This window comes from Adiantum capillus-veneris, chromosome 19, assembly GCF_014529385.1.
Source record: "Adiantum capillus-veneris isolate H3 chromosome 19, ASM1452938v2, whole genome shotgun sequence".
Classification (NCBI taxonomy): domain Eukaryota; kingdom Viridiplantae; phylum Streptophyta; class Polypodiopsida; order Polypodiales; family Pteridaceae; genus Adiantum; species Adiantum capillus-veneris.
Genome location: NC_140949.1, coordinates 132,677,544 through 132,821,722, shown reverse-complemented (window position 1 = coordinate 132,821,722; position 144,179 = coordinate 132,677,544). Strand labels below are relative to the sequence as shown.

Below are 144,179 nucleotides of genomic sequence, written 5' to 3'. Positions count from 1 at the left end.
GCTATTCAACCATTGAGCTTAAAAACAGAGTCATCATGCAGTTCCTGCAGGTTCCTGACAACGAGAGAAGAATCAGATATGAGAAAGCATTACACGCGCTTAAAGACCGCCTCGCCAGCCATCGTAAATCCGAAGACTACTTCAGTCCATGAAGCTGTATCAAGGGATGACACAATCGAGGAGGGGGGAGAATATTAGCAGCAAGCTAACTCTGATAACTCTTCCAGTTAGAGCTCCCAGATTATTAGTTTTGACCACAAAAACCTTGGCTAACGTATAAAAGCCAATTTTTGTAAGTTTTTCATAAGTTTTAGATAATAGAAACACAGCGTGAGCTAACGGCGCTCACTTCTCTCCTTCTTGCACTTCCTACTCCCTTTCTGGTTGTCACATTGCAGTGTCGTTTGTTGCGTTGCAACCGCAGCAGGTATGAGCTCTACGCATTGATGTAAGCATTTCATGTAATCCGTAGCTTTTGGTGTCGCCAACTTGCGGCCTAATTTCATCATAACTAGGAATTTAAGCTTTAAAATTAAAAACTAACTATAGGTGGGGTATTGGGGCACCATTGCTAAGCATTTAGATGCATTCTGGGTTGAAAACGACTAGGTCAAAAACTCACTGTTGTTAATAATCACGATTTTTTCACTTGACCTAAAGTGAGATTTGAGACCATAAGCATGTGTGCTTAGGTCTTATAAACATGTCCTAGAAGTTTTGTAAAGTTTGGATGTTGTTTGGTGTTGTAACAATTGTGATTTGTTTGCGATGAGCGATTAGCTTTTGGTGATTTCAATCATTTGAGTGTAGCCTGAGTTAGATGCGAGTTGTTTGTTGTTTTCCAAGAGATTGACAATCTCTTGTAGCCTCTATGCACTAGTCAAATCAGCTTCGTTCCATGGGTTGACAATTATATTCATGGTTCTCGTTGTCTGCAATAAGATAGGAGTGAGGTTAGACACCCGTCCCACAATAACCAGTTTGAAACCTATGTCAGTTGTTCATGAATCCACCCATGACCTTCCTCAATGATAATTACAATTCGCACATGTATGTTGTGCATTCCATGCCTATAGCCAAGGAATCAACCATCATGTTTGTTGTGCATGCCTTGCCTATAACCAAGGCATCAACCATCAAGAATTCAATGATAAACAATCCCCAACAACCACCATACGGGTACATGAAGATCAACTACAACAACAAACAATACTGACAACATGGAGATAAACAGGAACAAAATTTGAAGATTTGTGTAGGGGAGAAGACACTTCAAAACCTTCAACAAATTAATCTTGTGATGTAAAGCACTCTTGTGACCAACCTCATTTGTGATAGAAAAGCTTGTGTGTCTCACTTTGTGTCTGGGAGACTTGTGTGCTTGCCTTTGTGTGTGTAGGGGAGGTATGTGTTTGCCTACCACCAAATTATGTTTAAGGGGAGGCTTGTGACTGTGTGTGCCTCACCTTAGTGTATTTTGAGGGGAAGATTGTGTGTGTGCAACAAAACCCACGAGGGGAGGTTTGTTGGGATACGATTCTTAGTGCATCTCATATCTACGTGAAACCTCCCTTACATGTGTATGTCTATGTGTACCTAGCCATGTGATCTATCCGATGTGTATGCCTATGTAGAAAGTCTAGTCAACAATGATGTGTAAGGTGTGCAAGGCTTAAGGAAATCTTGCAACAATGCATGCTTCACACATTAGTTGGTTAATAGGCCTGTTTGTGATGTATCCTTTTGACTTTAAGAAAATCTCGCAATGGAAGTACACAAGTGATTGGTGTCGATATAATGGCTTGAAGATTTTTAGGCTCCTTCTTTGGGGTTTGTTTGGGATGAGAAGACGAGGCCAAAGTATTATTTTTTATTTGGTCTCAATAGCTAAGCAAATTTCTTAGCATCATTGGGCACTATCTCACTATTGCTCTTCTTCCAAAATTCCCTTCTAGAAGCCCCCCATTTCAGCATCATCCTCCCAATCTTTTGAAGGTGCTATGGTTTCTTGCTATTATTCTTTTTCCAAATTCCCTTATGAAAGCCCTCATTTCAATATCGTCTTCCCTATCTTCTGGAGGTGCTATGGCTGAGAGAGGAGGAGCACAACCTTTTCCTCCCCATGACACTTCTCACAAACTTTGCCCCACAATTGGGAATCAATTGCTCATCGAGCTCTTCCATTTTGGGAAGAGTCTCGGAGGGTTCCTTCTCTGAGTGCTCCTTTAGAATCCATGACCATGAGATCATGTAAAGTTTGCAGCTCACTCTGTTCTAAGATGGACTCTAAGATTTCGACAATCGTTTGGTAGCTTATAGTAGGGTTATGCAAAAGCCTCTAAAGTAGCTTGGGTAAGCTCTTTGAGTTTTTAATTGTAAGGAAAGCATGGGGCCTTCTCTAGAGCACATGGGTACTCTTAGTTTGGCAAGAAAATCCTTAGTGAGAGCTAGCTACTCAAGAATCCATGGCAACTTTGACAACACTGGGGCCATCATCTGGCTTGTCGATTACTACAGAGCCTACAGAGGGAACCAAGAATATCTTGAAGAATTTATACTATGAGATGCTTCAAATCAAAAGAATCAAAAAAATTTGAATGACCATATCATCAAATGTTTTTGCAAAAACCCTAAGTTATAAACCCTAATTTTTGAAGGTGGTCAAAACTGAAATTTATATGTGTCAATACGGTGGGTTCGTTTGAGAGGAAAGTTGAGAGGAACAACTTTGGGTTATGTTTGAGGGGTGATTAGAATATATTGACACATAAAAAAGCAAAAAGATTGAGCAAAAGCGACCTCATTTAACCATAAAAACAACTTGTTACTCATTTTCCCTTCTTTCAGAAACTCCTTTGTGCCGCTTATCATCGGTGAACCCTTGGTCAACATGTGGTCAATGCCGGTATACATGTCTCAAAGTGGTCAAACTTCCTCATGATCTTCTTCTCATCATCTCTTATCATATATATATATATATATATATATATATATATATATATATATATATATAGATATCATAAATATATTCTTTGTGGTAGAAAAGATAAAGAGTGCACAGTGCTGCATGCAGAGTGAGAGGGAGAAGAAGAGCAGACACAGAGTTTTGGTGGAGCTCTCAGTGAGGATTGTGAAATAATACCTCACTAATCCTTATTATTCTATATGATCAAAAGAATAAATAAGTTAGTACAATCAGTGTGATGGTGTCTAGCTAGTTGGCCCGCGAACCCTAACAATCTCCCACTTGAAGAACAACTTGGCCCAAGTAACCTATGTATGTACATTTGTACAATTGTGAAGCATCCAAGTGGCTTCACCCTACACCCATCATCTCCATGCAATATGCAAAACGCTCTGAGGGTAGTCTATTCGTGAGAGCATCTGCAGGGTTTTCATCCTTATGAACTTTGACTAGCTCAATGTGCTTGCTAGCCAATATGTCTTGTATCACATGATAACGGACTTTTATGTGTTTTGACTTGGAGTGAAACACGGGTTCTTTGCTAATGCAATCACACTCTGACTATCATAATGCAACACTAGAGTCTTATTAATGCCAAGGTCTCTTATTAGGTTCGTTAATCACACATTCCCAATCCTTTTTGCCAAAATTTTCCATAAATCTGCTAACCACTCCCACTACAAAAGCAATGTCCGATCTTGTGGCTACCAGTTGTTCATAAGACTTCCAATTGCTGAAGAATATGGCATCTTGGTCATTTTTGCGTTCTCAGCATCAGACTTGGGAGCATCATTCTTGCTAAGTTTTTCATATGCCTACGTTGGGGTACTCAATATTTTTCCCTATGCATATTAAAAGGTTGCAAGGGTTTGTGGTTATACTTTTCTTGAGACAACTCCAGCATTCCATGTTTTCTATCCCTCCTGATACGCATACCAGGAAAGTGACTTGCATATCCCAAATCCTTCATAGAAAATTTCATGCTAAGTGACTTTTTCAAGATGGCAATCTCATCTTTAAACTCCTCGCCAATGAGTATATCATCAACATAAAGTATTAGGATGATAAGTAAACCATCGTTCAACTTCCAAGTATACAAGCAATGATCTTCTTGGCTCCTTTCATACCCTTGGGATTGCATGTACTTGTCAAACTTCATGTCCCACTACCTTGAGACTTGTTTTAGGCCATACAATGCCTTGCACAATTTACACACCAGTTTTGTCCTCGTAGGCTTCTCAGGTTTGCCTTCAAACCCCTCGGGTTGTTTCGTGTAGACATCCTCATCAAGAACTTTTTCTTATACACCCATTTGTAAGGCATGCTTGTTTGCTTTTTGGCAATTCTGCCAGTTTCCAAGTTTTGTTTGCCAAATTGAGTTTTAGTCAAATTGCATTGCCTGCTCCCACTTCACTCTATCTTCCATCTGAATAGCCTTTAGCGAGTAGGCTCTTCGCAGTCAATGACCAAAAAATAGTCTAACCCTCATTGAAAATGCTCAAGGGCACGAGAGATACGCGTAGATCTCCTCATTGCCTAGTTGTTGGACTCTTCTCTCTCAAGAGCATCATTAGCTCTCTCTGGAGCATTACTAGTGGTAGATACATTGCTAGTAGACTAAGTTGTTTGCAAAACTGGACTTGAGGCTACTTCCTTAAATCTTACTTTGCGATATTCAATGTCTTTCATGGGTTTTCTATGCATCTTTGATTCATTAAAAACTCTTCGACATTCCAGGTGTGCCAGAGATGATAACCCATCTCTCCATCTGCACCATAGCCAATAAAGATGCATTTGTTTGACTTGCGTTCTAGCTTCTTTCTAAGCTCTATAGGCACATGTGAGAATGCCTCACACCCAACTACATGTAATCTATCATAATTAGGCTTCTTGCATGTCCATATCTCCTGCGGAGTCTTGTATTTCAACGATGTACTAGGCGACCTATTGAATACATGCACCACTGTCATAACAGCTTCTATCGAAAACTCTTCGGGTAAATTTTCCATAGATAGCACGGAAGTGAACCTCTACTCAATAGTCCTATTCATGCACTCAGCAACTCCATTTTGAGCATGTGTAGGGCGTAGTAAATTGTGTTCTAATGCCTCATTTGCTACAAAAGTCCTTAAACTTAGTGGAGACGTACTCTCCCTCGTTGTCAGTGTCCAAAGCATTCAACTTCTTGCCTGACTAGTTCTCAACCATGGCTAAAAACTTCTGGAAGACACTAAAGACTTTGTCTTCCCTCTTCAAGAGGTAGACCCACACCTTTCGAGTAGAATCATCTATGAATGTGAAGAAATGTAATGCCTCCCCTAGGGACTAATGCTGTAAATTTAATGCACTAATAACTTGTGTGTAGCGGAAATTGATAACATAGTGAGATTTCATTAAGGACAAGTTCCTAATGAGCATAGAGAGAGTACTAAAGCAACATAGAAATTTACACCTAGCTAATTTGGCATTGAAAATACTTGAAAAGAGAGAGAATTAGAACAATTGACAACATTTGAGGACCGGATTTACATGGAACCGGTCCCCCCTCCATAAAGACTTTGTATTATAGCTTCTCCCATCAAAGGAGACTTTTGTACAATACAATCTTTGTGTTCCTTGATAAAACTAGTTGGTATAATGAAGATGGAAGCTTCAAACACCAAATTATTCTTGAAAAACACACCTAATGTCCCTAGCCTCATTCCCAAGACCTCACACACCTTCAAACATGGCGAGAGCTAGCAGGTAATGAGGATAGATTGAGAGGAAGAAGAGGTATCTTATGAGAAATAAGTATTCTCCTCACATAATTACTCTAATAGCATAGCTTAGCTTAGTAATTAGCATGGTAGAGGAGATGAGCATGCCTTTGAAGCTTGGCTCTTTGTTGGATTTGCATTCCATAGCCAAGAGTTGTTGGTGTAGGCCTCTACTTCAATGCTTGGAGAAGGAGATAGAGTTCTCCTTGCACACATGAGTTGTGTGTGTGTGTAGCATTGTGTTAGTGTAAAATGCGGTCCCTTCTCTCATCTTGATCGACCCCTCTTGCTAAATGCTCATGCTGGCCTCCCATTGGCTCTTGTAAAGCTTAGCCAATCACAAATGAGAAGCATACTTGATAGCCTTTTGACAAGTGTCCCCCTTTCCTCTTTTGTGAGAGCTTTAGGTATTTAAATAGTTCATCTAAACTCTCATTGGACCTTTTTGTCTTCTGGCCAATAAGATTCAGGCAAGCTATTGGGTTGTTGGATGCTCATTGGACCCCTTAGTAGACTGTCCAATAGTCTTCTAGGGAGCTTAATTTCTATCGGTTCTTTTATCAAGCATTTTTAAATTGATTAAACTAAATTTACTCTAGCCTAATTCTCATTGGTCCACCACTATGGCCATCCAATAGAATTGGAGGGGAGGTTGGGGGCAACTGGCCTAGGAGCTTGACATTTGTCCAGAACTCCCTTTGTGTAAAGGGGGAGCCTTGGAGTATGTGTGTGTGTTTCTCTCTCGTCCCCTACAATATGGGCTCGCCCCCTCCTTCCCCGGGGGATTCACTCTATATACAAAAATGGATGCCACTTGAAAGCGGACAACTCTCATAAAACCCCTATATACAATTCATACGAGGAAATATGACCCCCCTTTCTATGCTTATACGACAATCAATGAATAAAACTATCATATCCTTATCTTACATATAAAATTTAGGTCTCACATGATCTATTGGAGTAAAACTAGTCAAAGAGTGTGTAGTATAGTGATTGGCAATGTACTAAGGAACCACTTCTATTGATAACTAGATGTACCCTCAATGTGTCTGACTTTCAAACTATGTGCCTGATTAGCCTGTACTCTGGCTACTCTCCAATTCTGACCCGTCCAAAGCCGGTGTAAATGAACCCTTGACCTGCTCCAAATCAACCCTTATCTATGACCATCTTGATGAAAAATTTGATATGTGACATGATAAAAAAACTTCCCCTAAATTCATCCAAGTTCTAATGCACATTGGTGACCAAACGTTACAAGTAATCAACCCAGGTTAGTCCCCCCCCCACCCCCTTAAATATGATACCCCCCTCCCTTATTTTTTAGCTTGGGAGATAAATTATTGGGAGCTATATGCTTATGTAACTTGTAAAAAAAAACCCTCCCTTGCACTTACGTGGTGCGGTAAGTTTTCCATGGTGAATCCCCCGGGCTCCTTCCTAGGGATGTGGGAAGACTTTTTAGTCTTCCCATGACCATCCAATTTCCCTTTGCTTTGGCCATTGGATAAAAGATTTAATTTTTGAAACCTTAGCCTATGGAAGTCTTAATGGAGCTGAACCTTAGGTCTTTTAAACAACATTGAAGCACATTGCTCTTTTGTAGGATGCCCCCCTTTGGATCCCTATTTTCCCTCCTTTGGATCCCTGACAGAGACCGGTCTGGCAGTCTTACCAATATTCTAGCTTTTACTCGCTTGGTACTTCCCTATATTAAATGATCAGTTTAACATGAGAAAATCATTTGGGAGTATTAGATATTAGTTTTTATGAAATATTTTCTCTCTTGAAATCATAGTCGTCCTTGACTATGAGGTAGCGAAGATAAAGCCTAGTCATTAGTCTGTTTGCCAGCAGGTAGAGGACTCCTATTTTACCCTACGACATCGTCCCAGAATGGATGACTAGTCCATTTGGTGCTTGAGAGTATTAGCTGTTGCAAGCATGTCTGCACATACAATAAAGACAAAGAGAGTCTTATAAGACAAACGCTTTCTTCATTTATACATATTTACATTTCCTTACTCTAGGAAATCATTGTAAGCATTGACAAGGTTTAGGTTATCCTTTAATTGTATGCCTTGAATCCATCTAGCATCTTCAAAAGGATAATTTTTAAACTTGATAAGATAACATCGGATAGTCTTACCGCCTCGTAATACCTTGTCTTCGTGTCGGAGAATGGACTCCGGCTACTACAGCACCTCTTCTTGGTCCTTGATCTCGGGCGGGTCTTCAATAATTGCTTCTTGAGGTGGCTCTCCTTTGTAAGGCTTAAGTAGGCTCACGTGGAAAGCATTTTGTATGAGCCAATGGCTGGGCAACTTGAGTTGATAGGCCATCTCATTGATTGGTCTAAGGATCTGGAAGGGACCATAGTACCTTTTTGCTAACTTAGCATAGTACTTTTGGTGTCCCGTAGGATTCTTGCCCGTTGTGTGCCTTAATCGAGCCTTGGGAAACTTAAGCAGGACCCAATCATTTTGTTTAAAGGCTAGGGCTCTTCTGTGCTTATGAGCAGCAGCCTTTTGCCTTTGCTGTGAGATGGATATAGCATCCTTAATCTTTTGGAAAGATTCTTGCAGGTCTCGGCTATATTCATCTACAGCGAAGATCTTCCCATGTACCTTGAGTAGCAGGGGACTTTTTTATCTTCCCTCTATCACCTCAAAAGGTGCTTTTCCCGTGGAAGTATGTACAGTGTTATTGTAAGAATACTCCACTAAGGGTAAGTACTTCTCCCACTGGGACTTTTGATCTACTTCTGTGACATAAGCTTTTAGTAGATCAAGAATGGTTAGGTTAGCTATTTCACTTTGGCTATCCGTTTGGGGATGATAGGCCGAAGAGAAGTTTACCCTTGTACCTAAATTCTCAAAGAGACCCTTCCAAAAATTACTAGTCATTCTAGGATCTCTATCCGACACTATGGACATTGGCAAGCGGTGGTACTTGAAGATTTGTAATATAAAGAGGGTTTCCATTTGATGGGCTTTGATAGTCGTTTTGACCGGTATGAAATGTTCTTGTTTGCTAAACCTGTCTACTATCGTCCATATTCCTGTATTCCCATGGATAGACTTGGGCAATCCAAAGATAAAATCAATGGATATGCTCTCCCACGATGAATTAGGGATTGGCAAAGGTTGAAGCAATCCAGGTTGCTTCCCTCTATCAAACTTCTCCTTTTGGCATACCACACATTTTGAAACATACTCTTGTATGTTTGCTTTCATGGCAGGCCAATAGAAATATGTTTCTATCCCTTTTCGGGTAGACTGAATCCCTCTATGCCCCGCATAAGGAGAAGCATGAGATTCATACATTACTTTCTCACGGAGTGAGTTAGTAATGCATAGTCTATGGCAATAGAGAAGATAACCATCTTGTAGGGTAAATGGTTCTTCCTTCTTCCCTAGTGCAAGGGCTGAAATCACATCTCTAAAATCGGGATCGATAGCATACTCATCTATCATAGAAGATAGATCATTGTGAGTTGCTATGGATACCGCATTCACTCTCGGCCATCTTGAGAGTGCATCGGCTACTTGATTATGCTTGCCGGCAATGTGAGCAATATGAAAATGAAATTGCGAAAGGAAATTTGCCCACCTCATTTGTTTGTCGGAGAGCTTGGTCTGCATCATGAAGTACTTAAGGCTTTGGTGATCCGTTCGTAGAATGAAAGGAGTCCCCAATAAGTAGTGCTTCCACTAGTCTAGAGCATGTAGAATTGCTAAGAGTTCCTTGTCATATATGCCTAGAGCTTACTCTAAAGGGTCGAGCCTTCGACTTTCATAGGCTATGGCGTGCCCTTCTTGGAGCAAAACAGCTCCAAGGCAATCACCACAGGCGTTGCATTGGACCTCAAATGGCTTTGAGAGATCCGATAGTGTAAGCACAGGTTGAGAGATAAGCTTTTCTTTAAGCTTTTCAAAAGCATTTTTCTCCTTGGTGGACCATATATACCTAACGTTTTTCTTTGTTAGGTCATGTAATGGTCCCGTGATTTGTGGGAACTTTTCTATGAAGCGTCTATAGTATGCACACATACCTATAAAGCTTCTTAGTTCATGCAGATTCCTTGGATTAGGCCATCCTGTTATTACCTCTAGCTTTGATGGATCCATTTGGATGCCATCTTGAGAGAAAATGTGACCTAAATACTAAATCTTTTGTAAGAAAAAATCACTTTTCTTTCGATTATTATAAAGTTTATCCTCTCGTAAAACTTGAAATATTACCTGGAGGTGTTGCTTGTGTTTGTCTAATGATAGTAGATGATTATATCATCAAAGAACACTCCAGTAAAGGTTCGGTGAGGCGTGAATAGCTTCTCCATCAAGCGGTTAAATGTGGCTAGTGCATTGGTCAAGCCAAAAGGCATGACAATATACTCGTAAAGACTAAACGTAGTGCGAGATGCGGTCTTTACAATGTCTTGATCAACTATCCTTATTTGATGGTAGACACTTTTTAGGTCTTAAAAAGTAGGTCGACCCTTGCAGCTTATCAAATAGGTCTTCTACCCGTGGAACACGAACCTATTCTTGATAGTGATCATATTTAGTGCTCTATAGTCAACACACATACGATATGTGCCGTCTTTCTTTTGCACTAGGAGAATACTTCTTTCTCGTAAGATACCTCTTCTTCCTTTTAATCTATCCTCATTCCCTGCTAGCTCTCACCATTTTTGAAGCTGTGTGAGGTCTTGGGACTGAGGCTAGGGAGACTAGGTGTGTTTTTCAAGCATAATTTGGTGTAGGAAGCTTCCATCTTCATTACACCAACTAGTTTTTATCAAGGGACACAAAGATTGTATTGTACAAATGTCTCCTTTGATGGGAGAAGCTATAATACAAAGTCTCTATGGAGGGGGGACCGGTTCCATGTAAATTCGGTCCTCAACTGTTGTCAATTGTTCTATTTCTCTCTCTTTTTTCAAGTATTGTCAATGCCAAATTAGCTAGGTGTAAATTGCTATGTTGCTTTCTCAATTAAATACTCTCTCTATGCTCATTAGAAACTTGTTCTTAATGAAATGCTCACTATGTTATCAATTTCTGCTACACACAAGTTATTAGTGCATTAAATGTTACATTGGTATCAGAGCTATTGGTTTCTCTTTTCTTGCTCAAGAAGAGAGTTCCTCAAGCTTGATACAAATGGTCGGTGTTATTAATTGCAAAAGAGTAAGTAGAATAGGGATTTTTCATCCTTGAAGCATGCCTGCTTTATACAGTTAACGGGGACACCGTTGAGAGCTATGGTCCTAATAATGGAGTCCTACGGGGCTTGCCTATGGCTTAACCATTATTGAGCTATTAAAAGCTTGACAGGAACCGGTGCTATCTTGGTCTGTTGAACCCTCTCTTCTATTCCTTGCAATTAATAATATCCAGCCACGAGTATAGATGCTTGAGTGCTTATCTTTGAAGGTAAAGAGGAGTAGCAACTAGGGCTTGAAGTGCCAAAGTACAAGTAAAAATTTACACCTAGAATTTGCTAGTATGGCTGACAATGGAAAAGAGATTAAAATGAATGTGTAGGTCATGAGGGCAACAACTTCCCGGGAGGTCACCCATCCCAGTACTGTTCCCGCGCATATGCGCTTAACTGTGACGTTCCACAAATTGGTCTAGCCATCCAGACCCCAAAACCTTAAGGTGATAGGGACCTCCGGTCTAACCAATTTATGAAAGCCTCATAGATAGACACCACTTTGTCACCACAAGTTGGGCTTACCCCAACAATCACCCCTTTAAGCCAAACTTGGGACTTTCCCGTCCCCTTGAGTACCAACGTGTTCCGCCTTTTTCTAGGCTCAGAGGTTGAGAGCTTCAACGTGGCCGGGAGCTAGCTTAGAGGTTGAAGTCAACATCAACATGTCCTGTTCCACGGACTCAGAGGTTGGACTTTGAACCATGGCTCTGATACCAGTTGTAGGTCATGAGGGCAACAACTTCCCGGGAGGTCACCCATCCCAGTACTGTTCCCGCGCATATGCGCTTAACTGTGACATGAGCAGTTGTAGGTCATGAGGGCAACAACTTCCCGGGAGGTCACCCATCCCAGTACTGTTCCCACGCATATGCGCTTAACTGTGACGTTCCACAAATTGGTCTAGCCATCCAGACCCCAAAACCTTAAGGTGATAGGGACCTCCGGTCTAACCAAGTTATGAAAGCCTCATAGATAGACACCACTTTGTCACCACAAGTTGGGCTTACCCCAACAGAATGTTGATAGCTTTAATTTTACTAATGAAAGATCAACTAATGATGCCCCTATGCTTGTAAACTATCTTGTTTCTAGGCTTCAACAAGCCCTGGGCAACCCATCCCTCCAAGGTGAAGTGCAATAGCAATTGTGCACCCATGGTATTCTCCAAACTCCCCACCAAGAAGAGAGAGTACCTAGGAAGCCTCCTAGTGAGACTTCCAAAAGAGGACTCTCTCCGATAAGTTAAGAAGAAGAGGATCCGTATGAAGGGCTCAAAAATCTATTACTCGATGACGCATCTCCTTCCCATAGGAGAACCCACGTTTCAACGGTAGATCCCCCACCGAAAGAATGAGAAAGAAGTGAGTCTCCTGCCACCTCGACGGAGATGGCTCCACAAAGACGACGGACAAAACGCTCTCCAACACCCCCTAAATGGAGAAGACCATCGCATACTTCTCTACACCATACTTCAAAGAGGGACGATAGAAAATAACAGAAGAAAAAGGTGAGAAAGAGGTCACCCTCTTCTCCATCCTCCTCATACTCTTCCTCTTCTGAAGAAAGTGATGGTGCATCTCTTGAACCACCTAAAAGAAGAGGCCATACGAAATCCTATGCCACCTGGAAGAGGTCGTCCAAGCTCAAAAATTTCAAAGAGGGAGGAAAGAACATCTCTTTCCTCACCTACAATGGCACTTGTGGTGCTACGGACAGAGTCTTGGCCTTTATTCAACAATTCAATGCGACGTTTGGAGATGAAGGCTTCATGGAGTCCTCTAAGCTATGTCATGTAGCTATGCATTTTCAAAAGTCCGCCAGGCAATGGTGGTCTAGCATACAAGCACATGGTGAAGCTCCACGAATGTGGAAAGCTTTAAGAGCTTCCATTATGAAGCAGTTTTTGGCTACCGATGCCAAAGACAAAGTACTCACCAAATGGCGAAGCTTGAAGCTCTCTCCCTACGAATCTATTCACAAATATGTAGACAAGTTTTGGGATTTACATCTCAAAGCCATTGTCTTCAAAAAGATGGATTTTGGAGAGCAAAAACAACAATTTTGTGTTGGTTTAATTGAGGATATGGCATAGTATGTTAACTCCCAAAGGCCACGCACCATATCTGCGGTCATACACCATACCATGGTGGCTTCACGAATCAATTTCCACAAGGGGCTAAGAGAAATCTTAAGCCCACGGAAAACAAGGATCATAATGAGCCTAAGGGGAAGGACAATGTTCAAAAGTCTCCCAAAGCTAACGTCAACAACAACAAAGCTAAGGAGAAGGGAGTTTATATAGGCAAAAATAAACTCTCTCCTGAAGAGCTAGAGCCTTATTGGAAAGATAACTGTTGTTTCAAGTGTTGGGAGCAAGGGCATGCCTATCATGCTTGCCCCCACACGAATGCACGTAATGAAACTCCTAGAGCTACCTGGTCGAAATTCAAGAAGAGGATGCTCACCACAAAGGATCTCCTCTATGCCGTGCTTGGGGAAAGGTAAGAGAACATGATGCTTTTATTCTCTTTGACCCTGGTTCTACTCACAATTTCATATCCACAGAGTTGGCCACCAAGCTAGGCATCCAAGCCTATGAGATGGGAGATGTTCTACCTGTCGATGGTGCTTTCAAGGGTCAAGAAGCGTTAGTCACTCCCTTAATTGGGAAATTGAGGCTCCAAAGCTATGTGGACAAGGAGGATTTCTTTGTCTCTCCTCTCAAGCACGAGGATGTAATCCTAGGGGCACCATGGTTTGATCGCATGGCTGCCAATGTTAAATTCCCTGAAAGGTAAATCTACTTTAGGTTCAGGGAAAAAGATATGTACATAGATGCTAAGGAGTTGGGTAGTACCATATCGCTTGTACATAAGCAAGCTTTCAATAAGTCAATAAAGAGCTCTATTTCATTGTACATGATTTTTGTTAAAGATTCTCAAAATGAGCCTAATGCTTAGCAAAAGAAAATATAAATAATAAAAAAGAATTAGACTTATCCAATTTCCTCAAGGGGTTTCAAGATGTTTTTATTGATGATATCCATTGTGATCTACCTCCCAAATGAGGCAGTGACGACCATGCAATTGAACTTCTTCTAGGATAGCATAGCTTAGCTTAGTAATTAGCATGGTAGAGGAGATGAGCATGCCATTGAAGCTTGGCTCTTGGTTGGATTTGAATTCCATAGCCAAGAGTTGTTGGTGTAGGCCTCTACTTCTCAATGCTTGGCGAAGGAGATGGAGTTCTTCTTGCACACATGAGTTGTGTGTGTGTGTGTGTGTGTGTGTGTGTGTGTGTGTGTGTGTGTGTGTGTGTGTGTGTGTGTGTGTTTGTGTGTAGTATTGTGTTAGTGTAAAATGAAGCCCCTTCTCTCATCTTGGTCGACACCTCTTGCTAAATGCTCATGCTGGCCTCCCATTGGCTCCTGTAAATCTTAGCCAATCACAAATTAGAAGCATATTTGATAGCCTTTTGACAAGTGTCTCTCTTTCCCCTTTTGTGAGAGCTTTAGGTATTTAAATAATTCATCTAAACTCTCATTGGACCTTTTTGTCTTCTGGCCAATAAGGATCAGGCAAGCCATTGGGCTATTGGATGGTCATTGGACCCCTTGGTAGACTTTCCAATAGTCTTCTAGGGAGCTTAATTTCTATTGGTTCTTTTATCAAGAATTTTTAAATTGATTAAACTAAATTTACTCTAGCCTAATTCTCATTGGTCCACCTCTATGGCCATCCAATAGGATTTGAGGGAAGGTTGGGGGCCTAAGGTTCAGCTCCATTAAGACTTCCATGCGAGGATCCATTAAGACTTCCATAGTTGAACCTTAGCCTATGGAAGTCTTAATGGAGCTGAACCTTAGGTCCCCCTTTGGATCCCTATTTTCCCTCCTTTGGATCCCTGACAGAGACCAGTCTGGAAGCCTTACCAATATTCTAGCTTTTACTCCCCTGATATTCCCCATATTAAATGATCAGTTTAACATGAGAAAATCATTTGGGAGTATTAGATATTAGTTTTTATGACAAATGCAGCATAGACCCGCACAAATCCTCAACCAAACTAGAGGATTCCCTAACTTTCTATCGAATGGCGAGTGGTGAGCCTAGTCTATTTCTCATATATGCAATGCTCACACAAACTAAAATCAAAATAGTTTAACACGAGGATATAGCCAAAAGGCTATAACTGTTTCATTCCCTTTTGGCTCATATGACCAAGCCAGCTATGCCACAACTTAGTAGAAAGGAGTTTGACTAAATAGATAGAGTCCTCTTTCACAGAAGAGGCATACAAGGAATAGAATGAGCCAGACTTTTGGCCTTTGAGTATGACCTTGTTACCTTTTCTAATAATCTAGGAACCATTGCAAAACATTGTAGCGTATCCAAGATCATCAAGTTGTCATACTGAAACCAAGCTCTTAGTTAGCTTTGGCACATGTCTAACACCTTGCAGCATGAAACCACTATCTCCAATCCCACATATCTCAAGCTGATGAGAATTACCTAGCTTAACTGAACCATATGAGTAGAAGCATAACTGGAGAACCACTCCTTGCGAGGAGTAACATGAAAACTAGCACCTAAGTCAATAATCCAATTTTGTGTATAGCATTCGTCAAGAGCTAACAACACCTCTGAACTCAAATCAGAAGTGAAGACTAGTACATCTAACGATAGTGGCACGTATGGAACAACATCAACATGTGGAAGGCCACATCTAGACGACATTAGTAGAACTCTCTCTCTCTCTCTCTCTCTCTCTCTCTCTCTCTCTCTCTCTCTCCATATGAGGTCTCTTGGGGATGTTCCTACGACGTGAAAAAATCTCTTCTTCTTCTTCTCTCTCCCAAAGAGCGGCTAGTCACTATACCCCCCCACCACCACCACCACCACCAAAAAAGGGGTGCCCCTTGGCTCGAGGATAACAAATAATCTGCACTCTGATCTTATAAGACTTCGCAGCCACCATAGCCTTCATGACACCAACTATACTACCATCACTAGTCAAGTAGACCACAAAGGAGACCCTCCATTACAGGAATTCAAGGAAATTCAACATGAAGTGGCTAGCTTTAAAAGCAAACATTGCCAACAAAGACCAAAGTATAAGCCCATATGTGAAGAAAAAGTAACACCCAAAAGTGCACAACCACCAAAGGTAAACTCTTCAGCCATAGTCAAATAGGCATTGTTAGAAATCAAACGGAGAACAAAAGTGGACAATCTCAAAGCGGAATATCTTTGTTTGGTGAAAGACGACCAAACAAAGATATATCGAACTACATAATTGAAACTTAGTTTCTCAAAAAAAAACCAACCAAGCTTGTCCCTTTCGTGGATCTATGAACCCATAGTCTTTGAAGTTAACTACATAATTGAAACTCAAAAAAAAAAACCAACTAGAGTGCATCGTTAGCCGCATTTGTATTGGATTGAAGTGAGCCCAAGGGTAGGAGAAAACAAGAACCCAGAAGAGAGAAGCACTCTAGTTTGTACGCCACACGTGCAATACATGTCCACCAACGTAGTTCCAACAATGATATTTTGCTCCATCAGTCCCTCATCTTCAATTTAAGCATGCAGTTCTTGGCCCTCGTTTGAGTCTGTCAAGTTGACACAAGCTTTCAAAGCAAATACAAAGGTGACTGCATTTGGAAAAAGGCCTCCTCCCTGCATTTATTCAAAATGCATCAAATCTTCTCGACAATACCCTTGTTGAGCATATCCTCCAATTAGGACTGTCCATGAGACCCCATTTTGAGTTGTGAGCTGGCCAAAGGCTTCTCGAGCTTTTCCAAACATGTCACACTTTGCGTGCATATCTAACAGTACGATATCTACAAAATTATCTTGTTTTAAAAGTCCATTCTTGATAACTTATGCCTGAAGTTGTTGTCTTTGCCTACTGCTCCAGAGATGCCGCATGCTTTCAAAAGAAAGGTGAAGGTGAGCCCATCTAGAGAGATTCCCTGCCGTTGCTTGCCTTCAAAGCAACCAATAGCTTCCTCTCCATGCCCATGTTGGACATAGTCTCCAATCATGGTATTCCATGTCACAAGATGGAATCTCACTACCAACAAAAATGTCCTTCACCAGCAAACTGTGAATTTTTGTGCCCATATCAGTATCTTGCGTAGAGCCACATGCCTTCAAAATGCATGCATAGGTGATTGCATCTTGAGAGAGGCCCTCGCTTCGCATCAGGATTCTGCGTGCGACAATTAAAAAAGCGTGACACAGCCGCATGCCTTCAAGATGCATCCGTAGGTGATTACATTTGGAGAGAAACTCTCACTGGATTCTGTGCGACATAGCCGCATGCCTTAAAGATGCTTGCGGAGGTGATGCCGTTGCATGCCTTCAAAGCAACCAATAGCTTCCTCTCCATGCCCATGTTGGACATCCAATCATGGTATTCCATGTCACAAGATGGAATCTCACTACCAACAAAAATGTCCTTCACCAGCAAACTGTGAATTTTTGTGCCCATATCAATATCTTACGTAAAGCCACATGCCTTCAAAATGCCTGCATAGATGATTGCATCTAGAGAGAGAACCTCGCTTCGCATCAGGATTCTGCGTGCGCCTGCGTATGTGATTACATTTGGAGAGAGGCTCACTGGATTCTGCGTGACATAGCCGCATGCCTTAGAGATGCTTGTGTAGGTAGCTGCATCAAGAGAGGCACGAACGTCTTGCCAGATTTTTAATTAAATCCCGCTACATGCTAACGAAGTAAAAATTGCGAGGAAAGAAGCCACGTGGGTTAATGTTGAGCCAAAATTGCGATTTGGCCTCCTACGCTAACGAAGTAACCAAGGTTGTCCCTTTGGTGGATCTATGAACCCATAGTCTTTGCATATGGAGATTTGAATACAAATAACAAATCTTTACGACTTGACGTAGAGTTCTATCTGTAAGTGCAAGACCTTTCTGGATGGATAATGCAGTGCAAAAGATGTTAAATTGTGAGTGAGGAGTGGGACCAAAGATTACTCTTATTCTTAAAACCATCAATTTGCTACAAAAGCAAGCACCTCAACCATCGACTACTTGACCAAGCATACACAATGTTTTGAAAAGCTACTCGTAGCCTTGTTGCAACGTTATGATATGCTCTTGAAAACTACCTCTTGAAGACAGCGTTTTGAAATGCCTGTAGATTGGCTGCTTCTAACCGCTTGGATCTCCACTCCATGAGACCACACTTTGGCTCTCTGAAGCACCACCATAAAAGGTGGCCTTTTGATATGCTGCCTCTGCAGACTCGTCACCTAAGAGCACCTAACGCTTTGATACCACTCGAGGGTGCAACGGCTATGGAGGATGGCAACGTAGGAGCACCATGGTGGAAGATGGTGTGCAGAGTAGAAGAGCAACGAGAGAGAGAGAGAGAGAGAGAGAGAGAGAGAGAGAGAGAGAGCTTATATTCATTTGTTAAAAAAAGCTTTACATATATTGTGAAGAATTAATCATGCAAACTCAGCTCCACAACTGAGTGTGCGTGCATGCTATAGGGCATGTTCCCATGGGCTTGAAACCCAACAATTATCTCTCTCTCAGACACACACAACAAAAGAGAGTGCATGTGAACTTTTCCAACTCTGAAACGAAACAAGACTTCATATTGCCGACAAGTTAACATACGCATACCCCACATTTTCATGACACCATAATGTATCGGCACTTTTAAGTCTGCAGTTTTATGCATGATTTGCATATGGTCTTCAGCGCCTGTGTTTTAACTGTTGCCTCTGGACTCTAGTGCAATTAAAAGTGAAACAGACTAGCAATATTTTACAGCTCAGCCTTTCATTATGCAAAATCGCTTTCTTTCAATGGAACCTTTTGGCTGCGACGAGCATTAGGTAGCTGTATTGTCTCGTTGTACCCAGGTTCAAGTAGTACCAGAAGTGAAACTCTTCAGACTAGGCATGCCAGAAAACCTCCTCACTCCTTACTGAATGAGTAGTGGTAGGAATGAAGATGCAGGCCAAGCATGAGGTGATGAGGTGAGCCATAAATAGGTCAAAAAAAAGCATCATACCACTGGGCGGGTTGTACCCACCACGCAAAAATGCAGGAGCCGAAAAATTCAAAAAAGAAAAGACAGCTGTGCTATTCCTGGGTAGAAAACTTCAAAAACGATAAGACAACTGTGACAAATAATGACATACCAAGAATTCAATGCAGTAGGAGCACCATTGCGAATCATGTACCTTACAAGAAGCCAAGAGTGTATGAATTAAAAAATAAACACAATATTACAATCTGACCAAGAAATAGCTTGACCGTCTATTCTTCGATCAGACATTATTGAGCTTCCGAAAACCCTGTACGATGATTGCCTCTTTAAAATACAGACTCACACCCTCCCTCTAAAGGGACTCCTCACTACACTACACTATTTGAGTGTCAAAATTTTGGTGGGGGAAAAATGTGGGTGGGGGGATCTAATTCCTCTTTGTGGAAAAGCCCGTAAAGAAAACTGTGGTCTTGAATACTAGTGTGAATGTACCATTATATGAGGGATCAAAACAAGCCTCATGATAAAATCGATTGCAGTGCAGCTTGCTGTTGAGGCTGCAATGAAGACCATGTTGATGCAAGGGCTGGAGCCGGCATGGTCTGCTGAATACGCCTCAAGATATTGGCTATTCTAGCGACTGTTTCGGTTGTAACGAGGTCAGTTCCGCTGCTTATTACCTGCATAGCATAATGCTTTGCAATTAAGAATAAAACATCTAAAAATGGTCAACCACTGCAACCTAAGAGAGTTCTGGCATCTCATCATTCAAAAATCGATACCTCCGCAAATATGGCAATTATCTTGGGTAAGTATTGGCTGTTGGATCCAAGCAGAATTGGATCAGACCTGTAAAAGCAGCCACAAAACCACCCATGCTGTCTCAACCTTCAGCTACCTTTAAGAGTATATACAACACAACACCATCAGTAAACGTGACAGACCTCTCCATCAATGAGCATAGCTGCTCATGAACAACCTTTGCTTCCACAAGGTCGGTCCTAATGGGCAAACAACTCAACCACGCTGGCACCACCTACAATTTAGCAACAAAAGCACTTAGTCCTGTCTGTTACAAATACTAACAACGCAAGAAACCCGTGGATAGACTCGGTCTCTCTACTGTTCTGATTTATATAACCCCAAAACAAGCACTTCTACGTTATGAATCGATGTAGCCCTTACTTAATTGCAAAATAGTGTTATCTATGTTCAAATCCTTGAAGCAAGAGAAAAGACATGTGGGTACAGAAACTACAAAGCATGCACACACATAAAGTGAGCTTACCTGTGCTGCATCAATCACATCTCTGTGGAACTCGCATATCTTTCCAAGAGCTGAAACAGCATTATCAGTAGCCATGGCATTCTCTGACTGGAACGCTGTAGGCTGACTGATCACTACCTTGAGCTTTTCCAAAGCTTCTGCATTCATGTGAATAGAGCAGTGAGAGAGGACGCAAGGTGCAAACAGGCACAAGCACAAACTTTCAAAGCCAAAAAATATCACCTCCAACACCCGTTTTAAAGTCTGATCCACCAAACTCTGCACAAACTCCAATTCCATACACAGCAGCCTGCCAGAAAAGAGAGAGACAAGGGGAGGACAATATTCATGTGTCTGTTTTTTCCCAAGTAACAAGCCACAAGTACTTCGGAGCAATCTACTCAGGACTTATAAGGTAAGGCTGTGCATCGAGAAGCAAGACAAGATGGCAACGTATGCATGTAAGCTTCAGGAAAGCACAACTCACAACATCAGAGGGTCACTTGACCACTAGCTCGCATCAATGACTGAATGTGTGCTTAAATAAGACTTTTATTGATGCAATGTACTTATATGTGTAATGTCCCTCCAGCAAATATCATTCCCAAAGAGCTTAATGCATAAAAAGAGTATTAAAGATGACCAAAGATTGCATCATTAAGCTCACCTGCCGCACATCATTGTCCGCATCAGTTGCTGCTTCCAAAAGGAAAGGAAGAAATGTATCATAGTACCTGTAGCAAATAAGCCTGTTAATAAGAAACCAGTGTGCTACAACAATGACACAGAGGGCAAAAGGGCGATTTTACTTTGTTGCTACTCCTTGACACTGCTCTGCAACATCATCAAATATGCATATGGCAATTCTTCTCTCTTCGGGCGAATGATCTCTTCCCTGTACCATTGGTGCAGGTCAATTATGAAGACAATTTCTATATTAGACCAGCTCAAAGAACCAGCTGCAAAAAGAACATAGACATACCAGCATTGGAGTGATGAATGGCAGCAGTTCTTCAAACAGAGGAAGGAAGTTAGCCTTGAAGGTTTTTAACAATGTCCCAATGCACTCTCCGAACTGAACATACAGTAATTGCTTCAAAACCAGATCTACAAAAGCCTTCTGAAAAACCGCAAAACCAAGCATTACAGTAATACCTGTTCAAAAATTTCTTCTTCTTGCTCATTCTCTTCCTGAACAATTTCGCTTTCCTCTGCATCAAAATCCTCAGTGTGACTTCGTTCAGCCCTCTCCTTTTTACGAGTACCACTGGCAGTGAGAACCTGCTTAAACTCGTCCACCATAACCTTTATCTGACCTGGTTCTACCAGAGTCCCGACGATCTACACATACAAATGAGAAGCCATCAGAGCTAGATAGCTGTTTTCAGACAATAAGACTATTCTCCTCAACACGGTACAATGTTTCAGCTGAGCTTTCAACAGTTTAACTCCTACAATAGAAAGAAAATGCAACAGTAAAGAAATCAACCTTCATGGACTCGTTCAAAGAATCAAGCATATCAATCAAAACTTCAATTTCTGGTTCCTGCGGATCACAAGACAGCAGCAAATCTTAAACGAAATGCAACAAACAAAGGCCGTGCTGTAAAGAGCCTCACATACATCTCAGATCAAGAAAAAGAAAGGGACCTTGTGTAAGGCTTCAACAAGAGCAGGAATGATGTAATCTGCTAGTTGCTTCAAATAGGATTGATCGCGGCCCTGGGCTTGACCCTTCTCAATTGCAAGTTTTGCTGATTTCAGCAGTTCCGGCATAGCTTGGGACAGAAAATAACATCTAATCAGCTACTGCAGACTGGCAGCGACTGCCTCCACTGGCTAATCACCTTACAAAACTCACCGGAGACGGAAGCCTTTCGAACCTCTTCATGGAAGTAGAATTTCAGCAAGGGCACTAATACAGGAGCAACCTATGAGAAAATGTGTCAGATAAAAGCAAACTAACAAACTTGACCAAGAGACACGACCCAATGTCAAGATAAGTCGTTCACCTGATCAATCCAGGGGTAAAAGCCTTCTTTCAACTCATCTGCATAGCAACAAAGCATATTGCATGCAGTGGCCTTCTCCTCCAAAAAGCTAGTTCGAATACCTATACGTTTGTCTCCAATTGTGATAGTCTCCACACTGAGACAAGAGAGCCAATATAAACACCCTCACCAGAAAATCTCTAGGCTAAAACAAATTTGGGACCTATTTTTCTCATTATTCACACCTTCCATCGTCTGAATCAATGTCATCATCTGAATCATCTGCATCAGTTATGGTCACATCCGGTTTCAGCTGTGCAGAGTGCAATAGTGGAGGCATCACAATGCTCATGTAAGGCAAGAAATCTTGACCCAAGCATTTGCATAACCGTGCCCAAGCCTACCACACAAAACAGAAAGTTGAGCATGTCCTAAGCTTCCTTCGTTAGTGCAACATGTTCAAGAACCATCACATGCTCTATACCTGAAGCATATAGCTGGTAGTGGGATCATCGTCCTCCAGATGTGATCCTTGCAAATTCATGAGCACCTCCATAACCTTGATGAAAGACAGAGGCTGTCAATACAACTTCATGACTGAGACACATTGAAAGCACAGTTTACAGCCACAACAGAGACCTGCTTTGCATCTTGTCCAAACTTCTCTTTGCCAACAGCCATTCCAACCAAGCTGAGACATTCTATGGCCTTTGCTCTCAACATTCTATTGGACTTATCAGTGGCATTGACTAGAATAGCCTTCAAGAAAGGCATCACGCTGTCGTAATAAACTTGAAAGTTGGCCTGCTTATCACAAGAGACGGAACCTGTTGTGAGAAGGGTGCACTACTAAGATTACCATTAGTGACAGACCTTGCAGCTTAAGACAGTGAATGTAGGGAAACAAACAACCATCTAGAGGCTGTGCATGTCTTTGAGACACCCAAAAAGAAGATGAGGTTAAATGCCCCAAAGTTAAAGCGTATCAAAATGAGAACCTGATCTGATTACCTGCGATGAGTCAGCCACAGAAGCTAAAGCAGTAAGCGCTCCTTCTTGTACCATCCTTTTGCCGCTCTGCTCCAAAATAAAGAAGTTAGAAAGGGCATGAACGGCATATGTGCTCTAAAAGTTTCCAGTAAGAATATGCTACCCACTTGGAGGAGCGTCAGCAGCTTGGCAACAACCCCATCAAGATATGGGTTCAGTAGCTCGGGCCCGCAGCTCTCACTGAAATTCAAAATCGCTGCCGCTGCATGAGCCTGAAATCCGGTAGTAAATTATCTCTACTCTATTAGCCAAACAATATAAATTCAGTACATCCATTTAGAAGTACCTGTACTCGTGCATTTTGAAAATCATCCATAGCACCAACCAATGCAGGTAGCACTTTCTGATGGAACTGCTTTTGCAAATCGGGACCAAGGTCGGTACATAGTTGTCCGATGGCGTTGATGGCTGCCCAACGCACCTTGGGTTGTGAATCTTGAAATGAATTCAGCACCATATTCACTACAGGCTCTAAGCTCTTGGTCATTATCTGAAATCAAAACGCAATCCAATTATACATATTGTACTTATAGCATTTGTTTCTGCACTAAAAGGTATCGGAGCCCAGCCCACCTTCGCACATCCTTCTGCAATCTGCGCCAAAGCAATCAAAGCAGCGTGGCGCTTTCGCCAATCCTGATCGGCAATATACACAGGCAACAACTCAGAAGCTGCAGGCAACACAGAGCTGCCTCCCATCGAGATAGCCATGCGATCTAAGCACTCCTGCGCCATCTCATAGTTGTTACTCTCTCCAGCATCCTCATACTCTGCCTCTGCACTGTGCCAAGAAGGATCATCTTCTATATCTGTCAGCATCTTCATCAAAACTGCAAAAAGCCTCCCTATGAAATGGGGCAGCTTCCGCATCATCCCTGGAGCTCGCTCTCTAGCTTCTGTAAGCGAAACCATGAACTCCACAGCTAAGTGTTGTGTACCTTCTTCCAATCCCTCTGCTTCTGCGATTTGTAGAATGCTTCCAACAACTTCCACAAGCTGCTTTCTCAAAAATCGAGGTTCGGAACCTGCAATCTCAATCAGCATCTCAAGTGCTTCCTGTGCTGTGGCTTCCTCGTGCATCTCCAGAGCCTGAGTTATTGTTTGCATCATAGCAGGGAGTAAATCTTGAAAAACATCCCTATCCCTTGCATCTTCCAAGGACTGAACAAAATTTGCCGTGGCACGTAGAGCGGCAATTCTGACATCATTGGGCATGGAAGGAGACAGTGTTTGCTGAAAAAGGGCATGAAGAGTGGACAAATGAGGCTGTAGCTGAGGCCCCATATGCTGTGCCAGCTGCCCAAATATGAGCAAAGCACTGACTTTTAGACGATTCACATTAGAATTCACACACTGGAATAGAAATGGTAGAAGCTCCACCCACGGAGCATCGTCTGCGAAGGCACCCGCAACCTCAGCAACGGTGTCACAAAGCTTCTTGAGTACACTTTGGCTTTCTTCCTGCTGAATACAAAAAAGAAGTTGCTCTTTAACAGAGGCCTGTGTTTGAACGTTTAGCTGAGGCCAAGATCCAAGCTGCTTCCGCAAAAGAACAGCAGACATAGCACGAATATCTGGACCAGCGGCAGCCCGCACAGTGTACACCAACTTCAAAAGGAAAGTGTCAACGTGCCGAGCCCGGCAAAGATTGAAAAGTTGCTCTGCTTGGCCCCGATCTTCGTTGCGAGCACTCATAAGTTGAGCCACCAATGCTTCAAACGGTCCTGCATCAGGACCAAGGAGGGCATTTACTTGGCTTTCTGCTGCCGCTGATAGCTGGCCGTTGGAGTCCATTTCCATCAGTTACGGTGGAAGAAAGCTTTCACTTAAATAAAAGCCCGATAAAGATGTGGGTCTTGTCGTGGACTGTAAATGTCAGACTATTGGTGCCTCTTTGCAGCCTATTGATAGGAGATTATCTGGAAAAGAAAATACAGAGAAAAAGAAAGAACAAACAAGCATAGCCAGATCAGATAGCAATTGCAAACTTCCGAAGAAAATGCATCCATAATACTACAATAGGAGATTGAATCTATATAACAATGCCACAGAAAGCTCCATGTCGATCACAGAGACAAAATTGAACCATAAAGATAGCTCATCAGAAAGCATATAGTTGCTTGTAGATAACGCAAAAATACCCTTACAGACTTAGAAGATGGATAAAGAAGCATCAACAATCCACCTGTAAATCAATCAGCACAAAGATCTTTTGCAATGCTAGCCCGCAACTCAGACAGAGCTATGGGGTCGAAAACCTAAAATTCAGAAACACTCGATATTCTAATTTCGCAAATCAATCAATGCTAGGACTTCAAGTACCTGATATTCTCCTGCTACGAGGCGGGAGGGTCAACAAGTAACCGGCTCCAAATTGCTGACCACTGGCTCAGCGTATCAGAAGCTCGTAAAGCTCAAAGCAAGAAGCTAGATCTGCAGAGTGGCGTCAAACGTGCAGTCAAGCGAGCAGGAGTGAGGATGAAGGGCTGGCGATGGCGGCTGTGATGCCCTTGCCTCCTTTAAGTTCACAAACCAGGATATGTAGTATAGTTCTTCAAATTCAAGGCATGTTTACACCGGCCCCTTACGTTCTCGACTTATTCTGGAGCCTCATTGCGTAAGTATTTATTGTGCCCTACCAGCACTCTCAAACTTTCAAGGTTCACTTCGTTCACGCACTCGTTGCATTGTGTTGGCCGTCGCTTACAGTTGTGCTTATTTGTTGGCAAGATGTAGAATGGGATTTTAGTGCGCAATTTAAATATGACACATCTGTTGTATGATGCTTAGAATCTATGAATCATGTGTGGTACTTTGACAGGATGCCAATATGCACATTACATCGCATCTTGATTTGTTCACTTCTCTTGAGATTGTCCCTAACAATAAAATTATCACGTCAGCCAACATTTCATCTTCTCCAGTTAAGTAAGTTGGAAAGATTGTGCTTATTGTTGCTTGTGGTTGTTTAGTCACGCTTGTTGATGCTTATATGTATCTAGGATCAAGGAGAGCCTTTTGTATGTATCTACAATTGCAAAACTTGGCCTTATAGTGAAGTTAGTAGATGACATATGTATTATGCATTATCTCAGTTATGGTGATACTATTGTGGCATCTAGCACTTTGCTCAATCATTATAAAAAAATGTGTGAAAGATTCAACAAGTGCAGTTTCTGATTCAAATGCTATATCAAAACTATTTGAAATGCATTTGGCGTGCACATTTTGGTCTTCTCAATTTTGCTAGTTTTCTGCATTGGCAGAAATCTGATATGGTTCCTTTGTTGCCCCATCTTGAGGCGCCATTGAAACATGTATGTAAAGGCTATGTTTTGGACAAAATGCAATGTTTTAAGTTTCCTAAGGATGGTTCTATGCATGTTGCTTGCAAATTAAAGTTTCCTAAGGATGGTTCTATGCATCTTGAGGCGCCATTGAAACATGTATGTAAAGGCTATGTTTTGGACAAAATGCAATGTTTTAAGTTTCCTAAGGATGGTTCTATGCATGCTGCTTGCAAATTATAGTTTTTCCTTAGAGATTTTGCACCCAAGGTGTAGTTTCTTACTTGCAAACATGTATGTGAAGGGTGTATTTTGGGGGGAAATGCAACATTTTAAGTTTCCTAAGGATGGTTCTATGCATGTTACTTGCAAAATTGTAGCTAATGGATACTCCATCTTTTGGGAATCATTTTGTACTTTGTGACCTTTATTAGAGATTACTTTAGTCATGCATCATGGGTGTATCCACTTAAGCCAAAATTCAAAGTGCTTGTGCCTTAAGTAAGATTTACTTATGTTTGTGAATGTATATGGTTGCATTATGGACACCCTTGGTTCTGATTGAGGGGTGAGAGTATATGTCTAAAGAATACAATGCATTTGTGGTGAGTTGTCGAATAAAACACCAACATTTTGTGTTGTATACGCCTCAACAAATTGGTGTTGCTAAGAGGAAAAACACATCACCGATGGAGGTGACACAATGTATGGTCAAAATTCAAGCTTTGTCAAATGCATTTTGGCTTGAGGCTATCATGTGTTTTACGTATCTCATTTATCTGGCTCACATATAAAAGGCTAGGCTGATTGTGACAACTAGAGCCATCTAGTAGTAATCAAGAGGTGGGCACCAACTACAGCCTAAAAATTGTCCACTCACTTGCAGTGGCAACGCACCAAAAAGAAGAGGTGACACACATACAGTGGCAATTATTGTAGATGATGGGACCAATCTTCTATAGGTTGAGGCTTTTTTAAGTTACTGCTAGTGAGGAGATGCCACATGGAGGGGACAATTCCAGAGTGTCAAAATTGTGAATGTGTTGACCATTGAAAACCCACTATCGACACCTATAAATAGGACTCGTTAATCTCATTTTGGGTCTCTTGTCTCTTGACTCTTGACACTTTGTCTCTTGTAGAGCCTTGAAGAACCAGACAAAATGAATAACCAATTAGATATTTGAAGTGGTCAACGATCATTAGCGGTGCATTAATGATATAACCTTTTTAGGGGATCAGGTAATCATCATTACAAGGATGGACCATTGCATGCACGACATGTCAATAACGAGTGTCCTTTACCCAAGGCGCAAAAGGGGTAGGTCATGGCTCGAATTAGAATCACCATGAGGAGAGTGCATGACCCTATGTTCATTGTGTCACCCTCTGCACAAGGGCTCTTACTTGCACACACCGACCAAGAAGTTGCATATGTCCATGCTATGTTTCCATCGCCAATGACATCCACTGAGTTCTCCTTCTCCTCTCATGCCACACCTTAGACATGGAATCAGTCTCGTAGCAAGTTCCGCAGAGCTAAAGGCAAGAGTGACATAGAATGCTACCATTGTGGCAAAAAGGGTCACATGAAAAGAGACTGCAGAGAATGGAAAGCAAAAAAAGGCAAAGAGAAAGCTGAAGACCATGGTGAGAAGAACAAGTCCTCAGTGAAGATTCAAGAAATAAATGTGACAAACATTGTTGCAGAAGATGACAGTCTAGTGTTAGGAGACATCTACTTCTTGAAGAATACAATGGACTCAGCTCTTCTTACAGCATCTGATGGAAATGCAATGAGTGACTAAATTATAGACTCAGGGGCATCACTTCATGTCTCTCCAATAAGGAGTGGTTTACCTCTTATGTGACCACTAAAGATCATGTTCGGCTAGGCAATGGGCAGACATGTGAGATCTTAGGTGTTGGAGATGTTCAATTGAAGTTTCAAAATGGCTCTTCTTTCACGCTGAAAAATGTGAGACATGTTCCCGCAATTACAAAGAGCTTGATCAGCACAAGTTTACTTGATGATGCTGGCTACACCACCACTTTTGGACAGAACATGTGGAAGATATCCAAGGGTTTTATGACAGTAGCACATGGAGTAAAGTCTAGAGGACTTTACATGATTTATGTATCAAATGTCTCTAAAAATGTAATCAATGTAACCGAGCAGCCGAACGTTTCTTTGTGGCATAGCTGGTTAGGACATATGTCCAACAAGGGAATGGAAATCTTGTCTCGTTCTGGTTTTGTCTGGCTTTTCATTTAATGATTTTGAATTCTGTGAACATTGTCTGTATGGTAAGCAAACACAGCAGTCACATAAGCATAGAAGCAGTAGAAGAGATACACAGTTGGCACTTGTTCATAGTAATTTGTGTGGACCTATGCCTAACCTATCCCTAGGGGGAGCTTCTTACTTTATGACATTTATAGATGATTACTCGAGGAAAGTATGGGTTTACTTTCTCAAGCACAAGGATGAAGCGTTTACTATTTTCAAAACATTTGTGACACTTGTGGAGAATCAGAGTGGCAAGAAGCTTAAATGCTTACGCACTCACAATGGTGGAGAGTATGTTTCAAAGGCCTTTCAGGACTTTTGTGAGTCAAAAGGTATAAAACGTGAACTTACTGCTCCTTACAATCCTCCTCAAAATGGTGTTGCTCAGAGGATGAATAGGACCATACAAGAGAAGGTCATAAGTATGTTGTCTAATGCACAACTGCCAAATGGGTTTTGGGCTGAAGCTGTATCAACAACTGCTCATCTCATAAATAGATCTCCTAGCAAGGTTTTGCAGAAGGATTCAGTGCCAGAGATGGTATGGTCAAGCAAAATGCCCTCATACAAGCATCTCAGAGTCTTTGGATGTGATGCATATACTCACGTTCCAAAGGAATTTAGGAACAAACTTGAGCCAAAGAGTAGAAAGTGCATCTTTCTAGGCTATGGTAATTCTGGTGAGATGGGTACGGTCTTTGGGATCCCGAATCCAGAAATTTTATCCGCAGCAATGATGTTCACTTTAATGAATCCAAATATCATTCTAAACTAGAGAGGGTTGAGGAGATTAGAAGAGTTGTCTTCCAAGAAGATGGACCTGCACGTGCAAGAAAAAATGTCAGGGCTCAAGAGGAGCAAGGAAAGGATAGATTGGAACCACAGGTTGTGGCTGAGCTTGAGCCACCTATTTTGCGTAGATCTGGACGTATCCCGCGACCTCCTGATCGGTTTGTTCCATCTATGAACTATGTCATGCTGACTGATTGCAATGAGCCTTCATGTTACAAGGAAGCAGTGCAAATGAAGGACTCCGGGAATTGGCAATTGGCCATGCAGTCAGAGATGACATCTCTGCATAAAAACTAGACATGGAAGCTAGTTAAATTACCACAGGGCAAAAAGGCTCCACCTTGTAAATGGGTTTACAGGTATAAGATCACCGCTCATGATAATCAGCCAAAGTACAAAGCAAGGCTTGTTGCCAAGGGCTTTAAGCAAGAACAAGGCATTGACTTTGAGGAAGTCTTCTCTCCGGTGGTCAAGATGACTACATTGCGATGCTTTCTTGCATTGGTTGCCATATTAGATTTGGTGTTGCACCAAATGGATGTCAAGACAGCATTCTTGCATGGTGATTTAGATGTGGAAATTTACATGCAATAGCCAGAAGGGTTTGTTGAGAAAGGCAAGGAAGATTTGGTATGCCAGTTGTTAAAGAGTCTTTATGGCTTAAAACAATCACCGAGGGCATGGTACCATAAATTCCACAAGTTTATGCTTTCTCAAGGCTACAAACGTAGTGAGTTCGATCATTGTCTATATACAAAGAAGGCTAAGGATGGCAGTTGGCTGATCCTTATTTTGTATGTGGATGACATGTTGATTGCTGGCAAGCACTTGGAAGAAATTTGAGCTTTGAAGTCAAAGATGGCAAAATCGTTTGACATGAAAGACATGGGGGAGCCAAGTCATATACTTGGTATGCGCATTGAGAGAGACAGATCAAAGAAGTTGATTTGGTTATCTCAAACAGAGTATATTGACAAGGTTTTGCAACGTTTCAATATGGAGAAGGGAAAGGCATTGAGTGTTCCACTGCCACCATATGTGAAACTTAGCAAACAAGATTGTCCTGTGTCTGAGGAAGAACATGCTGAAATGGATAAGATTCCATATGCGTCTGCAGTGGGTAGTTTGATGTATGCAATGATTGCTACTCGCCCAAACATTGCATTTGCAGTGGGAGTAGTAAGTCGATACATGTCAAACCCAGGCAAGAAACATTGGGAGGCAGTGAAAGGAATATTGAGATACCTGAAAGCTACAAAGAGTATGCGTATATGCTATGGGAGTCAGGAGCTAAGTGGAAAGGGTTTTACAGACTCATATTATGCAGGTGACTTAGACAACCGAAGGTCTACGTCAGGGTATGTCTTTACATTGGCTGGTGGAGCAGTATCATGGCGTTCTAGATTACAAAATTGTGTTACTCGGTCTACTACAGAGGCTGAATATGTTGCAGCATCAGAGGCATGCAAAGAATCAATTTGGCTTAATCGACTAGTAACAGATTTGGGAATCAAAGAAGAGATGCCTGTGTTATATTGTGATAGTCAGAGTGCTATACAATTGGCTCGCAATCCAGTTTATCACTCAAAGACAAAGGATGTGGATGTGAAGTATCATTTCATCAGGGAAATGCTCGAGGATAAGCAAATTCAGCTTGTCAAAGTTCAGACCATAGAAAATCCTGCTGATCTACTTACAAAAGGACTTCCCTCAGAGAGCTTTGCACATTTTCGCAAGCAGTTAGGTGTAGGGTAGTACATCACTTCTCTACATATCTTGTATATTAGCTTCGCTCAAACTTAACGTACCACATTGGACTTTAAGTGGGAGGTTGTTGGGGTATAAAGCCCAATGTGGTCGCCCAGGTAAGTGGGCGGGCCGCCAGGTATGTACACATATTCTTTTGTAAAAACCTAATAAGAACTCACTATGCTCTACACATTACAATAGAGTGAGCTCACCACATCATCGTGCTCTTCTTCTCGCACTCTCTCTAGCGTCGCACTTCCGCTTGTACTCCTTCAAGCACCATGGTGTAAAGGTCGACATTTTAGGGTGGAACGGATCGACAAAAGCGTTTTACTCAAGATTATGGAATCATGGCAACATTTGAACAGTCTAGTCGACGACAGTCCTCTGATGCAGATCCTGTGGTGGTGGAACTCACTTACTTCGGCACGCTATAAGAGATTTTGAGGATCGATTATAGAGGATTTTTTGTCGACTTGTTCGACGTGCAATGGTTCAAGATAATCATGGAGGGTCGCAACACTACTGTGCGTAGAGGAGAGTCTGGTTTACTTGAGGTGGATTCAACTAAGAAATGGACTCACCTAAGAGACACTTTCGTACTACCCGAGCATTGTGAACAAGTAAGTATGTAAATAGTTAACATCCTATTTTAGAAGTTATGTGCTTGGAAGCTCTCATGTAAGTTATGTGGTGCTGGCAGGTGATATTTCATCCTACAAAGTCTGCATCAAACTGGTGGTACGTCATAGAGGTAGCCCCTCGTAGTGCACGGACGTATGAAGGCTACCATGTGCCAATCACAGTGGCATCAATGGAGGAGATCAGAGAAGATGCTCAGTCAGAAGCCGTTGAGGTGGTTCCAGACGAGCATCAAGCTGCTACTCTCTATGGGGTGCATGCAGAGGATCTACAAAATGAAACGGAGGACATCTGTTTAAACGGAGAGCTCTATATAGATATAGGAAGTTATGTTGAGCTTTGCGAGGATGAGAGAGAGACCTCTTAAAGCCATAAATATTGTATTTGAACAATCTAGCTCCGTTTTATAATGTATATTATATTCACGTGGCTTTTTGTTCATTTCTGTCTATATACGTCATTGCGTCATTGTATTTAATGGTCATTGCATCATTGCGTCATTGTATTTAATGGTCTTTGTGTCCACTCCAGGTACGTATGCTCTAAGTATGTTCTCACAAGCAGGGACGACGAGCACTGCGCTCCGAGTGGGATGAAGACTGAAGCTGCAATCGCGAAGCTGGTTTGCTCAATATAGATGCAGCTCGTCCCACCACTAGATCTAGCGGATCGGGTGAAAGAGACACTAAGAAGCACTACTACTGCTTCTCAGCGTCTCTTTGACCCAATCAATTAGATTTAGTGGTGGAGCAAGCAACTTCTATGAGCAGACCTTCGCGATGCAGCTTCGGTTTCCATCGCACCCGGAGCGCAGTGCTTTTACAAATTCACAGAAATTCAACGAAATCTCTCTACACAGGAATCCCTCCCCCTTTATGAGTCCTCTCTCTCTCTCTCTATCTCTATCTATGTATCTATCTACTTGTCCATGTTTTCTTCTCCATTCATTCAATATTAAGTTTAAATGTTCGTGTGTTTAATGTAGGTATGGATGATGAGCAGTTTCTTTCTTCTTTGTCACCCGAGCAGAGACAGTGGTACGTGGAGCGTCATCGCTCTGGCGCACCATCGCGCGTTCCTACTCTGGCCGCGTCTCCCTCTATTTCGGAGCATTCAGTGTGCTCCAAAGCTTCGGTGTCAACGAGACAATCTTCACACTCGTCTATGCACCGGTGCTCTAGTGGTGGCGGTGGCGGTTGTTGTGGGGATGCCGCCGCCGATGCCTTGACACCGCCTCGTGTTCGAAGAGGCTCTTTACCCTCCCCTTCTTTGCCCGCCCCGACACCAGCCACGACATCGCCATCTACACCAGGTTTTGCGTGGCTGACAACCGTTCCTAGTAGCTACACACCACTGGCTACTCCTCCAGGAGTCACTCCAGTTGACACTCCTCGCTTCAGGGCCCAGACTCCAGTGGAGACACCTGACATCTCTACCCCCGTCAACACGCTGCTAGAGACCCCTGCAGGGACACCCAGGTTCACACGTCACCGGCGACAGGGCTTGCCTTACTCCGTCGACTTCAGCGGCGGCATCATCTTGGATGATGAAGGCAAGAAGGTGATTTTGCGCATGCGCGGTCTTTGCTCTCAGGTGTTTAGACACTACATACTAAAAACCTGGAGTGAAGTACCAAGTGATTTAAAAGACAGAGCCATCAGCATGCTTCATGACGAGTTTCCCGTTCCAACACGGGATGACCGCTTCAATGAAGACCTAATTAAGGTTCGAATGCACGAATACTGCAAGCACAAGCGTTGCGAAGTGCAAAAAGCAATCAAGCATGGGTGGAACAGACCAGATTGGCTGGCCAAAGAAGATTCGAAGAATACGAAGAAAGCAACGCGCGAGAATCTCGACAAGTGGAAGCAACAAAAGGAGGCAGCCAGAGCGCGAGTAGAGGTAGGGAGCTCGCACCACTTGGGGAGCGGCGGGTGGGCATCATTTGAGGCCGACTTTGTAAGTGTTTTCGCATTGCTCTTTATGTTTGATAGTTTAGGGTTTATGGGTTTTTAAATTCTAACATAATGGATTCTTTGTATGTTTTGACAGTGGTCGATGGACGTGACCCCACACCGTACGAGCGCGAGTACGCAGGCAGGAAGGGCTTAAACGCCCTGATGGACATTCTGAGTTCTCGAGGAGGCATGGTTAGTATTAGGGTTTACTCTTTTCTATTTGTTGTATTGTTTTATAAACGTCGCTATATGTTTATACTTACAGAAAGCTGTCTTATTGTATTTTTTTGCAGAATCCGACAGATACGCCGCTTGGACGCGATGAGACGTCTGCTTAGACGACGTCAGTCTAGCCGTAGCTAGATAGCATTAGTTTCTTTTTGTCATAGCATACGTATCATGAGACGTCTTTTATACGTCTCTTTTGAAAACCATGTTTGCAACGGGGGAAAAAACCTCCTAGCGAGGGGAAAAATGCCCCGACGATCCTAAATGTGTTCACACACATCACTACCACATGTATATGGTAACATTGGTGGCCTTATTGGTGCAAAAATGTACTCCCTAATCACCAATGACTAGTGTTAGGCTATGGAGGGTGAAGCCTTAGCTTAACCATGGTGTTAAGGGTTAGGGTTATAGAGATGGTGATTAGGGTTAGGTTATACCAAGAGCAAGATCATAGAGAGAGAGAGAGAGACTATAGACACAATGATAGAGTTCAAAGTGCAATTCATTCATTAGAAAATAGCCTCTAATAAAGGCTTGGTGCTTTACAATCATTTGGCTAGAGAGGTTGCACTGTGTTAGGGTTAGGGTTATAGAAATGGTGATTAGGGTTAGTTTATACCAAGAGCAAGATCATATAGAGAGAGAGTATAGACACAATGATAGAGTTCAAAGTGCAATTCATTCATTAGAAAATAGCCTCTAATAAAGGCTTGGTGCTTTACAATCATTGGCTAGAGAGGTTGCACCCCTCTTGCTTTCGGACCATATCATCAATTATCTCTTCCTAGGTGGTAGAGGGATTTCCCATATGGTGCCACAAGTTGGGATTACCCTTACAATGCTAACCCTAAAAGGCACTGCACAAAATAAAAAATTCCATGGGCAAATCAAACAACAAGCATGTTGTCTATGGTCTCCTAAAACAACACCTCAAGTAGGAGTGGTGAGTCAAATTGAAGGTGTGTGATCATCTAGTTTTTTCTTAAATTACAACAGGGGTAAGAGATTGTGTTGAATTAGAACAACCCACAATAATTTCTAATTCCAAGCCTGTAAACTACCTCTAGGATAGGTGGCACCAGATCGTGAATCAAACCTTGTTGGTAGTGTCTATCTACTCTACACATCCCATGCGGCAAGTAGTTCATGCTAGAGACGCATCAAAATGGCATACAGGTATATGTAACTTCAAAAGATTTTTTAAATTTATATTTTTACAATTTAAAGTGTAATTAATCATGTGTGTGTAGCTAGAGAGAGGTTATGTGACTGCAAGCTAGAGAGAGTGTGGGTAATGATAAGTAAGTAGAGAAAGAGTGTGTATGTTTGTAAGTGGCTAGAGAGAGAGTCTATAAGTGACGAGAGAGAGAGAGAGAGAGAGCTATGTGTGAGAGAAAATACCTATCGATAAGGTAGTTCATCGATAGTTTCTTGCCACCTTACATATGCATCATATTTATCAATGATCTTATTGATCATTTAACTTATCAATCGATATTTAATCGCTTGATAAGTTTATTGATCAATCAATTAGTACTTTATTCGTTTATTTTTAATAAATAAAAAAATCATTATTCATTTGAATAAATACAACCTAGGTGTTCAATGAGGCCATCGAGAAGATGAAGCAACCCTTAATAGTGTGGCTATGTGCAAGACCCATAACACACACACACACGCGCGCGCACACTTGTGATTTTTACTATCCACCACATTATGCATAGCCACCATTGGAGGGTGCACACCTACCTGAGGAGGCATTCTGAACGCTACATGAGCATTGAGGAGCATCTCTCACGATGTTGTCTCTTCATCTCCCCTCACACATCCATGAGGACAGCATAGCCTTGAGTTGTGAGCTGACCTTGATTGTGAACAAGGACCAAATCCCCCACACAGCCTCAGGCACATCACTCCAAAGGCAAAGCCTACTTTGAAAGGTCACCAAACAAGGCAATTTGGAGTTGAAAAAGGATTTGATCCAGGAAAATATAGAATTTATAGGAAGGCGGGTGCTCGTGATTGTTCAATCGTAACTTTTCCAAGATTTTCTTAATCAGCTTTATGAAAGCCTCAAGGCTATTAATTACATTTTAAAGATCTTTATTACATATATTAAGGTCTTGGCACACTATTTGGATTTTGCACCATGCTTAAGGATTTTATATCAAACTTCGCTCCTCTCGTAAAGTAATTTCAAAGTATCAAGCTAAGTATGGCTTCCATTTATTATTTGACAAGGTAATTTGGGAAAGTTTTGGAGTCAAAATTGGCATTGGATTCACTTTCAACAAGTTATCTTGATATTGGGATTCAATTTGGCACGACAAACCACCTTCCCTAGTCTGTTTTTGTTCATTTAGAAGTACTACATGGACTAGGCCATGCTTTGCAAGGCATTGTTTCTTACAATGTAATCATTTTTTCTTGCTCACAATACTGCACCACAGATTTAGACATAAATATGCATCATAACTTTGGTTTTTAAAATCCTATGCTTGTTAGGCCTATTGTTACACCACATTAGGATACTCTTCTGGAGGGTGACACACGGCAACTGGCATAGAGGACAACATAGAGTTGCTTGATCTTCAAGAATTTAGAGCATTGCTCATGCATATTTGTTTTGGAAATGAACTTTGCAAATTTTCATGAGAATGTCACTAAACTTTATGATTTGATAGTGCAACTCATGCATCAAGAGGCCAAGAGACTTACACAACTGAGCACCCTGGGATTTTTTTGGGCTCCAAATTGGAAAATCCAATCCCTCCAGACATGTTGCCAATTCTCACTTAAAAAGAGGTGGATGAGTTGTTGAAAAACATGAAACTACCAATCTTTTGAGGGGAGGAGAAAGAACGCAAGAAAGATATGGTAAATATCTCTCTCAATAAATGGGATGGTATTCAGGATCTTCGTCAGACTTTGGATGCAGTCAAGGCACTGCAAACTAGTTTGACACTAGAAGTTAAAGCCTATACATGGTGGATTCCACTCAAGGAGAAGGGCATCATTCCACACACATGGGCTGCCTTTAAGGATGTGTTTAGAAAATAATTTATTCCTAATAATGAGAAGGATAGAAATTGAAATGCATGGGATAAGTGTTTTATGCATCAACATAAAATAGTGCTTGAATATACCTCATGGTAGGTACCAACTCCCTTTCAAAATACAGCTTGAGATGCACATCATTCACCCTCTCTTTAAGAAATCAACTATTCATCCTCATCAATTGGTAGGTACCATTGGGAAAAGCTTAATGTACCTTGTATGGTCCCATCCATTTCTTCTTGAACTTCTTTTGGAACATAAAATTGAGGTAGCTCTCGTACTTCATCACCAAATCGCCCTTCTCTATATGCTTCTCTGGCAAGTGCTGATTGAACTTTGCAACTCGTTTATCCCTTTGCTTCACATGGAAATCTATTGTTGCTTCTCTATTCACCTTTAAAGCTACAAGGTTGGTGATCCAGTCCTACAAAACATCTTGATGAGCTCTATCAATCTGCCACATACCTTTTAATGCACCCAGTTGAACATGCACAAGCAACACCACCTCTTTGCCATAGAACAACTCATAAGGGCTAAAGCTGGTAGCAATTGTGTAAGAAGTCATGTAATCTCATAAACACTTGTCAAGATTAGCCTTCCACTCTTCTACCTGTTTGCACAGATATTTGGTGAGCACCGTGACACTATGTCCAACCTTCTCTCAAACTTTGGGATGTAGGGACACCATGAATTTATCAAATTTGAAGTACTCAACTTCATAGAGGCTACAAATCCTGCCCAGCACTCTTCAAAAAGGTTGAGAAAAACACCAAATTCTTCATTTACATCTTGTCTTAAATCCTTCAAATTTTCATCCAAATCAATTGGGCACACCTCCTTACAAAAATCTTGTAGCAAGCAAGCCCGCAAGGCCGGCCATATCAACATGGGTTCTCCCTCCAAAGCATCAAACCATACCTTCACTCTGCCCCGCATCATATCACCAGTAGAATTGTCTGTATCTTGCTATCTTCATTCGGGATATGCAATGGCAACATGTACAACTCAAAATTGGCCATCCACTCCTCTAGATCCTCCTTGCTGGTGAAGATATGCTCGTAATTTCTTGTCGCTTCAGCTTGATCAAACCAATGAGCAATCAAATGCTCCTCAATGGGGGGCACCAAAAGATGGAGAGAGGGAATGCAAACACACCCCAAAACACACACAGATTACCTCTCTATCACCCAAGATATTGACAACACCCCAATCCTCTCAGTAATACCTCTAGAATGACACAGTTTTCACAACATACACCTTATACTGCACACAAATAAGTGTATACACACCTCAAGGAATCAATGCTTGTACAATACTCCCAACACTTCAATTGTACACACCATCATCACACAACACACTTCTCTCCCTCTCTATACCACCAAACACGGCCCGGTGTGGTGTGTGCGTGTGGTGCATGCACACACCACACCATATTTGCTTCGCACTCTTCAATTGGTATCAGAGCTACAACAGTTATTGGCATGCGTGAGAGATTTTTGATGAGACTCGAAAGCGGCTCAAAGCTTGGTGGCTATGGAATCTTGATGGAGCTTCCTTGAGTAGATTCGGACCGGAGATGGAGATGGAGCCGGATCAAGGAAGATTGGAGCCAAATTGGAGTGAATTGGCAAGATTGGAGCCCCAACATGCATAGCCCCTCTTGGGCTTTGGGGAATCTTTGAGAGAACAGAGCATCTCTGCAAAAAATGGGATTTGCAAGGCAAAAACCGGGGTAAGGTCTACACAGAGCAGTAAGCAGTGGATATTGGCATCTTGAGCTTGAAAGATAGCTTGAAGAGACACATTTTTCGGTGATAATTTCTTCTAGACTTTTGGTGATCTTTTACCTGATATCGACGATTCTTTGATTTTGGTGTTCTTCTGGACATCGGTGATTCCCATTGCGTGGACATTCACAATTTGCACCGAAGGCTACAATTTTGATGATCGCCTCCATTCAACAATGGAAAGCAGCATTGACCAAGTTTCTCTTGGCTTCCACATAGCGAGAGCAGTTGGACCATGCCCCATTCCGAAACAGATTTGCTTCGACGGACATCCCCCGGAATCCCGGCCTTGATCTAGCATTTTGGCTTTGACAACCCCATTTTCCAGATTCGATGGCACATACCGATGCATAGCGGATCCTATGGCCCATTCTAGATCATTTTTTCCACGAGTCTGCTCTGAGATGGTGATTTTTACCATAAGCAGCTGATCATGCTTTGTGTTTGGTTTTTAGTCAATGTGTTTTCCAACCAATGAGATAGTGCACCAAATTTCTGATGTTTTTGCTCACAGTTTGTGCTTTCTTCCAGTGCAAACTATGTATGATTGTGTGGGTCATTTTAGAGAGTGTTTTTAGCACGATTTTGTGCAGTCTCATGTATATATGCATTTTGTGCATATAGCTTGATCTAGGTCTAGGTATAGCTCGCAAGTACCAGGTTCACAGGTTTACAGTGTTTTTGGATAGGTATAGGTCCATAGAGCTGCTCATTCAAGAGTAAGCTTGTTTGCCAAGGTTTTGGTATACGATTTGTGGCTCAAGGGGTTCACCATTCAATACCCCCCTATATAACGTGCATTTGTGGGGTATTAAAAAAAACCCTCTTTTAACATGTCTGAATGAATAAAATAACCCCTTATTTTAGGATCTTCTTTGCAAAATTGAATATAAAAACCCCTTAGTTTAATGTATCTCTATTAAATTGCCTAAATTTTTTGCATTTTAAAACCCGTCCTTTTGAACTCACGTTATGCATTAACATGATTACATAGTGCACCCCCCGAGATTTGTGGATTTGTTATGCGGTATTGGTGAGATTGTTTGAGTTTTCACTTAGTTTTCAGGGGAGCATTTGTTGGATTTTCCCAAATTCTTGCTGCTAGTTAGCATTGTCCGGGACATGAAAAAGCATGACAGGTTAACATGCTTTCACCCATTAATGAAACATTCAATATGGTTGATGGGTGGCAAGGCATTCAATCCCTGCCACCAAAAAAAATTTATATTGAGCGTCGCTATGACCATCTCTATATAAGGCTCTGCAGAGTCGCTATAGATGGCCTGTAAACGTCGCTATGATCGTCGCTATATAGCGACGATTATAGCGACGTTCCCGTATTGACGTTCTTCGTGACGGTCTTAGCGACGTCGGGGGGTATAAAAACCCAATGTATTTGCGTCGCTAACAGCGTCACAAGAGCACACAACCTCTTATAGTGTTAATTCATCAGACAAAAAAGAAAGGCGAAAGTTGAACCAAGAGCAGTGGACCTGAGAGCCATCAAAGATGATGAGGTTCCAGCTATTCAACTGGATTATAAGCTAAGGAAGCAATGGGAACCGATATCAAGTGTAACACTAGATGGAGGAGTTGGAGTCAACATCCTTGGAGAGCACTTGAGAAAAAAACTAGGGATTATTGATATGAAACCAACACCATTTAGAGTAAGAATGGCTAACCATAGGGTGGTCCACGCTACAGAACTGATTGAGAACATGCAAATCATAGTAAGAAAAGAGAAATTCAAGACTAGTGTCTTGGTTCTATATGTACATGGAGTATATGGAATGCTTCAAGGCACAGACCATGGCTTAGAACTCTTGGTGCCGTACATGACTATGCAAACCAAACATTGACAATTCAGGGAACTAGCAAGAGAAATCAGATAGAAACTGATAACACAAGATGCTGGAAGAAAGCTTTAAGACCAGAAGAGTTGTGCAAGAAATGTGGAGCAAAGAAGATTGAGAGAATGCTGGCTTCCATGAACATTTTTCCGTTAATGAAGATAGATTTGAGTGTTGTCTTGATGGACAAAGAATAGAGGATCGATTTACTGGGTTGAATCCTGGGGAAAGATTGGTTCAGCTAGATGGACGGCCACTAGAGCAGAAAGTACAAGATAATTTTGACATTAGGCCAGTAGAGGAAACAAGTCAGGCAGACTTCAATCAAGGGAGCCAAGCATTTGAGGAAATAGAAACTCAGAATGGATTATTGGAGTTGAGCAACCCCTTCAATGACAATGCTTTTGGCATTAGGACTAAAGAGGAAGCCGAGTCATTGGCCAACCAAAAGGGAGGAGGACCAAATTGGTTGCTTCTAGATGACCAAGAAGTAGAAGAATGGAATCTCAGAGAGGAGAACTCTCTAATGATCAAAATTAACAAGCATATGAAGCCAGAGATTAAGTACAAAGCAAAGAGACTGTTCTAGAAATACAAGGATGTGTTTTCCTCGGAACACACAAATTTGAAAGGAGTAGATCCATAGGTGTGTCAACATTTAATACCACTAAAAGCAAATGCTAGGCCAATACAGAACATAGAATGAACCCCAACTATGCCAAGAAAGTCAAGGAGGAGATAGAAAATCTTCTCAAGGCAAGGTTTATAACAGAGGTGGCAAGCAGTGACTGGCTATTTCCAATAGTAGTAGCTCCCAAGAAGAATGGAAAGTTGAGGGTATGTGTGGATTACAAGAAGTTAACTGCTCAAACCATCAAGGACCCTTTTCCACTAGCCTTTAAAGACATGTTACTAGATAAGATTGCAGGCCATGAAAGTGGCTACAATCAACTTAAGATTGCACCTAAAGATCGAGCTAAAACAACATTCATCACACTGAATAGGAAGCACTCATGTACCTAGCCATGCATTTGGACTCTTTAATGCTCCAGCAACCTTCCAGAGATGTATGATGGAGATATTCAATGAGCAAATTTATGGTCATATTTGTAGATGATTTCACCATTTTCTCCACAAAGGAAATGCATTTTCTATTCTTGGAGATGGTTTTTGAAATGTGTAGGGAGAAAATAATATACATAAACCATTTTAAGTCAGTGTTCATGGTATGGAAAGGACAGCTTCTGGGACACATTGTTTCCAAAAATGGCATTTAGTTGGCCACACTAATAAAGTTAAGTGTGTGCAGCAAGTCAGAGCACTGACAAAAATGTTTGAACTAAGCTCGTTTCTGGGGTATGTCAACTTCTACAGGTGGTTTATTCATATGTTTGCAGCTAAAGCGCTTCCATCATATGAGATGACCAAGAAAGGGAATAAGTTCATCTGGACCTAGAAATGTGAACAAAGTTTCTAGTGTTTGAAGGAGGCAATCAGTACGAAGCCAGTTCTTTGTCAACCAGATTGGGATGTAATCTTTCATGTACATGTGGATGCATCTGGGAATGGTGATGGGGGGTATATTGGTCAAGTCTGATGGAAAGACAGGCTACCCAATCTACAAGTATTCCACTACTAAGAGGGAAGCACTGGGAATGGTATTCAGTGCCACAAAGTTCAGACATTATTTAATGGGGAAACTGTTTCACTTCTGTGTGGATCACCAGGCACTCCTTTTTCTAATCAACAAAGTGATTATTCAAGGAAGGTTGATTAGGTAGAGGATACTTTTAATGGAATTTGAGTTCAGAATCTCCCATAAGCCAAGGAAAACCCACTGTGGTGCTGATTTTCTTTCAAGAAGCATAGAAGGTAGCTCAGAGAAATCATTAAGAGATGAACCAATTCCACTAGAGGCCTGCTTGTAGGATTTTCTTATAGGTAATGTCCATAGAGAAATGTCCACTTGGATCTCCACTATGAATTTCTGTGATTGCTTGCATCCTTCCTTGCATATGCATGCATCTTTGAAGTACACCATCAATCCCTAACCTGTAAAGGGCTCCTTCAATGATGGTAAACTTTAGAATTTTGATTATCAATGCCTTTTTCTTTGCCTGGATAAGTCTTGTGGAAATCCTCCTAACTGAAGGAAGTCATACACATCCTACCATTCACGATCTGGTCCTTCTTCAACTATATTTTGAAAAAGTTCAACATCAATGATCAGCAGATGTCAGAGCATTTTGCAAAACTTGTGACATTTGTCAAACGATGGGAAGGCCAACAACAACGGACATGACACCTTTAACTCTAGTACAGCCACTAGGAGTATTTATGAAATGGGGCAATTTGGATTTGATAGCTCCATTCAAGAAGATTACTCCCAAAAAGAATATGTATATCATAATGGCTACTTGCTATGTCCTCAAGTGGGTGGAAGCTAAGGCCTTACTAGATAACACTGCTAGATCAATAGTAGTATTCTTGTATGAAAACATGATGAGAAATGTGAGAAGTTTTTTGGTAAGGGGTTGCTGCTTGAGAATGTTCATTCCAAAAACAAAGCAAATTATGTTGATTTAACCTTAAGCCTTGAGTGGTGCATAAATTTGAAGGTTAGATTTGCATTTTTAGAAGATGCTCTTTTAGTTCTCAGGCAACTGCATGACATTTGAGCTTGTAGTAATGAGGGATTGGTTGGATGGCGAGCTATTCAATTGCTTCATGTACCAATGAAGAAGGTGATACAAGAACTCATTGTGGGTGTTATAGCCTTCTAGTTTAAGGATGTTTGATTGCTTCATGTGCCTAGGAAGGAAAATGAATAAGATGATGTGTTGTCTAGTGATTAGCTAGAAGAAGCCATTGTGAGCGTTGTAGCCTTCCAAGATCCATTGTTTCAATGTATGATCTTGCATTTCTTGAGACGGGATTTAAGTATGGGCCAACAACAATGGCTGGTTCATAAGATCACCAAGTTCAAATTGATAAATAACAACCTATATTGTGAGAGTGAGGATCAGGTGCTTAAGAGACTGCCAGTGTTTGATGAAATGCAAAAGATCACTATTAGTTGTTGTCATTCCAACATTTGTGGAAAACACTTTTTCATAAGATATCACAAGTAGGAAGATACTTCAAACCTGGTCTCTTTGGTCTAGCTTGCATTGAGACATGCAACACGCTCTCCCTTCCTTATTGGAGCCCCCTTAAAGAGGGTTAATTGAAAGAAAGAAAAAAGAACAATGGAGGTGGCCAACTTTGAAGCTCTATCTAATAGGTATTGGTTGCATGTATGCATTGCTGCATAGTACCAAAATTTCTCATGTGGAGACCTATATCTTCTTGATGTGATTTTTGTTGCAAAAGGCACTACTTGGGAGGCTGATAGAAGTTGGAAAGCCTTTTGTATTCAACATGCCATTATACTATGTAGTCCAATCATTGACGCTCCCTAGGATGCTACTCGATAGTTTGCTACAATGCTCCACTCTTGAAAAATAGCCAATGCAACGTTTTGTCCTCTAGGGTCTTTGGTGGTAGCTCAACAACTCTTGTATGCATGCAACATCGCAAATTGTGAGTGATCTCATTGTTAACTAGGGCACATGATAACTATTTGCATGGATCCACAAACTAGGGGTGTCACATACTAAAGAAATCTTGGATCTCTTCTCTCTTTTGTGACTAAAAACTTTGAGCCACTCCTCTTGTGGGAGATCCTTCGGACCCATGTCATGTAGTTTCTCTTCTAGGGAGCCACCACACACGACATGCAACTATGCCTAGGTGTAGAAAAACTTATTGCATATGGGATATTTCATGAACTTTGTGGTTTGGACATGGAAAGAGAGACAGCAAGATGGCCTCCACAATGATACTAAATGGGAAGCAATGACCTTGTGGTGTGAAGCAATGGATCTCACCTATGTCATCTTCAACTTTGACCAATGTAGCTTGTTCTAGTAACTTTGAGAGAGAGAGAGAGAGAGAGAGAGAGAGAGAGAGAGAGAGAGAACCCACAAATTGGTGCATGCATAAGAAGTGCCACAAATGTATCAAGAAAACTTTTCAAATTTGAAAGATCACATGGACCTTTCTAGCCTCTTTACCATGATTTCTTCATTCTATTGTTGATTCCACCTCATGATTTTTAAGGTGTTGATTCTACCTTGGAAGGACTATTTCCTTTGTAATTAAAAAGTTTTTTAAAAAAACTATCACCTTTTATTGGCCATAGAAAAAGAGGACCTTAAGTGGTTTGTTAGGGATAGAATAGAAATGAGCCTCTTTGTCTATGGCTTGTTATTAGCCATAGACAAAGAGGACCTTACATGGCTTATTTAGGATATAATAGAAATGAGCCTCATTAAGGGCATCTCTTTACATAGTGGGACCATTTGTTGCTATGATACCAAATGACTATGAGGGTCGTTGCTCCTTTTCCTCCACCAATCTCCTTTCATCATGGGAGACCCTCTAAAGAGGATTGACTATGAGGGTCGTTGCTCCTTTTCCTCCACCAAACTCCTTTCATCATGGGAGACCCTCTAAAGAGGATTGACTATGAGGGTCGTTGCTCCTTTTCCTCCACCAATCTCCTTTCATCATGGGAGACCCTCTAAAGAGGATTAATTTTTAATGAAAGACAAAGTGCATTGGAGGTGGCGAGCATGGCTAGCCTCTCCCACCTTCTTGTTGACAATGTTGGCCACCGTCCCCTAGGCTCTTGATCGACATGCCACCGCCACCCCTTCCCATTGAACATACAACCCCTCCTCACCTCCTCTTTTGTTGGCTGAGGCAAGGCCCCAACATGTAGGCAACATGCCCCATCCCTACCCACACACCCCTCTCTCCCTTTGTTGCATGAAAATCGAGGTCAAATGCCCACTCTTCCTCTCCCTCTTGATCCTCATCCATCATAGGAAATTAGTCCAAGGCTTGAGGGGGCATCAAGGATAACACACACACACACACACAAAATAAGTCTCTCTCTCCATCTCCCCCACCAACCTCTCTCTCTCGCTCTCTCCCTCTCTCTCTCTCTCTCTCTCTCTCTCTCTCTCTCTCTCTCTCTCTCTCATGGTAGGGGGTTACACCCTCTCCCTCAATCGATACACACACACACACACACACACTCGCTCTATCTATCAATCATGTATTTACTCACTAGCATGCTTAAATGCATGTATGCACACATATTTAACATTGGAAACATACTCTTGTATGGATTAAGGCTAAGGCTTAATGTAAAACCCATTCTTGGGGACCTTCATAATAAAGGTATACTGAATTCTCCTCTAGAAAATCTCCTTGTATGTTTATGGGAGAGCATGGCATGCAAGTGAGGTTGTGGCGGTGACCCTTCAAACATGTGGATGTCGACCCCATGTCAGCTCCCCACTATGCACCATGTTGATATAAGCCCAACTTGTGACACCTTAGGGACCGGAGGTCCCTAACACCTTAAGGTTTTGGGATCTAGATGGCTAGACCAATCTGTGCAACCTTGAAATTAAGCACGCTCATGCAATGATTGTACTAGGATGGGTGACCTCCTGAGAAGGTTGCACCCCTGGGACCATCAGTTGGTATCAAAGCCATGGTTGGCAAGACATCCAAATCACGTCCAAGGTGTGTTGCATTGTGGTGGCATGCTAAGCTGGGTAGCACCTTCCCATGGAGTGTTTTCCAATGTTGTTGATTGGCCACAAGAAAACTACAGTTGTAGATTTTTTGCGAGTGTCGTCCACTGTGTGTGATAGCTTGGCGTGGACACTTAAGAATCTAGGAAAAATGTGTGACCCATGACAGTTCGCATGTGAGATAGGGGCCTAAATAAGATGATGAGTGAGAGCCTTTGTGGCACCCTTAAACAATTCATCAAAATTAGGAAACATGGTGAATGGACACAATGGCCTACATAAGATCCCTCCTAAATAGTAAATAAGATGATAATAGACTATGTGTGGCCCCCTACTTAATGCCTCTCTTCAAACACTACACTAAAATGCAGGGAAAAAAACTACTTTTCCAAGTGGCCCTATTATTCAACGAGCTTAATCACATTTGCTCTCAAGAGTTTTGAAAGCCTTATGTATGCCAATAGGGAGGGATGATTTTGATAATGGTTCACTAGTTGGAATCTTGGGAGATTCCTTTGATTTAGGTGAGTGAAAAGGTGCTCTCCCATGATTTAAGTGAGGGACAAGAAGGCTGGAAGTTTGGTGCAGTTGATGTGCAAGGGGATGGTGGTAGTGGAGGTAGGTGGGAGCATTATGTAGCCTTGGCAGCATGTGGCACCAGGAGACAAAGATCCATGGGTTGCAAGTTGACTTATGGAGGAGGTAGATGAGCCACATGGCACAAAGGGACATAGGGCAAGAGGTGGATGAGTGCGAAGTGAGTAGAAAAAACTTTTTTTTAATGGAAGGGCTAGTGCAATTTGGAGCGAGACATGCCCACTCAAGTAGCTTACACCAGATCATTCTCTGTGAGCCCAGAATGGTGAGATCGATTACGGGTAGTGGCAAGGAAGTGAAAAGAGGCTTTTTTGGAAAGTTTAAATACTTGGTAATGAAAAACTAGATTGGATCCAATAGGTAGTATTCTCCACTCTCTCTCTCTCTCTCTCTCTCTCTCTAGAGAGTAGCTTCATGGGCCATAGCTAGAAGCATCTTCTATGCTTCTCACCACTTGACTCTTCCCAGGTGGTGGGGGTTCCTTGTTGACCATGGTAATCACCACTAACACCTAATTTCCTCTCAAGCCTCTCCATGCCTATAAAAAGAGGCTCACATGGTGATGTCCATGGGGACATTTACTTGAAAATAGTTAAGATGGTTTTTTTGAGAACAATAAGGAGAATTTGATGAGAAAGGTTAAGAGAAGCCTTTTAAAGTTTGAAGCAAACACCAAGGAAATGGTAACATAAATTTGATGCATTCATGAATTGGGTGACGAATCCATATGTATATGCATAATAGTCAATTGTTCCCATTTAGAGAGAGGAAGCTAATTTCTACTCCATTGCCTCCATATGTGAAAATATATTGATTAATGTGTGTGTGTGTGTGTGTGGATGGTTTTTAATGTACACCATGATTGGAACTCACACAAACATTGACTCTGTAATGGAGTCATTAGGTAGATTTTTGGAAAATTCTCGTAGGAAGCATCAAGAAGCAGTGAAAGGTGTGACGAGATATTTGAATGGTACAAAGGAATAGTGCATTTGGTTTGGAGGCAAATATGTAGTGAAGTTGGCTACATAGATGCATTCACTAGAGGTGCATTTTCATTGTAATCTTGTTTGCAATCTACCACATAAGAAAAGTATGTTGCCTTGTGAAAATGAAGCTTTATGGCTTCCTTGTCTACTTGGATATTTGGGCACTAATTGGTGGAAAGGTTCTAGTTTTCATTGTTCTAGTGTTTCATGCAAAGACTAAGCACATTGATGTGAAGTATCAATTCATATACAAGGTGGGTGAGGACCAGTGCATCAAGCTTGTCAAGATTCATACGGATGACAACTCTATAGATTTTCTTACAAAAGATCTACCCTTCAAGAATTTTACACATTGTTGAGTTCTTATTGGTCATTAGGTAGAGATGCAAACCATACATATCCTGTATATTTGTCAACATATTGCTAAAAAGCACATTGGCCTTTGAGTGTGAGGTTGTTGGATTGAAGGCGTATGTGTTGGGCTTGCTCGCCTATGTCTTGCTACCAATTAACACAATCTTACTAACATCATTCATTCATTATCACAACAAAACAATAAGAGAGCAACAAACTACTTGCTATAGTGCTCCACCCATCTATGATCTCTCCTCTCTCCCCCACTCGCTCTATCTAGTATACACGTCCCCATTGAGGCATCATTCTTACAATATTTCAAATGATTTTTGCACAACTTTGGACTCAAGAGTAAATCACATGACAACAAGGATCTTCACAAGTAACATCCCTATCATTGGTTGTCTCGTATATGAAAAGGAACTCCTCGCAGTTCTACATGCCTTAGACTTGTGGAAGCACTATTTATTGGGGACGAAATTTCATTTTCATATTGCTCACATTGCTGGCAAGCATAATCAAGTAGCTGATGCACTCTCAAGACGGCCGAGAGTGAATGTGGTTTCCATAGCAACTCACAATGATCTATCTTCTATGATAGATGAGTATGTTATTGATCCCGATTTTAGAGATGTGCTTTCAGCCCTTGCACTAGGGAAGAAAGAGGAACCATTTACTTTACAAGATGGTTTATCTTCTCTATGGCAATAGACTATGCGTTACTAACTCACTACGTGAGAAAGTAATGTATGAATCTCATGCTCCTCCTTATGCGGGGCATAGAGGGATTCAGTCTACCCTAAAGGGATTGAAACATATTTCTATTGGCTTGCCATGAAAGCAAACATACAAGAGTATGTTTCTAAATGTGTGTTATGCCCAAAGACGAAGTTTGATAGAGGGAAGCAACTTGGATTACTTCAACTTTTGCCAATCCCTAATTCACCATGGGAGAGCATATCCATGGATTTTATCTTTGGATTGCCCAACTCTATCCATGGGAATACGGGAATATGGACGATAGTAGACAGGTTCAGCAAACAAGCTCATTTATACCTGTCAAAAAGACTATCAAAGCCCATCAAATGGAAACCCTCTTCATATCACAAATCTTCAAGTACCATGCCTTGCCGATGTCCATCCAATAATTTTTGAGGTTCTCTTTGAGACTTTAGGGACAAGGCTAAACTTCTCTTCAACCTTTCACCCGCAAACAGATGGGCAAAGTGAAATAGCTAACCTAACAATTATTGATCTACTAAAAGCCTATATAACGGAAGTAGATCAAAGGTCCCAATGGGAGAAGTACTTACCCTTAGTGGAGTATTCCTACAATAATATTGTACGTACCTCCACGGGAAAAGCACCTTTTGAGGTAATTGAGGGAAGATCCAAACGTCCCCTGCTACTTAAAGTACACGGGAAGATCTTCGCTGTAGATGAGTATAGCCGAGACCTACAAGAACCTTTCCAAAAGATTAAGGATGCTATCTCTATCTCATAGCAAAGGGAAAAGGCTGTTGCTAATAAGCACATAAGAGCCCAAGCCTTTAAAGAAAATGATTGGGTCTTGCTTAAATTTCCCAAGGCTCGATTAAGGCACACGACGGGCAAGAATCCTATGAGACACCAAAAGTACTATGTTAAGTTAGCAAAAAGGTACTATGGTCCCTTCCAGATTCTTAGACCAATCAATGACATGGCCTATCAACTCAAGTTGCCCAGTCATTGACTCATACACAATGCTTTCCATGTGAGCCTATTAAAACCTTACAAAGGAGAGCCACCTCAAGAACCAACTATTGAAGACCCACCGGAGATCGAGGACCAAGAAAAGGTGCTACAGCCCAAGTCCATTCTCCGACATGAAGACAAGGTATTGAGAGGTGGTAAGATTATCCGACGATATCTTATTAAGTTTAAGAACTATCCTTTTGAAGATGCTAGATGGATGCAAGGCATACAATTAAAGGATAACCTAAACCTTGTCAATGCTTACAATGCTTCCCTAGAGTAAGCAAATGTACAAATGTTTAAAGTGAACAAAGTTTTTGTCTTATAAGACTCTCTTTTTCTTTATTGTGCACGCATGTTAAGTAGTATGCATGCTTAGGATCAAGTTTGCGGAGACGACGTCTTCCAAACACCAAGTAGAGCTTGTCACTCTACTACGGAAGATTGATAGGACTAATGCGCAGACATGCTTGCAGCAGCTTAGGCTCTCAAGCGACAAATGGATTAGTCATCCATTCTGGAACAATGTCGTAGGGTAAGATAGGGATCCTCTACCCACTAGAAAAGGACTAATGAATAGGCTTTATCTTCTCTACCCCATAGTTGAGGACGACTATGATTTCAAGAGAGAGGTAATGTCATAATAACTAATCTCTAATTCTCCTAAATGATTTTCTCATGTTAAACTGATCATTTAATATGGGAAAGTACCAGGGGAGAAAAAGCTAGAATGTTGGTTAAGCTGGCAGACCGGTCACAGTACATAGGAGGAAAAATGGGGATCCAAAGGGGGGGCCATCTACAAAAGATCTATGTGCAACAATGGGCTTCAAAGACCCTAAGGTTCATCCCATTAAGACTTTCAAAATGCTAAGGTTCCAAAATTCAAAGGTTAGGTCCAATGGTCAAAACCTAGGGCAAATTGGATGCTTATGTGAAGACCCTAAAGTCTTCACATATCCCTAGATAGGAGGGGGCAAGCCTTTCTTGTAGGGGATGAGAGATAAACACACACACACTCTAGCAAGCTCCCCTTACACAAAGGGAATAGGGGACACATGTTAGCTCCCTAGCCTAGTTGCCCCCAAGGTGCATTCAAATCCTATTGGATGGCCATAGAGGTGGACCAATGAGAATTAGGCTAGAATACTCTCTAGAAGACTATTGGACACTCTTCCAAGGGGTCCAATGAGCATTCAGCAGCCCAATGGCTTGCCTGATTCCTATCGGCCAGAAGACTAAGGGTTCCAATGAGAGTTTAATTACACTATTTAATTACCTAAAGCTCTCACAAAAGGGGAAAGGGGGACACATGTCACAAGGTTATCACTTATGCTTTTGAATTATCATTGGCTAAGCTTTGCAGGGTCCAATGGGATGCCAACATGAGTAAAATGCAAGAGGGGTCGACCAAGAGAGAGAGGGGGCTGATTTTGGCAAGGCATTAACACACACACACACACTCACATAGTCTCATGTGTGAAGCAAAGAAGACTCTCTTTCCTTCTCAAGCTTTAATGGAAAGCTCATCATCTACTCCAAGCTTGTGAGAAGGGAGGCCTACACCAACAACTCTTGGCTTTGTGATGCAAATCCAACCAAGATCCAAGCTCCAATGCATGCTCATCTCCTCTACCATGCTAATTACTAAGCTATGCTAAGCTTTTATGAGTGATTATGTGAGGAGATATACTTTTTTCTTGTAAGAATACTCCTTCTTCCTCTCAATCTACTCTCATACTCCGCTAGCTCTCACTATCTTCGAAGGTGTGTGAGGTCTTGGGTCTGAGACCGTTAGGGAATTGATGCTGTGTTTTATAAGTGTGAGCTTGGTGCTTGAAGCTTCCATCTTCATTGAACCAACAAGATATTGAAGGAACACAAAGTATTGTATTGTAAAATCTCTCCCTTGTTGGGGGAAACCTATAGTACAAAGCCTTTTAGAGGGGGGACCGGCTCCATGTAAATCCGGTCGTCAACTGTTGTCAATAGCTTAATTGTTAAGTATGGAGCCTGATTTACCCTTGTAATTTTATGTGGTAAAAGCGCACATTTGTAAGGCCCCCATTATGAGGAGAAGCCATCCTGCGTGAAGGAAAATCACTAGTCGGAAACCAAAATTTTCGTCGGAATATTATGGCCGGACGGCGGCCGGAAAGTGGTCGGAAAACAACCGGTTGGCCGATGGCCGGTGGTCGGAAGTCAATGGCCGGTGGTGGTGGCCGGTGGCCGAATTCAAAAGCGGACTTGTCTTCTCAAGGGAGGCCACACATGGGCGGATTGAAGGGTCCGATTTGGACTTATCTACACAAGGGCGGCTACACATGGCTCCCTCTCTCATGAGAGGGCAGCCCTTTTGGCCTATAAAAGGAGGCCATTTCTACACACATTTCATAGTGTGAAGTTGATGGAACAAGGTGAGTGTGAGGTGGTGAGAGTGAAGCAAGGTGGGAGCTCCATTAAGGGTATAATCCCTTTGTAAACTACTTCTTGTTTTGAAGTACTAGAGCCATTGAGTGGCTGCTTTCCCGTGGACGTAGCCCACATTGGGTGAACCACGTATATCGTGTGTACTCTCTCTCTCTCTCTCTCTACTCTATAATTTGTCTCTCTCCATTAAGTAATCTACTCAATTATCTATTTAGCTACGTCTTATTTCCTAACAACTGGTATCAGAGCAAGGTTTGCTCGTAGCTAAATTATCTCAAGGAAAGGATTCCTTGAATTGAGTGGGAGTTATGGCGGAGGAAGGGAAGCTCAAGATTGAGAAGTTCAACGGAAAAAACTACCAACATTGGAAGATGCAGATTGAAGACTATCTCTACCAGAAGGACCTCTATCTGCCACTAGGCGGTCTTGCAAAGAAGCCCGCAACGATGGCAGATGAAGCATGGATTGTCCTTGATCGAAAGGCACTGGAAACAATCCGGTTAAGCTTAGCGTCAACGGTGGCCTTCAATGTTTTGGAGATGAAGACCACGGAGGACTTGATGAAGTCACTTGACGACTTCTACGAGAAACCATCGGCATCCAATAAGGTATTTCTTATGAAGCGCTTGTTCAATCTAAAGATGGCAGAGAATGGTTCAGTTGCAGAACACCTAAATGAATTTAGCACAAACATAAGTCAACTTCGATCGGTGAAAATCAATTTCGATGAGGAAGTGCGAGCTCTCCTTATTCTATCATCTCTACCGGATAGTTGGGACAGCCTTGTGATGGCTGTAAGTAATTCTATCTCTGGTACAAATACTCTTAAGTTTGATGATGTTGTGGGTGTTCTCCTAAGCGAGGAAATACGAAGGAGAAGCACAGGAGAATCATCAAGTGCTGCATTGTCAGTGGAAACAAGAGGAAGGCCTAAGGAGAGGTTCAAAATCCAAAAGGGTCGTGATTGCTCAAGGCGGAGCAAGTCACGCACAAAGTCAGTTCTTGAATGTTGGAACTGCGGCAAGAAGGGCCACGTCAAGAAGGATTGTTGGTCCAAGAAGAAGAAGGAGACTGAGTCTCAAGACAACAAGCCAACATCGGAGGCCAATGTGGCAGGTAAAGTAGAGCAAGATGCTCTAATTCTCTCATTAGACAATGTGTCTAATTCCTGGATAGTAGATTCCGGGGCTTCATTCCATGCGACACCACACAAGCAACATTTCCAAGACTACACCAAAGGTAATTTTGGGTATGTATACTTGGGAGATGATGAAGCTTGTGAGATTGTCGTCAAAGGTACAGTTTCTGTCAAAACTGCTAACGGAAATGAATGGAAGCTTAAAGATGTTAGGCATGTTCCTTCTCTTCGCAAAAATTTGATCTCTACAGGACAATTGGACGATGAAGGTCACAACATTGCATTCGGAAACAAACGGTGGAAGATCTCAAAGGGATCTTTGGTGGTTGCCAAGGGAGAAAAAGTCAGTACACTTTACTTGCGTACTGTTAGCACGCAACCTTCAACTTGTGCAGCAACTACAGAAGTTGATAGTGCGGTGTGGCACTACCGGCTTGGGCATATGAGTGCCAAAGGAATGCAAATCCTTCAAACAAAGAAGCTTCTACCAGGTTTGAAAGAAGTGGACTTAGAGTTTTGTGAAGATTGTGTTTAAGGTAAACAAAAGAGGGTAAAATTTCAAAAATCAGGAAATGAAAGAAAAAATAAAAAACTTGAGTTGGTTCATTCTGATGTTTGGGGTCCTGCAAGTACACCATCACTTGGTGGCTCATTGTACTATGTGACATTCATAGACGATGCAACTAGAAAAACATGGGTTTATGTCATGAAGAATAAGTCCGATGTATTTTCCATATTTCAAAGGTGGAAAGCCTTTGTGGAGAATGAAACAGGTACCAAGGTTAAATGCCTCAGATCCGACAATGGAGGTGAATATTGCATCCAAGCTTTTGTGCTAGCAATGGCATTCGGAGGCAAAGGACAACCCCAAGGAAACCTCAACAAAATGGGATTTCGGAAAGGATGAACAGGACAATCATGGAGCAAGCACGAAGCATGCGGCTACATGCAGGCCTACCGCTTGAGCTTTGGGCGGAAGCTGTAAGTACGTCTGTGTACTTAATCAATCGGTCACCCTCAACGGCATTGGATGGGGGAGTTCCAGAAGAGGCATGGACAGGTAAACCGGTGAATTATGCATTTCTCAAAGTGTTTGGGTGTGAGGCTTTCATGCACATAGATAGAAGTCTAAGATCAAAGCTAGATGCAAAGTCCAAAAAGTGTTTCTTCATTGGCTATGGAGAAGGTGACTTTGGGTATCGCCTATGGAATCCTGAAGATGGTAAAATCTTAAGGAGTAGGGATGTAATTTTTAACGAACAAAATATGTACAAAGATTACTTGGAAAGAAAACAAACAAAAGAAACAGGTGATGAGTACATGGAGCTTGAGGACGGTGAAGACTCAAGGACTGCAAACTGTGACAATGTGCAACAACGTCAACCAAATGAGGAGCCTCAACCTATTCCCCGAAGATCTACAAGAGCAAGTAGACCTCCAGAAAGGTTTGTTCCTTCCTTCAACCATCTCTTGATCTCAGATTGTAGAGAGCCAGAATCATACGAAGAAGCTATGCAACATGAATCCAAAGAAGAATGGACGAAGAGCATGCAAGTGGAGATGGACTCACTACATCGCAACCAAACATGGGAGTTGGTTGAGTTGCCTAAAGGTAAGCGGGCACTTCAAAACAAATGGGTGTACAAGGCGACGGAAGAAGAAGGTGGGAAGAAAAGATACAAGTCTAGGCTTGTGGTAAAAGTTTTTTCTCAAAAGAAAGGTATTGACTTCAATGAAATATTTTCTCCTGTTGTAAAAATGAACTCAATTAGGCTTGTCTTAAGCCTTGTGGCTACTCATGATCTAAATCTCGAGCAAATGGATGTAAATACGGCATTCCCTCACGGTGACTTAGAGGAGGAAATCTACATGCTTCAACCAAAGGGGTATAAAGTAAAAGGTAAGGAGAAAATGGTTTGCAGATTAAAGAAGAGCTTGTATGGTTTAAAGCAAGCATAAAGACAATGGTACTTGAAGTTTGATCGATGGATGTTGGATCATGGATTCACAAGATGCAACTCGGATCACTACGTCTACATGAAGAATTTGGGAGATGGGAAATTCATCATCCTAATGTTGTATGTTGATGACATGTTGATTGCAAGTACTAACATGCAGGACATCAAAGACCTAAAAAAGGAGCTGTCTAAATCTTTTTCAATGAAAGATTTAGGTGCTGCAAAGAGGATACTTGGTATGAAAATATCAAGGGACGAGACGAAGAAGACAATAAAGCTATCTCAAGAAGATTACATCAAGAAGGTACTAGAAAGGTTTGCAATGCAAAATGCAAAACCAGATTCTACACCTTTGGCTGGTCATTTTAAACTAACGAAGGATATGTGTCCAAAGACACAAGAGGAGATAGCCTATATTGTAGACATGTAGTAGTGTTAGTGTGTATACGCGCTTCACCAGGGGCACTTTTCTCCCACTGGGTTTTTCCCCCTGGACATCTGGTGTGAAAGGACACCTTATCTCTTAGGGTTTCATATAAGCTTTGTAGCTCTGAGTTTGAATATACAATTATTCTAATACAGAGAGAGAGACTACAGAGATCTCGTACACAAGCTCTGTGTCTTCTCCTTCTCCATCTTCTTCCTACTCTGAGTTGCTGTCTTCCTTCTGTTTCCTGTTTCATCATCTTCAACAATTGGTATCAGAGCGAGGTGATTTCCAGAGCCTCTACTTGCGTTTTCGCGTCCGCGCGCGCAATCGCAGTTTTCAGGCAGTTTTCGGAAAATTTGTTCGTGGGAGCATCCTCGACGTTCCGGGAGTATTCTGATCAGGTGACCTAGGGTTTTACCCCCCTTTCGAAGCCGTTCGAGCCCTCAGAATTTTGTTCTGAGCAGCGTCGCAGAAGTTACTTTTCGGAGGCGTTTAGATCAAGAGGGTGTGCTTTTTGACAGATTTTCTTCAGGTAAACAGTTCTTTTGGGAAGCAGCTTGTCTTAGCTTTGTGCTGAGATTTTGTGTAGAGTTTTGCTTGGATTGGAGAGGAGATTTGTGAATCTCTTGGAGGTTCTTTTGCTCTCTTGTGTGCATCTACAGTATGGCTCAATCTATGGAGAAAGAGATTTTTGGTGCGTTTACATCCGAAGACAAATTGGATGGTACCAACTATTCTCTTTGGTCTTTTATGGCCAAAAATGTTTTGGTTGGTAAAGGATTGTGGGATTATGTATCTGGAGATGAAGTTCGTCCAGTTAGCATTACACCTGTCACGCCTGGTCGTGGTGCAGCTGGTGGTGCAGGACCCTCACAAGTCACTCCAGAGCAAAAGAGATGGGATACTAAAGATGCACAGGCTATGGCTGTGATTGCCTTAACCATAAAGAGGACAATCACACCACATATCAGATCTTGCAGAACTTCTGAGGATGCTTGGAACACTCTGCAAGCTATGTTTGGAGGAAGAAACGCTGCCAGAATAGAGTTTTTGAAGAAACAACTTGACAAAATACAGATGGACGAAGGTGACAATATTGTCGAGCATCTTACAAAAATCAGGGATTTTAAAGAGCAATTGCTTAGCATTGATGAAGTGATTCCAGAGAAGGACTTGGTTTCCAAAACACTCAATTCACTACCACCATCTTATTTGACTTTTCAGACTTCTTTGACTCTGTCTTTGCGAGCTAATCCTGACCCTCTTCATTTTGAAGAGTTAGTGGCTTTGCTATTGCAGGAGGATCAATCACGTAAGAACAAGTCTTTACAGGTGGATGGTATGGATCATGCTCTTGTTGTACAGAACAAAAACAGGGGTAAAGAGAGTGCTCATTACTCCAAGTCTAGTGCAGGACAATCTTCAGAGAAGTCTAAAGGTGATTCCGACAAGTCCAAGAAGAAAGGTAAATGTCACTACTGCAAGAAACCTGGTCACTACATTAGTGAGTGTAAAAAGCGAATTGCTAAAGAAAAGAAGAAAGAGTCAAATTTGGTTGTTTCAGCTTCTGGTGATTCTTCTACAGCTAAAGAAGAGTCTGCAAACTTTGTGCAGGATTCTTATGCTTTTGTAGTATGTTCAAATTTTTCTGCTTACAGTGTTGACAAGACACAAATGATTTGGTACTTTGATAGTGGTGCATCCAGGCATATTACTTCAAGGAAGGATTTGTTTTGTTCATTGGATGCAGCTCCAGCAGGAAAGAAGGTGACATGTGCAAATAATGCTTCTTATCCAATCAAAGGCGTTGGTAAGATTTTGATTACCATTTCAGATGGTTCAGATTTATGCTTGCCAGATGTCTTATATGTTCCAGGGATCAAGAAGAATTTGTTGTCTGTATCCTCTCTTGCAAAAAATGGTCTTCGGGTCATTTTTGAGGATGACAGATGTGTTGTACGAGATCGAGAGAATGGTTATTCTCTTATCACTACAGGTACGCTGGAAAATGGACTATTTGTGCTAGATCGTTATGAAAAGCAGATTCAGGTATGTATTGCAAAAACAAAGACTCAGGCCATGCAGGATGCTGAGTTGTGGCATGCTAGATTTGGGCATGTTAGTTATGGCAGTTTGATGACTTTACAACGTCATAATATGGTGCATGATTTGTCTTTATTGGAGATGCCACCAAGACATGTATGTGAAGGTTGCGTTCTTGGAAAGATGCACAGATTTGCATTTTCGCAGGATGGTTCAGTTAGAGCGACACGAAAGTTGCAGCTTGTACACAGTGATGTATGTGGTCCTATGAGGACGCCATCTATAGGAAACAGCCTTTATTTTGTGACCTTCATTGATGACTTTTCCAGGTTTTGTTGGGTGTATCCACTCAAAGCAAAGTCAGACGTGTTTGCAGTTTTTCAACATTATGTCGCCATGGTTGAAAATGAAACAGGTTGCAAAGTACAGACTCTTCGTACCGATCGAGGAGGTGAATACATGTCAGGTGCATTTAAGGATTTTTTGGGAAAGAAAGGCATTAAACACCAATGCACTATGCCATACACACCACAACAGAATGGTGTTGCAGAAAGGAAGAACAGGTCTTTAATGGAGACAGCTAGATGTATGCTCAAGGCTAAGAGTTTGCCTCATAAGCTATGGATGGAGGCAGTTGCTTGTGCAGCACATGTTTTGAACAGGTGTCCTACTCGTGCCTTGAAGACCATTACTGCATATGAAGCTTGGTATGACAAAAAACCTTCAGTCAGTTATCTTCGTGTTTTTGGTTGTCTTGCTTATGCTCACATCCCTCAGCAGTTACGTGGGAAGCTTGATGATAAGGCAATCAAATGTATATTTGTGGGGTACAGTAGTGGAAGTAAAGGTTATAGACTTTACAATCCTGCTACAAACAAGATTTTTGAAAGTCGTGATGTAATTTTTGCAGAAACTACTGCTCAACCTATGGTTGCTTTTGATGTACCTCATATGCAGACACATGATGTATTTGAAGGTTTGCTTCCTTCTTTTGTGGAGAATCAAGAATCACAACAGGTTGATAATCTTGATCAATCTTTTGATCAGCATGTGACACCTCATGATGTAGAGGAAATTGTGCGTGAAGAGCAAGAAGTTCTCAGGGAAGAAAGAACCTTACCTAAATGGGTTCAGAAAACTTTGCAGGATAGCAAGTTGGATGCACCGTTGCCACGGAAAACACGTGCTGGTACTACTTTTGGCAGAGAGCAAGTAGATTTGGCTTGCTTTAGCACTCTTTGTGATGCAGATGAGCCTGATTCATTTGAACAAGCTTTAGAGTGTGTTCAGTGGAAAGATGCTATGCAGCAAGAAATTGATTCTATTCATAAGAATCATACATGGGATCTAGTGGACTTGCCTACAGGTAAAAAGCCTATTGGTACAAAGTGGGTTTTTAAGGTAAAAAGGAAACAAGATGGTACTGTTGACAGGTACAAAGCAAGGCTTGTGGCAAAAGGCTATGCGCAAAAGAAAGGCATAGATTATGATGAAACCTTTGCTCCTACTTCTCGTGCATCCACAGTTAGATCACTAGTTGCAATTGCTGCTCATCATGGTTGGAAAGTGCATCAGTTGGATATCAAAACTGCTTTTTTGAATGGTGATTTGCAGGAAGAAGTTTATGTAATTCAACCAAGTGGTTTTGTTGTAAAAGGTCAAGAGCAAAAGGTATGTAGATTGCGTAAAACTTTGTATGGTCTCAAACAGGCTCCAAGAGCATGGTATGAGAAGATACATACTTATTTGATTGGCCAGGGATTTCAGAATAGTCCAACAGAAAGTACTTTGTATGTCAAAAAGAGAGATGGAGTTCTCATTATGCTACCACTTTATGTGGATGATATGCTTCTTACAGGCAATAATGCAAATGAAATTGAAGCGTTTAAAGATGCTTTGAGAAAAACCTTTGAGATGTTTGATCTTGGTTTGCTACATTATTACTTGGGTATTCAGTTTGTGCAATCAGAGGATGGCATATACATGTTGCAGGCAAAATATTTGCATAAAATTTTGGACAAGTTTGGTATGCAAAATTGTAAGCCAATCTCTACACCCGTAGAAACTGGATCAAAGTTGAGCATGCACGATGCTGGAGAACCTTTTGATGTACATACTTATGCAGCAGCGGTTGGTTGCTTGATATATTTGGCAGGCAACACTCGTCCAGACATTCAATTTGGGGTTTCACAAGCAAGCAGATTTATGCACAGCCCAGGTATGCATCATTGGCAGGCTGTGAAGCGCATACTTCGTTACCTTTCAGGTACCCCTAATCTTGCCATGTTCTTTCCAAGGGGGGATATGTATGGAAAGCACAGTTCTATGCAGCTTCTTGGTTACAGCGATTCAGATTGGGTTGGTGATTTTGACACACGACATTCCACAAGTGGCAATTGTTTTTTCTTGGGAAATGCATGTATATCTTGGCTAAGCAAGAAGCAACCCACAGTGGCTACATCAACTTGTGAAGCTGAGTACAGGGCAGCTTTCACGGCAACAGTTGATTGTGTATGGATACGTAAGTTATTGGCAGATCTTTGTGAGTGTCAACAGGCACCCACTACCATTTTCACTGACAGTCAGAGTGCTATGGCAGTTGCAAGGAATCCAGTATTTCATGCAAGAACAAAGCACATAGAGGTTCACTACCACTATGTCAGGGAAAGGCTACATGCAGGGGAGATCACACTAACTTACTGTCCTACACAGGATAACATTGCAGATCTATTTACGAAGGCATTATCACGAGAAAAGTTTGAAGCTTTCCGAAAGGCTTTGGGCTTACTCTCATACACATGATGATCTGCTACCTTGTACGGATTCACACTATCACTACAGGGGGGATTTGTAGACATGTAGTAGTGTTAGTGTGTATACGCGTTTCACCAGGGGCACTTTTCTCCCACTGGGTTTTTCCCCCTGGACATCTGGTGTGAAAGGACACCTTATCTCTTAGGGTTTCATATAAGCTTTGTAGCTCTGAGTTTGAATATACAATTATTCTAATACAGAGAGAGAGACTACAGAGATCTCGTACACAAGCTCTGTGTCTTCTCCTTCTCCATCTTCTTCCTACTCTGAGTTGTTGTCTTCCTTCTGTTTCCTGTTTCATCATCTTCAACATATATGTCTAAAGTTCCATATGCTGCAGCGGTAGGTTCTCTAATGTATGCTATGGTCTGGACAAGGCCAGACATTGCACATGCAGTGGGAGTTATGAGTAGGTTCATGGACAACCCAGGTAAAGAGCATTGGCAAGTTGTGAAGTGGATACTTAGGTATCTAAAAGGGAAAACAACAAATGCTTTGTATTTTGGAGGAACTAATATTTTTCTAGAAGGGTATGCTGATGCAGATATGGCAGGTGACAAAGATACTCGAAGGAGCACTAATGGTTATGTGTTCACGGTTGGAGGCACAGCAGTAAGCTGGGCTTCAAAGCTGCAGAAAGTGGTTTCACTTTCTACCACGGAAGCAGAGTATGTAGCAATGACCGAGGCAAGCAAAGAAATTCTGTGGCTTCACAGATTCTTAGAAGAGCTTGGATTCAAACAAAACAATTGTGTCTTGTATAGTGATAGACAAAGCTCTATCCATCTTGCAAAGAACTCAGCCTTTCATTCAAGGACAAAGCACATTGAGGTGAGATATCACTTCATACGCACTCTTTTGGAAGAGGGACAGCTAAAGCTAGGAAAGGTGCATACAAGTGAAAATCCTGCAGACATGTTTACAAAGGTGGTCAACAAGGAGAAGTTGAGCTTTTGCTCATCTTCAATCGGCACTGAAGGATAAGAAGCCAGGATGGAAAGCAGTTACAGGTTTGGTTTGGAGATCAGTCTCCAAGTGGGAGATTGTTAAGTATGGAGCCTGATTTACCCTTTTCTGTGGTAAAAGCGCACATTTGTAAGGCCCCCATTATGAGGAGAAGCCATCGTGCGTGAAGGAAAATTACTCGCTGGAAACCAAAATTGTCACGGCCAAAAATCAGGGGCAACTTTAGGGGCCTCGGGGGCGGAAGCCCCCGAGACTTTTTTTTTTCCTCGCCGGAATATTATGGCCGGCCGGCGGCCGGAAAGTGGTCAACAACTGGTTGGCCGGTGGCTGGTGGTCGGAATTCAATGGCCGGTGGTGGCCGATGGCCGAATTCAAAAGCGGACTTGTCTTCTCAAGGGTGGCCACACATGGGCGGATTGAAGGGTCCGATTTGAACTTATCTACACAAGGGCGGCTACACATGGCTCCCTCTCATGAGAGAGGGCAGCCCTTTTGGCCTATAAAAGGAGGCCATTTCTACACACATTTCATAGTGTGAAGTTGATGCAACAAGGTGAGTGTGAAGCAAGGCGGGAGCTCCATTAAGGGTATAATCCCTTTGTAAACTACTTCTTGTTTTGAAGTACTAAAGCCATTGAGTGGCTACTTTCCCGTAGACATAGCCCACATTGGGTGAACCACGTATATCGTGTGTACTCTCTCTCTCTCTCTACTCTATAATCTCGTGTATGTAAATTTGTCTCTCTCCATTAAGTAATCTACTCAATTATCTATTTAGCTACGTCTTATTTCCTAACATTAATTTCTCTCTCTTTTGAAGTATTGTTCATGCCTATCTAACTAGGTGTTATGTTTTTTGTTGCTCTGTCCATCCAAGCACCTTGCTATGCTCATTAGGAATCTATCCTAATGAAATGCTAATTATGTTTATGCTATTTTCCGCTACACACAAGTTACTAGGCCATTAAATGTTACAGGAAGAACAAGCAAGAAGGAGGGCTAGCTATTATTGACTTATCTAGTTAGGAAAACAAATTAGTATGCCAATAGATAGTTTGATCTCTGCTCAAACAAAAATATGATTGGGCATGTCTGATGAGTGTCCAATACACCTGCACAACTCTAGACATACCCCATAGAGGTCACCAATTTGAAGCAATTTACTCTTCGTCACAACTCTAGCAAGTAAACATGCGATAGAACCCAAGGGTTAAGAACATATTTTTCATATAGAAAAAGTGGGGGTCTGATCAAATTTGAGTCAATCTAGTGGAGCACTCGTGTATCGGTGGCACTCCCCCAATGGCTCAAAGAAAAACCATCCAACCATTGGAAAAAGGGTTTAACTAGAGCCAAAATAGGATGATGCGTGTTTATTTTCAATTGTAGAAATGAGGAAAGGTCTTGGCCTCTCAAAAAATAAAGTTTTCACTTTGTTACAATGGGTGGTTATTTCCCAAAAGAGGAAAGTTATAGAACTGGCCGCTCTCTCCCTTCTCACAAAAAATCCTGCAATGGCCAAGGAAAATCCTTTAACAAAGGTTCCCAAAATCTCTCTAAGGTATAAAATCTCCTTAGATGTCATCCTAACTCAATGTAAAGTGTTCCTTATTATGAGATTGTATATAGAAGGGATTTAAGTTCAATTCCTCATGGTGCCCCAATATCGTCCATAAAAACTTATTTGGGATGGTTTATTATACATGAGGATTGCATCTAAGACATTCTCCTTGGGCAATTGGCATGGGATATGCAGCATTTGTTGTTTTGCTCAAGAAGACATCTTTCATGTTTATTTTTCTTGTCCGACTAAGCAACATAAAGTTAGAGATGATTAGGCTACAGCTAGCTCCAAAAAGTTTTTATGTGCCATGGAAACATACTTTGCTAGGAGATTCTATGTGCTTTCTATTAGCTTTCTATATAATGTGATACATGCAAAAGTTTTATGGCACATTTGAATTGAAGGAAATAATATCATTCTTTATAAAACAACAATAATTAATCAGGAGTGGTTGGGAGATATTCTTTTTTGCATGTGTAGATTTGAAGCTCAATCGCTGCCATGAACTCATAGTGTGCATTCACAATTTGAAAAAGGGGCAACCAAAGAAGACAAAATCATTATCACTCCTTTGTTAGACCCTATTGAGGTCCAGCAAGTAGAGATTTATGAGCAAGGAGAAGATCTTTTCATGCCAATGGATAACGTAGCGTAGCATGTGGGAGAAGGTGGTCGAACCATTTGCCAACACAACACCAAGGTAAAGAGGTAAATGAGTGAAAGGGATTAAAACAAGTTATGGTATGCATTTTTTTGGTAATGTTCTAGGATGGTGCTATGGATGAACTAAAGACTTCCTGTAAGCCATCTCCTCATTTGCTTGTATCTATGGTTGTATACTTGTCCCTTTTTCTAATACACACTTTAATATTATTTTCAAATAGAAGTGAAATTTATTAACTCTTTAAAACAAGGTGAATAGTTGTAATGTTGATGATGGGAGGGTGTGTGTGGCCCCCAAATTACTTCCCCTCTTAAAAACTAAGGTGCGTATCACAAGCGCGCAAATAGACACCTCGTGACATGAGATACACCCAATCATTATGGGCACCGCTTGGTTGCCAATCACACAGGGTAGCCGAACAATGAGATGGCAAGACTTCCACTTCACGTATGAGGTGTGTTGCATTTTGGGTGACCTGCTAGCTAGGTAGCACCCACCCATGGAGATTTTTCCATTGTTGATTAGCTACAATAAAACTACAGCTATAGATTTTGTGCGAGTGTTGCCTGCTCCGTGTGATAGCCTAGTGTGGACACTTACGAAGTCAAGAAGAAGGTGTGTGTATAGAAGCATAACTGGAGAACCACTCCTTATGAGGGATAACATGAAAACTGGCACCTGAGTCAATAATCCAATTATGCACACATAGCATTCGTCAAGAGCTAACAACACCTCTAGACTCAAATAAAAAGTGAAGACTAGTACATCCGACAGTTGCAGCACATTAGAAACAACATCAACATGTGGAGACTCAATGACATTGAGCTCCTCTATCTTCACACTACCCTTAAGAGGTGCAGAAATTTAGACAATGGCTTTACCCTTCTCTCTTTGCAATAAACGGAAATCCTTTTCCATGTGTCCTTTCTTGTGACAATGGTAGCATTAAGTGTTCCTCGTGTCACATACACATCTCTTGCTACGTACATTCTTGCAATCCTAAGAACGATTGCGACTATGACTATGGCCGCTCTACCTTTGATTGTTTCTCTAGCTACTTCCACTAGCCATATAAGTATCACCATGCTTACTCAAGTCAAGAAACTAACATCAAATCTCTTCTGTGAGCAAAGCACTAGTAACATCACTGAAAACAAGCTTGCCCTTAATGGCAGTTATTAAATGTATCCCATGATGCAGGCAAAGAACATAGTAAGAAAATGGCTTTCATTTTACCATCAAAATTAAACCCCCTTTTATGTCAATTAAGTAAAAACATTGTTAAATTTGTTCATGTGGGAACTGACATTGCTACTTTCTTTCATGTTAAGACGCATATGTTTCTTCATAAAAAACACTTTGTTCAATATACACTTACCATCCCAAGTTGAGGATAATGAATCCCATGATTCTTTTGCAGTAGTCTTGTCCATAATTGTAAAGAAAATGGACTCACCAAGGTGAGAGTGAATGGCCACCATAACACAAGCATCAAGCTCCTCCCACTGATCATCAATGTAAACACCCTAATTGCACTCTGTCAATGGCATTACAAAGCCCTTATTGACTAAGACATCAAGCATACGATGCTTCCATATCTTGAAGTATGTGTCATCAAAATTCTTGATAGAATACTCTTCTTTCATAGAAGCTCCAAGCTTGACTGAAAAGAGCAAATGCAAGCAAGTGAGACTAAGAATTTATGGCAAAATTTTTGCAAAAGTTTTGATAAGAGTCTCCTTTGCATATAGATAAAAATCTCAAACCCAAAACAAGAAAACCAACACATAAACCATAAAAGAGTGCAATAGGGTATCAAATCACATATACTGCTCAAAAACATTGTCGAAAGACTACCAACTTGGCGTCAAAGCACCTATAACCGTCTATACATATCCTATGTTGAGGCCACAAATGGGGATCTTTAGCAACCTAATCCACCTCACACTAGGTAACCCAGCCCCCATTGTTCGACTTAAAAAAACCTCACGCAACGACCCTCACAACAGGCAATGCAGACACGACTAGCCACAGTCTAAGAAAGGGATCTTTCAGACCGAGTCTTAGAAAAGGCTATGTAGACACGACTAGCACAGTCTCATAAAAGGCTCCTTTAATCAATCTAAAAAATGATCGAGATGCCAAACAAGCCAAAAATTGGCTCCACAACGAGGTACAATGGTAGTATTTGCAACACAACGTACATCCAAAGCATAAAATTGTCACTGCAAAACCGCAGGACACGCGCTTAAATAGGCACCAATGAGATGCAAGCAAAAATTAGACTCAATTGAGCTCCCTATGGAACTAAAGTTCCGTGAATGGAGCACAAGAACTCTCTAAGTTCTAGTCATGCATAAACCATATGTATCCAAACTCCCACTAGAACTGTAATGGCTGTCAGTGTCAAAGATGCTCGCAAATTTGTTATGTCAAGGAAACCTGTGATTGTCTCTGTGCATGTAAACATTGTATCGAGAGCTGTCTTTGAGAATTTGTCAATGGTTATGCATGAACAATCACAGAGAATCAGTCTCTGAAACCACAAAGAACATACATCACGGCCAAACACGCAAGCGGAAATCCAAATCTGCTCTCAAAAATACTTAAAACTATTGCTAACAACAATCTGTAACCTATCTCCCAATGTCGACAAATTGTCTCTCTGTGTCACTCTCTACAATGCCAGAGAGCATATGAAAACCTATAGTTTATGTTGCCGATGTTGAGCGTCACTCCTCTATGGAAGAGGCACCTCGCTTGTTCACGTCGATGTCGCAGAAGAAGCCAATGGCTCAAGTTGGGAGAACGGATTGTCGATGTTGAGAAAACTAGGTGTTGATATTGAGAGAGTGTGTGTGTGTGTGTGTGTTCTCGAGGCCTTTGATTTTGAAGTTGAGATGACGTTACCTCTTTCTCTCTCTCTCTACATTCTCTCTCCTCTCTTACACAATTCGATTTCACAATCTGTCTTGAGAAAACGGCCTCTTTGTTTTTTATTTTGAACATACATGCACTCCGAACTAGCTGATGAGCTCTTCTATCAAGTCGTAGAGCTTGAAGAGATATTTGTTTTGATGGAAAAAGGTTTTTTGAAATCAGAGTTTTCTAGCTCAAGTTATGAGCAAAACATTGACTTGCTGTCGATTTGTCCTAAACTGAGCAACTTGCTTCTCTCTCTCTCTCTCTCTCACTATCTCTCTCTCTCTCTCTCTCTCTCTCTCTCTCTCTCTCTCTCTCTCTCTCTTTGAGCTCACAAAAAGCACGATCTCTCTCCTATTTTGGCTTGTGGTGTTTAGCCCCTTATCACCTTGATATGTGAGCTCTATGTATGGAGCTCACAATGCCTCCATAGCTATGGAAACTCCAAGCTTTTGATCAATTGCCAATGTGAAGCTCGTCGAGAAGAGGGAAACGCCGGGAGAGGAGTAGCACCACAACCTTTGGCTCTAATACCACTTGTAGAGTATGCGATGCGTACAGAGTGAGAGGGACAAGAAGAGCAGACACATAGTGTTGTGGAGCTCGCTCAGTGTGAGGATTGAAATAATTCTCCACTACTCCTTATTGTTCTATATTACCAAAGAATAGATAAAGTCAATACAGTGAGTGTGATGGGTGTCTGGCCAGTTGGCCCAAATTCTAACAGATGGTGAAGAACGTGAGAAGAGAGAGAGAGGGAAGCTCACTTTTTGAACATTTTAAGACTTGAAAAGATATATAAAGATTTGGAGAGAAGGTTTTAAACACACTTTACTTAGAAAAACTCTTGAATAATAAAATCCAAGGATTGCTAGATATAATTTTTCTAAATTTAATCATAGTCTCCTTCTAGGGAGGGCTTTACATTTTAACAATTAAGTTTTAAATATCATTCAAGTGTAATGTTTTATGAAAAAAAAAAATCCTAGCCATGTCACTTCACATAGTTAATTTTCTTATCAGATATCTTCAAACTGTTTGCTTGTGTTATGATGAATAATATTTTTCTCACATATCTTCATCATTGCAAACATTACGTCCAAATAACCTCTAAATAGATTAATCTCGATTTATTTTCCCTACGCTCTAGATAATCAAGCTAAAAACACATTTCAACATTAACTCAGATGACAACCCCATGGCACTTGTTTCAAAAAGGCCTTCCATGATTGAAATGAAAAAAGGATTTTGTTCATATATGTCAGTATGAATCATTAATTTAATTACAATGTAAATAAACAACCTATTAAAACAACTGTTTAAGGTAGTTAAATGGTACAAGACTTCCAAAAGATACCTCCACAGCCATCCAAATGTGCAAACCAAAGGAAAAAATTCCAGCAAGGAAACTATAACAATACAAGAGCACAACATGCTATTGAAAGAAACCAATTACTATTGATACCTAATAGTATCCTTTGCAACCCAACCTAACTAAAAACTTGCAAGAAAAGCATTATAGAACCAGAAAAAGATATAATCCACCACTTATTCTCATGTTTCATAGAGCAACAACTTGTCAAATAACGCCACATATGAAGGCAACTAAAGAATATCCAATAGAAAAGCATGAGAAATAAGACAAATCGTAAAAGAGAGCCTTGCTAGGAACAAGTGAGCCACTCATCACCTATAACACTTTCACATAGTTGATGAAATGCACACCAACACCACAAGTGTTGGCTTGATGGTTGAAACCAAGGAGGAAAGAAACTGTCCTCGGTAGAAACCATGCATTTTGAAACAACGAGAAGAACATAGAAATTCAAGAGAAAAAGCATTTGACTCACTTTTGTGCATGACTAGTGGACATGCAACAACTAGATGGCACATCATAGGTGACAACTTGCGACACACACAGATTGCAACTACAGATCAATGGCACATCTCCCAAAGAAGCATTGCATAACACAAAATTGACTGAACTACTCAGCAACCTAAGACGGTGTGCTCACGATGTCATGGCAACACTGTCGGTTGGACATGCCAACAACAACTATTCTAGAGTGCACAAGCCATCCAATTGTTGAGGTGCTGCCCCAACACCAATCGCGCCATTAGGCCACATAGCCACCACTAAGAAAAAACTCCAAAACGTGCAGAGGCACTACAAAGCTAGGAAACAAGAACTTCAGATCTTGTGCTTAGCACATAAGCACAACCAGCACTGCATAACCATTCACACACCTTCTACACGGGCATCGCCTGATGTTGCCACTCCTTTTTGGGTGAGGGTTGTTGCTTCAACAACCAAAAAATTCAGGCCTTTGAATTCACAGCTAGCCAACTAGCAGGGCTTTTCCCTTTTGTGCAACACAAAAGCCTCTACTGTGTTTATGTGCTCAACTTCTTGGGTGGCCGGAGGAAAATTTGTGTGGTTGTGCTTATGTGCTCAAGTTTGTAGCTTGAGCACCCACTAGGCCAAATTTCTTGAGCGGCTTTATTTGCTGATACTATCTATAAACCAAGCGTAGTAGGTAAAGCAACAAGGACTAAAAGCTAGCGAGTGCAAAAACAAATCCAACATAGTAAATGTTGGCATAACATATCCATGCACAATGCATAGCACGAAATAGTTGCCCTGCCTAGAGCCTTACCCTTAACACAGATAAGCCCAAGCACTACCATCTAGACCCACTCAAACCCGTTTGACAAGACAAGAGATAGGAATACTATGTGCCAAGATTACTCTTAGTCCTCCACCTCAAAAACCCCACCCTAACCTAAACCCCTCACCCCTCAATCATTCCCCTCATCTATGTCACCACCATCTTTTCACAAAACAAGTGAAAGGGTCACAGTGTCTTTCTAAAAAAATAAGAAAGTGATAAAGTTATTAGGTTGAGTTTAATTGGAATCAGTGTTTGGGAAAGGATTGCCTTAGCTTAGCCTTGAGCTGGTTGAAAATCGAGACCAATCGGTTGCAAACCATGGTAAAGGAAAGAAAAACGATAAATCTTGCAAATTTATGCTAGTATTTTTGGTTCGCTTCTTTTTGAGAAGGAAATTCGACAAACGACCGCTTAATAAAAGAGACTTTCTCGAATATTGACTAAAATTGATTTATAGAATGCAAGAAAATTCAAGCCATGTGAGGCTGTGGAATGAAATGTGAAATAAAAAGAACTCATCAATATATATATGTGTGTGTGTGTGTGTGTATCTATAGAATTTACTAGAATTATGCAAGGTGAAGTTTAACTTTAACATTCTAAAACAATAGAATGCGAGAAAAATCAAGACATGTCACGATGTGAAATGAAAGGTGAAATAAAATGATCCATTTACTATTTTAAAACTGAAATAACATTTAAGGTAAGTCTCAATCATCATCACTGAAAACATTGAAAGTATGCCTAACCCAACTCTCCTCTGAAGCTTCTTTTAGAAGCATAAGATACTCTTTCTATTTTTGTCCTTAGGTCCAAAGATTTGTGCCTCTTACAAACTAAGGGCCGGTTCAGACTGCGCAAGTGTAACAATCCCTTCTAGCTCTTTTCCACCATTGCTTGATTCATACTGATGATAACAACTAAATCTATTGCAAAACATCAACGGGTGTAGACTTGTAATGGTGAAATCGAGCGTCCTCGTGCATCTGGTGCTGAAAAGCGCACGCACCTCTTGTGTGTGAGGGCGCCCGAGTTTGTGGTGGGCCCAAAAAACCCTTGAACCAAATGGTTGCATGCCACATCGGTTTCACTCCCCTGCGCTTTTGCCTTGGGCGTGCAATCTGAATGTCCCCTACGACCCTCAACACTATCTCACACGAGCATGGGCTGGATGAGAACAATGGCCCACGCCTTTTTTTGGGACGCGCTGACATCGTGGACCATTAATCTCGCAGCACGTCCTAAATTTACCCGATTGCCCGAATTTACTGAAGCTGCCTTGAATTTACACGACGGGTTTATCATAAAACTCCCCCTTCTCCCATTGCTTTAAAATAGCACGCGTAGGTGAGGTGGTTAAGGTGATAGGCTTGCAAAGGTGGCGTCCTGGTTTCTAGTCCGGGGGATGCCCGAATTTACGTAAGTCTCTTCGGACGGCTCATTTCGCGGTGTGGGCCCTACGAGTCACGACGTCTTCTTCTTCTTCTTCTCTCTCTATACATCTTGTTGAGCAGGAATGATGGAGACTGCGCAAGTGATGAAACGGTTTCTGGGGGCATCTCTGGCCATGTGGGGATTCCCTCTTCTTATCCTGCACCTTTTCAATAGATTCGTCAAACCAGGTGATTTTGCACGAACCTCTGTCGGTATTTTTCAAGCTGGGTAGTAGAGAGACTACATTCAGGAGTACTAGTTGATGAACAACTGTTGAAAAGGGCTCACCGTCTCTCTTTCTTGCATTCGTTGATCGTGTGCGATGTTCAATGAATGTCATAGCACTGTGGTAGTTTTGGTTATGCCAGATAGGGCCTGATTTCTGAGCTCTAATGAGCTGACCTGATATGGGTAGAGCTGGACTACTTCTTGGCTCCTTCACCAAGAGATGTGTGGGCTGAAAAATGGTAAGTATGAGGCTTTACAGAGCTGCTACTAATGGTTATGCCAGAGGTGTTTTCGGGCCTCTCCTTGGTTTGAAGTCGGTAGCCACGCTGAAAAACAGTAGCATTCCTCTGTCATCCACCAGCTTTAGAAACACAGGATCTCGAGGGTTCTTCTCAACAAAATCGAAGTAGCCAATGGTCATTCCCCTCTCAATGAAAAGTTGCTGATGTGGAGGTGTTTTTGTCATTTCTGAGACGTGTAATCACCCGTAGACTCACCGAAACTTGTAAAACCGCAAGTAAAAGGCTCGAAAAAAACTGGAAAGATCACACTTGCACTTTGTAGACGACACAAGAGCACTCTAGAGAGTATTGGCAAGAGGATATACAATTCTGTGAACACGCACTCATAATCTGAGTTATAACTGTGGATATGCCTCGTATCTAAAAGCGCTTGGCACCAAAAAGCAAGGGGAACATCACTCCTAAAAAGAGCACACAAAAGCTAAAAACTGGAAACCCCAAAATTCGGAAATTCATCTGCTTGGAACAACTGGCGTCCCAAAGCTTCAACAACAAAAATCAGCCATGACAGCTTTCTGTACATGTGCTACGCCACCTTGTGGCACAGTCCCACCTTTTGCGCCATGATTTGCGGCGGCCTTGTGGGTGGTTGTTGTCAGATGCATGTTTTTTGATTCGACTTGCTGCGGCTGCTTCACTTATCTCTTTCACAAGCTGTCACGTCAGCAAGCATGTCACATATCCCTATCTGAAAGAAGAGTAATCGTCTGTCACAAGATGGGCACCACGTGTCAATAGAAAAGAACAGATTGAACAAACTTTTAGCACTTCTATAACAACTGAACTGAAAGAGAGAGACGACACGCGACAGGGAGTGGCGGAATTCCACCCCAGAGAGTATTGGCCCTAAACCTTGGCGCCCTTTTCGGTATTTCTTTATATTGCATCAACACAGTACAAGCAGGTACTCCAGACTCTGCACCTTCTCCAGGAAGCATGCTAGAGAATGAGCCCATGGCCTCATATTTAAAGGCCCTAGGCTCCAAAAGCAGCTTACTGAAAAGCCTTCAAACTCAAAAGCTTCTGGTCTAAAAGCAATGCCATAAAGCTGCCAACGTAAATCACGGAATTCCGTACAATTGCCACATCAGCACTGTCAGCGTGTTTTGCGAAAATCTGCCACGTCAGCACAGTCAACGGAAAATCCAAAAAACTGCCACGTCATCGACTGCCATGCAAATCCTTCTTTGTGTGTTTGTGGATCCTGCTTTATTTTAATCCTTTGCGTCACTTGGGCCCCATCGGACAGGGTCTCATAAGTTGGTAGGACTTCTTCTTCTGTTGTTGCTTGTTCTTCTTAGGGTTTAGGCCCTTCGGCCGTGATCTGCAAGTTGGCTCCATTCTTCAGGGCTTGACACGTCAGCAAATTGTGACATCGTCCGTGATTATACTTGCATACAGGATACTCATACAACAATGTTACAACTACTGTCCCTTGCAGGTATGCAAACTAAATTAAAATATCTAAATACGTTCACTTGACTTAGAGAGAATGCTATAGTCATTTCTCTTTATCATAGACACACACCACGCAAACCACAGAACATAGGTCAGAGGGGGTGATAGGTTTATGTTAAGTGTTATGGTGCACAATGCAAGAAGTGCTCAAATGACTTCAAATGACATATCAATCTACTGTTAGCGTCATACATGGCGGAAGGGCCTAAACCCTAACAGATGAAGGAGAAGAAGACCTAACCAACTTGTTGAAGCAGTCCGAGGAGCCTTAAGAGTAAAGAGTAGTTATTGCCAATTGTTATATTCTTCCTTCTGATTCCTTGAAAGACCTTTTCTCTAGAGGTACTATAGGTAGGCTCCCTGTCACGAGGACGTGGCAGTTATTAACCATGTCACAGAGATGTGGCAACTGCTAACCTTGGTTGTTGGTTTCTTTCCAATGGGGTTTATTTTATTTGTTTAAGACCCTCTTTTTGAAGTAGCAAACGGTCGGACATTGTATGGCCAATGGGAACAGTAGATTCACCCGCAGATGGGAAGTGGTCGGCACTGGAATTCGTATGGTAAGAGGATGTCTAGGCTCAGAGCAAGATCATATAGGTCCCCCCGTCGCACTTAGCAAGTTGGTGGATACTAGGAAGTGAACTCAATTAAGGCGTAAAGTCAAGGTGGGACTACCAACAAAAAGTATCCGACAGTTGGGCCACATTGCATTTTTGGATGCGGTCCCAATGAGGATAGATGGTCAGAAGACCAGTGGGAGCCCAACGGAAGCATCTCCTAAAATTTAGGGAACTGCTATTTTGGGCCGTGAAATGTGTTCGCGTCATTACCTCCGGTATGACTAGGGGAACATTTTATATCTCTGCCGCGAAGCCAACTGACGCGTCGGTTGGGATATTTTTAAGCGGCGAACCCGAAACGGGAAAATGCTTGAAAATGTGCCAAGTGTCACATTTTCGTGAACTTTCCTCTTGCAGAAAAATGGGCGCTGATTTTTATGCTGGGAGAGGCCTCATTTGCAACCTGTCACAGGTTAAGAGCTATGGAGTGCTTCCTTTCCCTCTCATGTACAGTGTGGTGCTAGGAGTGATGCCCTGCACACTACACACTGCTCTCTCTCTCCCCTACGTGCAGTTATGTGATGCCCCACAAGAGGGCTACTCATTTGACTGATGTACAGTTGTGTGGGTTCATGCTTTTGTGCTGAGGCAAGAGCCTCCTTGAGGAGGAACAGGGGTAGCTAACTGCTGCTCCAAAGCAGGCACTGGTGAGGGTCATAACCTCACCGTACAGGTGCAAAATCAGCGCTGTGTATGCGCTGTAAATTCACTGTTTTTCAGCCGTACGGACGCGAGGATCATTGGGAATCGTGCCCCACTGGCAAAGGACAGTTAGGGGACTGTTTGGGGCTGAAAACAGGGCAAAAACCAGTAAATACAGCGTGCTGAATTTACTGTTTTTGGACAGGAATCAGAGGGTATACGACAATGCAAGCGAGTTCCAGCAGGGGAATTGGTTTCGCGCAAGTTTTGGGGTTGTTATGTTGCCGAAATTTGGCCAAACCAAATGGTATCTAGGTGGATACACGTGAAGGATTCCCAGGACCTTACCTTGTAATTTACCCTCCTAAAGAATAAAGAAATACCGAAAGGGGCGCCAATTTTGGGGCCTACAGGTTGTCGGCGTCTGCTCGGAGCATTCTAGCTTCCGAGCCGTGTGTGTATTCAAGTGTTAACTTCCGTCGTAGGTTCTCTTTGCAAAGTGCTCTGTGTGTGTGTTTAAAGTAAAGAATTTCGGGTGAAAGCCAACGCCTACCGCCCTACGGGCCGGTTTCATGGTTCCATTGCCGGGACATCAATCACTTTTTCCTCAAAGAGTGAGCCTGGATGTCACAAAGTGATGACGTGGCGGACAGCAGAAACCCTAATTTCTGCCAGAAACCCTAAAATTCCTGCAAACCCTAATTTTTGCCAAAAACCCTAAATTCCGGAAATCGCGGAGGCGGATTATTATTATTATTATTATTATTTTTTTTTTTTTGGAAAATGATGAGCGACGCGAATTTTGCTGTTGTTTTTTTTTATAAAAAAAAAAGAGAAAAGACTCTCAAGAGAGAGAGAGAACTGATGCTTTTGATTTTAAAAGCTTTTGGGGCTCTGCTTTTGGGCATCCCTTGTAACCTTTAAATTAGTGGTGAGGGCCTCACTTCTCAGAGCATCTGGACGCAGAGTCTGAGAGTGAAACCCTAACCGCTCTCTTGTACTTTGATGATTGATTAATACAAAAAGAAATACCGAAAGGGGCGCCAGTCTTTGGGGCCAATATCTCTAGGCACAGAACTCCGCCGGGCCAGTGCAAATCTATTGTGATCTGTGAATTGTTTTGAAGTGGTTATTTGGTGCTGTCGCGGTTGATTCTTGACTTGGAGTGTCCAAGTTTGTTACAGTGGTATCAGAGCACGGCCGATTTCTCTTCTACGGGAAATCCGATCCCCGAATTTTTTTTCCGCGGCACCTATGGCTTCAGGCAATGATCAGTCGACTCCCTCTGCATCTGGAGATGCGGGCTGGGATCACAACGAAGATTCAGACAGAGAGTATGGCCCGCCTCGGCCTACTCAGACGAAGCAAACAGAGATGGAGCGTCGTCAATTGATTGGCGATGCAACAAAGATGATGCTCAATTTTGCCAAGGACCCGACGATGGTAAAATATATGAACCAGACCTCTTTGAAAGAGGTACAGATGGAGTGGCAGAGAACCACAACACCACTCCCGAAACCCGCTCTCAAGAAACCTTCTACCTCCAAGAAATATACGGAGAAGGAACTGGAGAACGTGGTTGATGCACGGATTGCTCAGCTTTTCGACGTGCAAAAGAAAGGCAAAAAGCACGGCAAAAAGCACGGCAAAAAGCAGAATAAAGGTACTGACTTCCCGGGATATTTGGGTCGTCAGTCGACATTCGACAAAGCAAAGAAACGGAAGAAGCGTGTTCGATTTGAAGGAGTACCCAGTTCTTCTTCTTCTTCTTCTGACAGTTCTTCTAGCTCCTCGGATTAGAGCGAAGAAGACAGAAAAAAAGCAAAAAGCGAAGCAAGACACAAAGCTTCGGAACGGGCAAGAAAAAGGCAAAGAAGGCTACATCTCGCCCAGAGACTGACAGTTCTACTGAGGACTCGTCTAAAGACAGCTCAGATTCCGATGACGGGAAAGTTTTATGCGAACAAGAAGAATTTTTACAAAGCCAACCAGTATGACTTTCTCGAAGATAACAGCAAGAAAGTCCGAGAGTTTAAGGAAGGTGGCCACTCGATCAAGTTTGATACTTTTCAGGATACTCAGATGCTTCGAAGGCTTTGTCTTTTATACAGCAGTTTGACATCGCTTTCGCGGGAGGACGCTATTCAGAGCACTCCAAGATTCGGAGAGCTGCCTCTTACTCTGAGGGGAATGCTCGTACTTGGTGGTCCACGCTTCTATTAAGCAAGACTGTGCCAGTTACATGGCTGAAATTCAAGAGGCTTTTTATTTCTTCTTGGTTGACTCAAGAGTTTGAGCGAGATATACGAGTTGCTTGGAACCATCTCCGGATGACCAAGAGCGATACAGTGAATTCTTATTGTGAAAGATTCTGGAGCTCTTTTCTACCCGCCTCTTCATTCAAGAAGATCTCGTTCAGAGAACAAATTGAGCGGTTTACCTTGGGTCTACCTACAGAGATCCGAGATCACTACTTGGAACAGAAGTCAGCTTCTATTCAGGAGTTGATGAGTCATGCGAAGCGGGGCTTTGCCATTCACTCTGGCAGTCTGACCTACCCCACAGATGAGGCCATGACACAACGAGCCAAACAGACTTCTGGGAATGAAAGTAGAATGAAAAAGAGCAACCCAGAGAAAAAAAAAGGATGCACAACCCAAGCTTACTCCTGAGGAGAGAGCTCGCTTCATCAGAGAGGGGAAGTGCTTTGGATGCGGGAAACATGGACATATTTCCGCAAAGTGCCCTGATAAGGCACAGAAAGAACAGAATGATAAAGACGACGACAGGTCTGAGAGTTCGAGAGCAGCTGAGGAATGTGGCAGAAAAGGCAGATAGAAAAGCAGAACTGGTACCACATGGCGTGGGACTTGCACCGAATCAAATGAATGAAAGTACAAACTTTGCCGTTTTTTTTTGGGGGCAAAGTGAAGGATCAAGAAGCTCTTTTGAAGGAGCCAAGGCCAACTTCTTTTCACTTGGAATTGGCACCTCGATTTGGAACTGCGCCCGACAGACTGACGCCACTGGCGGAGGTAGTTCGACTGGCACCCGGATGGGATGTTGCCATTACACCGAGCATTGGCAAACTTCGTTTGCAATGACAGGGGTGTTCAGGGCACGTGAGTGACGTTCTACTCGGGATCCCTTGGTACCACAAGAACTACGCCGTGGTTGACTACCGGGCCGAGAAAGCGACTTTGATAAATGAAGGGCTTAGAGATTGTACTTGATGAACTTCAGTTTTCTTACTCATTCTTTTGGGAGAACTGAACCATGGATAAAAGTTGAATATGTTTTGACATGAAGAAAAGAACGCCAAGATTTTTTTCTCCACGCTCATGCCGATTGCTTTTGAGAGGGCCTGAAGATCATACCATTGATCTGATATCTGGAAGCACACCACCGAATCGGCCACCTTATTGTGTGAGCCGAGTACAGAATGAAAAGATTATGAACTTAGTGAAAGACCTCTTGGAAAAGGGTCTTGTCCAGCCTAGTACTTCACCGTATTGCTCTCCAGTGTTGTTGGTTTTGAAGAAAGACGGATCTTGGAGAATGTGTATCGATTATAGCACTCTCAACGAAATCACCATCAAGAACAGATTTCCGATTCCTAGGATCGATGATATACTCGACAGGTTACAGGGATCCTCGTGCTTTAGCAGGATTGACTTGAAGAGTGGATATCATCAGATCAGGATAGCACCAGGAGATGTCTACAAGACAGCTTTTCGGACGACTTTTGGGTTATTTGAGTTTTTGGTGATGCCTTTTGGCTTAACCAATGCTCCTGCGACATTTAACCGGATGATGGACAGGATTTTTCGAGAGTACAGACTATTTGTTGGCACTTTCTTTGACGACATCATTGTTTTCTCCAAGAATGAGGTAGAACACAGAGATCATCTGCTTCAAGTCTTTCAGGCAATTACGAGATCACACGTTAGTGATTAATGCTAAGAAAAGTGAATTTTTCCTACTAGAGATACACTTTTTGGGACACATTGTGTCAGCAACAGGAGTGCGAATGGACCCGGCCAAGATAGAGACTATCCGTGATTGGCCCGATTTGAGGAATGTCCATGAAGTTAGAAGCTTCTTGGGACTATGTTCATACTACAGGCGGTTCATGCGAAAGTTTGCAGAGGTTGCTTCCCCTTTGCATATCTTGACACAGAAAGGAGTACCTTTTTCGTGGGGACCCACAGAGGTGACTGCCTTTCAGACATTGAAAGAGAAATTGACTACGGGACCTATTTTGACTTTGCCGGACTTGCAGAAGTCATTCGAAGTATATTGTGATGCTTGTGGTCGTAGTCTGGGTGCGGTCTTGATGCAAGAAGGCCATGTCATAGCTTACGAGAGCCGTTTGTTCTCTAGGCCGGAGATGACAGCACAGATCTATGGAAAAGAGCTTTTGGCGGTTATCCACGCTCTTACTCAGTGGCGGCATTACCTACTCGGAACGGATTTTACTGTCTTTACAGACCATCAGAGTTTGCGCTACTTCTTGTCACAGAAGCAGCTTTCGGAAAAGCAGATGCGGTGGGTGAACATCTTGTCACAATTCCACTTCCAGATTGTCCATGTGCAGGGACAGAAGAATGTGGTGGCAGATGCTTTGTCTCGGAAACCGTTGGTTCTGGCTATTTCCGCGATACATCATAGGAGCTTCGAGGATATGGTCGATCAGTATGCCACAGATACAGGTTTTGCAGATATGTTCACACGGATACGGGATGGGGAGACAATAGCTGGATACTCCCTTCGGGAAGGCTACTTGATGAAAAAGACTATGTTGTGCGTTACACAGCCGTTGAGGGAAAAGGTTATGACTGATTGCCACTGTCCACCTTTTACGGGTCACCGCGGCATTGCTACCACCATGAAAGGGGTAGAGAGATATTTCTTTTGGCGGAGACTGAAGAAGGATGTGGAAGAGTTTGTGCGCAGTTGCTTGGTATGCCAGAAGGTCAAGTTTGACAGGCATAAGGCACAGGGATTGTTACAGCCTTTACCCATACCCACCCGCCCCTGGGAAAATATTGAAATGGATTTCACTTTTTTTGATCTCCCGAGAATACAGAATGATCACGATGATTTTCCGATTACATGGCACGTCTGAGACGATTGTCTTCGACAGAGACCCCAGATTTATGAGTTTGTTTTGGAAGGCAATTTGGGAGAACATTGGCACGCGGTTGTAGTTCTCGTCATCGTTCCACTTGCAGACTGACGGGCAATCTGAGATTGCCAATTCAGTGATTTTAGATTTATTGAAGTCTTGTATCTCGCATCAGAAGACTCAATGGGAAAAGAACTTACCTTTGGTGGAATTTGCCTACAATAACACGATACACTCTTCGACGGGGAAGACGCCATGAGAGATTGTTGAAACTGCTGCGAAGGTTCCATCCTTCCAGAGCACGAAAGATTAGAAATTTGAAGCGGATGAATATTCGCGAGATTTGGATACGGCTTTTGCCAAGGTTCGCGAGACTTTACAGAAGTCTCAAGAACGACAGAAAAAGGCAGCGGATCGCCATCGTCGCGACTGGAAACTGAAGGAGGATGATTGGGTGCTCTTACTTTTGAGAAGGCACTCCTAAGAAAGAAACAGGGAAAGGAGAGGCTTTTTCCAAAGCTTAGTATGTGATACTACGGACCTTTCCAGATTACTGACAAGATAAATGATGTCTCCTTCCGATTGGACCTGCCAGATACTTGGAGGATTCATAATGCATTGCATGTGAGTCTCTTGAACCCTGTTAAGGGTGATGTGCCTGATGATGGGGAGCCTGATGAGCAACCCGAAGTGGAAGAAAACGAGGAGATCCTTGTTCCTGAACAGATTTTGGCACATAATGATACGAAGAAGGGTAAAGTCCGAAGGCGGTTCTTGGTTAAGTTCAAGAACTTTCCTGCATTTGATGCGAAGTGGATGGAGGAGGAGGACCTAGCAGATACTCCTCGGATTGTGAAACTTTACCTCGATGTTTTGGTTTAGCATAGTCTACTCCAAACGGAACCCAGAAACTCAGCTTGGCCGAAGATCTGGTGCAGTGGGATGCACAAGAGGGGAGTCGCTCCACTCCTTTGTCAACAGATGCCTCGATTTTGATACTAAAGTCACTGATGTCTCTTTGAGCTTCAGGGATACTGAGAGCTGACAGTATTCTGCTGGATGACTTTATGAAATGGAATTCCTGATTATGATACTGATTTGTTCTTGACTTCTTGTGAGTGCAGGAACTGATAGCCGAAATGACTGCAGCATTTTGGTCTGATTGATCTCGAATAGACATGGTTGCAATAGGGGTTAGTCAATCGGACATCGTTGAGGTCCCGATTGGACCTAGATGTGATTGCTAGCTACATTGCCGATAAATCATGGTCTAAGATCCGAATGAATGTTGAATGTCATGTGATGTCCTGTGATGTCTGGTGATGTCCTGTGATGTCGTGTGATGTGACTGTCGATTTTGTACATGTGCTAGATGTGTGTTCCTAGTACGTAGGTACTAACAGTCAGTGTCTGCTAAGACGGTTTATGGCTTTTGTCGGTTTTGCAGGCGTAATCGCGGTCGATTACAATGCTTTCAAGAGGGGGGTATGTCACAAAGTGATGACGTGGCGGACAGCAGAAACCCTAATTTCTGCCAGAAACCCTAAAATTCCTGCAAACCCTAATTTTTGCCAAAAACCCTAAATTCCGGAAATCGCGGAGGCGGATTATTAATTTTTTTTTTTTTTTTTTTGGAAAATGATGAGCGACGCGAATTTTGTTGTTGTTTTTTTTTATAAAAAAAAAAGAGAAAAGACTCTCAAGAGAGAGAGAGAACTGATGCTTTTGATTTTAAAAGATTTTGGGGCTCTGCTTTTGGGCATCCCTTGTAACCTTTAAATTAGTGGTGAGGGCCTCACTTCTCAGAGCATCTGGACGCAGAGTCTGAGAGTGAAACCCTAACCGCTCTCTTGTACTTTGATGATTGATTAATACAAAAAGAAATACCGAAAGGGGCGCCAGTCTTTGGGGCCAATATCTCTAGGCACGGAACTCCGCCGGGCCAGTGCAAATCTATTGTGATCTGTGAATTGTTTTGAAGTGGTTATTTGGTGCTGTCGCGGTTGATTCTTGACTTGGAGTGTCCAAGTTTGTTACACTGGATTGTTCAGGGTAAAGACACACAGTGCAAGAACGCGGGGATTACACTATGGCCGACAAGGGGAAGGGAATTATGGAAGAGGGTTCCTCTCCAAAGGACAGGCAGGAGATTCCTATGGTTTTTGAGATTGGCGAGAGCTCACGGCCACGTCAGTCTGTACCTCCTGTCAACGTGAATGTCCCTCCAGTAGTACAGGGCTTTATGACAGGGCAACTTGAGGATGATGTGTTTAAGACTCAGTTAGTTGCTGCGGTGAATGTCTTTTCGCAGCTGGTGCAGAATCCAAGGTTTATGGAATTCTTGCAAGCGCCACCAGTGCAACATCAAAATAGGCAACCTACGCCGCGTACGGAGCTCGTTGAAGCTCAAGCCCAGGTACTTCATGAGGCGCAGGAGGAAAGGGAACACTCGCATGTTGCGGAGTCGGGGGCTCCAAAGCAGGTTCCTCCCGTGCTTGAACAGGTGGCTAGAACGCCTATTCCACAGGTTATGCCAGTTCAGCCCGCCACCTTTCAGAGCCAGCATGCTGTCTTGAATGGACAGGGAGCTGGATACCAGGCTATGCACTCAGTTTTTCCACCACCCACGGTACATCCTGGGTATTTCGGGGGTGGATCAGTGTTCCAAAGTATGGCTGGTTATGCGTCTGGAAGTCAGCCGTACATGCCAGGAACAGTGTTTGGGGGTATGCAAGGCATCATGCCACACCCCATGTATGGTACTATCGGCATGCAGCAAGGTTTCCACTGCAACCAGGGTCAGTTTGGGGTGCCACAGGGTCATTTTGGCATGGCTGGTTTTTCTGGACAGCAGCCAGATATCGCACCTCTGACGCAAAATGTGAATGGCCAAGGCGTGCCGATCATGCCTAGTACAGTGCCCATGTTGCAGACCATCCCGTATGACAACTTGGGGGCACTAGAGAAGCCGAAGGCTTACAAAGAAGGTGGTGCAGCGGTAAAGTTCAGTACCTTTAGTGGTTTCGAGGACAAGACAAAGGCCCTCACTTTCCTCCAGCAGTTTGATACAGCTTATGCGGGAGGGAATTTTACAGAGGCCTCGAAGGTCAGGAAAGCTGCCACTTTCTTAAAGGACAATGCGCTTACATGGTGGACGACATTGTTAATGCAAGGACAGGCACCCGCCACTTGGGTTTACTTCAAGCAAATGTTTGCATCTGCTTGGCTATCAAATGAATTTGAAGCCGATGTCCTGACAGATTGGCACCAGCTTACTTCAGCTTCGTGCAAGAGCTTGCTTGAGTACAATAGGAGGTTTTGTAAAGCGTTACTCTCAGTGACCTCCTACAGATTTGTGCCACTGACAGAGCAGATAGAGAAGTATTGTTGTGGGCTGCCTAAAGGGCTTCGTGATTACTGTACAAAGAACAGAGTGGCTACCCTTACTCAGCTTATGGAAGTTGCGAACACTGGTCTTGCCCTGTTGAAAGGAGAGGACAGTGGATTTCCGAGCAGTGATAAAGGAGGGCAGCAAAAGAAAAATTCAGCGAAGAAGCCCTTTGTGAAAACTGCTCCTGATGCGTCACAGGGGTCAGAACAGGCCACCAAAGACAAGGATTCAGCTGGGACTTCTGGAGCGCAGGCAAAGAAACAGAAAAGGAAGCCTTTTGTGCGCAAGTCGCTCGATGAAAAGAAGGTCCTGATGGCTGAGAACAAATGCTTTATATGCGAGCAGCCTGGTCATATTTCTATCAATTGTCCACAAAGGAAAAGGCCAGCTGACTCAGAGGATAAAGAAGACCAGAAAGGCAAGAAGCCTAAACCCACGGCAGGTTTAGTGCCAGACATGGTGGGTGACAGGCCCAGCACAGATGCCAGTGAGTTATGCAGGGCATGGGGTAAAGTTAGGGATCAGACGGCACTCATCTTCTTTGATCCAGGTGCCAAAGCCAACTTTATCTCACCAGAGTTAGCTATGAAGCTCGGCATCAAAGCTGAAGAGATGGGGTACACAGCAGAGGCAGGGTTGGCATGTCCTGGCCACTCAGAGTGTGTTACTCCCATCATTGGAAAACTGCGTCTGCATATTGAGTCGTATGTGGACACTGAAGAGTTTTACATCATGTCGCTGGAAGGTTGTGACGCCTTGTTGGGGATCCCGTGGATGTTCCGAGTGCATGGAGTCTTGGATGCCTACAACAAAAAGATCACTGTACAGCATAGGGGCAAAACTCACATCTTGGATGTAAAGCTTAGAGGAGAGTCAGTCCCTATTGTATCTGCTTCTGCTATCACTTCTGTAATAAAGAATCATCTTTCTGTGTACCTGATTTTTGCACGTGATGTCTCAGATAGGGATCAGTCAAATTTATCTGTGTTAGATAAAGAAAGGTCAGCATTTTTGCAAAAGTTTAGTGACTGTTTTTCTGATTCATTATCGTCGCAATTGCCGCCAGAGAGACCTGAGGACCATCGGATAGATTTGGTGCCAGGGTGTAGCCCACCAAATAGACCTCCCTACAGGGTTAGTGCGGCGCAGCAGAAAGAGATTATGGGCCAGGTTGAGGAGTTATTAGAGAAGGGGCTGATTCAGCCTAGTTCTTCACCCTTTTGCTCCCCAGTGCTCCTAGTGCAGAAGAAGGATGGCTCATGGCGCATGTGTATTGATTACCGTGCGTTGAATAAGAATACCATCAAGAATAGGTTTCCTATTCCTCGCATTGATGATATTCTCGATCGTTTAGAGGGTGCTGCAATTTTCAGCAGGATAGACCTTAAGAGTGGGTACCATCAGATTCGTATAAGCCCAGAGGATGTGCACAAGACTGCGTTTAGAACGACATTTGGTCTTTATGAGTTTCTAGTGATGCCGTTTGGGCTAACAAATGCTCCTGCCACGTTCAACAGAATGATGGACCGGATTTTCCGCTCGCATCAACAGTTTGTTGGAACGTTCTTCGATGACATGATAGTGTATTCGAAGAATGAAGAGGAGCATAGACGTCACTTGACCATTGTGTTCGAAGAGCTGCGCAGTCACAGGTTACTTGTCAATCCTAAGAAAAGTGAATTCTTCCTTGAAGAGATCCACTTTCTGGGCCACATAGTCTCAAAGGATGGTGTTAGAATGGATCCCGCAAAGGTCGAAGCTATCAAGACATGGCCAGACTTGAAGACTGTGCACGATGTCAGAAGCTTCTTGGGATTGTGTTTCTACTATAGAAGGTTTATCAGAAATTTTGCAGAGATAGCATCGCCTCTTCACGCATTGCAAAAGAAAGAGGTCACTTTCAGATGGACCCAAAAAGAGATTTCAGCTTTTAGTCTCTTAAAGGAAAAGTTGACTTCAGATCCAGTTATTGTTTTGCCAGATCTCAGGAAGTCATTTGTGGTCTAGTGTGACGCGTGTGGCAGTAGCATCGGAGCAGTGCTAATGCAAGATGGACAGCTAGTAGCCTATGAAAGCCGAATTTTGCAAGGGCCAGAGAGGACTATGCAAGTCTATGAGAAAGAGCTCTTGGCCGTGATTCACGCGCTTTCTAGCTGGAAGCACTACCTCTTAGGTGCTGATTTTGTTGTCCAAACAGATCATCAGACCTTGCGATACTTCTTGACACAGTCAAAGTTATCCGAAAAGCATATGCGATGGGCAAACATTCTTTCCATGTTCCACTTCCAGATTATGCATGTGGAAGGCAAGAAGAATGTTGTGGCTGATGCGTTATCAAGAAAGCCACAAATTTCAGCTGTGTCAATTCCTTATCATCATGAGTTAGATGACATGAAGGAACAATATACTGCTGATGAAGATTTTGCAAGGATCTTTGAACAGTTACAAGAGGGGCAACATCACGAGCACTACCTCCTCAGAGATAGTTTTATGATGATGCATGGCAGACTTTGTGTCACTAGGCCACTGCGACATAAGGTCATGGAAGAGAGTCATGTCCCACCGTATGCAGGGCATCGTGGCATTGATGCAACAGTTAAAGCTGTAGAGACGTTCTTCTATTGGCCTACCTTGAGGAGAGATGTGGATGCCTTTGTGTGAGCATGCATAGTTTGCCAAAAGGTCAAGTTTGACAGGCAAAAGGCACCAGGGTTGTTACAACCACTGCCGATTCCGGATAAGCCATGGGAAAGCATTGCTATGGACTTTATCTTTGATCTTCCAAGGACGCCAACAGGGAATGATGGTATATGGACCATTATCTGCAGGTTCAGCAAGCAGGCCCATTTTATCCCTGTCAGGAAGAAGATAAAATCTGATCAGATGGCACGCTTGTTCATGTACAATGTGTTTAAGTACCATGGTATGCCACAATCGATTATCAGTGATCGTGATCCTCGCATGACCAGTTTGTTCTGGAGAGGATTGTTTGAGAACATGGGTACTACGCTCAAGTTCTCGTCTTCGTTTCATCCACAAACTAATGGACAGTCAGAAGAGGCCAATTCTACTGTCTTAGATCTGCTGAAATGCTATGTGTCAGATAATAAGGGCAAGTGGGAACACTATTTGCCTATGCTTGAGTATGCGTACAATAATACGGTGCATTCGTCTACTGGCAAAGCACCTTTTGAGATTGTTGAAGGCGGCAAAAAGGTTCCTCCCATTTTGCACACCAAGGATAGGATCTTTGAGGCAGATCGATATGTTGAGAACATGGATGAGATGTATAAGAAGATTAAAGTTGCCTTGGAGAAGACTCAGGCAAAACAGAAAAAGGCTGCTGATCGTCACCGTCGTGAATTGCTACTATCACCTGGTGATTGGGTTCTCTTAAGGTTCGAAAAGGCAAGGTTAAAGAAGATGAAGGGCAAGGAACGGCTGTTTCCTAAGCTCAGCATGCGATACTATGGGCCTTTTCAAGTGCTTGACAAGATCAACGATGTGGCTTACAGACTGAAATAGCCTGATGCGTGGAAGATTCATAATGCGTTTCACGTGAGTCTTCTAAGACCCTTCGTGGGTGATGTGCCAGAAGATATGCCAGTTGAGGATCAGCCAGAAGTTGAGGAACTTGATGAGATCCTGGTACCTGAGCAAGTTTTGGCACATAAGGACAGAAAAGTTAAAGGACAAGTTGCAAGACGTTATTTGGTGAAGTTCAAGAACTATCCACCTATGGATGCAAAGTGGATGGAAGAGCATGAACTGTCAGAGTCACCAAATGTATTGCAGCTTTACCTTGAAGCCTTTGGGTTACAGGCTACTTATGCCCCAACCCAACGTGTGCAAAGGAGGGGTAATGATAGAGCTAGTACATCAAATGTACATATGAATTCAGTGCCATAGATGGAAATGGCAAAAGTATGAAGGCCTCATTAAGTCATTTGTATCTATGTATGTTACGACCTTTCTTGCGGATACATGCGATGATAAAAGAGTGTTAATAGCACAAGATCATCAGTGGCGTGTATTTATGGTGTGCAATCGAGGACGTTTGCGATTTCAAGAGGGGGGTATGTCACGAGGACGTGGCAGTTATTAACCATGTCACAGAGATGTGGCAACTGCTAACCTTGGTTGTTGGTTTCTTTCCAATGGGGTTTATTTTATTTGTTTAAGACCCTCTTTTTGAAGTAGCAAACGGTCGGACATTGTATGGCCAATGTGAACGGTAGATTCACCCGCAGATGGGAAGTGGTCGGCACTGGAATTCGTATGGTAAGAGGATGTCTAGGCTCAGAGCAAGATCATATAGGTCCCCCCGTCGCACTTAGCAAGTTGGTGGATACTAGGAAGTGAACTCAATTAAGGCGTAAAGTCAAGGTGGGACTACCAACAAAAAGTATCTGACAGTTGGGCCACATTGCATTTGTGGATGCGGTCCCAATGAGGATAGATGGTCAGAAGACCAGTGGGAGCCCAACGGAAGCATCTCCTAAAATTTAGGGAACTGCTATTTTGGGCCGTGAAATGTGTTCGCGTCATTACCTTCGGTATGACTAGGGGAACATTTTATATCTCTGCCGCGAAGCCAACTGACGCGTCGGTTGGGATATTTTTAAGCGGCGAACCCGAAACGGGAAAATGCTTGAAAATGTGCCAAGTGTCACATTTTCGTGAACTTTCCTCTTGCAGAAAAATGGGCGCTGATTTTTATGCTGGGAGAGGCCTCATTTGCAACCTGTCACAGGTTAAGAGCTATGGAGTGCTTCCTTTCCCTCTCATGTACAGTGTGGTGCTAGGAGTGATGCCCTGCACACTACACACTGCTCTCTCTCTCCCCTACGTGCAGTTATGTGATGCCCCACAAGAGGGCTACTCATTTGACTGATGTACAGTTGTGTGGGTTCATGCTTTTGTGCTGAGGCAAGAGCCTCCTTGAGCAGGAACAGGGGTAGCTAACTGCTGCTCCAAAGCAGGCACTGGTGAGGGTCATAACCTCACCGTACAGGTGCAAAATCAGCGCTGTGTATGCGCTGTAAATTCACTGTTTTTCAGCCGTACGGACGCGAGGATCATTGGGAATCGTGCCCCACTGGCAAAGGACAGTTAGGGGACTGTTTGGGGCTGAAAACAAGGCAAAAACCAGTAAATACAGCGTGCTGAATTTACTGTTTTTGGACAGGAATCAGAGGGTATACAACAGTGCAAGCGAGTTCCAGCAGGGGAATTGGTTTCGCGCAAGTTTTGGGGCTGTTATGTTGCCGAAATATGGCCAAACCAAATGGTATCTAGGTGGATACACGTGAAGGATTCCCAGGACCTTACCTTGTAATTTACCCTCCTAAAGAATAAAGAAATACCGAAAGGGGCGCCAATTTTGGGGCCTACAGGTTGTCGGCGTCTGCTCGGAGCATTCTAGCTTCCGAGCCGTGTGTGTATTCAAGTGTTCACTTCCGTCGCAGGTTCTCTTTGCAAAGTGCTCTGTGTGTGTGTTTAAAGTAAAGAATTTCGGGTGAAAGCCAACGCCTACCGCCCTACGGGCCGGTTTCACTCCCTTTCTCGAATGACTCTTGCCTTCTTAAGGCCATAGAGAAGGGAATTTCTAGTTTCATAGTAAAGTTTGGGGAGTCTTTAGGAGTTCAAGCGGTTTTTACGCATTAGAAGTTCGTAGTCCTCAAGAAAGCTTCTTTGAAATTAGCATCTTGTTCTAGGAACATTACTTCATGATTGAATAGCTTATCTTCTTCTGATCGTTTTGCTCTTAGGAGATTTCATCATGATTTTGTAATCTCTTAAGCAAATAAGTGCTCTAATAACTTTGTTGTTACGTGCAAAAAGTTCTATTTAGAATGCTTGTTAGGTGAAGTAAACTCTCAAACTTACAATGGTCTTTTGCTTTCAAGTGCCAGCCTAAATTACCTTTTTGTTATACCGTTTGGAAGTTCCACAAAAATTTAATAAAACCTAGATTTATAGCTGCTTCATGTAACACCTCTTTGACCGAGGTTTCCAAATGGCTTACTTATTGTTTCAAAGCCATTTTACCTAGCGTAAATGAACTATGGAAAATCTTGCTAAAGGAAGCAGACATACCTACCAATTCAAGTTGGATTTTAAATGATTCAGTAGGTTTAGAACTCTTCAAGAAGCATAAAGAAGAAATCTTCTCCTTTATGCCTCCAAACTTTTGACTTTACAACGCTATATACGAAGCTAAATTTGGAGGACCTCAAATTCAGAGTTAAGATTCTTATTTCAAAAGTTTTCGCATACAAGCTTGAGAAGGATAGTTATAAGGCATTGCTAGTAGGAAAATCAGCTTTGAACTTTGACGTCTTGTGGTTAAAAAGTAAGAATGTAGACAAAGACAAAGAAAGAAAGAGCTTCACTAGGATTGTAGATGACATTGACATCATATCTTGCTCAGATTTTCTTTTGGATAACATATATATAACCGTCGGAGACTCTTTTTTCAAAGAAACAATTGGTATCCCTATGGGCGCCAATTGTGCTATTTCTCTTGCTAATTTCTATCTTTTTACTTATGAGTTTGATTTTATGGAGCATCTTGTCTTTGCTAACACTTGCCCAATATTTTTGCACAAGTTATGCAATGTAAGATGCTTTTAGATGATCTTTTGGTTCCTGATGTTCCTTCTTTTCAAGATTTTATGTACTTGAATTGAGTTCTGTAGGAGGGGGAATTTATCCTAATTGAACTTAACTGTACCACAAATAGTGATTGTTTTGTCTTTTTAGACTTTTCAGACTCCCTTGAGATTGGAGTACTCTGCTGCTTCACAGGTCCAGGGCATGCATGTACGGCTACTGTGCCTCCAGGCTGGCCACCCATAGCATATGCATATTGGCTGCACTTTTGTCCGACCGCCCAAATTTGGGGTGATCGTCCGCCCAATATGGGCTCCCTTGGGCACCTATATATGGAGGCAGGGGGGTACCCATTTCATACGTTGTATTTGTAGGTCTTGTGGTTTATGGTAGTCATGGGGGGTTGATTGCCCCCTCCTCTCACACCTTGCATTTCTCTCTCTCTCTCTCTCTCTCTCTCTCTCTCTCTCTCTCTCTCACGCTTCTGCATAGGTGCACTCTCACATGGTATCAGCAGCTTCAGGCTCTTCATGTCCAAGGCGAATCTCCGCATCAGGTTTTCTCCCAAGGGATCATCACAATCAGCATTTTTTGAAAATCTGCCAGCGTTTTGCAAAAAGCCAGGCAAGCGACAAAATTTGGAATTTTTCATCGCGGAGGACCCCCCCTCCACCTGCATTTTTGCAGATCAGGCCAGCGTTTTTGCTTCTGCTGCCAGCGCTACCTCTGTTGGGCATTTTCGTCGCCGGAACACTCCTCTTTGTACCTGCGTTTTTTGCTAGATTTGGCGTTTTTGGCAATCAGCAGCGTTTTCATGGGGGGTGGGGGCAGCGATCAGCTTTGCTCTATTGGATCTTGCCCTCACCCAACCGGTTCGGCATCCGGTGCCTTACCGACAACAAATTCTCTACAACTGCTACAGATTTCAGTCAGCATCCATTGCTGTTTTCTCTGTTTTCAGCCCACCAGGGGTTGTGACATTGATTCCCCGCCCTCCCCGGACCCTCTGCACTGCTTCGGACCATGACGGAGCGTACGAGCACGCTGAAAATTGCTGGACAGCAGCGTTTTCATCACCTCGCAGTTGCGTTTTTGGGCGGACAGCAGCCGCATGGTTTGCGTTTTTCACAGAGGATGAAGTTGCCTCCTACCAAGACACCATCCGGTGGTGGTCCGTGCGGTCTCTCAGTGAACGTTGCAGTACACAATATCTTCGACATCGGCTTGATCGTCTACGGGCATACGATCCTTGGGAGATCCATTCATTCCAGCATTCATTCGGCGGTTGCGCACTCCAGAGGGGGTGATGACTTGTGGTTTGCTATGGACAAGTGAATGAGAATGAGAGAAGGAGAGAGAAAGTTACGACACCGAGAGGTTGTAAAACCCTCCTCCGAAGGCCCCACTCTCATCGGCGAGAGTGGTCTACTTGATTGCACGAAAGAGTACAATGCGAATGCAAAGGACTGATGCTATTGGACTATGCCGATGACGACTACGGTGACGATGACGATGGTGATGTCGACGGCTTCGTGGCTGAAAGTGGGACTGTTTTCGTCGCTGAAAATAGATTGTTTCTTGTGAGCTAATGGCTGAATCTGAATGCTGGAAAAAACGCTAGGTTTAGGGTTCCCTGAGGCTGCGTTTTGGGGGGATAAACTTGGCTGAGAAAACGCTGATACAGCAGGGTTTTTATTACTGAAAATTGACTGTTTTGCAAGTGTCAAATCACCCTTACTGGCTGTGGATCTTCTGCTGCAACTGATGGTGAAAAACGCTGCTGCTGCTGATAGTTTTCCCTGCGTTTGTAGTGCTGATTTGCTGCAGATCTGCCCTTGATCCCTAGCGTTAGTGAATGCTGGGTACTGCTGCCAAGGAATTGCAAAAACGCTGGTTATGCTGAGGATGCCCAGGCGTTAGTGGCTTGATGAAGAAAACGCTGAATCCTTCTAGTGCTTGGCGACAGCATTAGGGAGGGAAACGCTAGGCACTGCAAGAGAAGAGGGTGACGCCGAAGGGCTGAGGATGCGGGGAAAATGGCCTCACCAAGGTAGGAGAGGTTCTTGCTGAGATGGAGGGAACACCTGCTGCTTGGGGAAGCCTGTTGTGCTCTCTGCTTATCTGCCAATTAGTGCTAACTTGGGTTTGCTTATAAATTAACTCACCCAATTTGCCCTACTGAGTACCCAACAAAAGTCACTTAATAAATAAGTGAAAAATGTCAAAAATAGGGAAAAATGGGATAAAGTCATTTGAAAAATCCCCAAACTGACTCTAATGGAATCTGATGGAATGCTTATGCTTATGCAAGGTGCAACCAGAGGATATGCATCTACACTGAGTGACTGGGCATGCACGGTCTACGAATAGACTCACAAAAGTGCCAGATCACTTCTAATCTAACTTGATTGGACTTGACGGAAACCCTGCTATGGTGTAGCTTGTCCACGGACACATAGGGTTGGGATGTGTCACGTGACATCCCCTCCTTTTTAAAGTGAGGTACTGGTATCGAGCTGCATGGCTTCCTTGTAGTCTGTCAATAATCCTTGAAGAACTCTTCGTCTACCCACACCGCTTCATGGGTTCCTCGGTCTTTGAACTTCAAAAAATACTGTCGTACTTGTTTCTTCGAACCATGGCGAAACCGATGCAACAAAACTTGCTCCGGCTCCATGACTTCTGCTTCATCGATGATCTCAGGTTCTTCTTCTTCTGAAACGTCCTTTGGAGGTGTTCCCTGAAACACTTTCAACGAAGAAACATGGAAAACGTTGTGCATTGACCATGAGTCAGGCAACTTCAATTTCATTGAAACCTCATTAATCTTTTTAATGACTGGAAATGGACCATACATACGAAAAGATAATTTAGGACATTTCTTTTCAACTTGCTTAAGACACTGTTTCATAATCTGTAGATATACCCAATCTCCTTCCTTGATTGAGACCTCCTGACGATGCTTGTTAGCCTGTCGAGAATAAGATTCCTTAGCCTTGCTTAGCCGAAGCTTCACACTCTCAGAAATCTCATCAAATGACTGACTCTCAGCATTGGCATCAAGCATTTGACTGACCGATCGAGTCAACAATGATTGGAATCGGCGGCCAAAAGCTGCCTCATATGGAGTTCGACCAATAGCAGAAGAGAAGGAATCATTGAGAATAGCCTGTACCAATGGGAGATAGAGCTCCCATTGAGACTGCTGATCATGAACATAAGACTTCCAACACATCAAAAGCTAACTGATTATAAATTTCCGTTTGACCATATGACTGTGGATGAAAAGCGGATGAAAAATTCAACTTTGTGCCAAAATTTTCAAAGAGTGCACGCCAAAAGTTGGACGTAAACTTAATATCCCTATCTGAAACAATGGACTTTGGCAAACCACAGAGGGGGTACCAATGCTTTATGAACAATCGTGCAACATCCTGTGCAGTAACTGTGGCCTTACAAGGAATCAACATGCAGAATTTGCTGAAACGATCAACAATAGTTAAACATTGAGTGTTCCTTGAATGCTGACTTGGTGGTAAGTTAGTCACAAAATCCATAGAGATATCGTGGAAAGGTCCCTCGGGAATAGGCAGCGGAAGCAAGAGGCCTTGCTGCTTACCCCGAGGAGCTTTCACTTTTTGACAAGTAGTGCAATGTGTGACATAACTAAACACATCTTTTCGCATTTTAGGCCAATAGAAAAACTGTTCAATCTTTTCCAATGTGGTGTTCATACCCCTGTGCCCACCCGTGAGAGAGTCATGTGCATCATGCAATATGGCTGGCCTGAGAGAGGGCAACACACATAGACGATGACGAAAAAATAACAATCCATCACGAATGAGATAGTTGTTGGGCCCTTGGGAAGCAAGAGCCTGCAACCAATACTTACCAAACTCCGAATCTGCATACTGATTCTTCATGCTGTCGAAAGACTCACCCTATATAGAAAAAGTGGTTCTTGACTCGAGAGCCAAAATCTGTCCTTTGCGACTCAACGCATCTGCAACAACAGGGTTAGCTTTTCCAGGCACACACTCAATCAAACCTCCAAATTGCTCAAAAAATTGTGACCACCGCGCTTGGCGATCACTCCAATGTGCACCAGGCATAGACTGGAGCCACTTGAGGGCTTGATGATCTGTGCGCACTGTAAACTCTCTACCATACAAAAAATGCTTCCAATGCTTAAGAGAGTGAATGACAGACAAAAGTTCTTTATCATAAATTGAATAATTCTTTTCCGCACTATTGAGCTTCCGGCTAAGGAAAGCTACTGGGCGACCATGTTGTTGGAGCACAGCGCCTATGGCGACATTGCTCGCATCCGTCCATACCTCAAAGGGATCATCCCAAGAGGCAAGGATAAGACACGGTGCTTCTGTCACCGCAACCTTGAGAGCTGCGAAAGCCTCAATGGCTGCCTCGGCAAGTCTACGCGCTGACGGCGAGTCTTTACCCCTTTCAAAACATCAGTCATAGGTGCAGCAATGCGTGCAAAATTCTCTATGTGCGAACTATATGCTTGACATAACCCAAGAAAAGAACGCACATCATATGCAGTTTTGGGCAAATCCCAATTATGAACCTGTTCCACCTTCGTGGGGTCTAGCTTGATGCCATCTGCAGAAATGATATAACCCAGATAAGTGACTTTAGTAAGAAAAAATTCAGACTTCTTAGCTGCAATGTACAACTGCACTCATCCAAACGAGTTAGTACCCTTTCAACATCTCTTTCATGTTGTTCCCACGATGCAGAAAAAATGAGAATATCATCTAAAAAGATGAACACACATACACCTACCATGTCGCCGAAACGACCTACCATGAGACGATTGAATGTACCCACGGCTCCTGCCAATCCAGAAGGCATAACAATATACTCCCATTGCCCTCGCTTGGTGCGAAAGGCAGTCTTGAAAATGTCGCCTTTGAATACCCGTACTTGATGGTATCCACTTTTGAGATCGACCTTGCTGAAAACCTTTGCCCCATTGAGCCTATCGAGGATATACTCAATGCGAGGCATCGGAAACTTGTTCTTGACGGTCATCTTGTTTAATGCCCTGTAATCAACACACAAATGAGACGAACCATCCTTCTTGCGAATGAACAAAATAGGGGCAGCAAAAGGACTTACACTAGGACGTATGAATCCTCTAGCCACCAACTCCGTGAGTTGTCGCTCTAACTCTTCCTCTTGTGACTTGTTCAAACGGTAGGGAGCCTTACTGACCGGTTGCACTCCCTCCATAAGCTCGATGCGGTGGTCCTCCGGCCGCTCTAGTGGGAGACGAGGTGGAAGATCATCCTGCAAAAAGAGATGTTTAAATTTCGTAAACAATTCCGAATACTTACCTGGAGCCTGAATGCTCTGGGAAACTGGGGTAGCATAAATGAATGCCGCTTGTGCTCCTCGTTGTAATTCACGCTTTACCTGAACATGCGAGATGAAAGGCAAAGAATGCAAGCTCTCCTCAGCACGAATGATGAGGGGGGAATCTGTTTTGGCATGCAAAGTGAGAGTGAGAGCCTCCCAATCAACGAGAGGGTTCAGTTCACGAAACCATTTCATGCTTAAAATCATATCACATCCTCAGAGAGCAGACACAAGAAATTTCCTACGAAAAGAAGCTTGTTGAACGGTAAACATCACATCAAGGCACTCCTTCGTGATGAGAGAGTCCACACCAGGAGCGAAGCCAGAAACCTCGATAGGAGATTTCTGACTAACCTCTAGGCGGGCTCTCTCAACAAGAGGGATTAATCACATCATGCATACTGCCTGGATCAAACAATATGATAAAACGCTGTCCTTTTACATGACCATAACACTTCATGAGAGATTCATCAATGTGTGTGTCAGAGTCATGAGAAGATGCAGGTTGTGTTGTGACAGAGTTTGTGGTTGTGGTGGGTGCCTTTGGTTCTTTAGGTGGGACTGTCTTAGGACAGTTTTTCTTAATGTGACCCTTAATGTGACATTGAAAACATCTACCTTCTTTAGCATAAATCACTTGTTCTTCTGCCGTGATGTTTCCTCCTATAATTCCTTGAGAAGCTTTTTCATCAGGGGTTAGCTTAGGTTTTGCAGGTGCTTTAGCTTTACCCTTAGATTCATTGTGAGTTCTTTTCCGAGGAATTAGAGGAAGAAGGGCTAGAAGAATTACCATTCTTACCGTTCTTGCCGTTCTGTGTGTTCTGAGAATTATGAGATGTCCCTTGAGAAGACTTGTTCTCCTTAGGCTTTCCCTTGTTGTGCTTCATCTCTTGGGCGAGAGCGATTGCTACCGCCTTGTTGAGATCCGCGGGGTCAAAGACTTCAACATCAAACTTGATGTATTCGTCTAACCCAAAGAGAAAAGCCTCTTTGCGCTCATAATCCGACTTGCGTAGTTAAGTGCCTAGCTGCAAAACACGGTTAGAAAAAGACATGATTGACATACCATGTTGCTTGAGATTACGTCAATCTTCTCTCAAGCGTGCAAGGTACTGAGGTGGCATAAACCGTGCCTTGAGCTTGTCTTGGAAATCAGCCCAACTAAAAGAGAGGGGCGTGAAATCGTCGGCTGCCTCTAGGTGCGCGGCTAGCTGTGCCTCTTGCCATGCATGGTACCAATTGATGGCATCACCGGCAAGGTACATAGCTGCCGTCAAAACTTTGCTATTTCCTGTTTTCTTAGTTGTCGCAAAATAAGCATTAAATTGATGCAACCAAGAATGAATCACCGTAGCATCCATCTTACCATATACTTACTGAAAGTCAACTTTTCGGTGACGGGGTTGTTGGAATCCGCATCGTGGCTTGCACCACTAGAGGAACTCCCATGATCTTTGGGTGGTTCGGTCTTCTAGGCGAGCATGTGGTTCGGTCTTCTAGGCGAGCATGTGGGAAAGAAATTCTTGATGGCGAATCTCTCTTTGAGCTTCTCGTTCATCGCGCTCGCGTTCGAAAGCAAGCCGATTTTCTTCTTGTTTTGCGGCAAGAGCAATGCGCTCACGTTCTTGAGCAAGGCGATTGTCATCGCGCTCGCGGTCCTTGGCTTCTTGTGCTTCTGCTTTACTTGCGAGTTGTGCCAATGCAACTCGATTCGTTTCTTGTTGTTGTGCCATCATGTCCAACATCGATTTGACCATCATCTCCATAGGAGTGAGGACAACTCGTGGCGTAGATGGCGAAGGGGGAGGGTTGGAAAAATCTCCTGGTGGGGAGAATCCTTCGTCGCCTCTCTCATGCTCATCACCTGAATGCGAAGTATCCATGCCGCTTCGGGTGACGACCATGCACTAGGGTCTTTGGTTCTTAAGTCCACGAGGAACTTGGTTCTTGAGGTTTCCGTTTGCTTGCAAATCGGGTTGGAGAAGGATCTTCTCTTCACCCGAGTTCTACCCTTTTCTGCGGGCGCACCCCTTGGCGGCCTTGCGCTCACACCAAGGTTGCTTTTTCCCACCTCACGTCGATTGGCCGGCCGCTCAGTGCACGGTCCGCTCTCAATGAGTGAAAAGAGACAAGGGGAGGCTGGACCAGCCCTTCTTTCTTGGGATTCCTTGTCACTCTTCAACAAAACACGATTAGGAATCGCCACGCCCAAGTAAACTTGGGTTCGTGCGATTGCAACAAGCAAAAAAATTCTTGTGGTTCTTTCCTTGAGTAATGCAGAACACTTTCAAAGCTCTGATACCAATGTATGGTGCAACGGAATGAATGTTGTATTTTCTCAAGATTAGTGATCCTTACTGCTCAAGGTTCCTTTTAGTGGAAAGAGAGAGCTTTCCGTCTTATAGAGAGTGCGGTGATCACGAACAAAGTGAGTGGATCTTGTGCGTGCAAGTGAATGAGACTGAGAGAAGGAGAGAAGTTACGACACCTAGAGGTTGTAAAACCCTCCTCCGAAGGCCCCACTCTCGTCGGCGAGAGTGGTCTACTTGATTGCACGAAAGAGTACAATGCGAATGCAAAGGACTGATGCTATTTGACTATGCCTATGACGACGACGGTGACGATGACGATGGTGATGTCGACGGCTTCGTGGCTGAAACTGGAACTGTTTTCGTCGCTGAAAATAGACTGTTTCTTGTGGGCTAATGGTTGAATCTGAATGCTGGAAAAAACGCTAGGTTTAGGGTTCCCTGAGGCTGCGTTTTGGGGGGATAAACTTGGCTGAGAAAACGCTGATACAATATTGCTGAAAATTGACTGTTTTGCAAGTGTCTAATCACCCTTATTGGCTGTGGATCTTCTGCTGCAACTGATGGTGAAAAACGCTGCTGGTTTTCCCTGCGTTTGTAGTGCTGATTTGCTGCAGATCTGCCCCTGATCCCTAGCGTTAGTGAATGCTGGGTACTGCTGCCAAGGAATTGCAAAAACGCTGGTTATGTTGAGGATGCCTTGGCGTTAGTGGCTTGATGAAGAAAACGCTGAATCCTTCTAATGCTTGGCGATAGCATCAGGGAGGGAAACGCAAGGCACTGCAAGAGAAAAGGGCGACGCCAAAGGGCTGAGGATGCGGGGAAAATGGCCTCACCAAGGTAGGAGAGGTTCTTGTTGAGATGGAGGGAACACCTGCTGCTTGGGGAAGCCTGTTGTGCTCTCTGCTCATCTGCCAATTAGTGCTAACTTGGGTTTGCTAAAAAATAAACTTACCCAATTTACCCTACTGAGTACCCAACAAAAGTCACTTAATAAATAAGTCAAAAATAGGGAAAAATGGGATAAAGTCATCTGAAAAATCCCCAAGCTGACTCTGATGGAAATGCTTATGCTTATGCAAGGTGCAACCAGAGGATATGCATCTACACTGAGTGACTGGGCATGCACTGTCTACGAATAGACTCACAAAAGTGCCAGATCACTTCTAATCTAACTTGACTGGACTTGACGGAAACCTTGCTATGGTGTAGCTTGTCCACGGACACAGGGGGTTGGGATGTGTCACGTGAAAACAAAAGTGCCAGATTACTTCAAAATCTAGACTGACTGGACTGACGGAACCCTTGTCGTGCTGTAGCTTGTCCATGGACATAAAGGGTTGGATGTGTCACGTGACATCTCCTCCTTTTCAAAGTGAGGTACTGGTACTGAACTGTATGGCGTCGAGGGAGATCACCAATAGCATCCGGAATCCTGGAAGGGACTCTTTGCCGGCCCACTCTGATGTGTAGGTCGTGCGGTACTTGAACCTTATAAAGGTCTACAACGCTTGCTTCTTTGGGCCGCATCGAAAGCGACACAAAGTCTTCTGAGTCTCCTTCCTTGCTTCAACTTCGTCGAGAGTCATGCTTCTTTCTTCTTTAAGAATCTCCATGGCTGAAAATTCTTGAAACCATTTTCAACACAAAACCATGAACATACCTATTCCATGTAAAGTGAGTGGAAAAAATCTTGTCTTCTTCAAAGACTGTGCATGCAATGTAGATGAACAAAGAGACGGAGTGCCAAACCGTTCACCACACACACGCAAACAATGAGATCGAATCTTTCTCTTATGATCTAGAGCAATCAACTGTGGCAATTCACAACAAAAATGTCCATGCTTGGTGCTCATACTTTCATGTGCTCTTTCTACAACTGTGTCATGCCAAGGAAGAGACATGGAATGTGACTTCCCTGAATGCATACTTTTCAGCTTTTCATGAACAATCCACATATATTCGTGCTCATTCATGAGTGAAACGTGCTCAACGTACAATATGCCATGCCTAGGAAAAGGGATCACATAAAGACGCTAACTAAAATACAGAAAACGATCACGAATGAAACACTCGTACAATGCGTGATGAATAATCATGCGAACACACAGTACTTCTTGAGAAGGTTCTTTGGACCTAGGCTCGAGAGCCAAGATCGATCCTTCGTGATTGATCGAATCTGCAACGAGGTTAGCCTCGCTAGAAAAAGCATCAACTAACACATCATCTTCATGAAAATCATCATGCTTGTGAGAAATCACATCTTGATCATCATGCTTGTCATTGTTAAGCAAATCATCATGCAAATCATTGGCCTTCAAATCATCATGCTCATCATCATCATTCAATTCATCATGCTTCTCATAATCATGCAAATCCTATGTGTCATGCTTTGGAGAAGTGTCTCCTTCTCCTAAATCCATTCAATCTTTGCTTGCACATTAGCAACGAGAGAGGGAGAATGAACAACTTCCTCTCCACGAATGACAATGGGAGAGTCACTTTTGGCATTGAGAGTGAACGTATTTTCCGCCCTATCAATGAGAGGGTTATTCTCACGAAACCATCGAATGCCCAAAATCATATCACATCCTGAGAGAGGAGAGAGAAATTTTTTTATTCGGAAAGCAGCTTGTTGAACTGTAAACAACACACCAAGACACTCTTTCGTGACGAGAGAGTCCATACCGGGAGCAAAGCCAGAGACCTCGAGAGGAGATTTCTGACTAACCTTTAGGCGTGCTCTCTCAACAAGAGAGGGACTGATCACATCATGCATACTACTTGGGTCAAACAATATGACAAAACGTTGCCCCATCATATGACCATAACATTTAATGAGAGACTCATCAATGGGAGGGTCAGGAGAAACTTGGGGCACACTCGTGTTGTCAATGATTGCATTGACAGAGGAAGTGGGTTCTGTGGATTCTTTAGATTCATTAGAGTCAAGCTTAGGACATGTTCTTTTTATGTGCCCCTTAATGTGACAATGAAAACAATGACCTTCCTTAGAATAAGTGCTTTGCTCTTCCGACATGATGTATCCCATAGTTACCAGGAACGGGAATTTGGAACGGGGAACGGGGAACGGGGAACGGCAACATGCATGAAATGCCATTCCTTGTTTCGGGTACTCACGTTTGAAACACGGAATGGGGATTCGGAACGGGAAATTGGGATGGGAACGGGGACCTGAAAATGGCCATTTCTTGTTACTATGATGTATCCTCCTAAAATTCCTTGTGCTATCTTTTGGTTCTTGTGGTTCTTGGGTTCTTGAGGGTCTTCTTTTGCTTGCAATCTGTGTTCGAGAAGGATCTTCTCTTCACCCGAGTTCTGCTCTTTTCCGCGAGCGCACCCCTTGGCGGCCTTGCGCTCACACCAAGGTTGCTTTTTACCACCTCACGTCGATTGGCCGGCCGCTAAGTGCACGGTCCGCTCTCAATGAGTGAAAAGAGGCACAAGCGGAGGCTGGACAAGCCCTTCCTTCTTGGGATTCCTCTCACTCTTCAAAAACACGATTAGGAATCGACACGCCCAAGCGAACTTGGGTTCGTGCGACCGCAACAAGCAAAAAAAAATTCTTGTGATTGTTGTGGTTCTTTCTTTGAGTGATACAGAACACTGCCAAAGCTCTGATACCAATGTAAGGTGCAACGGAATAAATGTTTGAACTTTGCTCAAGATGAGTGCTCCGAACTGTGCTCAAGGTTCCTTTTTGTTCTTATGGAAGGGAGAGCCTTCCGTTCTTAGTGAGAGTGCAATGATCACAAACAAGTGGATGGACACTGTGCGTGAAAGTGCATGAGACTGAGAGATAGAGAGAGAAGAGAAATACGACACCAGAGACGTAAAACCCTCCTCCGAAGGCCCCACTCTCGTCGGCGAGAGTGGTCTACTATTGATTGCACAAACTGGTACAATGAGGATGCAAGTTTAGGCTAGGTCACTGTCGACGACGAAGATGACGAGATCGATGCTATGGCTGAAATCTGCTATTGCTGAAATCGCTAGGGAAAACGCTGGTTTGAAAATCTGCTGGTCTTTATGGCTGAAAATTGTCGGTGCTTATCTGCTGAAATCTGCTGATGCTAATGCTGAAAACGCCATGCACAAAGGGCTGAGTATGCAGGTGTAAAAACGCTAGCAGGCTGGATCTACTGGCGATTGTGTCCTTGCTGAAAAACGCTAATGCTTGTGATTGTCGGCGGTGATGACTTGATGGAAACGCCAAGCTGAGGGACTGCAGGGCGATGTTGATGGAAAACGCTAGGGAGCTGGTGAAGGGAAATCGCCCATGAGAGGGATTCTTGCTGAGAAGTTGCCTGTTGAGCGATGGAGCTCCTGCTGCCTCTTCTGCCAGAAAGTGCTAGTCTAGGTTTGCTTATATACAAACTTACTCAATTTGCCCTACCTACTTTCCAACAAAAGTCACTTAAAAATAATAAGTGAAAAATGTCAAAAATAGGGAAAATAGGCTAAATGCACTGGAAAATTCCCTTGAAGGATTCTGATGGGAATGTTGATGATCATGCTGTGTGCAACCAGAGGATATGCATCTACACTCAGTGTCTGGCCATGCACGGTCTACGAATAGACTCACAAAAGTGCCAAATCACTTCAAAATCTAGATTGATTGGACTGACGGAACCCTTGTTGTGCTGTAGCTTGTCCACGGACACATAGGGTTGGATGTGTCACGTGACACTCTCTCTATGGCGAGAGAGGTCTATGCTTTTGATTGCACAAATCTGGTACAATGGTCTAGATGCAATGTTACGAGTACGTGGCAATTGCTAACCTTAGTTGTTGGTTTCTTTCCAATGATTTTAAAATTTTTTTTTGAGACCCTCTTTTTGAAGTTGCAAATGGTCGGACATTGTATGGCCAATGTGAACGGTAGTTTCACCCGCAGACGGGAAGTTGGTCGGCACTGGAACTTGTAAAGTAAAAGGATGTCTAGGCTCAGTTCAAGATCATGTAGGTCCCCCGTCGCACTTAGCAAGTTAGTGGACACCAAACATGTGTGTTTTCCATAGAAACAGGGGACGGGGGGACACGGCCCTTTTATGCGGGGACGGGACGGGGGACGTCAGGATGCAGACGGGGACCTGTTTTTGGGACGGGTCCCGGGACGGGGATCCCCGGTGACCATCTCGGATGGAACGCGGGCAGGGGGCGGGGCTGCAGCCATTCAAATTTCAAAAAATTTTAAGCGCCCACTTATTTTTTTGGGGGGGGGGGTTCAAATTCAAAAGCACCCTTTTGGGGGGAATTTCAAATTTCAAAATCCCACTTTTGGGGGGCCTTTCAAATTTCAAATTCAAAGTTCAAACCCCCATTTTGGGGGGAGCTCTTTCTACTTAAGAGCACCCACTTCCAAGCCTCAAGGCTCATAGCCTCATAGTATCTACTATAGTCTATCATACCCAAGCCTCAAGGCTCAAGGCCACTTCCTTGAAGACTTGTACTGTGTCGCGCACGCTGCACGCCCTTTGTTCTATTTTGGTGTTATGTAATATGAATGCAAAAACCACTTTTTCTTTGCAATCTTGTGCTAAGTGTGTTCACTATTGTCTCAGTATTAAATTTGCAAAGAATTAGTGTTTTCTAAAGCGCGTCCCCTGTCGCGTCCCCCGTCCCCTGTTTGGCCACGTCCCCGTCCCTGGGACCCGCCACGTCCCCGAGACCCGTCCCCATGTGACTATGGTGTTTTCAGCGTTGTGTACGCGCTGTTTTTGGACTGTTTTGCAGCCGCAATGACGCTAGAAGCATTGGGAACCGTGTCCCACTGTTAGACGACAGTCCGGGGGCTGTTTAGGGCTGAAAACAGATGAAAAACCAGTAAATACAGCGTGCTGAATTTACTGTTTTTGGGCAAGCTGAGGGTTTATGCCAGTAGAAGAGCGAGTTCAGCAGGGGAATTGGTTTCGGGCAAGTTTTGGGGTTGTTATGCTACCAAAATTTTTGGTAGAACAGGTGGTATCTAGGGGGATACAATTAAAGGATTTCCAGGACTCTTCTTTGTAATTTACCCTCCTAAAGAATAAAGAAATACCGAAAGGGGCGCCAATTTTGGGGCCTACAAGTTGTCGGCGTCTGCTCGGAGCATTCTAGCTTCCGAGCCGTGTGTGTGCTTAAGTGTTAATTCTCGTCGCAGGTTCCTTTTGCAAAGTACTCTCTCCCTCTCTGTGTGTGTCTAAAGTAAAGAATCTCGGGTGAAAGCCAAAGCCTACCGCCCCATGGGCCGGTTTCATGCAATGGACTTGCCGACGATGTCGACGACAATGATGATGGCGATGAGACGGGTTGGAAACTGAAAACGCTAGGGGTTGAAATTTGCAAATGTGCTGAATTCTGACATTGTGTCGGCGAGGACAGCGATGGCGACGATGATGCGCTGAAAACGCAGATGCTGAAATCTGCGGACAGCGGGCTGAAACTGAAAACGCTGGTTGATTTGACCGTGCGGCGAGGATCTGTTACGGGTAGGTGAGATCTGCGAGGTTTGGGGCTTCTATTATGGAGTCTTAAGTGCTGAAAATAGAAAACAATGACGCTAGGGCTGATTCTGTCGTCGGGAATCTGCAAAACGTTGATGCTGATCTGCAAGTTGCAAAAACGCCAGGCTGATATGGGGATCTGCAAAAACGCTAGGCACTCTGTTGTAGAAACGCCAAGATTGATCTGCTATAGAAAAACGCTTGCTGGACTTGATGGCTGAAAACGCTACGGAATTCTGCCGGTCTTGCTAAGAGCATTGGTAAGGCCAAAAGGCATAACCAAAAACTCGATTAAACCGAAGGTCGTTCGAAAAGCTGTCTTGTAAACATCTCCCGACGCCATTCGGATCTGATGATATCCGCTTTTCAAATAGATCCTACTGAAACAAGAGGATCCCTGTAGTTGGTCTAGAATATCATCGATCCTAGGAATCGAAAATCTGTTCTTGATGGTGATTTTGTTGAGAGCTCTGTAGTCAATGCACATTCTCCAAGACCCGTCTTTCTTTAAAACCAACAACACCGGAGTAAGGTGAAGTACTCGGCTAGATAAGACCCTTTTCCAAGAGGTCTTTCACTTGGTTCATAACTCTTCATTCTAGGCTCGGCTCACACGGTAAGGTGGCCGGTTCGGTGGTGTGCTTCAAGGTATCAGATCAATGGTATGATCCTCAGGACGAGCTGGTGGCAACTCGCTTGGCAGGCCACCTTCAATCATCATTCAGTTCTCTCCAGAAAATCAAGGAAAGAAGCTGAATTTCATCAAGTACAATCTATGTGCCCTTCATTTGTCAAAGTCGCTTTCTCAGCCCGATAGTCAACCATGTGTCACAAAGTGATGACGTGGCAGACAATAGAAACCCTAATTTCTGCCAGAAACCCTAATTTTTGGAAATCGTGAAGGTTGAAAAAAATAAAATAAAAAATTTAAATGATGAGCGACGCAAATTTTGCTTTTTCTACGCAAATAGCAAGAGAAAGAGAGAGAAAAAGTCTTTTGCTTTCTTTTGGGACTCTTAGAGAGAGAGAGAAAGAGCATATGCTTTTGCTTTCAGGGCTTTTGATTTTGAAGCTTTTGGGGCTCTGCTTTTGGGCATCCCTTGTAACCTTTAAATTAGTGGTGAGGGCCTCACTTCTCAGAGCATTTGGACGCAGAGTCTGAGAGTGAAACCCTAACCGCTCTCTTGTACTTTGATGATTGATCAATACAAAAAGAAATACTAAAAGGGCGCCAGTCTTTGGGGCCAATATCTCTAGGCACGGAACTCCGCCAGCCAGTGCAAATCTATTGTGATCTGTGAATTGTTTGAAGTGGTTATTTGGTGCTGTCGCGATTGATTCTTGACTTGGAGTGTCCAAGTCTGTTACAGTGGTATAAGAGCACGACCGATTTCTCTTCTACGGGAAATCCGATCCCCGAATTTTTTTCCGCGGCACCCATGGCTTGAGGCAATGATCAGTCGACTACCTCTGCATCTAGAGATGCGGGCAGGGATCACAACGAAGATTCCGGTACGGAGTATGGCCCGCCTAGGCCTACTCCAGCGGAGCAGCAAGAGATGGAGCGTCGGAAATTGATTGATGATGCAACAAAGATGATGCTCAATTTTGCCAAGGACCCGAAGATGGAAAAATATATGAACCATACCTCTTTGGAAGAGGTACAGATGGAGTGGCAGAGAACCACAACCCCACTCCCGAAACCCGCTCTCAAGAAACCTTCTGCCTCCAAGAAATATACGGAGAAGGAACTGGAGAATGTGGTTGATGCACGGATTGCTCAGCTTTTCGACGAGCAAAAGAAAGCCAAAAAGCACGGCAAAAAGCAGAAGAAAAGCACTGACTTCCCGGGATATTTGGGTCGTCAGTCGACTTTTGACAAGGCAAAGAAACGGAAGAAGCGTGTTCGATTTGAAGGAGTACCCAGTTCTTCTTCTTCTTCTTCTGACAGTTCTTCTAGCTCTTCAGATTCGAGCGAAGAAGACAGAAAAGGTAAAAAGCGAAGCAAGAAACAAAGCTTCGGAAAGGGCAAGAAAAAGGCAAAGAAGGCTAAATCTCGCCCAGAGACTGACAGTTCTACTGAGGACTCGTGTACAGACAGCTCAGATTCTGATGATGGAAACTTCTATGCGAAGAAGAAGAATTTTTACAAAGCCAACCAGTATGACTTTCTCGAAGATAAAAGCAAGAAAGTCTGAGAGTTTAAGGAAGGTGGCCACTCGATCAAGTTTGATACTTTTTCAGGATACTCAGATGCTTCGAAGGCTTTGTCTTTTATACAGCAGTTTGACATTGCTTTCGCGGGAGGACGCTATTCAGAGCACTCGAAGATTCGGAGAGCTGCCTCTTACTTTAAGGGAAATGCTCGTACTTGGTGGTCCACGCTTCTTTTAAACCAGACTGCGCCAGTTAAATGGCTGAAATTTAAAAAGCTTTTTATTTCTTCTTGGTTGACGCACGAATATGAACGAGATATACGAGTTGCTTGGAACCATCTTTGGATGACTAAGAAAGATACAATCAATGCTTATTGTGAAAGATTTTGGAGCTCTTTTCTACCCGCCTCTTCATTCAAGAAGATCTCGTTCCGAGAACAGATTGAGCGGTTCACCTTGGGTCTACCTACAGAGATCCGTGATCACTGCTTGAACCAGAAGTCAGCTTCTATTTAGGAGTTGATGAGTCATGCGAAGCGGGGCTTTGCCATTCTGGCAGTCTGACCTACCCCATAGATGAGGCCATGACACAACGAGCCGAACAAACTTCTGGGAATGAAAGTAGAAAGAAAAAGAGCAACCCAGAGAAAAAGGATGAACAACCCAAGCTTACTCCTGAGGAGAGAGCTGGCTTCATCAGAGAGGGGAAGTGCTTTGGATGCGGGGAACATGGACATATCTCCGCGAAGTGCCCTAAAAAGGCACAGAAAGAACAGAATGATAAAGACGACGACATGCCTGAGAGTTTGAGAGCAGGTGAGGAACGTGGCAGAAAAGGCAGATAGAAAAGCAGAACTAGTACCACATGGCGTGGGACCTGCACCGAATCTAATGAATGAAAGTACAAACTTTGCCGCTTTTGGGGCAAAGTGAAGGATCAGGAAGCTCTTATGAAGGAGCCAAGGCCAACTTCTTTTCACTTGGAATTGGCGGCTCGATTTGGAATTACGCCCGACAGACTGACGCCACAGGCGGAGGTAGTTCGACTGGCACCCGGATGGGATGTTTCCATTACACCGAGCATTGGCAAACATCGTTTGCAATGACAGGGGTGTTCAGGGCACGCGAGTGATGTTCTACTCAGGATCCCTTGGTACCACAAGAACTACGCCGTGGTTGACTACCGGGCCGAGAAAGCGACTTTGATAAATGAAGGGCTTAGAGATTGTACTTGATGAACTTCAGTTTCTTACTCATTCTTTTGGGAGAGAATTGAACGATGGATAAAGGTTGAATATGTTTTGACCTGATCAAAAGAACGCCAAGATTTTTCTCCACATTTATGTCGATTGCTTTTCAGAGGGCTTGAAGATCAAACCATTGATCTGATACCTGAAAGCACGCCACCGAACCGGCCACCTTACCGTGTGAGCCGAGTACAGAATGAAAAGATTATGAACCGAGTGAAAGACCTCTTGGAAAAGGGTCTTGTCCAGCCTAGTACTTCACCGTATTGCTCTCCAGTGTTGTTGGTTTTGAAGAAAGACGGATCTTGGAGAATGTGCATCGATTATAGAGCTCTCAACAAAATCACCATCAAGAACAGATTTCCGATTCCTAGGATCGATGATATACTTGACACGTTACATGGATCCTCGTGCTTTAGTAGGATTGACTTGAAGAGTGGATATCATCAGATCAGGATAGCGCCGGGAGACGTCTACAAGACAGCTTTTCGGACGACTTTTGGGTTATTTGAGTTTTTGGTGATGCCTTTTGGCTTAACCAATGCTCCTGCGACATTTAACCGGATGATGGACAGGATTTTTCGAGAGTAGAGGCTATTTGTTGGCACTTTCTTTGACGACATCATTGTTTTCTCCAAGAATGAGGGAGAACACAGAGATCATCTGATTCAGGTCTTTCAGGCATTACGAGATCACAAGTTAGTGATTAATGCAAAGAAAAGTGAATTTTTTCTACCAGAGATACACTTTTTGGGACACATTGTGTCAACAACAGGAGTGCAAATGGATCCGTGATTGGCCTGATTTGAAGAATGTCTATGAAGTTGAAAGCTTCTTGGGACTGTGTTCGTACTATAGGCGGTTCATTCGAAAGTTTGCAGAGGTTGCTTCCCCTTTGCATATCTTGACACAGAAAGGAGTACCTTTTTCGTGGGGACCCACAGAGGTGACTGCATTTCAGACATTGAAAGAGAAATTGACTACAGGACCTATTTTGACTTTACCGACTTGCAAAAGTCATTTGAAGTATTTTGTGATGCTTATGGTCGTAGTCTGGGTGCGGTCTTGATGCAAGAAGGCCATGTCATAGCTTATGAGAGCCGTTTGTTCTCTAGGCCGGAGATGACAGCACAGATTTTTGAGAAAGAGCTTTTGGCGGTTATCCATGCTCTTACTTAGTGGCGACATTACCTACTCGGAGCGGATTGTACTGTCTTTACAGACCATCAGAGTTTGCGCTACTTCTTGTCACAGAAGCAGCTTTCGAAAAAGCAGATGCGGTGGGCGAACATCTTGTCACAGTTCCACTTCCAGATTGTCCATGTGCAGGGACAAAAGAATGTGGTGGCAGATGCTTTGTCTCGGAAGCCATTGGTTTTGGCTATTTCCGTGATACATCAGAGGAGCTTCGAGGATATGGTCGATTCGTATGCCACAGATACAGATTTTGTAGATATTTTCACACGGATACGGGATGGAGAGACAATGGCTGGATACTCCCTTCGGGAAGGCTACTTGATGAGAAAGATTATGTTGTGCGTTACACAGCCGTTGCGGGAAAAGGTTATGGCTGAATGCCATTGTCCACCTTTTACGGGTCACCGTGGCATTGCTACCACCATGAAGGGGTAGAGAGATACTTCTTTTGGCCGAGACTCAAAAAGGATGTGGAAGAGTTTGTGCGCAGTATGCCAGAAGGTCAAGTTTGACAGGCATAAGACACAGGAATTGTTACAGCCTTTAACCATACCCACCCGCACCTGGGAAAGTATAGCGATGGATTTCATTTTTGATCTCCCGCGAACACAGAATGATCATGATGATTTTCCGATTACATGGCACGTTTGAGATGATTGTCTCCGACAGAGACCCCAGATTTATGAGTTTGTTTTGGAAGGCAATTTGGGAGAACATTGGCATGTAGTTGCAGTTCTCGTCATCGTTCCACTTGCAGATTGACGGGCAATTTGAGATTGCCAATTTAGTGATTTTAGATTTATTGAAGTCTTGTATCTCGAATCAAAAGACTCAATGGAAAAAGAACTTACCTTTGGTGGAATTTGTCTACAATAACACGATACACTCTTCGACGGGGAAGACGCCATGTGGGATTGTTGAAAGTGCTGCGAAGGTTCCATCCTTCCTGAGCACGAAAGATTAGATATTTGAAGCAGATGAATATTCGCGAGATTTGGATACGGCTTTTGCCAAGGTTTGCGAGACTTTGCAGGAGTCTCAAGAATGACAGAAAAAGGCAGCGGATCGCCATCGTCGCGACTTGAAATTGAAGGAGGATGATTGGGTGCTCTTACGTTTTGAGAAGGCACGCCTACGAAAGAAAAAGGGAAAGGAGAGACTTTTTCCAAAGCTTAGTATGCGATACTACGGACCTTTCCAGATCACTGACAAGATAAATGATGTCTCCTTCCGATTGAAACTGCCAGATTCACAATGCATTGCATGTGAGTCTCTTGAAACCTGTTAAGGGTGATGTGCTTGATGATGGGGAGCCTGATGAGCAACCCGAAGTGGAAGAAAACGAGGAGATCCTTGTTCCTGAACAGATTTTGGCACATAACGATACGAAGAAAGGTAAAGTCCGAAGGCGGTTCTTGGTTAAGTTCAAGAACTTTCTTGCATTTGATGCGAAGTGGATGGAGGAGGAGGACCTAGCAGATACTCCTCGGATTGTGAAACTTTACCTCGATGTTTTGGTTTAGCATAGTCTACACCAAACGGAACCAGAATTCAGCTTGGCCGGAGATCTGGTGCAGTGGGATGCACAAGAGGGGAGTCACTTCGCTCCCTTGTCAACAGATGCCTTGATTTTGATACTAAAGTCACTGATGTCTCCTTGAGCTTCAGGGATACTGAGAGATGGCAGTATTCTGCTGTATGACTTTATGAAATGGAATTCCTGATAATGATACTGATTTGTTTCTTCACTTCTTTTGAGTGCAGGAACTCATAGACGAAATGACTACAGCATTTTGGTCTACTTGATCTCGAATAGACATGGTTGCAATAGGGGTTAGTCCATCGGACATCGATGAGGTCCCGATTGGACCTAGATGTGATTGCTAGCTACATTGCCGATAAATCATGCTCTAAGATCTGAATGAATGTTGAATGTCATGTGATGTCCTGTGATGTCTGGTGATGTCTTGTGATGTCGTGTGATGTGACTGTCGATTTTGTACATGTGCTAGATGTGTGTTCCTAGTACGTAGGTACTAACAGTCATTGTCTGCTAAGACGGTTTATGGCTTTTGTCGGTTTTGCAAGCGTAATCGCGGTCGATTACAATGCTTTCAACAGGGGGGTATGTCACAAAGTGATGATGTGGCAGACAGTAGAAACCCTAATTTCTGCCAAAAACCCTAATTTCCGGAAATCACGGAGGCTGAAAAAAATAAAAAATTTAAACAATGAGCGACGTAAGTTTTGCTTTTTCTACGCAAATAGCAAGAGAAAGAGAGAGAGAAAAAGTCTTTTCATTTCTTTTGGGACTCTCAGAGAGAGAGAAAGAGCATATGCTTTTGCTTTCAGGGCTTTTGAGTTTGAAGCTTTTGGGGCTCTGCTTTTGGGCATCCCTTGTAACCTTTAAATTAGCGGTGAGGGCCTCACTTCTCAGAGCATCTGGACGCAGAGTCTGAGAGTGAAACCCTAACCGCTCTCTTGTACTTTGATGATTGATTAATACAAAAAGAAATACCGAAAGGGGCGCCAGTCTTTGGGGCCAATATCTCTAGGCGCGGAACTCCGCCGGGCCAGTGCAAATTTATTGTGATCTGTGAATTGTTTGAAGTGGTTATTTGGTGCTGTCGCGATTGATTCTTGACTTGGAGTGTCCAAGTCTATTACACCATGGCATTGTTCTTTTGGTACCAAGGGATTTCGAGGAGGACGTCACAACCTCCCAAGGGCATTACGTAGAAGTCCTCGTGCCCTAAACACCCCTGACATTGCAAACGAAGTTTGCCAATGATCGGTGTAATGGCATTATCCCGTCTAGGTGCCGCTAGAACTACCTTCGCCTGTGGCCTTGGCTTGTTGGGCGTAATTCCAAATCGAGCCGCCAATTCAAGTGAAAAGAAGTTGGCCTTGGCTCCTCCATCAAAGAAAATGAGGGCTTCTTGTTCTTTCACTTTGCCCTAGGTGCGGCAAAGTTTGTACTTTCGTCCATCTGTTTCGGTTCGGGCCCCACGCAATGTGGTACCAGTTCTGTTTTCATCTGCCTTTTTTGCCACATTCCTCTGCTGCTCTAGAACTCTCTGGCCTGTCCTCAGTCTATTCTTGCACTTTGCGGAGATTTATCCAAATTCCCCGCAACCAAAACACTTCCCCTCTTTGAGATAGATAGCCGTTTCTCGAAGAGTCTGTTAGAGACGTGTATCTTTCTTTTCTTTGTCTTGGGAACTCTTTCTCTTTCTACTTTCATTATTAGAAGTCAGTTGGGTTCTCTGAGTCAAGATCTCATCTATGGGGTTCTTTGTAGGAAGTCCGCAGCAAAACCGCTCAATCTGTTCTTTAAACGAGACCTGGCCCCAAACCTTGGCGCCCCTTTCAGTATTTCTTTATATTGCATCAACACTGTACAAGCCAGTACTCCATACTCTGCACCTTCTCGAAGAAGCATGCTAGAGAATGAGCCCTAACCTCATATTTAAAGGCCCTTGGCTTGAAAAGCAGTTACAGTGAAAAGCCTTCAAAACTCAAAAGCTTCTAGTCCAAAAGCAATGCCAAAAAGCTACCAGTCGTTTTGCGGAATTCTGTACAATTGCCACGTCCGCAATCAGCACAGAACGTGGAGCGTCCGTACAGTTGCCACGTCATCAGTTTTTGCATGAGTGTGTGTGTGGGTCTTGCTTTATTTTACTTCCTTTATGTCATTGGGGCCCCATCGGACAGGGTCCCCATAAGTTGGTAGGACTTCTTCTATTGTTACTTGTTCTTCTTAGGGTTTAGGCCCCTCGGCCAGGATCTTCAAGTTGGCTCCATTCTTCAAGCCTTTGACATGTCAGGAGTTTGTGACATCCCCCCTTCTTGAAAGAAAGTAATCGTCCACGATTACATTATATCTACAAAACAACTCAAGTTAGTTGAAAAATTTACGAGGGACATTCCGAGGGACAGTCAGTTTGCTCTTTTTGTTAAGGAGTTAGCTTCTCCTTTCGGCTCTTGTGATCAAGGAGTTGGCTTCTCCTTTCGGCTCTTTTGATCAAGGCCCAGACCGCATTGATCTTCCATGGGTGTCTTGAGATGCACTAAAATTACATACCCAGGCAATTTCATCCAGTTAGGAAGTCGCACATCACAATGCAACACAAATGCTTACATATGCATGTTCCCCGAGACAAATGGTCTGCGGTATGAAGCTACTCAATGATTACCTCGTCACCCCCCCCGCAAATAACCTAAAAAGGTCCGGGCCATGAGCTCAGAGGACTGTATCGCTCCCCAAACCGCAGTCTACGGCGCTTGGAGGTTCAAGCATACAACCAAAAGCTCCCCAGGCATCGGTCTGCATCGGTCTGCATCGTTCCGAGGTTCAAACAATACCAAAATAGTATTTCTCACTTCTCCACCTGGGAGTAAAATCACCAATCATTGAAATCAGTATTTAAAACCAGATTCAAACAATTCAAATCGGCACCAAGACACGTTTAAAACAGACAACATCCATTTCAAACAATACTTTCTCAAACAATGTTCAAAAGTATCTAACTAGAAAACAACTAGAGAGGTCATTCAGGGCTTTGTTCGGACAACCGAACTTTGAGGACAACTGGCTTGCCCTTCTGCATCACGGTTATGGTTCGGTTTCGGACCTGGAGAGTTACATCATTCTTGTCGTGCCAGGGCATGCCCAAGAGAACGTCGCAATTGCCCAACTTCATAATGTGGAAATCGGCTTTTCCATGATAATCTTGTATAGTCACTGGAAGTGCACCAATGAGCGGTACCACTTTCTGAGTTGTCCACGTGGCTAGCTCGGCTTTTCCATAATAATCTTGTATAGTCACTGGAAGTGCACCAATGAGCGGTACCACTTTCTGAGTTGTCCACGTGGCTAGCTCAACTTCAATTTCTCCACCCTCTACATCATAATCAAAGTGCATCTGCTTCAAGAATTTTGGATGGATGAAGTTCTCCATAGCTCTGGGGTCAAAGAAAATAAGGGCTTTCAAGCTGTTGACTTTTCCATAAGCTCTGCATAATTCATTAAAACTCTCGAGTTGTATACCATAAGTATCGGTTACTAGTCCAATAGCAGGTCTAGCCTTCTTGGCCGGAGGTGGCCTCGGGGATCTGTTTGACGTGGGAGCAGAAGGTTGCGCTGAGGACGTCGAGGCTCGCTCACGACATGTATTGAACGTATGCCTTGTTTGGAAACATTGGAAGCATCGACCTTCTTGTAACAAGGCGTCTCGTTGACGTTGTGTCAGACGAGGCCGTTGAGGTTGGTTTTCTCGAGAATTTGTTCGTTGTTGCTGAGAGTTCTGGTTAGTGGCCGGAGGTTCTTCTTTGGTAAACTCCAACTTTCCTTTCATGAGCTTGTAGCCGACTGCGGCATGGTCCATAAGCTCTTGCATGGAGAGACAGTATCCCTGTAATGGTGATGGTAGTCCAATGGTGTAGCGCTCGCACTGGTCCTCCAAGGAAATGAACTTAAAGGACACCGGAAGGTACACGTCGAGAAACCTTTGGTTATAGTTGTCCATGGTTTCGGTGGCAATCATTTCAGGATACCTTACTCTGCCAGGCGTTGCACTCCGAAGGAAGATGTCAGAAACCATATAACTTCGGGAAAAGATTTTCTTGAAAGCTTGCCAAGTCCTTGGAGTGTGCGGCTTGGTAGCTTTAGACATCAACATCTGCATGGCATTGCTTTTGAGAAAAATAGTGACTCGAAACAAATCTTGGATCCTTCTCTTGCGAGTGATCTTTTTGGCTTATGCCCTGTAAGACATGAGCGATGAAGACGGGAGCGCGCGTGATGAGCGATGAAGTAAGGGTGGGAGTGCCTAATAAGTCCCGGGTCGGCACTTGAAGATACTTCAAATAAAATTCGAGTAGTCTGTGGTTTGCTCTGTTTTCTCTTTTGTAGGACCAATATGCTTTTAGAAAAGCACACGCTTGATGCTGTGATACCACTGTCACAAGACGGGCACCACGTGCCAATAGAAAAGAACAAACTTAACAACTTTAAGCACTTCAAATAGCAACTGAACTGAAAAAGATGCACGACACGAGACGGGGAGTGGCAAAGTTCCACCCCAAGAGAGCACTGGCCCCAAGTGTTGGCGCCCCTTTCGGTATTTCGTTATTATGGCTGATTCGCAAAGTACAACAATCGAGGAGCACCTCCTCTGCAATCTGCAGACTGAAGAGTGCCAGAGAGGGCGCCCAAGGCTCATATTTAAAGCCCCAAAGTCTAAAAGCATTAAATATGAAAAGTTGACCCCAAAAAAACACTTCCCTAAGATTTCGGGATTTTCTTAAAAACCCGCCGCAAATTGCGGAACGTCTGTACAGGGGCCACGTCATCATATTTTGATGTGCAAAGTCTTCTGAGTGTGTTCTGCTTTATTTTTAATGCCTTTATGTCACTAGGGTCCCATCGTACGGGGTCCCGTAAGTTGGTGGGAACTCTTCTTTAAAAATAGGCCACTCGTCAAGACTTTGTAAGTGTGTAAAACTTCTTCTTCTTCTTCTTCTGCTGCTTCTTCTCAAGGTTTTGGCTCCTTGGCCGCGATCTGGAGGTTGGCTCTGTTCTTCAATGGCTTGACACGTCAGCAATTCCTAATGGTGAATGATTTGTTATGGAAGAAGTGTTTTGTCAGTTCATCTACCTCAGGGGGATCTTCGGTAATTGGTTCTGTAGGAGGCTCAATGAAAGGTCATAGAAGGCTCATGTGAAAAGCATTATGGATTTTCCAAGTCTCTGGAAGATCCAATCTAAATGCAACATCATTTATCTGTTTTGTAATTTTAAACGGGCCATATAATCTATTGAAAAGTTTTACAACTTTTCCTTTTTGGCTTGTTTCTTAAGTCGCGCTTTATCAAACTTAAGAAGAACAAATTGTCCTTCAGTTAGCTTGAGATCACGACAATGTCTATCCGGTGTTTTCTTCTATTTTTCTTGAAATCTAAGGATAGCGCGTTTCTCTTGCATGTAATTGGTATCTAGGTCTCGAACAAATTCATTAGTTGCAAATATCTTATCCTTGGTGAGAAGGATTGGGGGAAGATGTGGTTTGCCATAAATAACCTCAAAAGGAGCTTTTCTAGTAGAGGAATGTACAATGTTATTATAAGCTAATTCTACGAATGTACAGTGTTACTTTTAGCAAATTCTACGAGAGGTAGATACTTCTCCCATTCTCATTGGTTATATGAGACATAGCACTTTAAAAGTCTAGGACTGTGGAGTTAGCGATTTTGCTTTGTCCATCTGTCTGAGGATGAGAAGCTGAAGAAAAAATCAGCTTAGTTTCTAAGTTCGTAAAAAGTGCTTGCGAGAAATTACTGTTCATTCGTGGGTCGCGATCACCGATAATCGTTTTAGGCATACCATGATGCTTAAAAATCTGGGCCAGAAAGATCTTGGCCATGTGATCAGCTTTAATGGTCTTTCTTACTGGAATAAAATGAGCTTGCTTATTGAATCTGTCTATGATTGTCACCAGCCAGTGGCAATTCCATTTTTGTTTATTTTTCTCTTTCTTTGGGGAATTTCTTTTGTTTTACCTTTTGGAAACACCCCTCTGGAAATCTAACTGCCCTGCATTGCATAGCTAGTGTGAAACTGTTCAGAGAGAGTCAAGGCATGAGGGCTAAAGAGCACTAAGGTTGGACAAGGACTATGGTTAGCCAAAGTGGGGTCATTGGCCAGCCAAAGCGGAATCCTTTGCTACATAGGCTACATTTCAGTTCTGTGTGTGGCTGCAGTGTACAAAGAGGGTCAGAAAACCTAGAAGAATGTAATGGCAGAAACTCCTAAATTTTAGGGACTGCTATTTTTGGACGGCAAAATGTCTTCACGTCATCACGTGCAGTTTGACATGGGGATCATTTTGTTACTCTGTGGCCAAGTCAACAGAGGCTGCAGGTGAGATATTTTTAGACCTGAGGGTCTAAAGCGGGAAAATGCACAAATGAGTGACACTTGGCACTCTGAGGCCGGTTTACTACTTAAAGAGAAGGCAAAAACGTGATTTTCAACTGTGAGCTCGTTTTTTAGTGCTGTCACAGGTGGGAGAGCTTCAATGGAGTGTTGGCTTACCCTCTATGTACAGTGAGGTGCAGGATGTCATGACCTGCACACCTCTCACTGCTCTCTCTCTCTCCCCTATTCTTTATGGTTATGCCCCTCTAGTGGGATTTTCATTTGATCAATATATAGTTATGTGGGTTCATGCGCGATTGCCGAGGCAAGAGCCTCTTGCATAGGTACTTTCTTGCCTCTTGCATAGGTACTGGATTAGCTAGCGGCTAATCCCCCGCAGGTACAGGTGAATTCGGAGAGGTTTCACGTCCGAAATCTTGTCCGATTCAAAGGGCAAGTAGCCCTACAGGTGCGGGAGCTCGAGGTCTTGCTACAGATGCGACCGGCACGCGAAACGGAGCCTAAAACAGGGAATTACAGCCTGCTGTGTATTTTTGCAGGTTTAGGGTTTTGGCCCTAAACGGACCCTAATACCCCCAGGAGGTTCGGGGACGCAAGGGGACCGTTGTACAGGTGATCTGGCGCATTTTCAGGGCAGAAAACAGAGAATTCAGCGTGCTGCAGATTCTCGCTAGGTTTTGCAAAGTGTCCGTATGCGTCGGGAAAGTCATCTGGTGCGTGGGGATACTGATTGTGAACGGTCCTAGTACAACTATGCTGCCGAAATTGGGCCAGAACAGAAGAAATTCAGCCCAGATTGTGCGGGGCAGCTTATAGGGAACCACAGCTTTTATTCCCTCTTTTAAAGAATAAAGAAATACCGAAAGGGGCGCCTATTTAGGGGCCAATCTGGTGTCTGACTCGCATACAGATGCATTCTAGCATCTGTATCCCATTCCCCTCTCTTGTGTCATTATAGCACAGGTAGAATAGACGACTAATAATGGGTGAAAGCTAAATCAAGGTTTGAAGTAAAGTCTACTGCCCTTTTTGAAGTTAACAGGCTGGTTACATGGTTCCATCGACGGGATTAAATCACTTTTTGCTCAAAAAGTGAGCCTTGGTCAATTTGGGTTAAAGACACAAAGAGAGTTTGGGATGACCTTGAAAACACAGAGAGTTTGAAAGTAGATCGAGTGGATTTATAGGTGAGAAAGGCTACGAGAGTCTTTCTTTGGATACAGGTGAGAAAGGCTACGAGTCTTTCTTTGGATTTACAGGTGAGAAAGGCTACGAGATTCTTTCTTTGGATACAGGTGAGAAAGGCTACGAGTCTTTCTTTGGATACAGGATGGATGGCAACAAGAAGAGGGTTCCTCTTTAGAGGATAGATAGCCTATTCCAACTGCACATGAAATTGGCGAGAGTTCAGGTCAAGCAGAGAAAACTTTGCAGGTTGTTACTGCTGTGACCATGTTCAAGCAATTGATGGAGAATCCAAGATTTATGGAGTTCATACAATCTTCATCAATAGCACATCAAGTTCAAGGCAGTTTTGGCATGCTAGGAATAGTGTTTAGGGGTATGCAAGGCATGGTGCCCAACCCCATGTATGCAAACATTGGTTTGCACCCTGGATTTCAGGGCACACAAGGTTAGTTTGGGGTGTCACAAGGTAACTTGGGTATGGCTGGTTTTTCAATCCCATCAATGAATATGACACCTGGACATCAACATGTTACTGGCCAGGGAGTACAGATGGCTCCCACAGGTGTACCCATTATGCAAACTTTCTCTTTTGACAATTTGGAGTCAATGGATAAGCTAAAGCCATACAAAGAAGATGATCAGTGAGTCCATTGACACATTCAATTGCTTTGATGAGAGGACAAAGGTTTTCTCTTTCCTCGAACAGTTTGACAAAGCATTTGTTGGAAGGAGCATTTAAAGTCAGGAAAGCTGCCAGTTTTACGAAAAAAAAAGAGCAAGTCAGTGGTGGAATACACTGTTGTTACAAGGACAGACTCCTTCCACTTGGAATGATTTCATATAGGTACCGAATTAGCTAAAGGCTAATTCAAAACAGGTATAGGATGATTTAACAAGATTTCTTGCGAGAAATCTCGTGTAAATCAAAGGGCAAGTAGTCCTACTGATGCAGAAGATCAAAGGCTACGAATTGGTGCGATTGGCACGCAAAACAAAGCCCGAAAGAAGAAAATACAGCTTGCTGTATTTTTCTGCAGATTTAGGGTTTTGACCCTATTTGATGGCTTTTTGTCCCAAGAGCTTTGGGAAAGCTAGAGGATAGTAATACAAGTGATCTGGAGCATTTTAGGAGCTAAAAACAGAGAATTCAGCGTGCTGAATTTCCAGGATAGGTTTGCAAAAGTGCTCTATTATGCGTGGATAATCACTTGGATATGTGAATTTTTGGTTGTGAAGGTTTCTACTACAGTTATGTTGCCAAAATTGGGTCAAAAAGAGAATTCTCAGCCCAATAAAAGTGACAGCAGAAGGGTAGATCATAGGTTAATCTCCAAAGATCAAGATGAAGAGCACAGAAAGATTGTTTTCGATGCTCAGTATGCAAATCAGTGATATTGCATAAAGGCTGAAATTGCCTGAGAGTTGGAAGATTCACAATGCGTTTCACGTGAGTCTTCTCAGACCCTGTGTGGGCGATGTGCCAGCTGAAGATCAGCCGGAAGTCGAGGAACTTGACGAGATCTTGGTCCCGGAACAGATTTTGGCACATAAAGAAAGAAAAGAAAAGGCAAGGTTGCAAGGTGCTGTTTGGTAAAGTTCAAAAGCTATTCACCTCTGGATGTCAAGTGGATGGAAAAAAGTGAACTTGCAGAGTCACTAAAAGTATGGGAACTTAAAACCTTGGTTTGCAACCTACCTTGACCCCTTGAGATTCAGAGCTACATGGATTGTCGGTGTGACAATGGCTTCTGAAAGAAATGATGTACATGTTACTTACAGTGAGCTCAAATGAAGTGCATGTTACATGAATGTTAGAGCTGTACAGATTGTCAGTTTGGCAATTGCTCTTATGGAATATCCAAAAGTTTGGTTAGTGCTATAGAAGTGAGTATTTCTTGTCAGTTTGTCAAGGATACAGTAATTGCTTCTATTAAAGGGTACATGTGTAACTGCATTCTTAAATTGTCGGTTTGGGTATGCTCGAAAGTGTTACTGGATCCAACGTGTACTAAAAGACAGTGGCAAAATGCGTCGCTACCATTTTGTCATTGGAAAGTTAATGACTCAAAGCAATGGCAGAGTGTGACGCTTCCACTATGTCATTGGGACAGGGTTCACACGCAGGCAATACATGTGTCGACGAGGTGTTGAATACACTAGGGTTGACAATGAGCATGTATGTGTTGTGCATGTGTCGACAGGTGTTGAATACACCCGAGTGTTGACTGTAAGCATGTACGACATAGGTGCAAACGAGGACGTTTGAGATTTCAAGAGGGGGGTATGTCACCAGCGAGTGGCAATTCCATTTTTGTTTATTTTTCTCTTTCTTTGGGAAATTTTGTTTGTTTTACCTTTTGGAAACACCCCTCTGGAAATCTAATTGCCCTGCATTGCATAGCCAGTGTGAAACTGTTCAGAGAGAGTCCAGGCTTGAGGGCTAAAGAGCACTAAGGTTGGACAAGGACTATGGTTAGCCAAAGTGGGGTCATTGGCCAGCCAAAGCGGAATCCTTTGCTACATAGGCTACATTTTAGTTCTGTGTGTGGCTGCAGTGTATAAAGAGGGTCAGATGACCTAGAAGAATGTAATGGCAGAAACTCCTAAATTTTAGGGACTGCTATTTCTGGACGGCAAAATGTCTTCGCGTCATTACGTGCAGTTTGACATGGGGATCATTTTGTTACTCTGTGGCCAAGTCAACAGAGGCTGCAGGTGAGATATTTTTAGACCCGAGGATCTAAAGCGGGAAAATGCACAAATGAGTGACACTTGGCACTCTGAGGCCAATTTACTACTTAAAGAGAAGGCAAAAACGTGATTTTCAACTGTGAGCTCGTTTTTTAGTGCTGTCACAGGTGGTGGGAGAGCTTCAATGGAGTGTTGGCTTACCCTCTATGTACAGTGAGGTGCAGGATGTCATGACCTGCACACCTCTCATTGCTCTCTCTCTCCCCTATTCTTTATGGTTATGCCCCTCTAGTGGGCTTTTCATTTGATCAATGTACAGTTATGTGGGTTCATGCGCGATTGCCGAGGCAAGAGCCTCTTGCACAGGTACTGGATTAGCTAGCGGCTAATCCCTCGCAGGTACAGGTGAATTCGGAGAGGTTTCACGCACCGAAATCTTGTCCGATTCAAAGGGCAAGTAGCCCTACAGGTGCGGGAGCTCGAGGTCTTGCTACAGGTGCGACTAGCACGCGAAACGGAGCCTAAAACAGGGAATTACAGTCTGCTGTGTATTTTTGCAGGTTTAGAGTTTTGGCCCTAAACGGACCCTAATACCCCCAGGAGGTTCGGGGACGCAAGGGGACCGTTGTACAGGTGATCTGGCGCATTTTCAGGGCAGAAAACAGAGAATTGAGCGTGCTGCAGATTCTCGCTAGGTTTTGCAAAGTGTCCGTATGCGTCGGGAAAGTCATCTAATGCGTGGGGATACTGACTGTGAAGGGTCCTAGTACAATTATGCTGCCAAAATCGGGCCAGAACAGAAGAAATTCAGCCCAGATTGTTCGGGGCAGCTTGTAGGGAACCACAGCTTTTATTCCCTCTTTTAAAGAATAAAGAAATACCGAAAGGGGCGCCTATTTAGGGGCCAATCTGGTGTCTGACTCGCATACAGATGCATTCTAGCATCTGTATCCCATTCCCCTCTCTTGTGTCATTATAGCACAGGTCTAATAGACGATAATAATGGGTGAAAGCTAAATCAAGGTTTGAAGTAAAGTCTACCGCCCTTTTTGAAGTTAACAGGTCGGTTACAATGATAGTCTAGATTGCATCATTTCCATTTGGACTTCGTGGCAAATCCATTATAAAATCCATGGCAATACTTTCCCAGGGTATCTGAGATATCTGTAGGGGCTGAAGTAAGCTAGGAGTTTTATGGTGATCATACTTAGCCTTTTGGTATGGTAAAATTCCAATAGCTCTGTCTGCTCTTTTGTAGGACCGGTATGCTTTCAGAAAAGCATACGCATGATGCTCTGATACCATTGTCACAAGACGGGCACCACGTGCCAATAGAAAAGAACATACTGAACAGACTTTTAGCACTTCAATAACAACTGAACTGAGAGAGAGAGACGACACGCGACATAGAGTGGCGAATTCCACCCCACAGCGTATTGGCCCCAAACCTTGGCGCCCCTTTCGGTATTTCCTTATATTGCATCAACACAATACAAGCCGGTACTCCAGTCTCTGCACCTTCTCCAGGAAGCATGCGAGAGAATGATTCTAACCTTATATTTAAAGGTCCTTGGCGTGAAAAGCAGTTACAGTGAAAGGCCTTCAAAACTCAAAAGCTTCTGGTCCAAAAGCAATGCCAAAAAACTGCCAGCATGTTTTGCGGAATTCCGTACAATTGCCACGTCAGCAATCAATGCAAAACGCGGAGCGTCCGTACAGCTGCCACGTCATCAGTTTTTGCGTGAGTGTGTGTGTGGGTCCTGCTTTATTTTACTTCCTTTATGTCACTGGGGCCCCATCAGTTGGTAGGACTTCTTCTCTTACTTGTTCTTCTTAGGGTTTAGGCCCCTTGGCCAGGATCTGCAAGTTGGGTCCATTCTTCAGAGCTTTGATACGTCAGTAGTTTGTGACACGTGTCAAGCCACTGAAGAATGGAGCCACTGTGCAGATCCTGACCGAGGGGCCTAAACCCTAAGAATAAGCAAACGAAGAAGTTCCTATCAACTTATGGGACCCCGTCTGATGCGGCCCAAGTCATAGAAGAGAATAAAATAAAGCAAGACACGTACACACACACACACGTGCGCGCGGAGCTGATGACGTGGCATAGCTATACGGGTTCCCGGAACTTTTGCTGATAGCTTGTACGGATTTTCAGATTTTATGCTGATGTGGCGCAATTGTACAAATTTCCACATTTTACGCTGATTGCTGACGTGGTGAGCTGCATGGAATTCTACTTTTGTTCTGGCAGCTTTTGGGCATCTGCTCTTGGGCCAATTGCTTTTAAGTTTGAAGGCTTTTCATGTAAACTTCTTTTCATAGGCCAAGGGCCTTTAAATATGTGCAGAGGGCTTATTCTTTGGCACTCTGCTGGGAGAAGGTGTAGAGCGTGGAGTACCGGCTTGTACTGTGTTGATGCAATATAAAGAAATACCGAAAGGGGTGCTGAAACCGGCCCGTGGGGTGGTAGGCTTTGGCTTTCACCCGAAATTCTTTACTTTAGACACACACAGAGTACTTTGCAAGGGTAACCTGTAACGAGGATTAACACCTAAGTACACACACGGCTCGGAAGCTAGAATGCTCCGAGCAGACACCGACAACCTGTAGGCCCCAAAATTGGCACCCCTTTCGGTATTTCTTTATTCTTTAACAGAGGGAATAAAACCTGTGATCTCCTATAAGCTGCCCCGCACAATCTAGGCTAAGAAACACCTGTTCAGGCCCGATTTCGGCAGCATAACTGAACTAGGACGCTTCACAATCAGTATCCCCACGCAATAGGCGACTTTCCCGACGCATACGGACACTTTGCAAAACCTGGCGAGAATCTGCAGCACGCTGAATTCTCTGTTTTCTGCCCCGAAAATGCGCCAGTTCACCTGTACAGCGGTCCCCTCGCATCCCCGAACCTCCTGGGGGTATTAGGGTCCCTTTAGGGCCGAAACCCTAAACCTGCAAAAATACACAGCAGGCTGTAATTCCCTGTTTTGGGCTCCGTTTCGCGTGCCGGTCGCATCTGTGGCAAGACCTCAAGCTCCTGCACCTGTAGGGCTACTTGCCCTTTGAATCGGACGAGATTTCTGGCGTGAAACCCCTCTAAATTCACCTGTACCTGCGGGGGGATTAGCCACTAGCTAATCTAGTACCTGTGCAAGAGGCTCTTGCCTCGGCAATTGCGCATGAACCCACATAACTGTACATTGGTCAAATGAAAAACCCACTAGTGGGGCATAACATACTGCTCGTAGGGGAGAGAGAGAGCAGTGCGTAGCGTGCAGGGCATCACTCCTGGCACCGCACTGTACATAAGGGGGAAAGGAAGCACTCCATAGCTCTTAACCTGTGACAGATGCAAAATGAGGCTCCTCTCAGCTTAAAATTCAGCGCCAACTTTTCCTTTGTGTGGCAAGTGCACAGAAATGTGCCACTTGGGCACATTTACAAGCATTTTCCCGTTTCGGGTTCGCCGCTTAAAAATCTCCCAATTGGTCGCCCAGTCGCGGCAAAGTTGTAAAATGTTCCCCTAGTCATACCAGAGGTAATGACGCGAACACATTTCACGGCCCAAAATAAGAATTCCCTAAATTTTAGGAGATGATTCCGTTGGGCTCCTACTGGTCATCTGACCATCTATCCTCATTGGGACCGCATCCAAAAGTGCAATGTGGCCCAATTGTCGGATACTTTCTGCTAGTGCCAACCAACTTTCCGGTCTACGGATGAAACTACCGTTCACATTGGCCATACAATGTCCGACCCATTTGCAACTTCGAAAAGAGGGTCTCAAAAATTAAACAAAAATCATTGGAAAGAAACCAACAACTAAGGTTAGCAGTTGCCACGTCCTCGTGACATACCCCCCTCGCAAACGTCCTCGATTGCATACCATAAATACATGCCACTGATGATCTTGTGTTATAAGCACCCTTTTATCATCGCATGTATCCGCAAGAAAGACTGTCAAAACATATGTACAAATGACTTAATGAGACCTTCGTACTTTTGTCAAACTGTACACTGCTGTTGCATTGAATCCATGAGTACATTTGATGTGCTAGCTCTATCATTACCCCTGCTTTGCAGACATTGGGTTGGGACATAGGTAGGTTGTAACCCAAAGGCCTCAAGGTAAAGTTGCAATACATTTGGTGACTCTGACAGTTCATGCTCTTCCATCCACTTTGCATCCATAGGTGGATAGTTCTTGAACTTCACCACATAGCATCTTGCAACCTGTCCCTTAACTTTTACGTGTACAAAAGGCTCTTGCCTCTGCAGACGAACATAATTCCACAACCTGATGTACCACCCATGATCAAGCAAGCTCAAATTTCAAAATGATTACCAATGCGTCATAGAGTCCAAGCAATCGCCTCAGAGAATCGACAAGCAGCGTGTCACCTGGCAGACCCACATCACTCCCATAGTAGATCTAGTGGCCAATCTACTACCGTGAGACCTCTCCCTATCTCATCTTGGTTCATACTTGCAAACCCTAAAAACGCAGCAGAAAATCAGCCCTAATTTGACCACTTTTTGGCAGGGCAAACATTGCGGAATTTCCTGTTTGTCCTATGAAGAGGAACCCTCTTCCATAATGCCCTTCCCTTTGTCGGCCATAGTATAATCCCGCGTTCTTGTACTCTGTGTCTTTACCCAAAACAATGAGGCTCACTTCTTGAGGAAAAAGTGATTGATATCCCGGCAATGGAACCATGAAACCGGCCCGTGGGGGTGGTAGGCGTGGCTTTGACCCGAAATTATTTACTTTACACATAGCACTTTGCAAAAAGAACCTGCGACAGGAATTAACACTTGAATATACACACGGCTCGGAAGCTAGAATGCCCCGAGCAGACGCCAACAACCTGTAGGCCCCAAAATTGGCGCCCCTTTCAGTATTTCTTTATACTTTGAGAGGGTAAATTTACAAAGTAGAGTCCTGGGAATCCTTTACCTGTATCCAGCTAGATACCACCTGTTAGGCCAAATTTCGGCAACATAACAACCCCAAAACTTGTGCGAAACCAATTCCCCTGCTTGAACTCACTTCCACTGGCATAAACCCTCTGATTCCTGCCAAAAAACAGTAAATTCAGCACGCTGTATTTACTGCTTTTTGCCTTATTTTCAGCCCTAAACAGTCCCCTAACTGTCCTCTGCCAATGGGGCACTATTCCAATGGTTTTGGCGTCCGTATGGCTGAAAAACAGTCAATTTACAGCTCTGAAAACGCACTTGTACGGTGAGGTTATGACCCTCACCGGTGCCTGCTTTGGAGTAGCAGTTAGCTACCCCTGTTCCTACTCAAGGAGGCTCTTGCCTCAGCACAAAAGCATGAACCCACACAACTGTACATCAGTCAAATGAAGAGCCCTCTTGTGGGGCATCACATAACTGCACGTAGGGGAGAGAGAGAGCAGTGTGTAGCGTGCAGGGCATCACTCCTAGCACCACAATGTACATAGAATGGAAAGGAAGCACTCCATAGCTCTTAACCTGTGACAGGTTCTCAATGAAGCATCCCCACAGCATAAATCGAGCGCCCCCTCTGCTGCCCTTGACCTGTAATGCATCTGTGAACAAATAGATGCAAAAAGGGGAAGATTTCCATGGCTGCCAAAACCTGCGTATCGCTGAAAACGCAGCAAAACAGCCCTGTAAACACGCATCTGATGCCTTTCAATACTGAAAATGAGCTCCTATGTCCTAGGTAAAGTCATAGGAAGCTCAAAAGTGGAGAGAAATGGCTGAAAATCGAAGTTAACAGCCTCCAAAACTGCTCCAAAAAGTCAGTTACGAGTTCTATTCTCCCAGACTCGGTAAATTGACCAAAAAGTGCCACTTGGCACTCATACATGCAATTTCCTCGCATTGGGCTTCCCGCTTAAAAATCTCCCAACTGGTCACCCAGTTGACGTCGCGGCAAAGTTGTAAAATGTTCCCCTAGTCATACCGGAGGTAATGACGCGAACACATTTCACGGCCCAAAATAGCAGTTCTCTAAATTTTAGGAGATGATTCCGTTGGGCTCCCACTGGTCATCTGACCATCTATCCTCATTGGGACCGCATCCAAAAGTGCAATGTGGCCCAATTGTCGGATACTTTCTGCTGGTAGTCCCACCTTGACTTTATGCCTTTATTGAGTTCACTTCCTAGTATCGACTGACTTGCTATGTGCGACGGGGGGACCTACATGATCTTGCTCTGAGCCTAGACATCCTCTTACTATTCGAATTCCAGTGCCGACCTACTTTCCGTCTACGGATGAAACTACTGTTCACGTTGGCCATACAATGTCCGACCATTTGCAACTTCGAAAAGAGGGTCTCAAAAATTAAACAAAAATCATTGGAAAGAAACCAACAACTAAGGTTAGTAGTTGCCACGTCCTCGTGACAGGTGCCAAGGTTTGGGGCAAATACTCTCTGCGGTGGAATTCCGCGACTCCGTGTCGCGTGTCGTCTCTCTCTTTCAGTTCAGTTGTTATTGAAGTACTAAAAGTCTGTTCAGTCTGTTCTTTTCTATTCGCACGTGGCGCACGTCTTGTGACAACCTTCTATGCCTCCTAGACTTTTTTCACAAATCCTCTTTGCTTGATTTTCTTGCTTTTTCTTTGCTTCTTCCGCCTTTTCTCATCCTCACTAGAACTAGAGGACGACGAACTATTGGAACTTCGTGAAGGCGAAGAAAAATCTGAGTCATCCTCAAACGAACATTCTTCTTGGATCTGCTTGCCACCTCGAAAGTAGACTTCCGGCCCACATAACCGTGGAAATCCAACGATTTCCTCTTCTTCCGAGAGTGCTTTAAGCCTTTCATTGTCTGGTCCATCTTCTTCAAGCCATGCAAGTGTTTTCTCTCAATCTCTCTCCCTCTTTTAAAATGTTGCTACATGGCATTCCACGTCTCTCTCTCTCTCTCTCTCTCTCTCTCTCTCTCTCTCACGCAGTCCTTCTCTCCTATCTCCAGCGCAACGCTCATGTCCTGTTGCAAGTCATGTTGCAACTGCCTAAGGGGCCTACCCCACGCGTACCCATCGCAAGGCTATTGCCTCTCTTGCAACTGGAGGGGACGTGCTTGTGGACGTTGGAAATGGCGCCGGCGGATGACCAATGGAGGGAGCGAAGGATAGCAGAGGCCATCATAGCAGAGAGTTGAAGGCATACATTTGGGGGGGGGGGGGGGAAGAGATCAACACACGAAGGCGATGAACATAGGGAGGTGTTTCGTCATCGTGGACAGGAGGGGGGAATCTTGCCACTATTGAATTTTAAAAAAGTTACCAGTAGATAATGTTTTGTTTTATCTAGTTTTGTTTCGTAGCAAATAAAGCGATTTAGTTTTTTTTTTTCTTCCTTGTGTTTGTTGCTTTTATAGTTTTATGAATGCTTTATTCCCTCTTATAATTCGTGAGTTCAGACTATTTTGAACTTATGAAGGTATATATAGAATCTTTTTTTACAAGCACAAGAACCGGAGTGACTCCTCCGTTCTAAATCATTGGACTCGATGGTCAATTCCTTCCCTTGTGGGAAATTCTCGAGAGACAAGCTCTCAATTCTATCTCCGTCTGTTCCTAGAGCGTGAAGCCCTACAGACTGTTGTCGATTTCGTTCTGAAATTTGTGCATCGGCAAGAGGTGCCGAATAGTAATAACAGAGATGATACTGGCCATCGGAGGACAAAGAAGACGGAGGATGAGGTGGTGGTGGTGGTAGTGCCGCAGTAGAACCGAAGGTGGAGGTTCAGAAGGCAACGGTGGTTGCACTCCAGAAGTAGCAAGTGGATGTTGTCTTTAAGCCCTATGCTTGGAGATACCTACCAAGAATTGGGAAGCATCTCGAGAGGTCTGCGGGATTGTGAGAAAGGGTAGGAGGAAGAGGAGAGCAAATGTGAGAATCTTGCTGAGGGATAGCAAGGGTAGCAGGAGCATGAAGAGAACCCAATTAATTGCGCAAAGCCTCCAAATCAATTAGATCATTTGTTGGGCTCTGCTTTTGTTGCTCAGCCAGGTAAACCACTGATGCCACTGCATTTACTTCCAGCGAGTGTTTTGACAGAATATGTAGAGAAAACCACAATCTGCAGAACCTCCAAATCGGCCAAAGTGACAGACGGGAGTTTCCTAGAAGGCTCTGGCCATGTAGTAGATCTACATGCAATGCTGTGGGTGATGAGCCTAGAACAACCACTAGCCATACAAGAATTCCAAAAACCTTGAAGCAGCAGGGGATGAAACTCACACCTAAGGGGCCTGTAACGTGGAGAACCTCCCTGCTCCGCGAGAAAGAAAGAAATAAACAAAGAAAGAGTTTTTAATATCTATGTGAGGCTAAAGTAGGCCAGAGAGAGAGAGAGAGAGAGAGAGAGAGAGAGAGAGAGAGAGATAGGCCGGCGGCTGGGCTACAAAGTTCAAGTTTTTGTGCAGGTATGGCAGCTCTCTCCCCAAGATGGCACACAATTTGTAGTGGATGTTTGGCAGTTTTATCTGTAAATGTGGTGATTGCTATTTATATAGTAATGGCAATGAGGGAGCCAAGATCAGTGGCTGAGCCACACCCAGATCCTACTTTTGTCTCCAGAGCTAAAGCAAGCTTGCTTCAGGCCTGCCAAGAAGAGCAGGACTCTGAAAGAGAGAAAAAGGATTCGTGATGAAAACATAAAATGATGTATGAGCAGGTTTCAAAAGCGAAGAGAGCTGCTCATGCAGCTTTGCGCATGCTTTGTTTGCTTTTGGTCCAAATTTTCTGTGCTTTTGGCTTTGGTGAAACTGTGTTTGAAACCAGAAGTCTATTGAGTGGTTCCTCAAGTTTGGTGGCCTACGCAGTAATTTATATAGTGTAGGACAGTGACATTGGTGTGGATGCTACAAGGACACCAAGAAGGAAGGATCTTGGAAAACTAGACAATGCATAACTGAATGAGAATGACGGACCATTTATTGTGCTGCTTGCATGCCTGAATGTGTGCACATGTACCAGAAAAAAGAGAGGTGGGTAAGCCCACCTAAAGGAAGACCCATATTCCTATCTTGTAGACCCTAATTTTCCGAAAGCTCCCTGTATTAATATTTCTTCCGTTAAAAACTGTTTGGCCTACAGTAACCAACATGATGTTCATGGTTTGTTTGTCCTACAATTATGCTCTAAGTGTACTTTATCGAATACAACGATAACGACATTTACTAAGAGCCATATATTGCAAGCTAGAAGAGCGAAGCCGAGGAGGTGATAAGTGTCATCTTGAAAACAGGGATGAGACTTAAAGAATAAACTTATATTTCCCTTAATACTAGTGGATGTAGAAAAGGTACTGTAGTGGACAAAACTAGCCATTAGCTACATATCAAGATGACTGTGGTGAGTGTCCATACTAGAAAACGCAAAAACTAGCCTGAAGACGGAAAGCAAGTCATCATCTTAACGCTATTTAGCCTCATTAGCTATTAGATGTTGAAAGGTATTGTACTGAATAGAATTTATACAAGCAAGCTTTTTCATGATGCTTGGGCTTGCCATTACCCTTCCGGTTGCGACCTTACAAAGAAGGCCTTAGGCCTGCCACCTCTCTTGGCTTAAATTGAGTGTTAGAATGTCACAAAGAATGCTATGTAATAGATCATCTCTCTCTCTCTCTCTCTCTCTCTCTCTCTCTAACAACACTGTGCTATGCAAATGTAGTAGTGTTTGAATAATATCTTAGGTGCTGGAGGTGACTGTGTTATATTGTCAATCATCTTTCAAAGGGTTATGTTGCTGTTTGTGAGTCAAACTTACTAATGAAAAGTGAAATGGAGATGGTTTGATGGCCTTGCAAGTGATCCTTTCTTGCAGTTGTGACAAGACAAAATCACGTACTATTTTTTGTGCTGTGTGCGCACGTGCACCCATCATGCGTGTGTTGTTGGTTAACCGAATGCTGGTTCAGTTCCTCTGTTGCCCCAAAAATTTCTTAAGCTCCTTGGTTGCAGAGGTATGAATGTTAGTGTCCTACTGCAGGTAATATAGCATGCTAGTAATGTTCTACACGAATAAAGATAAACAAGGAACTGCCACGTCTTAGTCTTAGTCTTATTCTCTCTTTCTTCATCTTTGGCACATTTTTAAAATTTCAAATTACCTATGGTTCTTAGTGTTGATGAAGGAGAAAATTACAATGAAGTTAATAGTGCTTGGAACTTCCTTAGTTACCTATGGGCCTTGCACCCGAAGTTGGATAATATAAATTACCCGTTTTCCACAAAATGGCAAGGTCCTGTTAATGCCACCACCCATATTCACGGGGAGTATCCCACCATTTGTTAATGGGAAGACAATGTTTCCCAAACCACCAAACCTCTAAGTGGAGTAAAACCACAAGATGAATCTAGGATAAGCGTGCAAGGTATAGACTCATGGTAGTTACCCACAAGATAATATACCCATAAGCTCCATCATGCATAATATTGATCAACTACTATGACAACAATCCAAACTAGAAGATGCATCTAGGATAAGCGTGCAAGGTATAGACTCATGGTAGTTACCCACAAGATAATATATGCATCAGCTCCATCATGCATAATATTGACCAACTACTATGACGACAAACCAAACCTCTTAAGTGGAGGAAAACTAGAAGATGAATCTAGGATAAGCATGCAAGTTATAGACTCATGGTAGTTACCCACAAGATAATATACCTATCAGCTCCATCATGCATAATATTGACCAACTACTATGACGACATCCCATTGGCGTTGTCAATGTCGAGCAGCGGGTATTGAACAAGTTACCACCCTCAATGATCCTCTCAAGAAGTTATAAGGCCCCAAGGTGTATTGAAAGAGGGATTCAGAACAAAAATGTGTCATTGTCTGTTTGGAGAACATTGATGTGAAGGCGTCAAAGGAGGAGTGAACACCATATTGGGTATTATAGTAAAAATCTTGCATTATGGGAATCTCCAAGTCAAGCATATTCATGTAATGTGGGAATGTTTCATTTAAAGTAAGTAAAAATGAGAGAGTTATGTTTAGTTATGGTTGATAGCTACAAATGATAATCCTGTAAATTGTGGTGTTGATAAACGCCGAAACTTAAGAGAATATATAGGGTGGAATTAAAAGCATATCATGAATTAATTAAAACAAAAAAGATACAACCACCAATCTTGTTTATAAAATTGAGTAGTACAATGACAATATAAACTCCCATAAATCTATTCCTCATTGTGATGCCATATCAAGCCTTTGATTCAAACATGGTTGATCTGCACGGGTTAGCCCTGCTTTGGCTTTTAGAGCATGCCTTTCAGGGATCTTAATTCTAGAAAATGTCCCTTGCTTGTTTGGTCTCCAACATCAAACTATTACATCAACATATCTCCCCCACCTGCGGGTCCTTGTAGTTTATAGCCCAGAAACCCTTTATACAATTAGTGTAAGCTTGAGCATTAGTGATACCACTCTTTCTAGCACAAAGTGCTCAATATTGAATCAAAGTATTTCTATATTTTGGTGATGTAGGATCTTTGTCAATGTCTAACAAAGCCATGGCAAGCCAAACAAGGTATATTTCTGTGTCACTTGGTAGTAGCATTACAAAGTCACCCTATTGTACATGAGTCATGTGGTCAAATTCTTCCCTTTGTCTTATCTTGTTGAGGTCCACAAAAATGACCATTCAACTCTTCCAAGCCTAAGAACCTTTCTTCCCCTTGTTGGAAATTCATTACACTGCTTTGCAACTGATGATATTCCTAATTTTTTGACCAAAAATATTCATATAACAATACTTTTGATCTAATTTCTTTTCCAATCTCTTTGATCACCTTACTTCAATAATCTATCAGGGGTCTATAGTACCTTGGCACATTTGTACCACCTCCTAAATTGTCATAAAATCTAATATCTAACCAACCAAATGATTTTCTCATATTAAGCTGATCACTTGATGTGGGAGAATAAACGGGAACAAGGGTTAAGATATAGACATGTGCTTATAGGTCTATCTCAACACGGGGCCAATAGTAAATGGGTCCAAATGAGAGATGGTCTATCAAAGAGCAAGGCTAACCAATGGAGCATAAGACCTTAGGGTTAGCTTCATTGAAGACCTCCAATAGTTAGTGTAAAAGTCCTTTGACCTTAGGTAAGCTAGGGTTGAGCTTGAGGTGGGAACCAGGCCTAAGCTTAAGGTGCTTGAGGTGCTTGTCATGCTTGATAACTAAGATGCTTGAGGTGCTTGATGATTGAGGTGCTTGAGATGCTTGAGGTGCTTGATGATTGAGATGCTTGAAGTGCTTGACATGCTTGAGATTCTAGGGCTGTACTTGAGCTGAGAACCCAGCCCAAGCTTGAAGTGCTTAAGGGGGCCAAGATTGTGGTGGGAACTGGGCCTAAGCTTGAGGAGCTTGAGATGTTAAAAGTCAAAGATCTAATCTCTATAAGGAGGGGGCGAGCCTTACATGAGGAGGGATGAGAGAGAACACCCACACACTCACACAAGGCCTACTTGGTACAAAGAAAGCATAAGGGACACTTGTCAAGTTCCTCCTCATGTTGCCCTCATGGTATGCTTGAAGCCTATTGGTTGGCCACCCAAGGGGTCTAATGATGATTCAGAAGATTTAATTAATTGATTTTGCATTTATCAAGTCCTCTCTCTCAAAGGGAAAAGGGGGACAATTGTCCCAAAAGGCTACCCTTGTTGCTTGTAATGCCTCCTGCTTGTGATTGGCTAGGCCTGGAGGGGTCCAATGAGCTTCAAGCATGAGCTACAAGGGGGGGTCGACCAAAGCAAGCTAGGGGATTGCTTAGGGGGTATGCTCACCCACACACACTCACTCACACTCTCATTGTGTGCTATGCAAAGTGTAAGAGCTCCATCTCCTTCTCCAAGCTCCTTGAGAAGTTGAAAGCCTACACCAACACTCTTGGCTGTGGAATGCAAATCCAACCAAGAGCTATGCTTCAATGCTTAAGCTTTCCGTCTTCTCCATCTTCATCACTATGCTATTATGTATGCTAAGCAAGAAGAGTGATGATAAGTGAGGAACTATTTCTTTCTCCAATGGAATACTTCTTCTTCCTCTTCCCTCCCCTCATTCCCTGTTAGCTCTCTCCACCTTCGAAGGTGTTTGAGGTGTTGGGATAGTTAATGCTTTCTACAAATTTTATGTTATGCTTATTGCAAGAAGGCTAATAGATTATTGCAAGTAGATTAATTACTTAATGCAAGTAGATTAATTATTATTGCAAAGTAGATTAATTGTTGCTTTGGGCACAAGTTGATGCATAAAAGTTTACATCTTCATGCATTCAAATGATATAGGGAACACATGGATTAATGATGTTCACAAGTTCTTGATTGTTTTCAAGCTAAGATTGATTGTTGCTCTTAAGCAAAATCTTGGTGTATGAAGCTTCCTTCTTCATACCGCCAAAAAGGTCTCAAGGAACACAAAATTTGTATTGTACCAAGTCTCCTTTAATGGGAGAATATATAATACAAATGCCTATTGGAGGGGGACCGGCTCCACATAAATGCGGTCCTCAACTGTTGTCATGTTCTCTGAACTCTCTCTGTTGCAAAAGTATTGTTCATGCCTATTTAATCAAGTGTTATGATTAAGTTGCTACTACCAATTAAGTTCACCCTCTATGCTCTCAAAGTAATCTCACAAAGTTTCTCACTCTAATTCTCTTAATTCCGCTATTCTACAAGTTACTAGACCATTTCCATTACATTGGTATCAGAGCATTTGGTTTCTCTTTTCTTGGTTAAGAAGCGAGGTCATTAAGTATAGCCTATAAATGGTTGATGTTGTTAACTATATTACGAACTAAGAGAGTGGAATGAACAATGTAGCTTTGATTTTTCACATGAAGGTGCTAATCATAATTGTTGGGGTATAAAGCCCAATGTGGTCGCCCAGGTAAGTGGGCGGGCCACCAGGTATGTACACATATTCTTTTGTAAAAACCTAATAAGAACTCACTATGCTCTACACATTACAGTAGAGCGAGTTCACCATATCGTCGTGCTCTTCTTCTCGCACTCTCTCTCGCGTCGCACTTCCGCTCGTACTCCTTCAACTGGTATCAGAGCCAGGTTGAGGCTCGGGGCAGCACTGCAGGAGGCTAGAGTCACCAACTAAAATTGGAGTGAAATTCGACAGGCGAAGACACGGCCCCAAATCTCGTGGGTGAGCTCGAAGGGCACGGTGTTGTCAGAATTTCATTTTGAGGTCATCTCGGCCACCGTTCGGCTTCGACAAAGGTCTGCGCAGACCATTTTCGACTACGTGGTCTCGACGGGTGCAGATCCGACTCTGCAAATTTGGGGTTTTCGGCCTATGACTGCAGGTGCTGAGGATATCGACACTTCTTAGAGTGCTGATTTGTGGTTGTCTACACATCGAAGGACGGCTCACAGTTCTTGGAGGCGTGTCACATACGACACGGGCGCATCTACACACAGACTGTAGGCGACATCCACTAGTTCATCAGGTAGCTTGTGTTTGCTGCTTGATATTCCAGATTTCATCCTGACATTGCAGGTACCTCCATATGGGATGTATTGTCAGAGATGATGTATGTCTGTTGAGGGTTTGCTAGCTGTGAGTCACGCAGCAAACAACCGCCGCAACGGTTACAACATACAGTGGGAAATTTGTGGATGTATGACTTTGTGGGAAGTCTATGTACTGTCAGATTTACTGCAGCCTTTGTTGAGGGTCGAGTGAGGTTTTATTGAGCTGGGGGATTCTCGAATGTTGAGATCCTTTCGGTGATACAGGTCTTGGAGCGATCCCTCGAGCACCCTTAGATAGGCAGCTAGGATGTATTGACTGTGAGTTAGACAATTGGGATTGCATCGTTGCTTAACTGCCGTTGAGGCATTGTCGCAGTCTATGCTTACAGGATAGTGACAGGACAGTCAGAGACAGTACAGGTGCAGGACAGGTTTACCCACAGCTTACAGTGTCAGAGAGACATTGTTTTTGAGCTGTTTTTTGGTCTGTTTTTTAGTCCACCAGAGCCATTTTACAAAGGAGACTCTGCCGAAATTTATGCAGAATCTGAAGCTTTCTTGGTTCATTTGACAGGTTGATATTGGTTCAGAGGTCAGTTTACAGGGGAAACTCTGCCGAATTTTTCCCAGGAAAGTAAACTACTGTGAAGCGTAGCTATGGCTGGATCACAGGACACTGCTCTTTACAATATCAAGAGGCTGGATGGAACCAATTTCCCATTGTGGAAGCAACAGATTTGACACGTGTTGGTACAAAAGAAGCAGATAAAACCTATAAAGCTCAAGGGGATAAAACCAGAAGATATGGACGAAGATGAATGGAGCGAAATGGATGAATTGGCACTTTCTACCATTATGCTGACTTTGGCAGAAAGCGTTTACTTCAATGTAGCAGACGAGATGTCGGCTTATCAAGCATGGTTAAAGCTGAGTGATCTTTATGAGAAGCAGAGTGCAGCTTCACAGTTATACTGGCTTAAGAAGCTTGTTGACTTGAAGATGAAAAAAGGGACACCTATGTCCAATCATCTGAATGAATTCAACACAATCTATAGTCAGCTGTCAGCTCAAGGTGTCAAGTTTGATGAACCTGTTAGAGCTATGTTCCTGTTGATCACGTTGATCACATTGCCAGAAAGTTGGGACACTTTTCGCACAGCTTTGAGTAATTCTGCACCTCCAGATGGTTGGAACATAGCAGGTGTAGAAGGAAGTCTGCTTACTGAAGAAACCAATAGAAAGACAATGGACAAAGGCAAAGGAACAGCCTTAGTTGTCAGGGGAAGGACCAAAGAAAAGTACAAATGTGGAAAGAGGAATCAGTCTCGTAGCAAGTCCCGCAGTGCTAAAGGCAAGAGTGACATAGAATGCTACCATTGTGGCAAGAAGGGTCACATGAAAAGAGACTGCAGAGAATGGAAAGCAGAAAAAGGCAAAGAGAAAGCTAAAGACCATGGTGAGAAGAACAAGTCCTCAGTGAAGATTCAAGAAATAAATGTGACAAACACTGTTGCAAAGGATGACAGTCTAGTGTCGGGAGACATCTACTTCTTGAAGAATACAATGGACTCAGTCAGCTCTTCTTACAGAATCTGATGGAAATGCACTGAGTGACTGGATTATAGACTCAGGGGCATCACTTCATGTGTCTCCAAACAAGGAGTGGTTTACTTCTTATGTGACCACTAAAGATCATGTTCGGCTAGGCAATGGGCAGACATGTGAGATCTTAGGTGTTGGAGATATTCAATTGAAGTTTCAGAATGGCTCTTCTTTCACGCTGAAGAATGTGAGACATGTTCCCGCAATTACAAAGAGCTTGATCAGCACAGGTTTACTTGATGATGCTGGCTACGTCACCACTTTTCGACAGAACATGTGGAAGATATCCAAGGGTTCTATGACAGTAGCACATGGAGTAAAGTCTGGAGGACTTTACATGATTTATGTATCAAATGTCTCTAAAAATGTAATCAATGTAACCGAGCAGCCGAACGTTTCTTTGTGGCATAGCCGGTTAGGACATATGTCCAAGAAGGGAATGGAAATCTTGTCTCGTTCTGGTTATTTGCCTGGCTTTTCATTTAATGATTTTGAATTCTCTGAACATTGTCTGTATGGTAAGCAAACACAGCAGCCACATAAGCATAGAAGCAATAGAAGAGATACACAGTTGGCACTTGTTCATAGTGATTTGTGTGGACCTATGCCTAACCTATCTCTAGGGGGAGCTTCTTACTTTATGACATTTATAGATGATTACTCGAGGAAAGTATGGGTTTACTTTCTCAAGCACAAGGATGAAGCGTTTAGTGTTTTCAAAACGTTTGTGACACTTGTGGAGAATCAGAGTGGCAAGAAGCTTAAATGCTTACACACTGACAATGGTGGAGAGTATGTTTCAAAGGCCTTTCAGGACTTTTGTGAGTCAAAAGGTATAAAACGTGAACTTACTGCTCCTTACAATCCTCCTCAAAATGGTGTTGCTAAGAGGATGAATAGGACCATACAAGAGAAGGTCAGAAGTATGTTGTCTAATGCACAACTGCCAAATGGGTTTTGGGCTGAAGCTGTATCAACAGCTGTTCATCTTGTAAATAGATCTCCTAGCAAGGTTTTGCAGAAGGATTCAGTGCCAGAGATGGTATGGTCAGGCAAAATGCCCTCATACAAGCATCTCAGAGTCTTTGGCTGTGAGGCATATACTCACGTTCCAAAGGAATTTAGGAACAAACTTGAGCCAAAGAGTAGAAAGTGCATCTTTCTAGGCTATGGTAATTCTGGTGAGATGGGGTACAGACTTTGGGATCTCGAATCCAGAAAGGTTGTCCGCAGCAATGATGTTCACTTTAATGAATCCAAATATCATTCTAAACCAGAGAGGGTTGAGGAGATTAGAAGAGTTGTCTTCCAAGAAGATGGACCTGCACGTGCAAGACAAAATGTCAGGGCTCAAGAGGAGAAAGGACAGGATAGAGTGGAACCACAGGTTGTGGCTGAGCCTGAGCCACCTATTGTGCGTAGATCTGGATGTGTCACGCGACCTCCTGATAGTTTTGTTCCATCTATGAACTATGTCATGTTGACTGATTGCAATGAGCCTTCATGTTACAAGGAAGCAGTGCAAATGAAGGACTCCGGGAATTGGAAATTGGCCATGCAGTCAGAGATGACAGCTCTGCATAAAAACAAGACATGGAAGCTAGTTAAATTACCACGGGGCAAAAAGGCTCTACCCTGTAAATGGGTTTACAGGTATAAGATCACCGCTCATGATAGTCAGCCAAAGTACAAAGCAAGGCTTGTTGCCAAGGGCTTTAAGCAAGAACAAGGCATTGACTTTGAGGAAGTCTTCTCTCCGGTGGTCAAGATGACTACATTGAGATGCTTTCTTGCATTGGTTGCCATATTAGATTTGGTGTTGCACCAAATGGATGTCAAGACATCGTTCTTGCATGGTGATTTAGATGTGGAAATTTACATGCAGCAGCCAGAAGGGTTTGTTGAGAAAGGCAAGGAAGATTGGGTATGCCAGTTGTTAAAGAGTCTTTATGGCTTAAAACAATCACCGAGGGCATGGTACCATAAATTCCACAAGTTTATGCTTTCTCAAGGCTACAAACGTAGTGAGTTCGATCACTGTCTATATACAAAGAAGGCTAAGGATGGCAGTTGGCTGATCCTTATTTTGTATGTGGATGACATGTTGATTGCTGGCAAGCACTTGGAAGAAATTTCAGCTTTGAAGTCAAAAATGGCAAAATCGTTTGACATGAAAGACATGGGTGAGGCAAGTCATATACTTGGTATGCACATTGAGAGAGACAGATCAAAGAAGTTGATTTGGTTATCTCAAACAGAGTATATTGACAAGGTTTTGCAACGTTTCAATATGGAGAAGGGAAAGGCATTGAGTGTTCCATTGCCACCATATGTGAAACTTAGCAAACAAGATTGTCCTGTGTCTGAGGAAGAACAGGCTGAAATGGATAAGATTCCATATGTGTCTGCAGTGGGTAGTTTGATGTATGCAATGATTGCTACTCGCCCAGACATTGCATTTGCAGTGGGAGTAGTAAGTCGATACATGTCAAACCCAGGCAAGAAACATTGGGAGGCAGTGAAAGGAATATTGAGATACCTGAAAGCTACAAAGAGTATGCGTATATGCTATGGGAGTCAGGAGCTAAGTGTAAAGGGTTTTACAGACTCAGATTATGCAGGTGACTTAGACAACCGAAGGTCTACCTCAGGGTATGTCTTTACATTGGCTGGTGGAGCAGTATCATGGCGTTCTAGATTACAAGATTGTGTTACTCAGTCTACTACAGAGGCTGAATATGTTGTAGCATCAGAGGCATGCAAAGAATCAATTTGGCTTAATCGACTAGTAACAGATTTGGGAATCAAAGAAGAGATGCCCGTGTTATATTGTGATAGTCAAAGTGCTATACAATTGGCTCGCAATCTAGTTTATCACTCAAAGACAAAGCATGTGGATGTGAAGTATCATTTCATCAGGGAAATGCTCGAGGATAAGCAACTTCAGCTTGTCAAAGTTCACACCACAGAAAATCCTGTTGATCTACTTACAAAAGGACTTCCCTCAGAGATCTTTGCGCATTTTCGCAAGCAGTTAGGTGTAGGGTAGTACATCACTTCTCTACATCTCTTGTATATTAGCTTGTATAGTAGCTTCTCTCACACTTAAAGTACCACATTGGACTTTAAGTGGGAGGTTGTTGGGGTATAAAGCCCAATGTGGTCCCCTAGGTAAGTGGGCGGGCCGCCAGGTATGTACACATATTCTTTTGTAAAAACCTAATAAGAACTCACTATGCTCTACACATTACAGTAGAGCGAGTTCACCATATCGTCGTGCTCTTCTTCTCGCACTCTCTCTCGCGTCGCTTTTCCGCTCGTACTCCTTCAATAATACCCCCATGTTTGTTAATTACCTTGTTACTAGTTTGCAGCAAGCCATGTGTAAACCTACTTTGCAAGCCGAAGTTACCCAACAACTTCGTGCTTATGGGATTTCCCTTTCTCTCCAAGAGGAGAGAGAGCTTAGGAGGCCTCTTGAAGAGACTCCCAAAAGAAGGCTCTCTCCCATACGAGAGGAGGATTCCAAGGAACGAGAAAGCACTAAATCCCTAAGTTCCTTTGAAGAAGATGACGGTCTAGACGATTGCCAACTCCTTCTAAGAGGAAATTTTCAAACCGTAGTCCTTCTCCTTGTCACCCCAAAAGGGAAGAGAGGAAACCAAGGAAGAAAAGGGCAAGGAAGTGGTCACCCTCCTCTCCTTCTTCTTCACCTTCCTCCTCTTGTGATGAAAGCTACAACTATTCTCCTAGAGAATATAAGAGGGGAGGACATCACAAATCTTACTCTGCCTGGCGAAGGTCGCAAAAGCTCAAGAAGTTCAAGGAGGGAGGAAAGAGTATCTCTTTTCTCACCTATGATGGCACCTTTGGTGCTACCGACAAAGTGTTGGCCTTCATCTAACAATATGATGCGGCCTTTGGAGATGAGGGCTTCACAGAGTCCTCCAAGCTACACCATGTCGCTATGCACTTCCAAAAATCACCTCGTAAATGGTGGACTAGCCTTGGAGGCAACGGTGAAGCCCCAAAGACATGGAAAACTCTATGAGTTTCCATCATGAAGCATTTCCTTGCAAGCGATGCAAAGGACAAAGTGCTTACTGAATGGCGCAGCTTGAAGCTTCTCTCTCATGAGTTTATTCACAAGTATGTAGATAATTTTTGGGATTTACATCTCAAAGCCCCTGTCTACAAAAAGATAGACTTTGGGGAGCAAAAGCAACAATGAGTCTGCGGGTCTTTCTAAAGAGATGGCCGAGTATGTTAACTCGCAAAGGCCTAGGACCATATCGGCCGTCATACACCACACTATGGTCGCCTCTCAAATTGATTTCCAACAAGGGGTTAAGATAAATTCTAAACCCATGGAAGTGAAGGATCAAAATGAGTCTAGAGGGAAAATAAATGCTCAAACTTCCTCCAAAGGAAAAACTAGCAACAATGATAACGAAATCAAGGAGAAAGGAGTCTACAAAGGTAAGAATAGACTCTCTCCAAAAGAGCTAGAGTGTTTATCGTAAGGATAACAAATTCTACAAGTATGGGCAGCAAGGGAATGTCTATCGTGCTTGTCCCCAAAGAAATGCACGGAACGAGCCGCCTTGAGTTTCTATGGTTGAAACTCCAAAAGAGGATGCTCATAGCAAAAGGCTTTCGTTTTTCCTATGCTAGGAAAAAAGAAAGACATGTACATACATGTTTATGACTCGGGTAGCACCCTATCCCTTGTAAATATGCATGCTTTTGACAAGTTAATGAAAATATATATTTTCATATACATGATTTCCGTTAGAAAGTCTGTAAATGAATTTAATGTTTCAACCTGTAGTAATTAAAAAAAGACGGGAATCAAGAGGAATTAGAGTTGTCTAAATTCCTAAATGGATTCCAAAATGTTTTTATTAATGATATTCCCGTGAGCTATCTCCACAATGAGGGGACAATGGCCATGCAATGGAGTTTCTACCACGAATCTCACTGTCTAATAAGCCTCCTTATTGAGCTTCATAAGCTCCACAAGAGGAGATCAAGAGGCAATAGCATGAACTGGTAAGTTTTGAGGAAGATTAGGCTTTCTTCTAATATAAAAAAAAGTGATTTATTTTTGAAGAGATTCAATAATTAGGTCACATTATCTCTAAAAGTGGTATGTGTATGGATCCACAAAAGGTAGAGGTAATAAAAGGATGGCCTAATCCAAGGAATCTACATGAGATACGAAGCTCTAAAGGTATGAGTGCATACTATAGAAGCTCCATAGGGAAAATTCATGCTTATAGTCGGTCCAATACATGACTTAACAAAAAAGAATGTTGGACTGCAAAAGAGAAAAATGCTTTTGAAAAGTTCAAAGAGAAGCTTATCTCTCAACTCATGCTTACACCACGGGATCTCTCAAAGCTTTTTGAGGTCCAATGTAATGCTTGGGTGATTGTTGTCAACAAGGGCATGCCATAGCATACAAGAGTCAATCCAATGAGCAAATGTTAGGCATATACAAAAGGAGCTACGAGCTGTTTTACATGCGTAGACACATGGAAGTACTTCTTGAGGATTCCATGCATGATGCAAAACAAGCTATTCGACAAACAAATGAGGTGGGCGAGTTACTTTTTTTCAATTTAATTTTTATATTTCTCACCTTGCTGGCAAGCACAATCAAGTGGCCAATGCACTTTCACGATGGCCAAGAGTAGATAGGGTAACAATATCAACTTACAATGAACCATCTTTTATGATAGTTAAATATGCTACTAATCTAGACTTTAGGAATATGGTAATAGCATTTACAAACGGAAGAAAAAAAAGAACCATTCACTTTAAAGGACAATTATCTTCCATACCTCAATAGGCTATGTTTTAATCACTTCCCATACTCCTCCCATATGTGGGGCAAACAAGTATTCAAACCTACTCATCTAGGAATAGAAGCATACTTGTGTTGGGTTACCAAGAAACGAGAACATACAAGAGTATGTTTCAAAATGTATGGTATACCAAAAGACGAAGTATTATAAAGGGACCATGGCTTGCCAACATCTAATTGCATCGGATAGAAATCCTACCATGACCGCTAGTTTATGGTAGAGTATCTATCAGAACTAGATTAACTCTCTTTTTCTCGGCCTACTATTCCCAACGGATGGCCAAAAGAAAATAGCTAACTTAATGATTCTTTATCTTCTGAAAGCCTATGAGTGGAAGTAGATCAACGCTCAAAATGGGAGAACTACTTACCCTATCAATAGTATGTCTCTAATGACATTGAACATACTTCTATGGTGATAATACCATTTAAGGTTAAAAAAGGAAGATCCAAAAGTCCCTTGTAGCATAAGGTACATGGGAAGATCTTCATTACAAATGAGTATAGAAAAGATCAAAACGAATCTTTTTAGAAGGTTAAAGAGGCTATATCCATCTAGTAGCTAGGCAAAAGAGGCTGCTGCCAATAGGCACAAAAGAGACTTAGCCTTCAATATAAAGGAAAAAGGGGTTGTTGCTACTAAGCACAAAAGAGCCTTAGCCTTTAAAGAAAAAAAGAAAAAATTGGGTCTTACTAAACCTCCCCAAGGCTCATCTAAGGCAAATTCCACGCAAAAATCCTACGGGCCACTAAAGGTATTATGCTAAGCGAGTACAAAGATACTATGGCCCCTTCTAAATTTTCAAGCCCATCCATAAGATGGCTTATCAGTTAAAGTTGCCCGACTACTAGCTCATACATAATATTTTTCATGAGAGCCTATTCAAGCCTTATAAAGGAGAGCCACCAAGAGAGGCCATAATTGAAGGCCCACCAGAGATCAAGGATGAAGAAGAGGAGCTCCAAACCAAGTTCATCCTTCGACATGAAGACAAGGTATTAAGAAATGTTAAGATTACTGATAGTATCTTATTTAATTTAAGAATTATCCTTTCAAAGATGCTAAATGCATGCAAAGAACATAGCTTAAGGATAATATGAACCTTGTTAATGATGCTTACAATGACACAGAAGGGTAAGCAAATGTAAAAGAAATGTATTTTAAATGATCAATATTTTTGTCTTATAAGACTAGTTCTCTTTTTACTTGTGGACAAATTTAAATAGTATGCATTCTTAGAATCATGTTTGTGACGACGACGTCTCTCAAACACCAAGTAGAATTTGTCACTCTACTTTGGGAGAATGAAATGGACTAAAGAGCAGACATGCTTGTGGAAGCTATGTCTCCCAAGAACCAAATGAATTAGTCATCCATCTTGGAAAGATGTCGTAGGGTAAAAAGGGATCCTCTACCCACTAAGTAAGATTGACTAATGACTAAGGTTTTATCTCTTCTACCTCATATTCGAGGACGACTATGATTTCAAAAGAGAGGTAATGTCATAAAATCTAATATCTAACCAACCCAAATGATTTTCTCATATTAAACTGATCACTTAATGTGGGAGAATAAACGAGAACAAGGGTTAAGATATAGACATTTGCTTATAGGTCTATCTCAACACGAGGCCAATAGTAAAGGGGCCCAAATGAGAGATAGTCTATCAAAGAGCAAGGCGAACCAATGGAGCATAAGACCTTAGGGTTAGCTTCATTGAAGACCTCCAATAGTTAGTGTAAAAGTCCTTTGACCTTAGGTAAGCTAGGGCTGAGCTTGAGGTGGGAACCCGGCCAAAGCTTAAGGTGCTTGAGATGCTTGTCATGCTTGATGACTAAGGTGCTTGAGATGATTGAGGTGCTTGATGATTGAGATGCT

At 43.0% G+C, this 144,179-nt stretch overlaps 2 protein-coding genes across 2 annotated transcripts; one reads left to right on the top strand and one right to left on the bottom strand.

Annotated features, from left to right (window-relative positions):
- Window positions 1–19,179: 19,179 nt before the first annotated feature.
- Window positions 19,180–25,880, bottom strand: LOC147434895 (uncharacterized). Its single transcript, XM_086491288.1, has 21 exons — window positions 25,620–25,880; window positions 23,871–25,216; window positions 23,584–23,787; window positions 23,405–23,509; window positions 23,259–23,324; window positions 22,887–23,051; window positions 22,732–22,806; window positions 22,493–22,647; window positions 22,269–22,404; window positions 22,118–22,187; window positions 21,907–22,034; window positions 21,746–21,802; window positions 21,412–21,597; window positions 21,239–21,331; window positions 21,066–21,151; window positions 20,924–20,990; window positions 20,500–20,566; window positions 20,278–20,414; window positions 19,934–20,025; window positions 19,772–19,838; window positions 19,180–19,669 (listed from the first exon to the last, which is right to left on the bottom strand). The coding sequence occupies exons 2-21, from the start codon at window positions 25,095–25,097 to the stop codon at window positions 19,508–19,510; spliced, it is 3,345 nt and encodes a 1,114-aa protein (XP_086347414.1). The 5' UTR covers window positions 25,098–25,216; window positions 25,620–25,880; the 3' UTR covers window positions 19,180–19,507.
- Window positions 25,881–71,239: 45,359 nt separating this feature from the next.
- LOC147434894 (uncharacterized) lies at window positions 71,240–129,032 on the top strand. Its single transcript, XM_086491286.1, has 2 exons — window positions 71,240–71,488; window positions 128,742–129,032. The coding sequence occupies exons 1-2, from the start codon at window positions 71,383–71,385 to the stop codon at window positions 128,963–128,965; spliced, it is 330 nt and encodes a 109-aa protein (XP_086347412.1). The 5' UTR covers window positions 71,240–71,382; the 3' UTR covers window positions 128,966–129,032.
- The last annotated feature ends 15,147 nt before the right edge of the window (window positions 129,033–144,179 follow it).

Bases quoted from the DNA above. Each gene is read 5' to 3' on its own strand.
- LOC147434895 (XM_086491288.1), bottom strand. From the start codon at position 25,097: ATGGAAATGGACTCCAACGGCCAGCTATCAGCGGCAGCAGAAAGCCAA. The intron at 23,788-23,870 runs GTGGGCTGGGCT...TTTTGATTTCAG, and splicing joins TTGCAGAAGGATGTGCGAAG to ATAATGACCAAGAGCTTAGA. The intron at 23,325-23,404 runs GTGGGTAGCATA...ATTTTGGAGCAG, and splicing joins AGCTGCTGACGCTCCTCCAA to AGCGGCAAAAGGATGGTACA.
- LOC147434894 (XM_086491286.1), top strand. From the start codon at position 71,383: ATGATGGAGACTGCGCAAGTGATGAAACGGTTTCTGGGGGCATCTCTG. The intron at 71,489-128,741 runs GTGATTTTGCAC...GTTTTTGTGCAG, and splicing joins CAATAGATTCGTCAAACCAG to GTATGGCAGCTCTCTCCCCA.